Here is a 144179-nt window from a genome sequence, read left to right as displayed (position 1 = left end):
GTATGCCATACGATATGGGCTATAGCCCATGGTCAAAAATGATGAAAAACGAGGATAAAAAAGAAATCAAAAATTAAAAAAACGATGGGCTATAACCCAACTTTTTGAAATTTTGATTTTTTTTCAAATCCTCAAAAATGATGAAAAGCGGCGTGCTATAGTATGCCATACGATATTGGCTATAGCCCATGGTCAAAAATGATGAAAAACGAGGATATGTTTTTTTTTCAAAAATTCAAAAAACGATGGGCTATAACCCAACTTTTTGAAATTTTGAATTTTTTTCAATTCCTCAAAAACGATGAAAAACGGCGTGCTATAGTATGCCATACGATATGGGCTATAGCCCATGGTCAAAAATGATGAAAAACGAGGATTAAAAAAAAAATCTAAAATTCAAAAAACGATGGGCTATAACCCAACTTTTTGAAATTTAGAATTTTTTTCAAATCCTCAAAAATGATGAAAAGCGGCGTGATATAGTATGCCATACGATATGGGCTATAGCCCATGGTCAAAAATGATGAAAAACGAGGATAAAAAAAAATTAAAAAATTAAAAAAACAATGGGCTATAACCCAACTTTTTGAAATTTTGAATTTTTTTCAAATCCTCAAAAATGATGAAAAACGGCGTGCTATCGTATGCCATACGATATGGGCTATAGCCCATGGTCAAAAATGATGAAAAACGAGAATAAAAAAAAAATACAAAAATTCAAAAAACGATGGGCTATAACCCAACTTTTTGAAATTTTGAATTTTTTTCAAATCCTCAAAAATGATGAAAAGCGGCGTGCTATAGTATGCCAAACGATATGGGCTATAGCCCTTGGTCAAAAATGATGAAAAACGAGGATAATTTTTTTTTTAATTCAAAAAACGATGGGCTATAACCCAACTTTTAGAAATGTTGAATTTTTTTCAAATCCTCAAAAATGATGAAAAGCGGCGTGCTATAGTATGCCATACGATATGGGCTATAGCCCATGGTCAAAAATGATGAAAAACGAGGATAAAAACAAAATTCAAAAATTCAAAAAACGATGGGCTATAACCCAACTTTTTGAAATTTAGAATTTTTTTCAAATCCTGAAAAATGATGAAAAGCGGCGTGCTATAGTATGCCATACGATATGGGCTATAGCCCATGGTCAAAAATGATGAAAAACGAGGATAATCTTTTTTTTCAAAAATTCAAAAAACGATGGGCTATAACCCAACTTTTTGAAATTTTGAATTTTTTTTAAATCCTCAAAAATGATGAAAAGCGGCGTGCTATAGTATGCCATACGATATGGGCTATAGCCCATGGTCAAAAATGATGAAAAACGAGGATAAAAAGAAAATTCAAAAATTCAAAAAACGATGGGCTATAACCCAACTTTTTGAAATTTTGAAATTTTTTCAAATCCTCAAAAATGATGAAAAGCGGCGTGCTATAGTATGCCATACGATATGGGCTATAGCCCATGGTCAAAAATGATGAAAAACGAGGATAAAAAAGAAATCAAAAATTAAAAAAACGATGGGCTATAACCCAACTTTTTGAAATTTTGATTTTTTTTCAAATCCTCAAAAATGATGAAAAGCGGCGTGCTATAGTATGCCATACGATATTGGCTATAGCCCATGGTCAAAAATGATGAAAAACGAGGATATGTTTTTTTTTCAAAAATTCAAAAAACGATGGGCTATAACCCAACTTTTTGAAATTTTGAATTTTTTTCAATTCCTCAAAAACGATGAAAAACGGCGTGCTATAGTATGCCATACGATATGGGCTATAGCCCATGGTCAAAAATGATGAAAAACGAGGATTAAAAAAAAAATCTAAAATTCAAAAAACGATGGGCTATAACCCAACTTTTTGAAATTTAGAATTTTTTTCAAATCCTCAAAAATGATGAAAAGCGGCGTGATATAGTATGCCATACGATATGGGCTATAGCCCATGGTCAAAAATGATGAAAAACGAGGATAAAAAAAAATTAAAAAATTAAAAAAAACAATGGGCTATAACCCAACTTTTTGAAATTTTGAATTTTTTTCAAATCCTCAAAAATGATGAAAAACGGCGTGCTATAGTATGCCATACGATATGGGCTATAGCCCATGGTCAAAAATGATGAAAAACGAGAATTAAAAAAAAATACAAAAATTCAAAAAACGATGGGCTATAACCCAACTTTTTGAAATTTTGAATTTTTTTCAAATCCTCAAAAATGATGAAAAGCGGCGTGCTATAGTATGCCATACGATATGGGCTATAGCCCTTGGTCAAAAATGATGAAAAACGAGGATAATTTTTTTTTTAATTCAAAAAACGATGGGCTATAACCCAACTTTTAGAAATTTTGAATTTTTTTAAAATCCTCAAAAATGATGAAAAGCGGCGTGCTATAGTATGCCATACGATATGGGCTATAGCCCATGGTCAAAAATGATGAAAAACTAGGATAAAAACAAAATTCAAAAATTCAAAAAACGATGGGCTATAACCCAACTTTTTGAAATTTAGAATTTTTTTCAAATCCTCAAAAATGATGAAAAGCGGCGTGCTATAGTATGCCATACGATATGGGCTATAGCCCATGGTCAAAAATGATGAAAAACGAGGATAATCTTTTTTTTCAAAAATTCAAAAAACGATGGGCTATAACCCAACTTTTTGAAATTTTGAATTTTTTTCAAATCCTCAAAAATGATGAAAAGCGGCGTGCTATAGTATGCCATACGATATGGGCTATAGCCCATGGTCAAAAATGATGAAAAACAAGGATAAAAAAAAAAAATCAAAAATTCAAAAAACGATGGGCTATAACCCAACTTTTTGAAATTTTGAATTTTTTTCAATTCCTCAAAAATGATGAAAAGCGGCGTGCTATAGTATGCCATACGATATGGGCTATAGCCCATGGTCAAAAATGATGAAAAACGAGGATAAATTTCTTTTTCAAAAATTCAAAAAACGATGGGCTATAACCCAACTTTTTGAAATTTTGAATTTTTTTCAAATCCTCAAAAATGATGAAAAGCGGCTTGCTATAGTATGCCGTACGGTATGGGCTATAGCCCATGGTCAAAAATGATGAAAAACGAGGATATTTTTTTTTAATTCAAAAAACGATGGGCTATAACCCACCTTTTTGAAATTTTGAATTTTTTTCAAATCCTCAAAAATGATGAAAAGCGGCTTGCTATAGTATGCCGTACGGTATGGGCTATAGCCCATGGTCAAAAATTGTATAAAAAACGTCTAAAAATAGACGTCTAAAACACGTCTATTTTTAGACGTTTTTTATACCATTTTTAGACGCTTGTCTAATAGCCCATACCGTACGGCATACTATAGCACGCAATTTTTCATCATTTTTGATATTTGAAAAAGAAAAAAAACGATGGGTTATAGCCCATAGTTTTTTGATTTTTTTTTTAATCCTCAAAAATGATGAAAAACGGCGTGCTATAGTATGCCGTACGGTATGGGCTATAGCCCATGGTCAAAAATGGTATAAAAAACGTCTAAAAATAGACGTCTAAAACACGTCTATTTTTAGACGTGTTTTAGACGTCTATTATTTGACGTTTTTATCCAATTTTTAGACGCTTGTCTAATAGCCCATACCGTACGGCATACTATAGCACGCAATTTTTCATCATTTTTGAGGATTTGAAAAAAAAAAAAAAAACGATGGGTTATAGCCCATCGTTTCTTTATTTTTTTATTTTTGTTAAAATCCTCAAAAATGATGAAAAACGGCGTGCTATAGTATGCCGTACGGTATGGGCTCTAGCCCATGGTCAAAAATGGTATAAAAAACGTCTAAGAATAGACGTCTAAAACACGTCTATTTTTAGACGTGTTTTAGACGTCTATTTTTTGACGTTTTTATCCCATTTTAGACGCTTGTCTAATAGCCCATACCGTACGGCATACTATAGCACGCAAGTTTTCATCATTTTTGAGGATTAAAAAAAAAAAAAAAAAAAAAAACGATGGGTTATAGCCCATCGTTTTTTGATTTTTTGATTTTTTTGATTTTTTTTTTTAATCCTCAAAAATGATGAAAAACGGCGTGCTATAGTATGCCGTACGGTATGGGCTATAGCCCATGGTCAAAAATGGTATAAAAAACGTCTAAAAATAGACGTCTATTTTTAGACGTGTTTTATCCCATTTTTAGACGCTTGTCTAATAGCCCATACCGTAATTCAAAAAACGATGGGCTATAACCCAACTTTTTGAAATTTTGATTTTTTTTCTAATCCTCAAAAATGATGAAAAACGGCGTGCTATAGTATGCCGTACGGTATGGGCTATAGCCCATGGTCAAAAATGGTATAAAAAACGTCTAAAAATAGACGTCTAAAACACGTCTATTTTTAGACGTGTTTTAGACGTCTATTTTTTGACGTTTTTATCCAATTTTTAGACGCTTGTCTAATAGCTCCTCCCGTACGGCATACTATAGCACGCAATTTTTCATCATTTTTGAGGATTTGAAAAAAAAAAAAAAAACGATGGGTTATAGCCCATCGTTTTTTTATTTTTTTATTTTTGTTAAAATCCTCAAAAATGATGAAAAACGGCGTGCTATAGTATGCCGTACGGTATGGGCTATAGCCCATGGTCAAAAATGGTATAAAAAACGTCTAAGAATAGACGTCTAAAACACGTCTATTTTTAGACGTGTTTTAGACGTCTATTTTTTGACGTTTTTATCCCATTTTAGACGCTTGTCTAATAGCCCATACCGTACGGCATACTATAGCACGCAAGTTTTCATCATTTTTGAGGTTTTGAAAAAAAACGAAAAAAAAAACAAACGATGGGTTGTAGCCCATCGTTTTTTGATTTTTAGATTTTTTTTTAAATCCTCAAAAATGATGAAAAACGGCGTGCTATAGTATGCCGTACGGTATGCGCTATAGCCCATGGTCAAAAATTGTATCAAAAACGTCTAAGAATAGACGTCTAAAACACGTCTATTTTTAGACGTGTTTTAGACGTCTATTTTTTGACATTTTTATCCCATTTTTAGACGCTTGTCTAATAGCCCATACCGTACGGCATACTATAGCACGGAATTTTTCATCATTTTTGATATTTGAAAAAAAAAAGAAACGATGGGTTATAGCCCATAGTTTTTTGATTTTTTTTTTAATCCTCAAAAATGATGAAAAACGGCGTGCTATAGTATGCCGCCGTACGGTATGCGCTATAGCCCATGGTCAAAAATGGTATAAAAAACGTCTAAGAATAGACGTCTAAAACACGTCTATTTTTAGACGTGTTTTAGACGTCTATTTTTTGACATTTTTATCCCATTTTTAGACGCTTGTCTAATAGCCCATACCGTACGGCATACTATAGCACGCAATTTTTCATCATTTTTGAGGTTTTGAAAAAAAACGAAAAAAAAAAAAACGATGGGTTATAGCCCATAGTTTTTTGATTTTTTGATTTTTTTTTTAATCCTCAAAAATGATGAAAAACGGCGTGCTATAGTATGCCGTACGGTATGGGCTATAGCCCATGGTCAAAAATGGTATAAGAAACGTCTAAAAATAGACGTCTAAAACACGTCTATTTTTAGACGTGTTTTAGACGTCTATTTTTTGACGTTTTTATCCCATTTTTAGACGCTTGTCTAATAGCCCATACCGTACGGCATACTATAGCACGCAATTTTTCATAATTTTTGAGGATTTGAAAAAGAAAAAAAAAAAAAGAAAAAAACGATGGGTTATAGCCCATCGTTTTTTGATTTTTGATTTTTTTTTAAATCCTCAAAAATGATGAAAAGCGGCGTGCTATAGTATGCCGCCGTACGGTATGGGCTATAGCCCATGGTCAAAAATGGTATAAAAAACGTCTAAAAATAGACGTCTAAAACACGTCTATTTTTAGACGTGTTTTAGACGTCTATTTTTTTACGTTTTTATCCCATTTTTAGACGCTTGTCTAATAGCCCATACCGTACGGCATACTATAGCACGCAATTTTTGATCATTTTTGATATTTGAAAAAAAAAAAAAACGATGGGTTATAGCCCATCGTTTTTTGATTTTTTTCTTTTTTTTTGAATCCTCAAAAATGATGAAAAACGGCGTGCTATAGTATGCCGTACAGTATGGGCTAAAGCACATGGTCAAATTTTTTATAAAAAACGTCAAAAAATAGACGTCTAAAACACGTCTATTTTTAGACCTAAATTTTTTGACGTTTTTATCCCATTTTTAGACGCTTGTCTAATAGCCCATACCCTACGGCATACTATAGCACGCAATTTTTCATCATTTTTGAGGATTTGAAAAAAAAAAAAAAAAAAAACGAGCCCATCGTTTTTTGATTTTTTTTTTAAATCCTCAAAAATGATGAAAAACGGCGTGCTATAGTATGCCGTACGGTATGGGCTATAGCCCATGGTCAAAAATGCTATAAAAAACGTCTAAAAATAGACGTCTAAAACACGTCTATTTTTAGACGTGTTTTAGACGTCTATTTTTTGACGTTTTTATCCCATTTTTAGACGCTTGTCTAATAGCCCATACGGTACGGCATACCATAGCACACCAAAGCGATTGCGGAAAATGGCGAAAAAAAAGCGATGGCGAAAAAAAGCGATGGCGAAAAAAGCGATGGCGAAAAAAAGCGATGGCGAAAAAAAAAGTGATGGCAAAAAAAAAGCGATGGCGAAAGAAAGCGATGGCGAAAAAAGCGATGGTGAAAAAAAGCGATGGCGAAAAAAGCGATGGCGAAAAAAGCGATGGCGAAAAAAAGCGATGGCGAAAAAAAAGCGATGGCGAAAAAAAAGTGATAGCGAAAAAAAAGCGAGATGATGATGAGATGATGATGAGATGATGATGAGATGGCGAAAAAAAAGCGATTGCGGAAAATGGCGAAAAAAAAGCGATGGCGAAAAAAAGCGATGGCGAAAAAAAAGCGATGGCGAAAAAAAAGCGATGCGAAAAAAAGCGATGGCGAAAAAAGCGATGGCGAAAAAAAGCGATGGCGGAAAAAAAGCGATTGCGAAAAAAGCGATGGCGAAAAAAAGCGATGGCGAAAAAAAAGCGATGGCGAAAAAAAAGCGATGGCGAAAAAAAAGTGATGGCGAAAAAAAAGCGATGGCGAAAAAAAGCGATGGCGAAAAAAGCGATGGCGAAAAAAAGCGATGGCGAAAAAAGCGATGGCGAAAAAAAAGCGATGGCGAAAAACGGCGTGCTATAGTATGCCGTACGGTATGGGCTATAGCCCATGGTCAAAAATGGTATAAAAAACGTCTAAAAATAGACGTCTAAAACACGTCTATTTTTAGACGTGTTTTAGACGTCTATTTTTTGACGTTTTTATCCCATTTTAGACGCTTGTCTAATAGCCCATATCGTACGGCATACTATAGCACGCAATTTTTCATCATTTTTGAGGATTTAAAAAAAAAAAAGAAAAAAAAACGATGGGTTATAGCCCATCGTTTTTTGATTTTTGATTTTTTTTTTTAATCCTCAAAAATGATGAAAAACGGCGTGCTATAGTATGCCGTAAGGTATGGGCTATAGCCCATGGTCAAAAATGGTATAAAAAACATCTAAAAATAGACGTCTAAAACACGTCTATTTTTAGACATCTAAAACACGTCTATTTTTAGACGTTTTTATCCCATTTTTAGACGCTTGTCTAATAGCCCATACCGTACGGCATACTATAGCACGCAATTTTTCATCATTTTTGAGGATTTGAAAAAAACAAAAAACAAAAAACGATGGGTTATAGCCCATCGTTTTTTGATTTTTTAAATTGTTTTAAAATCCTCAAAAATGATGAAAAACGGCGTGCTATAGTATGCCGTACAGTATGGGCTATAGCACATGGTCAAAAATTGTATAAAAAACGTCTAAAAATAGACGTCTAAAACACGTCTAAAAATAGACGTGTTTTAGACGTCTATTTTTTGACGTTTTTATCCCATTTTTAGATGCTTGTCTAATAGCCCATACCGTACGGCATACTATAGCACGCAATTTTTCATCATTTTTGAGGATTTGAAAAAAAAAAAAAAAAAAAAGCGATGGGTTATAGCCCATCGTTTTTTTATTTTTTTATTTTTTTTAATCCTCAAAAATGATGTAAAACGGCGTGCTATAGTATGCCGCCGTACGGTATGGGCTATAGCCCATGGTCAAAAATTGTATAAAAAACGTCTAAAAATAGACGTCTAAAACACGTCTATTTTTAGACGTGTTTTAGACGTCTATTTTTTGACGTTTTTATCCCATTTTAGACGCTTGTCTAATAGCCCATACCGTACGGCATACTATAGCACGCAAGTTTTCATCATTTTTGAGGTTTTGAAAAAAAACGAAAAAAAAAACGATGGGTTATAGCCCATCGTTTTTTGATTTTTGATTTTTTTTTTTAATCCTCAAAAATGATGAAAAACGGCGTGCTATAGTATGCCGTAAGGTATGGGCTATAGCCCATGGTCAAAAATGGTATAAAAAACATCTAAAAATAGACGTCTAAAACACGTCTATTTTTAGACATCTAAAACACGTCTATTTTTAGACGTTTTTATCCCATTTTTAGACGCTTGTCTAATAGCCCATACCGTACGGCATACTATAGCACGCAATTTTTCATCATTTTTGAGGATTTGAAAAAAACAAAAAACAAAAAACGATGGGTTATAGCCCATCGTTTTTTGATTTTTTAAATTGTTTTAAAATCCTCAAAAATGATGAAAAACGGCGTGCTATAGTATGCCGTACAGTATGGGCTATAGCACATGGTCAAAAATTGTATAAAAAACGTCTAAAAATAGACGTCTAAAACACGTCTAAAAATAGACGTGTTTTAGACGTCTATTTTTTGACGTTTTTATCCCATTTTTAGATGCTTGTCTAATAGCCCATACCGTACGGCATACTATAGCACGCAATTTTTCATCATTTTTGAGGATTTGAAAAAAAAAAAAAAAAAAAAGCGATGGGTTATAGCCCATCGTTTTTTTATTTTTTTATTTTTTTTAATCCTCAAAAATGATGTAAAACGGCGTGCTATAGTATGCCGCCGTACGGTATGGGCTATAGCCCATGGTCAAAAATTGTATAAAAAACGTCTAAAAATAGACGTCTAAAACACGTCTATTTTTAGACGTGTTTTAGACGTCTATTTTTTGACGTTTTTATCCCATTTTAGACGCTTGTCTAATAGCCCATACCGTACGGCATACTATAGCACGCAAGTTTTCATCATTTTTGAGGTTTTGAAAAAAAACGAAAAAAAAAAAAACGATGGGTTGTAGCCCATCGTTTTTTGATTTTTAGATTTTTTTTTAAATCCTCAAAAATGATGAAAAACGGCGTGCTATAGTATGCCGTACGGTATGCGCTATAGCCCATGGTCAAAAATGGTATAAAAAACGTCTAAGAATAGACGTCTAAAACACGTCTATTTTTAGACGTGTTTTAGACGTCTATTTTTTGACATTTTTATCCCATTTTTAGACGCTTGTCTAATAGCCCATACCGTACGGCATACTATAGCACGCAATTTTTCATAATTTTTGAGGATTTGAAAAAGAAAAAAAAAAAAGAAAAAAACGATGGGTTATAGCCCATCGTTTTTTGATTTTTGATTTTTTTTGAAATCCTCAAAAATGATGAAAAACGGCGTGCTATAGTATGCCGCCGTACGGTATGGGCTATAGCCCATGGTCAAAAATGGTATAAAAAACGTCTAAAAATAGACGTCTAAAACACGTCTATTTTTAGACGTGTTTTAGACGTCTATTTTTTGACGTTTTTATCCCATTTTTAGACGCTTGTCTAATAGCCCATACCGTACGGCATACTATAGCACACAATTTTTCATCATTTTTGAGGATTTGAAAAAAAAAAAAAAAAAAAAGCGATGGGTTATAGCCCATCGTTTTTTTATTTTTTTATTTTTTTTAATCCTCAAAAATGATGAAAAACGGCGTGCTATAGTATGCCGCCGTACGGTATGGGCTATAGCCCATGGTCAAAAATTGTATAAAAAACGTCTAAAAATAGACGTCTAAAACACGTCTATTTTTAGACGTGTTTTAGACGTCTATTTTTTGACGTTTTTATCCCATTTTAGACGCTTGTCTAATAGCCCATACCGTACGGCATACTATAGCACGCAAGTTTTCATCATTTTTGAGGTTTTGAAAAAAAACGAAAAAAAAAAAACGATGGGTTGTAGCCCATCGTTTTTTGATTTTTAGATTTTTTTTTAAATCCTCAAAAATGATGAAAAACGGCGTGCTATAGTATGCCGTACGGTATGCGCTATAGCCCATGGTCAAAAATGGTATAAAAAACGTCTAAGAATAGACGTCTAAAACACGTCTATTTTTAGACGTGTTTTAGACGTCTATTTTTTGACATTTTTATCCCATTTTTAGACGCTTGTCTAATAGCCCATACCGTACGGCATACTATAGCACGCAATTTTTCATAATTTTTGAGGATTTGAAAAAGAAAAAAAAAAAAGAAAAAAACGATGGGTTATAGCCCATCGTTTTTTGATTTTTGATTTTTTTTGAAATCCTCAAAAATGATGAAAAACGGCGTGCTATAGTATGCCGCCGTACGGTATGGGCTATAGCCCATGGTCAAAAATGGTATAAAAAACGTCTAAAATAGACGTCTAAAACACGTCTATTTTTAGACGTGTTTTAGACGTCTATTTTTTTACGTTTTTATCCCATTTTTAGACGCTTGTCTAATAGCCCATACCGTACGGCATACTATAGCACGCAATTTTTCATCATTTTTGATATTTGAAAAAAAAAAAAAAACGATGGGTTATAGCCCATAGTTTTTTGATTTTTTGATTTTTTTTTGAATCCTCAAAAATGATGAAAAACGGCGTGCTATAGTATGCCGTACGGTATGGGCTATAGCCCATGGTCAAAAATGGTATAAAAAACGTCTAAAAATAGACGTCTAAAACACGTCTATTTTTAGACGTGTTTTAGACGTCTATTTTTTGACGTTTTTATCCCATTTTTAGACGCTTGTCTAATAGCCCATACCGTACGGCATACTATAGCACGCAATTTTTCATCATTTTTGAGGATTTAAAAAAAAAAAAGAAAAAAAGACGATGGGTTATAGCCCATCGTTTTTTGATTTTTGATTTTTTTTTTTAATCCTCAAAAATGATGAAAAACGGCGTGCTATAGTATGCCGTAAGGTATGGGCTATAGCCCATGGTCAAAAATGGTATAAAAAACGTCTAAAAATAGACGTCTAAAACACGTCTATTTTTTGACGTGTTTTAGACGTCTATTTTTTGACGTTTTTATCCCATTTTTAGACGCTTGTCTAATAGCCCATACCGTACGGCATACTATAGCACGCAATTTTTCATCATTTTTGATTAAAAAAAAAAAAAAAAAAAGAAAACAATGGGTTATAGCCCATCGTTTTTTTTTTTTTTTTTTTTTTTTTTTAAATCCTCAAAAATGATGAAAAACGGCGTGCTATAGTATGCCGTACAGTATGGGCTATAGCCCATGGTCAAAAATGGTATATAAAACGTCTAAAAATAGACATCTAAAACACGTCTATTTTTAGACGTTTTTATCCCATTTTTAGACGCTTGTCTAATAGCCCATACCGTACGGCATACTATAGCACGCAATTTTTCATCATTTTTGAGGATTTGAAAAAAACAAAAAACGATGGGTTATAGCCCATCGTTTTTTGATTTTTTTAATTGTTTTAAAATCCTCAAAAATGATGAAAAACGGCGTGCTATAGTATGCCGTACAGTATGGGCTATAGCACATGGTCAAAAATTGTATAAAAAACGTCTAAAAATAGACGTCTAAAACACGTCTAAAAATAGACGTGTTTTAGACGTCTATTTTTTGACGTTTTTATCCCATTTTTAGATGCTTGTCTAATAGCCCATACCGTACGGCATACTATAGCACGCAATTTTTCATAATTTTTGAGGATTTGAAAAAAAAAACAAAAAAACAATGGGTTATAGCCCATTGTTTTTTGATTTTTAGATTTTTTGTTTTCATCCTCAAAAATGATGAAAAACGGCGTGCTATAGTATGCCGTAAGGTATGGGCTATAGCCCATGGTCAAAAATGGTATAAAAAACGTCTAAAAATAGACGTCTAAAACACGTCTATTTTTAGACGTGTTTTAGACGTCTATTTTTTGACGTTTTTATCCCATTTTTAGACGCTTGTCTAATAGCCCATACCGTACGGCATACTATAGCACGCAATTTTTCATCATTTTTGAGGATTTGAAAAAAAAAAAAAAAAAAGCGATGGGTTATAGCCCATCGTTTTTTGATTTTTTTTTTTTTTAATCCTCAAAAATGATGAAAAACGGCGTGCTATAGTATGCCGCCGTACGGTATGCGCTATAGCCCATGGTCAAAAATGGTATAAAAAACGTCTAAGAATAGACGTCTAAAACACGTCTATTTTTAGACGTGTTTTAGACGTCTATTTTTTGACATTTTTATCCCATTTTTAGACGCTTGTCTAATAGCCCATACCGTACGGCATACTATAGCACGCAATTTTTCATCATTTTTGAGGTTTTGAAAAAAAACGAAAAAAAAAAAAACGATGGGTTATAGCCCATAGTTTTTTGATTTTTTGATTTTTTTTTTAATCCTCAAAAATGATGAAAAACGGCGTGCTATAGTATGCCGTACGGTATGGGCTATAGCCCATGGTCAAAAATGGTATAAAAAACGTCTAAAAATAGACGTCTAAAACACGTCTATTTTTAGACGTGTTTTAGACGTCTATTTTTTGACGTTTTTATCCCATTTTTAGACGCTTGTCTAATAGCCCATACCGTACGGCATACTATAGCACGCAATTTTTCATAATTTTTGAGGATTTGAAAAAGAAAAAAAAAAAAGAAAAAAACGATGGGTTATAGCCCATCGTTTTTTGATTTTTGATTTTTTTTGAAATCCTCAAAAATGATGAAAAGCGGCGTGCTATAGTATGCCGCCGTACGGTATGGGCTATAGCCCATGGTCAAAAATGGTATAAAAAACGTCTAAAAATAGACGTCTAAAACACGTCTATTATTAGACGTGTTTTAGACGTCTATTTTTTTACGTTTTTATCCCATTTTTAGACGCTTGTCTAATAGCCCATACCGTACGGCATACTATAGCACGCAATTTTTCATCATTTTTTATATTAAAAAAAAAAGAAAACGATGGGTTATAGCCCATCGTTTTTTGATTTTTTTCTTTTTTTTTGAATCCTCAAAAATGATGAAAAACGGCGTGCTATAGTATGCCGTACAGTATGGGCTAAAGCACATGGTCAAATTTTTTATAAAAAACGTCAAAAAATAGACGTCTAAAACACGTCTATTTTTAGACCTAAATTTTTTGACGTTTTTATCCCATTTTTAGACGCTTGTCTAATAGCCCATACCCTACGGCATACTATAGCACGCAATTTTTCATCATTTTTGAGGATTTGAAAAAAAACAAAAAAAAAACGAGCCCATCGTTTTTTGATTTTTTTTTAAATCCTCAAAAATGATGAAAAACGGCGTGCTATAGTATGCCGTACGGTATGGGCTATAGCCCATGGTCAAAAATGCTATAAAAAACGTCTAAAAATAGACGTCTAAAACACGTCTATTTTTAGACGTGTTTTAGACGTCTATTTTTTGACGTTTTTATCCCATTTTTAGACGCTTGTCTAATAGCCCATACGGTACGGCATACCATAGCACACCAAAGCGATTGAGGAAAATGGCGAAAAAAAAGCGATGGCGAAAAAAAGCGATGGCGAAAAAAGCGATGGCGAAAAAAAGCGATGGCGAAAAAAAAAGTGATGGCGAAAAAAAAGCGATGGCGAAAGAAAGCGATGGCGAAAAAAGCGATGGTGAAAAAAAGCGATGGCGAAAAAAGCGATGGCGAAAAAAGCGATGGCGAAAAAAAGCGATGGCGAAAAAAAAGCGATGGCGAAAAAAAAGTGATGGTGAAAAAAAAGCGAGATGATGATGAGATGATGATGAGATGATGATGAGATGGCGAAAAAAAAGCGATTGCGGAAAATGGCGAAAAAAAAGCGATGGCGAAAAAAAGCGATGGCGAAAAAAAAGCGATGGCGAAAAAAAAGCGATGCGAAAAAAAGCGATGGCGAAAAAAGCGATGGCGAAAAAAAGCGATGGCGGAAAAAAAGCGATTGCGGAAAAAGCGATGGCGAAAAAAAGCGATGGCGAAAAAAAAGCGATGGCGAAAAAAAAGCGATGGCGAAAAAAAAGTGATGGCGAAAAAAAAGCGATGGCGAAAAAAAGCGATGGCGAAAAAAGCGATGGCGAAAAAAAGCGATGGCGAAAAAAGCGATGGCGAAAAAAGCGATGGCGAAAAAAAAGCGATGGCGAAAAACGGCGTGCTATAGTATGCCGTACGGTATGGGCTATAGCCCATGGTCAAAAATGGTATAAAAAACGTCTAAAAATAGACGTCTAAAACACGTCTATTTTTAGACGTGTTTTAGACGTCTATTTTTTGACGTTTTTATCCCATTTTAGACGCTTGTCTAATAGCCCATATCGTACGGCATACTATAGCACGCAATTTTTCATCATTTTTGAGGATTTAAAAAAAAAAAAGAAAAAAAAACGATGGGTTATAGCCCATCGTTTTTTGATTTTTGATTTTTTTTTTTAATCCTCAAAAATGATGAAAAACGGCGTGCTATAGTATGCCGTAAGGTATGGGCTATAGCCCATGGTCAAAAATGGTATAAAAAACGTCTAAAAATAGACGTCTAAAACACGTCTATTTTTAGACATCTAAAACACGTCTATTTTTAGACGTTTTTATCCCATTTTTAGACGCTTGTCTAATAGCCCATACCGTACGGCATACTATAGCACGCAATTTTTCATCATTTTTGAGGATTTGAAAAAAACAAAAAACAAAAAACGATGGGTTATAGCCCATCGTTTTTTGATTTTTTTAATTGTTTTAAAATCCTCAAAAATGATGAAAAACGGCGTGCTATAGTATGCCGTACAGTATGGGCTATAGCACATGGTCAAAAATTGTATAAAAAACGTCTAAAAATAGACGTCTAAAACACGTCTAAAAATAGACGTGTTTTAGACGTCTATTTTTTGACGTTTTTATCCCATTTTTAGATGCTTGTCTAATAGCCCATACCGTACGGCATACTATAGCACGCAATTTTTCATAATTTTTGAGGATTTGAAAAAAAAAAAAAAAAAACAATGGGTTATAGCCCATTGTTTTTTGATTTTTAGATTTTTTGTTTTCATCCTCAAAAATGATGAAAAACGGCGTGCTATAGTATGCCGTAAGGTATGGGCTATAGCCCATGGTCAAAAATGGTATAAAAAACGTCTAAAAATAGACGTCTAAAACACGTCTATTTTTAGACGTGTTTTAGACGTCTATTTTTTGACGTTTTTATCCCATTTTTAGACGCTTGTCTAATAGCCCATACCGTACGGCATACTATAGCACGCAATTTTTCATCATTTTTGAGGATTAAAAAAAAAAAAAAAAAAAAGCGATGGGTTATAGCCCATCGTTTTTTGATTTTTTTTTTTTTTTAATCCTCAAACATGATGAAAAACGGCGTGCTATAGTATGCCGCCGTACGGTATGCGCTATAGCCCATGGTCAAAAATGGTATAAAAAACGTCTAAGAATAGACGTCTAAAACACGTCTATTTTTAGACGTGTTTTAGACGTCTATTTTTTGACATTTTTATCCCATTTTTAGACGCTTGTCTAATAGCCCATACCGTACGGCATACTATAGCACGCAATTTTTCATCATTTTTGAGGTTTTGAAAAAAAACGAAAAAAAAAAAAAACGATGGGTTATAGCCCATAGTTTTTTGATTTTTTGATTTTTTTTTTAATCCTCAAAAATGATGAAAAACGGCGTGCTATAGTATGCCGTACGGTATGGGCTATAGCCCATGGTCAAAAATGGTATAAAAAACGTCTAAAAATAGACGTCTAAAACACGTCTATTTTTAGACGTGTTTTAGACGTCTATTTTTTGACGTTTTTATCCCATTTTTAGACGCTTGTCTAATAGCCCATACCGTACGGCATACTATAGCACGCAATTTTTCATAATTTTTGAGGATTTGAAAAAGAAAAAAAAAAAAGAAAAAAACGATGGGTTATAGCCCATCGTTTTTTGATTTTTGATTTTTTTTGAAATCCTCAAAAATGATGAAAAGCGGCGTGCTATAGTATGCCGCCGTACGGTATGGGCTATAGCCCATGGTCAAAAATGGTATAAAAAACGTCTAAAAATAGACGTCTAAAACACGTCTATTTTTAGACGTGTTTTAGACGTCTATTTTTTTACGTTTTTATCCCATTTTTAGACGCTTGTCTAATAGCCCATACCGTACGGCATACTATAGCACGCAATTTTTCATCATTTTTTATATTTAAAAAAAAAAAAAAACGATGGGTTATAGCCCATCGTTTTTTGATTTTTTTCTTTTTTTTTTAATCCTCAAAAATGATGAAAAACGGCGTGCTATAGTATGCCGTACGGTATGGGCTATAGCCCATGGTCAAAAATGGTATAAAAAACGTCTAAAAATAGACGTCTAAAACACGTCTATTTTTAGACGTGTTTTAGACGTCTATTTTTTGACGTTTTTATCCCATTTTTAGACGCTTGTCTAATAGCCCATACCGTACGGCATACTATAGCACGCAATTTTTCATAATTTTTGAGGATTTGAAAAAGAAAAAAAAAAAAGAAAAAAACGATGGGTTATAGCCCATCGTTTTTTGATTTTTGATTTTTTTTGAAATCCTCAAAAATGATGAAAAGCGGCGTGCTATAGTATGCCGCCGTACGGTATGGGCTATAGCCCATGGTCAAAAATGGTATAAAAAACGTCTAAAAATAGACGTCTAAAACACGTCTATTTTTAGACGTGTTTTAGACGTCTATTTTTTTACGTTTTTATCCCATTTTTAGACGCTTGTCTAATAGCCCATACCGTACGGCATACTATAGCACGCAATTTTTCATCATTTTTTATATTTAAAAAAAAAAAAAAACGATGGGTTATAGCCCATCGTTTTTTGATTTTTTTCTTTTTTTTTGAATCCTCAAAAATGATGAAAAACGGCGTGCTATAGTATGCCGTACAGTATGGGCTAAAGCACATGGTCAAATTTTTTATAAAAAACGTCAAAAAATAGACGTCTAAAACACGTCTATTTTTAGACCTAAATTTTTTGACGTTTTTATCCCATTTTTAGACGCTTGTCTAATAGCCCATACCCTACGGCATACTATAGCACGCAATTTTTCATCATTTTTGAGGATTTGAAAAAAAAAAAAAAAAAAAACGAGCCCATCGTTTTTTGATTTTTTTTTAAATCCTCAAAAATGATGAAAAACGGCGTGCTATAGTATGCCGTACGGTATGGGCTATAGCCCATGGTCAAAAATGCTATAAAAAACGTCTAAAAATAGACATCTAAAACACGTCTATTTTTAGACGTCTATTTTTTGACGTTTTTATCCCATTTTTAGACGCTTGTCTAATAGCCCATACGGTACGGCATACCATAGCACACCAAAGCGATTGAGGAAAATGGCGAAAAAAAAGCGATGGCGAAAAAAAGCGATGGCGAAAAAAGCGATGGCGAAAAAAAGCGATGGCGAAAAAAAAAGTGATGGCGAAAAAAAAGCGATGGCGAAAGAAAGCGATGGCGAAAAAAGCGATGGTGAAAAAAAGCGATGGCGAAAAAAGCGATGGCGAAAAAAGCGATGGCGAAAAAAAGCGATGGCGAAAAAAAAGCGATGGCGAAAAAAAAGTGATGGCGAAAAAAAAGCGAGATGATGATGAGATGATGATGAGATGATGATGAGATGGCGAAAAAAAAGCGATTGCGGAAAATGGCGAAAAAAAAGCGATGGCGAAAAAAAGCGATGGCGAAAAAAAAGCGATGGCGAAAAAAAAGCGATGCGAAAAAAAGCGATGGCGAAAAAAGCGATGGCGAAAAAAAGCGATGGCGGAAAAAAAGCCATTGCGAAAAAAGCGATGGCGAAAAAAAGCGATGGCGAAAAAAAAGCGATGGCGAAAAAAAAGTGATGGCGAAAAAAAAGCGATGGCGAAAAAAAGCGATGGCGAAAAAAGCGATGGCGAAAAAAAGCGATGGCGAAAAAAGCGATGGCGAAAAAAAGCGATGGCGAAAAAAAAGCGATGGCGAAAAACGGCGTGCTATAGTATGCCGTACGGTATGGGCTATAGCCCATGGTCAAAAATGGTATAAAAAACGTCTAAAAATAGACGTCTAAAACACGTCTATTTTTAGACGTGTTTTAGACGTCTATTTTTTGACGTTTTTATCCCATTTTAGACGCTTGTCTAATAGCCCATATCGTACGGCATACTATAGCACGCAATTTTTCATCATTTTTGAGGATTTAAAAAAAAAAAAGAAAAAAAAAACGATGGGTTATAGCCCATCGTTTTTTGATTTTTGATTTTTTTTTTTAATCCTCAAAAATGATGAAAAACGGCGTGCTATAGTATGCCGTAAGGTATGGGCTATAGCCCATGGTCAAAAATGGTATAAAAAACGTCTAAAAATAGACGTCTAAAACACGTCTATTTTTAGACATCTAAAACACGTCTATTTTTAGACGTTTTTATCCCATTTTTAGACGCTTGTCTAATAGCCCATACCGTACGGCATACTATAGCACGCAATTTTTCATCATTTTTGAGGATTTGAAAAAAACAAAAAACAAAAAACGATGGGTTATAGCCCATCGTTTTTTGATTTTTTTAATTGTTTTAAAATCCTCAAAAATGATGAAAAACGGCGTGCTATAGTATGCCGTACAGTATGGGCTATAGCACATGGTCAAAAATTGTATAAAAAACGTCTAAAAATAGACGTCTAAAACACGTCTAAAAATAGACGTGTTTTAGACGTCTATTTTTTGACGTTTTTATCCCATTTTTAGATGCTTGTCTAATAGCCCATACCGTACGGCATACTATAGCACGCAATTTTTCATAATTTTTGAGGATTTGAAAAAAAAAACAAAAAAACAATGGGTTATAGCCCATTGTTTTTTGATTTTTTGATTTTTTGTTTTCATCCTCAAAAATGATGAAAAACGGCGTGCTATAGTATGCCGTAAGGTATGGGCTATAGCCCATGGTCAAAAATGGTATAAAAAACGTCTAAAAATAGACGTCTAAAACACGTCTATTTTTAGACGTGTTTTAGACGTCTATTTTTTGACGTTTTTATCCCATTTTTAGACGCTTGTCTAATAGCCCATACCGTACGGCATACTATAGCACGCAATTTTTCATCATTTTTGAGGATTTGAAAAAAAAACAAAAAAAAAGCGATGGGTTATAGCCCATCGTTTTTTGATTTTTAGATTTTTTTTTAAATCCTCAAAAATGATGAAAAACGGCGTGCTATAGTATGCCGTACGGTATGCGCTATAGCCCATGGTCCAAAATGGTATAAAAAACGTCTAAGAATAGACGTCTAAAACACGTCTATTTTTAGACGTGTTTTAGACGTCTATTTTTTGACATTTTTATCCCATTTTTAGACGCTTGTCTAATAGCCCATACCGTACGGCATACTATAGCACGCAATTTTTCATAATTTTTGAGGATTTGAAAAAGAAAAAAAAAAAAGAAAAAAACGATGGGTTATAGCCCATCGTTTTTTGATTTTTTTCTTTTTTTTTGAATCCTCAAAAATGATGAAAAACGGCGTGCTATAGTATGCCGTACAGTATGGGCTAAAGCACATGGTCAAATTTTTTATAAAAAACGTCAAAAAATAGACGTCTAAAACACGTCTATTTTTAGACCTAAATTTTTTGACGTTTTTATCCCATTTTTAGACGCTTGTCTAATAGCCCATACCCTACGGCATACTATAGCACGCAATTTTTCATCATTTTTGAGGATTTGAAAAAAAAAAAAAAAAAAACGAGCCCATCGTTTTTTGATTTTTTTTTAAATCCTCAAAAATGATGAAAAACGGCGTGCTATAGTATGCCGTACGGTATGGGCTATAGCCCATGGTCAAAAATGGTATAAAAAACGTCTAAAAATAGACATCTAAAACACGTCTATTTTTAGACGTGTTTTAGACGTCTATTTTTTGACGTTTTTATCCCATTTTTAGACGCTTGTCTAATAGCCCATACCGTACGGCATACTATAGCACGCAATTTTTCATCATTTTTGAGGATTTGAAAAAAAACAAAAAAACAATGGGTTATAGCCCATTGTTTTTTGATTTTTAGATTTTTTGTTTTCATCCTCAAAAATGATGAAAAACGGCGTGCTATAGTATGCCGTAAGGTATGGGCTATAGCCCATGGTCAAAAATGGTATAAAAAACGTCTAAAAATAGACGTCTAAAACACGTCTATTTTTAGACGTGTTTTAGACGTCTATTTTTTGACGTTTTTATCCCATTTTTAGACGCTTGTCTAATAGCCCATACCGTACGGCATACTATAGCACGCAATTTTTCATCATTTTTGAGGATTTAAAAAAAAAAAAAAAAAAAGCGATGGGTTATAGCCCATCGTTTTTTGATTTTTTTTTTTTTTAATCCTCAAACATGATGAAAAACGGCGTGCTATAGTATGCCGCCGTACGGTATGCGCTATAGCCCATGGTCAAAAATGGTATAAAAAACGTCTAAGAATAGACGTCTAAAACACGTCTATTTTTAGACGTGTTTTAGACGTCTATTTTTTGACATTTTTATCCCATTTTTAGACGCTTGTCTAATAGCCCATACCGTACGGCATACTATAGCACGCAATTTTTCATCATTTTTGAGGTTTTGAAAAAAAACGAAAAAAAAAAAAACGATGGGTTATAGCCCATAGTTTTTTGATTTTTTGATTTTTTTTTTAATCCTCAAAAATGATGAAAAACGGCGTGCTATAGTATGCCGTACGGTATGGGCTATAGCCCATGGTCAAAAATGGTATAAAAAACGTCTAAAAATAGACGTCTAAAACACGTCTATTTTTAGACGTGTTTTAGACGTCTATTTTTTGACGTTTTTATCCCATTTTTAGACGCTTGTCTAATAGCCCATACCGTACGGCATACTATAGCACGCAATTTTTCATAATTTTTGAGGATTTGTAAAAGAAAAAAAAAAAAGAAAAAAACGATGGGTTATAGCCCATCGTTTTTTGATTTTTGATTTTTTTTGAAATCCTCAAAAATGATGAAAAGCGGCGTGCTATAGTATGCCGCCGTACGGTATGGGCTATAGCCCATGGTCAAAAATGGTATAAAAAACGTCTAAAAATAGACGTCTAAAACACGTCTATTTTTAGACGTGTTTTAGACGTCTATTTTTTTACGTTTTTATCCCATTTTTAGACGCTTGTCTAATAGCCCATACCGTACGGCATACTATAGCACGCAATTTTTCATCATTTTTTATATTTAAAAAAAAAAAAAAACGATGGGTTATAGCCCATCGTTTTTTGATTTTTTTCTTTTTTTTTTAATCCTCAAAAATGATGAAAAACGGCGTGCTATAGTATGCCGTACGGTATGGGCTATAGCCCATGGTCAAAAATGGTATAAAAAACGTCTAAAAATAGACGTCTAAAACACGTCTATTTTTAGACGTGTTTTAGACGTCTATTTTTTGACGTTTTTATCCCATTTTTAGACGCTTGTCTAATAGCCCATACCGTACGGCATACTATAGCACGCAATTTTTCATAATTTTTGAGGATTTGTAAAAGAAAAAAAAAAAAGAAAAAAACGATGGGTTATAGCCCATCGTTTTTTGATTTTTGATTTTTTTTGAAATCCTCAAAAATGATGAAAAGCGGCGTGCTATAGTATGCCGCCGTACGGTATGGGCTATAGCCCATGGTCAAAAATGGTATAAAAAACGTCTAAAAATAGACGTCTAAAACACGTCTATTTTTAGACGTGTTTTAGACGTCTATTTTTTTACGTTTTTATCCCATTTTTAGACGCTTGTCTAATAGCCCATACCGTACGGCATACTATAGCACGCAATTTTTCATCATTTTTTATATTAAAAAAAAAAAAAAAACGATGGGTTATAGCCCATCGTTTTTTGATTTTTTTCTTTTTTTTTTAATCCTCAAAAATGATGAAAAACGGCGTGCTATAGTATGCCGTACGGTATGGGCTATAGCCCATGGTCAAAAATGGTATAAAAAACGTCTAAAAATAGACGTCTAAAACACGTCTATTTTTAGACGTGTTTTAGACGTCTATTTTTTGACGTTTTTATCCCATTTTTAGACGCTTGTCTAATAGCCCATACCGTACGGCATACTATAGCACGCAATTTTTCATAATTTTTGAGGATTTGAAAAAGAAAAAAAAAAAAGAAAAAAACGATGGGTTATAGCCCATCGTTTTTTGATTTTTGATTTTTTTTGAAATCCTCAAAAATGATGAAAAGCGGCGTGCTATAGTATGCCGCCGTACGGTATGGGCTATAGCCCATGGTCAAAAATGGTATAAAAAACGTCTAAAAATAGACGTCTAAAACACGTCTATTTTTAGACGTGTTTTAGACGTCTATTTTTTTACGTTTTTATCCCATTTTTAGACGCTTGTCTAATAGCCCATACCGTACGGCATACTATAGCACGCAATTTTTCATCATTTTTTATATTTAAAAAAAAAAAAAAACGATGGGTTATAGCCCATCGTTTTTTGATTTTTTTCTTTTTTTTTGAATCCTCAAAAATGATGAAAAACGGCGTGCTATAGTATGCCGTACAGTATGGGCTAAAGCACATGGTCAAATTTTTTATAAAAAACGTCAAAAAATAGACGTCTAAAACACGTCTATTTTTAGACCTAAATTTTTTGACGTTTTTATCCCATTTTTAGACGCTTGTCTAATAGCCCATACCCTACGGCATACTATAGCACGCAATTTTTCATCATTTTTGAGGATTTGAAAAAAAAAAAAAAAAAAACGAGCCCATCGTTTTTTGATTTTTTTTTAAATCCTCAAAAATGATGAAAAACGGCGTGCTATAGTATGCCGTACGGTATGGGCTATAGCCCATGGTCAAAAATGCTATAAAAAACGTCTAAAAATAGACGTCTAAAACACGTCTATTTTTAGACGTGTTTTAGACGTCTATTTTTTGACGTTTTTATCCCATTTTTAGACGCTTGTCTAATAGCCCATACCGTACGGCATACTATAGCACGCAATTTTTCATAATTTTTGAGGATTTGAAAAAGAAAAAAAAAAAAGAAAAAAACGATGGGTTATAGCCCATCGTTTTTTGATTTTTGATTTTTTTTGAAATCCTCAAAAATGATGAAAAGCGGCGTGCTATAGTATGCCGCCGTACGGTATGGGCTATAGCCCATGGTCAAAAATGGTATAAAAAACGTCTAAAAATAGACGTCTAAAACACGTCTATTTTTAGACGTGTTTTAGACGTCTATTTTTTTACGTTTTTATCCCATTTTTAGACGCTTGTCTAATAGCCCATACCGTACGGCATACTATAGCACGCAATTTTTCATCATTTTTTATATTAAAAAAAAAAAAAAAACGATGGGTTATAGCCCATCGTTTTTTGATTTTTTTCTTTTTTTTTTAATCCTCAAAAATGATGAAAAACGGCGTGCTATAGTATGCCGTACGGTATGGGCTATAGCCCATGGTCAAAAATGGTATAAAAAACGTCTAAAAATAGACGTCTAAAACACGTCTATTTTTAGACGTGTTTTAGACGTCTATTTTTTGACGTTTTTATCCCATTTTTAGACGCTTGTCTAATAGCCCATACCGTACGGCATACTATAGCACGCAATTTTTCATAATTTTTGAGGATTTGAAAAAGAAAAAAAAAAAAGAAAAAAACGATGGGTTATAGCCCATCGTTTTTTGATTTTTGATTTTTTTTGAAATCCTCAAAAATGATGAAAAGCGGCGTGCTATAGTATGCCGCCGTACGGTATGGGCTATAGCCCATGGTCAAAAATGGTATAAAAAACGTCTAAAAATAGACGTCTAAAACACGTCTATTTTTAGACGTGTTTTAGACGTCTATTTTTTTACGTTTTTATCCCATTTTTAGACGCTTGTCTAATAGCCCATACCGTACGGCATACTATAGCACGCAATTTTTCATCATTTTTTATATTTAAAAAAAAAAAAAAACGATGGGTTATAGCCCATCGTTTTTTGATTTTTTTCTTTTTTTTTGAATCCTCAAAAATGATGAAAAACGGCGTGCTATAGTATGCCGTACAGTATGGGCTAAAGCACATGGTCAAATTTTTTATAAAAAACGTCAAAAAATAGACGTCTAAAACACGTCTATTTTTAGACCTAAATTTTTTGACGTTTTTATCCCATTTTTAGACGCTTGTCTAATAGCCCATACCCTACGGCATACTATAGCACGCAATTTTTCATCATTTTTGAGGATTTGAAAAAAAAAAAAAAAAAAACGAGCCCATCGTTTTTTGATTTTTTTTTAAATCCTCAAAAATGATGAAAAACGGCGTGCTATAGTATGCCGTACGGTATGGGCTATAGCCCATGGTCAAAAATGCTATAAAAAACGTCTAAAAATAGACGTCTAAAACACGTCTATTTTTAGACGTGTTTTAGACGTCTATTTTTTGACGTTTTTATCCCATTTTTAGACGCTTGTCTAATAGCCCATACGGTACGGCATACCATAGCACACCAAAGCGATTGAGGAAAATGGCGAAAAAAAAGCGATGGCGAAAAAAAGCGATGGCGAAAAAAGCGATGGCGAAAAAAAGCGATGGCGAAAAAAAAAGTGATGGCGAAAAAAAAGCGATGGCGAAAGAAAGCGATGGCGAAAAAAGCGATGGTGAAAAAAAGCGATGGCGAAAAAAGCGATGGCGAAAAAAGCGATGGCGAAAAAAAGCGATGGCGAAAAAAAAGCGATGGCGAAAAAAAAGTGATGGCGAAAAAAAAGCGAGATGATGATGAGATGATGATGAGATGATGATGAGATGGCGAAAAAAAAGCGATTGCGGAAAATGGCGAAAAAAAAGCGATGGCGAAAAAAAGCGATGGCGAAAAAAAAGCGATGGCGAAAAAAAAGCGATGCGAAAAAAAGCGATGGCGAAAAAAGCGATGGCGAAAAAAAGCGATGGCGGAAAAAAAGCGATTGCGAAAAAAGCGATGGCGAAAAAAAGCGATGGCGAAAAAAAAGCGATGGCGAAAAAAAAGTGATGGCGAAAAAAAAGCGATGGCGAAAAAAAGCGATGGCGAAAAAAGCGATGGCGAAAAAAAGCGATGGCGAAAAAAGCGATGGCGAAAAAAAGCGATGGCGAAAAAAAAGCGATGGCGAAAAACGGCGTGCTATAGTATGCCGTACGGTATGGGCTATAGCCCATGGTCAAAAATGGTATAAAAAACGTCTAAAAATAGACGTCTAAAACACGTCTATTTTTAGACGTGTTTTAGACGTCTATTTTTTGACGTTTTTATCCCATTTTAGACGCTTGTCTAATAGCCCATATCGTACGGCATACTATAGCACGCAATTTTTCATCATTTTTGAGGATTTAAAAAAAAAAAAGAAAAAAAAAACGATGGGTTATAGCCCATCGTTTTTTGATTTTTGATTTTTTTTTTTAATCCTCAAAAATGATGAAAAACGGCGTGCTATAGTATGCCGTAAGGTATGGGCTATAGCCCATGGTCAAAAATGGTATAAAAAACGTCTAAAAATAGACGTCTAAAACACGTCTATTTTTAGACATCTAAAACACGTCTATTTTTAGACGTTTTTATCCCATTTTTAGACGCTTGTCTAATAGCCCATACCGTACGGCATACTATAGCACGCAATTTTTCATCATTTTTGAGGATTTGAAAAAAACAAAAAACAAAAAACGATGGGTTATAGCCCATCGTTTTTTGATTTTTTTAATTGTTTTAAAATCCTCAAAAATGATGAAAAACGGCGTGCTATAGTATGCCGTACAGTATGGGCTATAGCACATGGTCAAAAATTGTATAAAAAACGTCTAAAAATAGACGTCTAAAACACGTCTAAAAATAGACGTGTTTTAGACGTCTATTTTTTGACGTTTTTATCCCATTTTTAGATGCTTGTCTAATAGCCCATACCGTACGGCATACTATAGCACGCAATTTTTCATAATTTTTGAGGATTTGAAAAAAAAAACAAAAAAACAATGGGTTATAGCCCATTGTTTTTTGATTTTTTGATTTTTTGTTTTCATCCTCAAAAATGATGAAAAACGGCGTGCTATAGTATGCCGTAAGGTATGGGCTATAGCCCATGGTCAAAAATGGTATAAAAAACGTCTAAAAATAGACGTCTAAAACACGTCTATTTTTAGACGTGTTTTAGACGTCTATTTTTTGACGTTTTTATCCCATTTTTAGACGCTTGTCTAATAGCCCATACCGTACGGCATACTATAGCACGCAATTTTTCATCATTTTTGAGGATTTGAAAAAAAAACAAAAAAAAAAGCGATGGGTTATAGCCCATCGTTTTTTGATTTTTAGATTTTTTTTTAAATCCTCAAAAATGATGAAAAACGGCGTGCTATAGTATGCCGTACGGTATGCGCTATAGCCCATGGTCCAAAATGGTATAAAAAACGTCTAAGAATAGACGTCTAAAACACGTCTATTTTTAGACGTGTTTTAGACGTCTATTTTTTGACATTTTTATCCCATTTTTAGACGCTTGTCTAATAGCCCATACCGTACGGCATACTATAGCACGCAATTTTTCATAATTTTTGAGGATTTGAAAAAGGAAAAAAAAAAGAAAAAAACGATGGGTTATAGCCCATCGTTTTTTGATTTTTTTCTTTTTTTTTGAATCCTCAAAAATGATGAAAAACGGCGTGCTATAGTATGCCGTACAGTATGGGCTAAAGCACATGGTCAAATTTTTTATAAAAAACGTCAAAAAATAGACGTCTAAAACACGTCTATTTTTAGACCTAAATTTTTTGACGTTTTTATCCCATTTTTAGACGCTTGTCTAATAGCCCATACCCTACGGCATACTATAGCACGCAATTTTTCATCATTTTTGAGGATTTGAAAAAAAAAAAAAAAAAACGAGCCCATCGTTTTTTGATTTTTTTTTAAATCCTCAAAAATGATGAAAAACGGCGTGCTATAGTATGCCGTACGGTATGGGCTATAGCCCATGGTCAAAAATGGTATAAAAAACGTCTAAAAATAGACATCTAAAACACGTCTATTTTTAGACGTGTTTTAGACGTCTATTTTTTGACGTTTTTATCCCATTTTTAGACGCTTGTCTAATAGCCCATACCGTACGGCATACTATAGCACGCAATTTTTCATCATTTTTGAGGATTTGAAAAAAAACAAAAAAACAATGGGTTATAGCCCATTGTTTTTTGATTTTTAGATTTTTTGTTTTCATCCTCAAAAATGATGAAAAACGGCGTGCTATAGTATGCCGTAAGGTATGGGCTATAGCCCATGGTCAAAAATGGTATAAAAAACGTCTAAAAATAGACGTCTAAAACACGTCTATTTTTAGACGTGTTTTAGACGTCTATTTTTTGACGTTTTTATCCCATTTTTAGACGCTTGTCTAATAGCCCATACCGTACGGCATACTATAGCACGCAATTTTTCATCATTTTTGAGGATTTAAAAAAAAAAAAAAAAAAAGCGATGGGTTATAGCCCATCGTTTTTTGATTTTTTTTTTTTTTAATCCTCAAACATGATGAAAAACGGCGTGCTATAGTATGCCGCCGTACGGTATGCGCTATAGCCCATGGTCAAAAATGGTATAAAAAACGTCTAAGAATAGACGTCTAAAACACGTCTATTTTTAGACGTGTTTTAGACGTCTATTTTTTGACATTTTTATCCCATTTTTAGACGCTTGTCTAATAGCCCATACCGTACGGCATACTATAGCACGCAATTTTTCATCATTTTTGAGGTTTTGAAAAAAAACGAAAAAAAAAAAAACGATGGGTTATAGCCCATAGTTTTTTGATTTTTTGATTTTTTTTTTAATCCTCAAAAATGATGAAAAACGGCGTGCTATAGTATGCCGTACGGTATGGGCTATAGCCCATGGTCAAAAATGGTATAAAAAACGTCTAAAAATAGACGTCTAAAACACGTCTATTTTTAGACGTGTTTTAGACGTCTATTTTTTGACGTTTTTATCCCATTTTTAGACGCTTGTCTAATAGCCCATACCGTACGGCATACTATAGCACGCAATTTTTCATAATTTTTGAGGATTTGAAAAAGAAAAAAAAAAAAGAAAAAAACGATGGGTTATAGCCCATCGTTTTTTGATTTTTGATTTTTTTTGAAATCCTCAAAAATGATGAAAAGCGGCGTGCTATAGTATGCCGCCGTACGGTATGGGCTATAGCCCATGGTCAAAAATGGTATAAAAAACGTCTAAAAATAGACGTCTAAAACACGTCTATTTTTAGACGTGTTTTAGACGTCTATTTTTTTACGTTTTTATCCCATTTTTAGACGCTTGTCTAATAGCCCATACCGTACGGCATACTATAGCACGCAATTTTTCATCATTTTTTATATTTAAAAAAAAAAAAAAAACGATGGGTTATAGCCCATCGTTTTTTGATTTTTTTCTTTTTTTTTTAATCCTCAAAAATGATGAAAAACGGCGTGCTATAGTATGCCGTACGGTATGGGCTATAGCCCATGGTCAAAAATGGTATAAAAAACGTCTAAAAATAGACGTCTAAAACACGTCTATTTTTAGACGTGTTTTAGACGTCTATTTTTTGACGTTTTTATCCCATTTTTAGACGCTTGTCTAATAGCCCATACCGTACGGCATACTATAGCACGCAATTTTTCATAATTTTTGAGGATTTGAAAAAGAAAAAAAAAAAAGAAAAAAACGATGGGTTATAGCCCATCGTTTTTTGATTTTTGATTTTTTTTGAAATCCTCAAAAATGATGAAAAGCGGCGTGCTATAGTATGCCGCCGTACGGTATGGGCTATAGCCCATGGTCAAAAATGGTATAAAAAACGTCTAAAAATAGACGTCTAAAACACGTCTATTTTTAGACGTGTTTTAGACGTCTATTTTTTTACGTTTTTATCCCATTTTTAGACGCTTGTCTAATAGCCCATACCGTACGGCATACTATAGCACGCAATTTTTCATCATTTTTTATATTTAAAAAAAAAAAAAACGATGGGTTATAGCCCATCGTTTTTTGATTTTTTTCTTTTTTTTTGAATCCTCAAAAATGATGAAAAACGGCGTGCTATAGTATGCCGTACAGTATGGGCTAAAGCACATGGTCAAATTTTTTATAAAAAACGTCAAAAAATAGACGTCTAAAACACGTCTATTTTTAGACCTAAATTTTTTGACGTTTTTATCCCATTTTTAGACGCTTGTCTAATAGCCCATACCCTACGGCATACTATAGCACGCAATTTTTCATCATTTTTGAGGATTTGAAAAAAAAAAAAAAAAAAACGAGCCCATCGTTTTTTGATTTTTTTTTAAATCCTCAAAAATGATGAAAAACGGCGTGCTATAGTATGCCGTACGGTATGGGCTATAGCCCATGGTCAAAAATGGTATAAAAAACGTCTAAAAATAGACATCTAAAACACGTCTATTTTTAGACGTGTTTTAGACGTCTATTTTTTGACGTTTTTATCCCATTTTTAGACGCTTGTCTAATAGCCCATACCGTACGGCATACTATAGCACGCAATTTTTCATCATTTTTGAGGATTTGAAAAAAAAACAAAAAACAATGGGTTATAGCCCATCGTTTTTTTATTTTTTGACTTTTTTTTTTAAATCCTCAAAAATGATGAAAAACGGCGTGCTATAGTATGCCGTACCGTATGGGCTATTGCCCATGGTCAAAAATGCTATAAAAAACGTCTAAAAATAGACGTCTAAAACACGTCTATTTTTAGACGTGTTTTAGACGTCTATTTTTTGACGTTTTTATCCCATTTTTAGACGCTTGTCTAATAGCCCATACGGTACGGCATACCATAGCACACCAAAGCGATTGCGGAAAATGGCGAAAAAAAAGCGATGGCGAAAAAAAGCGATGGCGAAAAAAGCGATGGCGAAAAAAAGCGATGGCGAAAAAAAAAGTGATGGCGAAAAAAAAGCGATGGCGAAAGAAAGCGATGGCGAAAAAAGCGATGGTGAAAAAAAGCGATGGCGAAAAAAGCGATGGCGAAAAAAGCGATGGCGAAAAAAAGCGATGGCGAAAAAAAAGCGATGGCGAAAAAAAAGTGATGGCGAAAAAAAAGCGAGATGATGATGATGATGAGATGATGATGAGATGATGATGAGATGGCGAAAAAAAAGCGATTGCGGAAAATGGCGAAAAAAAAGCGATGGCGAAAAAAAGCGATGGCGAAAAAAAAGCGATGGCGAAAAAAAAGCGATGCGAAAAAAAGCGATGGCGAAAAAAGCGATGGCGAAAAAAAGCGATGGCGGAAAAAAAGCGATTGCGAAAAAAGCGATGGCGAAAAAAAGCGATGGCGAAAAAAAAAGCGATGGCTAAAAATAGACGTCTAAAACACGTCTATTTTTAGACGTGTTTTAGACGTCTATTTTTTGACGTTTTTATCCCATTTTAGACGCTTGTCTAATAGCCCATATCGTACGGCATACTATAGCACGCAATTTTTCATCATTTTTGAGGATTTAAAAAAAAAAAAGAAAAAAAAACGATGGGTTATAGCCCATCGTTTTTTGATTTTTGATTTTTTTTTTTAATCCTCAAAAATGATGAAAAACGGCGTGCTATAGTATGCCGTAAGGTATGGGCTATAGCCCATGGTCAAAAATGGTATAAAAAACGTCTAAAAATAGACGTCTAAAACACGTCTATTTTTAGACGTGTTTTAGACGTCTATTTTTTGACGTTTTTATCCCATTTTTAGACGCTTGTCTAATAGCCCATACCGTACGGCATACTATAGCACGCAATTTTTCATCATTTTTGAGGATTAAAAAAAAAAAAAAAAAAAGAAAACAATGGGTTATAGCCCATCGTTTTTTTTTTTTTTTTTTTTTTTTTTTAAATCCTCAAAAATGATGAAAAACGGCGTGCTATAGTATGCCGTACAGTATGGGCTATAGCCCATGGTCAAAAATGGTATATAAAACGTCTAAAAATAGACATCTAAAACACGTCTATTTTTAGACGTTTTTATCCCATTTTTAGACGCTTGTCTAATAGCCCATACCGTACGGCATACTATAGCACGCAATTTTTCATCATTTTTGAGGATTTGAAAAAAACAAAAAACAAAAAACGATGGGTTATAGCCCATCGTTTTTTGATTTTTTTAATTGTTTTAAAATCCTCAAAAATGATGAAAAACGGCGTGCTATAGTATGCCGTACAGTATGGGCTATAGCACATGGTCAAAAATTGTATAAAAAACGTCTAAAAATAGACGTCTAAAACACGTCTAAAAATAGACGTGTTTTAGACGTCTATTTTTTGACGTTTTTATCCCATTTTTAGATGCTTGTCTAATAGCCCATACCGTACGGCATACTATAGCACGCAATTTTTCATAATTTTTGAGGATTTGAAAAAAAAAACAAAAAAACAATGGGTTATAGCCCATTGTTTTTTGATTTTTTGATTTTTTGTTTTCATCCTCAAAAATGATGAAAAACGGCGTGCTATAGTATGCCGTAAGGTATGGGCTATAGCCCATGGTCAAAAATGGTATAAAAAACGTCTAAAAATAGACGTCTAAAACACGTCTATTTTTAGACGTGTTTTAGACGTCTATTTTTTGACGTTTTTATCCCATTTTTAGACGCTTGTCTAATAGCCCATACCGTACGGCATACTATAGCACGCAATTTTTCATCATTTTTGAGGATTTGAAAAAAAAAAAAAAAAAAAAGCGATGGGTTATAGCCCATCGTTTTTTGATTTTTTTTTTTTTTTTAATCCTCAAAAATGATGAAAAACGGCGTGCTATAGTATGCCGCCGTACGGTATGGGCTATAGCCCATGGTCAAAAATTGTATAAAAAACGTCTAAAAATAGACGTCTAAAACACGTCTATTTTTAGACGTGTTTTAGACGTCTATTTTTTGACGTTTTTATCCCATTTTAGACGCTTGTCTAATAGCCCATACCGTACGGCATACCATAGCACGCCAAAGCGATTGCGGAAAATGGCGAAAAAAAAGCGATGGCGAAAAAAAGCGATGGCGAAAAAAGCGATGGCGAAAAAAAGCGATGGCGAAAAAAAAGTGATGGCGAAAAAAAAGCGATGGCGAAAAAAGCGATGGTGAAAAAAAGCGATGGCGAAAAAAAAGCGATGGCGAAAAAAAAGTGATGGCGAAAAAAAAGCGAGATGATGATGATGATGAGATGATGATGAGATGATGATGAGATGGCGAAAAAAAAGCGATTGCGGAAAATGGCGAAAAAAAAGCGATGGTGAAAAAAAGCGATGGCGAAGAAAAAGCGATGCGAAAAAAAGCGATGGCGAAAAAAGCGATGGCGAAAAAAAGCGATGGCGAAAAAAAAGCGATGGCGAAAAAAGCGATGGCGAAAAAAAGCGATGGCGAAAAAAAAGCGATGGCGAAAAAAAAGCGATGGCGAAAAAAAAGAGATGGCGAAAAAAAAGCGATGGCGAAAAAAAAGCGATGGCGAAAAAAGCGATGGCGAAAAAAAAGCGATGGCGAAAAAAAAGAGATGGCGAAAAAAAAGCGATGGCGAAAAAAAGCGATGGCGAAAAAAGCGATGGCGAAAAAAAGCGATGGCGAAAAAAGCGATGGCGAAAAAAGCGATGGCGAAAAAAAGCGATGGCGAAAAAAAAGCGATGGCGAAAAAAAAGTGATGGCGAAAAAAAAGCGAGATGATGATGAGATGATGATGATGATGAGATGGCGAAAAAAAAGCGATTGCGGAAAATGGCGGAAAAAAAGCGATGGTGAAAAAAAGCGATGGCGAAGAAAAAGCGATGGCGAAAAAAAAGCGATGCGAAAAAAAGCGATGGCGAAAAAAGCGATGGCGAAAAAAAGCGATGGCGGAAAAAAAGCGATGGCGAAAAAAGCGATGGCGAAAAAAAGCGATGGCGAAAAAAAAGCGATGGCGAAAAAAAAGTGATGGCGAAAAAAAAGCGATGCGGAAAAAAAGCGATGGCGAAAAAAGCGATGGCAAAAAAAAGCGATGGCGAAAAAAAAGCGATGGCGAAAAAAAGCGATGGCGAAAAAAGCGATGGCGAAAAAAAAAAAAAAAAAAAAAAACGATGGGTTATAGCCCATCGTTTTTTGGCGATGGCGAAAAAAGCGATGGCAAAAAAAAGCGATGGCGAAAAAAAAGCGATGGCGAAAAAAAGCGATGGCGAAAAAAGCGATGGCGAAAAAAAAAAAAAAAAAAAAAAACGATGGGTTATAGCCCATCGTTTTTTGATTTTTTGACGTCTATTTTTTTACGTTTTTATCCCATTTTAGACGCTTGTCTAATAGCCCATACCGTACGGCATACTACGTATAGCACGCCCATCGTTTTTTGATTTTTTGATTTTTTTTTAAATCCTCAAAAATGATGAAAAACGGCGTGCTATAGTATGCCGTACAGTATGGGCTATAGCACATGGTCAAAAATGGTATAAAAAACGTCTAAAAAAAGACGTCTAAAACACGTCTATTTTTAGACGTGTTTTAGACGTCTATTTTTTGACATTTTTATCCCATTTTAGACGCTTGTCTAATAGCCCATACCGTACGGCATACTATAGCACGCAATTTTTCATCATTTTTGAGGATTTGAAAAAGAAAAAAAGAAAAAGAACGTGGGTTACAGCCCATCGTTTTTTGATTTTTTGATTTTTTTTTAAATCCTCAAAAATGATGAAAAACGGCGTGCTATAGTATGCCGTACGGTATGGGCTATAGCCCATGGTCAAAAATGGTATAAAAAACGTCTAAAAATAGACGTCTAAAACACGTCTATTTTTAGACGTGTTTTAGACGTCTATTTTTTGCGCTGGCGAAAAAAGCGATGGCGAAAAAAAGCGATGGCGAAAAAAGCGATGGCGAAAAAAGCGATGGCGAAAAAAAAGAGATGGCGAAAAAAAAGAGATGGCGAAAAAAAAGCGATGGCGAAAAAAAGCGATGGCGAAAAAAGCGATGGCGAAAAAAAGCGATGGCGAAAAAAGCGATGGCGAAAAAAGCGATGGCGAAAAAAAGCGATGGCGAAAAAAAAGCGATGGCGAAAAACAAGTGATGGCGAAAAAAAAGCGAGATGATGATGAGATGATGATGAGATGATGATGAGATGGCGAAAAAAAAGCGATTGCGGAAAATGGCGAAAAAAAAGCGATGCGGAAAAAAAGCGATGGCGAAAAAAGCGATGGCAAAAAAAAGCGATGGCGAAAAAAAAGCGATGGCGAAAAAAAGCGATGGCGAAAAAAGCGATGGCGAAAAAAAAAAAAAAAAAAAAAAACGATGGGTTATAGCCCATCGTTTTTTGATTTTTTGACGTCTATTTTTTTACGTTTTTATCCCATTTTAGACGCTTGTCTAATAGCCCATACCGTACGGCATACTACGTATAGCACGCCCATCGTTTTTTGATTTTTTGATTTTTTTTTAAATCCTCAAAAATGATGAAAAACGGCGTGCTATAGTATGCCGTACAGTATGGGCTATAGCACATGGTCAAAAATGGTATAAAAAACGTCTAAAAAAAGACGTCTAAAACACGTCTATTTTTAGACGTGTTTTAGACGTCTATTTTTTGACATTTTTATCCCATTTTAGACGCTTGTCTAATAGCCCATACCGTACGGCATACTATAGCACGCAATTTTTCATCATTTTTGAGGATTTGAAAAAGAAAAAAAGAAAAAGAACGTGGGTTACAGCCCATCGTTTTTTGATTTTTTGATTTTTTTTTAAATCCTCAAAAATGATGAAAAACGGCGTGCTATAGTATGCCGTACGGTATGGGCTATAGCCCATGGTCAAAAATGGTATAAAAAACGTCTAAAAATAGACGTCTAAAACACGTCTATTTTTAGACGTGTTTTAGACGTCTATTTTTTGACGTCGTTTTTATCCCATTTTTAGACGCTTGTCTAATAGCCCATACCGTACGGCATACTATAGCACGCAAGTTTTCATCATTTTTTAGGTTTTGAAAAAAAACGAAAAAAAAAAAAACGATGGGTTGTAGCCCATCGTTTTTTGATTTTTAGATTTTTTTTTTAATCCTCAAAAATGATGAAAAACGGCGTGCTATAGTATGCCGTACGGTATGGGCTATAGCCCATGGTCAAAAATGGTATAAAAAACGTCTAAAAATAGACGTCTAAAACACGTCTATTTTTAGACGTGTTTTAGACGTCTATTTTTTGACGTTTTTATCCCATTTTTAGACGCTTGTCTAATAGCCCATACGGTACGGCATACCATAGCACGCCAAAGCGATTGCGGAAAATGGCGAAAAAAAAGCGATGGCGAAAAAAAGCGATGGCGAAAAAAGCGATGGCGAAAAAAAGCGATGGCGAAAAAAAAGCGATGGCGAAAAAAAAGCGATGCGAAAAAAAGCGATGGCGAAAAAAGCGATGGGTTATAGCCCATCGTTTTTTGATTTTTTGATTTTTGATGATGATTTTGATGGCGAAAAAAAGCGATGGCGAAAAAAAAGTGATGGCGAAAAAAAAGCGATGGCGAAAAAAAGCGATGGCGAAAAAAGCGATGGTGAAAAAAAGCGATGGCGAAAAAAGCGATGGCGAAAAAAAGCGATGGCGAAAAAAAAGCGATGGCGAAAAAAAAGTGATGGCGAAAAAAAAGCGAGATGATGATGATGATGAGATGATGATGAGATGATGATGAGATGGCGAAAAAAAAGCGATTGCGGAAAATGGCGAAAAAAAAGCGATGGCGAAAAAAAGCGATGGCGAAAAAAAGCGATGCGAAAAAAAGCGATGGCGAAAAAAGCGATGGCGAAAAAAAGCGATGGCGAAAAAAAAGCGATGGCGAAAAAAGCGATGGCGAAAAAAAGCGATGGCGAAAAAAAAGCGATGGCGAAAAAAAAGAGATGGCGAAAAAAAAGAGATGGCGAAAAAAAAGAGATGGCGAAAAAAAAGCGATGGCGAAAAAAAGCGATGGCGAAAAAAGCGATGGCGAAAAAAAGCGATGGCGAAAAAAGCGATGGCGAAAAAAGCGATGGCGAAAAAAAGCGATGGCGAAAAAAAAGCGATGGCGAAAAACAAGTGATGGCGAAAAAAAAGCGAGATGATGATGAGATGATGATGAGATGGCGAAAAAAAAGCGATTGCGGAAAATGGCGAAAAAAAAGCGATTGCGGAAAATGGCGAAAAAAAAGCGATGGTGAAAAAAAGCGATGGCGAAGAAAAAGCGATGGCGAAAAAAAAGCGATGCGAAAAAAAGCGATGGAGAAAAAAGCGATGGCGAAAAAAAGCGATGGCGAGAAAAAAGCGATGGCGAAAAAAGCGATGGCGAAAAAAAGCGATGGCGAAAAAAAAGCGATGGCGAAAAAAAAAAAAAAAAAAAAAAAACGATGGGTTATAGCCCATCGTTTTTTGATTTTTTGACGTCTATTTTTTTAAGTTTTTATCCCATTTTAGACGCTTGTCTAATAGCCCATACCGTACGGCATACTACGTATAGCACGCCCATCGTTTTTTGATTTTTTGATTTTTTTTTAAATCCTCAAAAATGATGAAAAACGGCGTGCTATAGTATGCCGTACGGTATGGGCTATAGCCCATGGTCAAAAATGGTATAAAAAACGTCTAAAAATAGACGTCTAAAACACGTCTATTTTTAGACGTGTTTTAGACGTCTATTTTTTTACGTTTTTATCCCATTTTTAGACGCTTGTCTAATAGCCCATACGGTACGGCATACCATAGCACGCCAAAGCGATTGCGGAAAATGGCGAAAAAAAAGCGATGGCGAAAAAAAGCGATGGCGAAAAAAGCGATGGCGAAAAAAAGCGATGGCGAAAAAAAAGTGATGGCGAAAAAAAAGCGATGGCGAAAAAAAGCGATGGCGAAAAAAGCGATGGTGAAAAAAAGCGATGGCGAAAAAAAAGCGATGGCGAAAAAAAAGTGATGGCGAAAAAAAAGCGAGATGATGATGATGATGAGATGATGATGAGATGATGATGAGATGGCGAAAAAAAAGCGATTGCGGAAAATGGCGAAAAAAAAGCGATGGTGAAAAAAAGCGATGGCGAAGAAAAAGCGATGCGAAAAAAAGCGATGGCGAAAAAAGCGATGGCGAAAAAAAGCGATGGCGAAAAAAAAGCGATGGCGAAAAAAGCGATGGCGAAAAAAAAGCGATGGCGAAAAAAAAGCGATGGCGAAAAAAAAGAGATGGCGAAAGAAAAGCGATGGCGAAAAAAAAGCGATGGCGAAAAAAGCGATGGCGAAAAAAAGCGATGGCGAAAAAAAAGAGATGGCGGAAAAAAAGCGATGGCGAAAAAAAGCGATGGCGAAAAAAGCGATGGCGAAAAAAAGCGATGGCGAAAAAAGCGATGGCGAAAAAAGCGATGGCGAAAAAAAGCGATGGCGAAAAAAAAGCGATGGCGAAAAAAAAGTGATGGCGAAAAAAAAGCGAGATGATGATGAGATGATGATGATGATGAGATGGCGAAAAAAAAGCGATTGCGGAAAATGGCGGAAAAAAAGCGATGGTGAAAAAAAGCGATGGCGAAGAAAAAGCGATGGCGAAAAAAAAGCGATGCGAAAAAAAGCGATGGCGAAAAAAGCGATGGCGAAAAAAAGCGATGGCGGAAAAAAAGCGATGGCGAAAAAAAAGTGATGGCGAAAAAAAAGCGATGCGGAAAAAAAGCGATGGCGAAAAAAGCGATGGCAAAAAAAAGCGATGGCGAAAAAAAAGCGATGGCGAAAAAAAGCGATGGCGAAAAAAGCGATGGCGAAAAAAAAAAAAAAAAACGATGGGTTATAGCCCATCGTTTTTTGATTTTTTGACGTCTATTTTTTTACGTTTTTATCCCATTTTAGACGCTTGTCTAATAGCCCATACCGTACGGCATACTACGTATAGCACGCCCATCGTTTTTTGATTTTTTGATTTTTTTTTAAATCCTCAAAAATGATGAAAAACGGCGTGCTATAGTATGCCGTACAGTATGGGCTATAGCACATGGTCAAAAATGGTATAAAAAACGGCTAAAAAAAGACGTCTAAAACACGTCTAAAAATAGACGTGTTTTAGACGTCTTTTTTTAGACGTTTTTATCCCATTTTTAGACGCTTGTCTAATAGCCCATACCGTACGGCATACTATAGCACGCAATTTTTCATCATTTTTGAGGATAAAAAAAAAAAAAAAAAAAAGAAAACAATGGGTTATAGCCCATCGTTTATTTTTATTATTTTTTTTTTTTTTAAATCCTCAAAAATGATGAAAAACGGCGTGCTATAGTATGCCGTACAGTATGGGCTATAGCCCATGGTCAAAAATGGTATATAAAACGTCTAAAAATAGACGTCTAAAACACGTCTATTTTTAGACGTTTTTATCCCATTTTTAGACGCTTGTCTAATAGCCCATACCGTACGGCATACTATAGCACGCAATTTTTCATAATTTTTGAGGATTTGAAAAAAAAAAACAAAAAAAAACAATGGGTTATAGCCCATTGTTTTTTGATTTTTTGATTTTTTGTTTTCATCCTCAAAAATGATGAAAAACGGCGTGCTATAGTATGCCGTAAGGTATGGGCTATAGCCCATGGTCAAAAATGGTATAAAAAACGTCTAAAAATAGACGTCTAAAACACGTCTATTTTTAGACGTGTTTTAGACGTCTATTTTTTTACGTCGTTTTTATCCCATTTTTAGACGCTTGTCTAATAGCCCATACCGTACGGCATACTATAGCACGCAAGTTTTCATCATTTTTTAGGTTTTGAAAAAAAACGGGAAAAAAAAAAACGATGGGTTGTAGCCCATTGTTTTTTGATTTTTTGATTTTTTTTTTAATCCTCAAAAATGATGAAAAACGGCGTGCTATAGTATGCCGTACGGTATGGGCTATAGCCCATGGTCAAAAATGGTATAAAAAACGTCTAAAAATAGACGTCTAAAACACGTCTATTTTTAGACGTGTTTTAGACGTCTATTTTTTGACGTTTTTATCCCATTTTTAGACGCTTGTCTAATAGCCCATACCGTACGGCATACTATAGCACGCAATTTTTCATAATTTTTGGGGATTTGAAAAAGAAAAAAAAAAAAGAAAAAAACGATGGGGTATAGCCCATCGTTTTTTGATTTTTTTCTTTTTTTTTGAAATCCTCAAAAATGATGAAAAACGGCGTGCTATAGTATGCCGTACAGTATGGGCTAAAGCACATGGTCAAATTTTTTATAAAAAACGTCAAAAAATAGACGTCTAAAACACGTCTATTTTTAGACCAAAATTTTTTGACGTTTTTATCCCATTTTTAGACGCTTGTCTAATAGCCCATACCCTACGGCATACTATAGCACGCAATTTTTCATCATTTTTGAGGATTTGAAAAAAAAAACAAAAAAAACGAGCCCATCGTTTTTTGATTTTTTGATTTTTTTTTAAATCCTCAAAAATGATGAAAAACGGCGTGCTATAGTATGCCGTACGGTATGGGCTATAGCCCATGGTCAAAAATGGTATAAAAAACGTCTAAAAATAGACATCTAAAACACGTCTATTTTTAGACGTGTTTTAGACGTTTATTTTTTGACGTTTTTATCCCATTTTTAGACGCTTGTCTAATAGCCCATACCGTACGGCATACTATAGCACGCAATTTTTCATCATTTTTGAGGATTTGAAAAAAAAAAAAAAAACAATGGGTTATAGCCCATCGTTTTTTTATTTTTTGACTTTTTTTTTTAAATCCTCAAAAATGATGAAAAACGGCGTGCTATAGTATGCCGTACCGTATGGGCTATTGCCCATGGTAAAAAATGCTATAAAAAACGTCTAAAAATAGACGTCTAAAACACGTCTATTTTTAGACGTGTTTTAGACGTCTATTTTTTGACGTTTTTATCCCATTTTTAGACGCTTGTCTAATAGCCCATACCGTACGGCATACCATAGCACGCCAATGCGATTGCGGAAAATGGCGAAAAAAAAGCGATGGCGAAAAAAAGCGATGGCGAAAAAAGCGATGGCGAAAAAAAGCGATGGCGAAAAAAAAGTGATGGCGAAAAAAAGCGATGGCGGAAAAAAGCGATGGCGAAAAAAGCGATGGCGAAAAAAGCGATGGCGAAAAAAAGCGATGGCGAAAAAAAAGCGATGGCGAAAAAAAAGTGATGGCGAAAAAAAAGCGAGATGATGATGAGATGATGATGAGATGGCGAAAAAAAATCGATTGCGGAAAATGGCGAAAAAAAAGCGATGGCGAAAAAAAGCGATGGCGAAAAAAAAGCGATGGCGAAAAAAAAGCGATGCGAAAAAAAGCGATGGCGAAAAAAGTGATGGGTTATAGCCCATCGTTTTTTGATTTTTTGATTTTTTTTTTCAATCCTCAAAAATGATGAAAAACGGCGTGCTATAGTATGCCGTACGGTATGGGCTATAGCCCATGGTCAAAAATGGTATAAAAAACGTCTAAGAATAGACGTCTAAAACATGTCTATTTTTAGACGTGTTTTAGACGCCTATTTCTTGACGTTTTTATCCCATTTTTAGACGCTTGTCTAATAGCCCATACCCTACGGCATACTATAGCACGCAATTTTTCATCATTTTTGAGGATTTGGAGAAAAAAAACTAAAAAAACGAGCCCATCGTTTTTTGATTTTTTGATTTCTTTTTAAATCCTCAAAAATGATGAAAAACTGCGTGCTATAGTATGCCGTACGGTATGGGCTATAGCCCATGGTCAAAAATGGTATAAAAAACATCTAAAAATAGACATCTAAAACACGTCTATTTTTAGACGTGTTTTAGACGTCTATTTTTTGACGTTTTTATCCCATTTTTAGACGCTTGTCTAATAGCCCATACCGTACGGCATACTATAGCACGCAATTTTTCATCATTTTTGAGGATTTGAAAAAAAACCAAAAAACAATGGGTTATAGCCCATCGTTTTTTTATTTTTTGACTTTTTTTTAAAAATCCTCAAAAATGATGAAAAACGGCGTGCTATAGTATGCCGTACCGTATGGGCTATTGCCCATGGTAAAAAATGCTATAAAAAACGTCAAAAAATAGACGTCTAAAACACGTCTATTTTTAGACGTGTTTTAGACGTCTATTTTTTGACGTTTTTATCCCATTTTTAGACGCTTGTCTAATAGCCCATACCGTACGGCATACCATAGCACGCCAAAGCGATTGCGGAAAATGGCGAAAAAAAAGCGATGGCGAAAAAAAGCGATGGCGAAAAAAGCGATGGCGAAAAAAAGCGATGGCGAAAAAAAAGTGATGGCGAAAAAAAGCGATGGCGAAAAAAAGCGATGGCGAAAAAAGCGATGGCGAAAAAAAGCGATGGCGAAAAAAGCGATGGCGAAAAAAGCGATGGCGAAAAAAAGCGATGGCGAAAAAAAAGCGATGGCGTCTATTTTTGACGTCTATTTTTTTACGTTTTTATCCCATTTTGGACGCTTGTCTAATAGCCCATACCGTACGGCATACTACGTATAGCACGCCCATCGTTTTTTGATTTTTTGATTTTTTTTTAAATCCTCAAAAATGATGAAAAACGGCGTGCTATAGTATGCCGTACAGTATGGGCTATAGCACATGGTCAAAAATGGTATAAAAAACGTCTAAAAAAAGACGTCTAAAACACGTCTATTTTTAGACGTGTTTTAGACGTCTATTTTTTGACATTTTTATCCCATTTTAGACGCTTGTCTAATAGCCCATACCGTACGGCATACTATAGCACGCAATTTTTCATCATTTTTGAGGATTTGAAAAAAAAACAAAAGAAAAACGATGGGTTATAGCCGATCGTTTTTAGATTTTTTTATTTTTTTATTTATCCTCAAAAATGATGAAAAACGGCGTGCTATAGTATGCCGTACGGTATGGGCTATTAGACAAGCGTCTAAAAATGGGATAAAAACGTCAAAAAATAGACGTCTAAAACACGTCTAAAAATAGACGTGTTTTAGACCAGCGGTTCCCAACGTGGGGTCCGCGGACCCCTAGGGGTACGCGACGCATAGCCAGGGGGTACCCAAGCCCCCTCAAAAAAAGGGGGCTTGTGAATCATGGTGTGTGTGTGTGATATGAAATGTCCAGTACCTCCCCAGTGCCTCCCCAAGTGCCACCCCAGTGTCTTCCCTGCAGTGTCTGCCCAGTGCCTCCCCAGTGTCTGCCCAGTGGCTCCCCAATGTCTCCCCAGTGGCTGCAGTTTCTCCCCAGTGCCTCCCCAGTGCCTTCCCAGTGCCTCCTGCAGTGTCCCCTCAGTGCTTCCCCAGTGCCTCCCCAGTGTCCCCCTGAGTGCCTCCCCAGTGTCCCCCCAGCGCCTCCCCAGTGTCCCCCTGAGTGCCTCCCCAGTGTCTCCCCAGTGTCTCCCCAGTGCCTCCCCAGTGCCTCCCCAGTGCCTCCCCAGTGTCTCCCCAGTGCCTCCCCAGTGTCTCCCCAGTGTCCCCTCAGTGCCTCCCCAGTGTCCCCCTGAGTGCCTCCCCATGCTCCCCAATGTCCCCCTGAGTGCCTCCCCATGCTCCCCAGTGTCTCCCCAGTGTCTCCCCAGTGCCTCCCCAGTGTCTCCCCAGTGTCTCCCCAGTGCCTTCCCAGTGCCTCCCCAGTGTCCCCCTGAGTGCCTCCCCAGTGACCAGCCGAGTGCCTCCCCAGTGCCTACCCAGTGTCCCCCTGAGTGCCTCCCCATGCTCCCCAGTGTCTCCCCAGTGCCTCCCCAGTGCCTTCCCAGTGCCTCCCCAGTGTCCCCTCAGTGCCTTCCCAGTGCCTCCCCAGTGTCCCCTCAGTGCCTTCCCAGTGCCTCCCCAGTGTCCACTCAGTGCCTCCCCAGTGTCCCCCTGAGTGCCTCCCCAGTGTCCCCCCCGAGTGCCTCCCCAGTGCCTCCCTGAGTGCCTCCCGAGTGTCTCCCCAGTGTCTCCCCAGTGCCTCCCCAGTGCCTGCCCAGTGTCCCCCCAGTGTCTCCAATAGCAATACAAGAGCAATAATACAAATCAATCTTAATTTATTAATCTTATTCATTAATTATTGAATCAAATTAATTAATTAATCAAAATGTTCGACGCAAGAAGGCCCCCCTGCGGCCTGCGCCCAGCACCATGCCAAAGCTTTTTCCTGCAGGAAACACTGCTTGTGGTTGTAAATATATTGTTATCTGTGTTGCGAGGATGAGGGGGTACCTGGAAAAATATCTACCGCAAAAGGGGTACCTGGTCCAAAAAAGGTTGGGAACCCCTGTTTTAGACGTCTATTTTTAGACGTTTTTTATACAATTTTTGACCATGGACCATGGGCTGTAACCGAACTAAATCCATCCAGTTCAGAATATTACATCGTATACATATAACTCCTGCTCTCAAGAACAAAATGGATGTCAGTGCGTCCCCATTTTGCTTTAAGTGCAAGACAGAGATTGGTAACTACGTTCACTGTCTTTGGTCCTGTGGGAAGCTTCAGAACTATTGGTATGACATTGTGTCAGAACTCTCTGTTATTTTTGGTGTGTCGATCGATTTAGATCCGTTGTGTCTTTTACTTGGTCTCCCGGATGATCATGTCATTGATGTCAAACATAAGAGGTTGTTCAACTTATTAACGTTTGCTGCTAGGAAAAATATTCTTTTGTTTTGGATCAAGGATGTTGCTCCATCAAAAAAAAAAATCTAAAATTCAAAATCGATGGGCTATAACCCATCGTTTTTTTCCCATTATTTTGAAATCCTCAAAAATGATGAAAAACGGCGTGCTACAGTATGCCGTACGATATGGGCTATAGCCCATGGTCAAAAATGATGAAAAACCAGGATAAAAAAAGAAATATCAAAAATTCAAAAAATGATGGGCTATATAACCCATCGTTTTTTTTGTTTTTTTTCCATTATTTTCAAATCCTCAAAAATTATGAAAAACGGCGTGCTATAGTATGCCGTACAGTATGGGCTATAGCACATGGTCAAATTTTTTATAAAAAACGTCTAAAAATAGACGTGTTTTAAATGTCTATTTTTAGATGTGTTTTAGACGTCTATTTTTGGACGTTTTTATCCCATTTTTAGACGCTTGTCTAATAGCCCATATCGTACGGCATACTATAGCACGCAATTTTTCATCATTTTTGAGGATTAAAAAAAAAAAAAAAAAAAAAAAACGATGGCTTATAGCCCATCGTTTTTTGATTTTTAGATTTTTTTTTCAATCCTCAAAAATGATGAAAAACGGCGTGCTATAGTATGCCGTACGGTATGGGCTATAGCCCATGGTCAAAAATGGTATAAAAAACGTCTAAAAATAGAAGTCTAAAACACGTCTATTTTTAGACGTGTTTTAGACGTCTATTTTTTGACGTTTTTATCACATTTTTAGACGCTTGTCTAATAGCCCATACCGTACAGCATACTATAGCACGCAATTTTTCATCATTTTTGAGGATTTGAAAAAAAAAACCAAAAAAAAAACGATGGGTTATAGCCGATCGTTTTTAGATTTAAAAAAAAAAAAAAATTATCCTCAAAAATGATGAAAAACGGCGTGCTATAGTATGCCGTACGGTATGGGCTATTAGACAAGCGTCTAAAAATGGGATAAAAACGTCAAAAAATAGACGTCTAAAACACGTCTAAAAATAGACGTGTTTTAGCGGTTCCCAACGTGGGGTCCGCGGACCCCTAGGGGTACGCGACGCATAGCCAGGGGGTACCCAAGCCCCCTCAAAAAAAGGGGGCTTGTGAATCATGGTGTGTGTGTGTGATATGAAATGTCCAGTACCTCCCCAGTGCCTCCCCAAGTGCCACCCCAGTGTCTTCCCTGCAGTGTCTGCCCAGTGCCTCCCCAGTGTCTGCCCAGTGGCTCCCCAATGTCTCCCCAGTGGCTGCAGTTTCTCCCCAGTGCCTCCCCAGTGCCTTCCCAGTGCCTCCTGCAGTGTCCCCTCAGTGCTTCCCCAGTGCCTCCCCAGTGTCCCCCTGAGTGCCTCCCCAGTGTCCCCCCAGTGCCTCCCCAGTGTCCCCCTGAGTGCCTCCCCAGTGTCTCCCCAGTGTCTCCCCAGTGCCTCCCCAGTGCCTCCCCAGTGCCTCCCCAGTGTCTCCCCAGTGCCTCCCCAGTGTCTCCCCAGTGTCCCCTCAGTGCCTCCCCAGTGTCCCCCTGAGTGCCTCCCCATGCTCCCCAATGTCCCCCTGAGTGCCTCCCCATGCTCCCCAGTGTCTCCCCAGTGTCTCCCCAGTGCCTCCCCAGTGTCTCCCCAGTGTCTCCCCAGTGCCTTCCCAGTGCCTCCCCAGTGTCCCCCTGAGTGCCTCCCCAGTGACCAGCCGAGTGCCTCCCCAGTGCCTACCCAGTGTCCCCCTGAGTGCCTCCCCATGCTCCCCAGTGTCTCCCCAGTGCCTCCCCAGTGCCTTCCCAGTGCCTCCCCAGTGTCCCCTCAGTGCCTTCCCAGTGCCTCCCCAGTGTCCCCTCAGTGCCTTCCCAGTGCCTCCCCAGTGTCCACTCAGTGCCTCCCCAGTGTCCCCCTGAGTGCCTCCCCAGTGTCCCCCCCGAGTGCCTCCCCAGTGCCTCCCTGAGTGCCTCCCGAGTGTCTCCCCAGTGTCTCCCCAGTGCCTCCCCAGTGCCTGCCCAGTGTCCCCCCAGTGTCTCCAATAGCAATACAAGAGCAATAATACAAATCAATCTTAATTTATTAATCTTATTCATTAATTATTGAATCAAATTAATTAATTAATCAAAATGTTCGACGCAAGAAGGCCCCCCTGCGGCCTGCGCCCAGCACCATGCCAAAGCTTTTTCCTGCAGGAAACACTGCTTGTGGTTGTAAATATATTGTTATCTGTGTTGCGAGGATGAGGGGGTACCTGGAAAAATATCTACCGCAAAAGGGGTACCTGGTCCAAAAAAGGTTGGGAACCCCTGTTTTAGACGTCTATTTTTAGACGTTTTTTATACAATTTTTGACCATGGACCATGGGCTGTAACCAAACTAAATCCATCCAGTTCAGAATATTACATCGTATACATATAACTCCTGCTCTCAAGAACAAAATGGATGTCATTGCGTCCCCATTTTGCTTTAAGTGCAAGACAGAGATTGGTAACGTTACGTTCACTGTCTTTGGTCCTGTGTGAAGCTTCAGAACTATTGGTATGACATTGTGTCAGAACTCTCTGTTATTTTTGGTGTGTCGATCGATTTAGATCCGTTGTGTCTTTTACTTGGTCTCCCGGATGATCATGTCATTGATGTCAAACATAAGAGGTTGTTCAACTTATTAACGTTTGCTGCTAGGAAAAATATTCTTTTGTTTTGGATCAAGGATGTTGCTCCATCAAAGAAATCATGGCATAACATTATAATGGGCTGTATTCCTTGTGAATACATCACATGCATGTTGCATTCTAAATTGGACACTTTCTACAAAATTTGGGACCCTTATTTGAATCATATTGGAACCACACTGTCTGCCACGATACTTGGAGGTTTTCCGTACCAACCTTAGATGCCTATGATAACTATTGTCTGCCTTTTTAATATATGTAATTAATGTACTGTATGGATGTATTCCCTGGTTGAGAAGCAAATTCGAAAGTCACTTGTCATTTTGGTTCATCGTCCTTGTTGCGAACGCAGTGAGCCACTTACTATGACAGCAAGGGCTGAATGTCTGTGTGTCTGTGTGTCTGTGTGTCTGTCTGTCTGTCCCGCTGTTACACCACCCGCCCGCCACCAGAGGGCGCAGCTGTAGCACACACACACACACACAGGGCGCAGCTGTAGCACACACACACACACACACACACACACACAACCACACGCACACGAGCTGCGTTCGCTTCCCGCGTTTGCGCGTCTTACTTGTCATGTCTTTGTATATTCAATCTTTTTATTTATAATAGTGTTGTGTCTGAGCTGTTTTTATTTTATTTTCATTTGTTTGTTATTATGTGTTTGTTTTTGTTGTGTAATGTCTGTTTGTCTTTAAAAAAAACAAAAAACCCAATAAATATACTTTATAAAAAATAAAAATAAACGAGGATAAAAAAAGAAATCAAAAATTCAAAAAACGATGGGCTATAACCCATGTTTTTTGAATTTTAGATTTTTTTTCAAATCCTCAAAAATGATGAAAAACGGCGTGCTATAGTATGCCGTACGGTATGGGCTATAGCCCATGGTCAAAAATGATGAAAAACGAGGATTAAAAAAGAATTCAAAAATTCAAAAAACGATGGGCTATAACCCATGTTTTTTTGTTTTTTTCATTCTTTTCAAATCCTCAAAAATTATGAAAAACGGCATGCTACAGTATGCCGTACGATATGGGCTATAGCCCATTGTAAATAATGATGAAAAACCAGGATAAAAAAAAAATCTAAAATTCAAAATCGATGGGCTATAACCCATCGTTTTTTATCCCATTATTTTGAAATCCTCAAAAATGATGAAAAACGGCGTGCTACAGTATGCCGTACGATATGGGCTATAGCCCATGGTCAAAAATGATGAAAAACCAGGATAAAAAAAGAAATATCAAAAATTCAAAAAATGATGGGCTATATAACCCATCGTTTTTTTTGTTTTTTTTTCATTATTTTCAAATCCTCAAAAACACGTCTAAAAATAGACGTGTTGTAGACGTCTATTTTTAGACGTTTTTTAGACGTCTATTTTTAGACGGTTTTTATCCCATTTTTAGACGCACGTCTAATAGCCGGCTATTGCTCAGTGGGATGGTCAAAAATTATGAAAAACAAGGATTCAAAAAAAATTCAAAAAATCTAAAAACGATGGGCTATAACCCATAGTTTTTTTTTCTCCATTCTTTTCAAATCCTCAAAAATGATGAAAAACGGGCGTTCTATAGTATGACGTATGGTATGGGCTATAGCCCATGGTCAAAAATGATGAAAAACGAGGATAAAAAAAATAATCAAAAATTCAAAAAACGATGGGCTATAACCCATCGTTTTGTTTTCCATTCTTTTGAAATCCTCTATTTTTCGACGGTTTTTATCCCATTTTTAGACGCACGTCTAATAGCCTGCTATTGCTCAGTGGGATGGTCAAAAATGATGGATTAAAAAAAATAAAAAAAAATAAAAAAACGATGGGCTATAACCCATCGTTTTTTTTCCATTCTTTTCAAATCCTCAAAAATGATGAAAAACGGCGTGCTACAGTATGCCGTACGATATGGGCTATTAGACGAGCGTCTGAAAATGGGATAAAAAACGTCTAAAAATAGACGTCTAAAACACGTCTAAAAATAGACGTTTTTTTAGACGTCTATTGTTAGACGTTTTTTATCCCATTTTTAGACGCACGTCTAATAGCCAGCTATTGCTCAGTGGGATGGTCAAAAATTATGAAAAATGAGGATTCAAAACCCATCGTTTATTTTTTTCATTCTTTTCAAATCCTCAAAAATGATGAAAAACGGCGTTCTATAGTATGCCGTACGGTATGGGCTATAGCCCATGGTCAAAAATGATGAAAAACGAGGATTCAAAAAAAATTCAAAAATTCAAAAAACGATGGGCTATAACCCATCGTTTTTTTTCTTTTTTCATTCTTTTCAAATCCTCAAAAATGATGAAAAACGGCATGCTACAGTATGCCGTACGATATGGGCTATAGCCCATTGTAAATAATGATGAAAAACCAGGATAAAAAAAAAATCTAAAATTCAAAATCGATGGGCTATAACCCATCGTTTTTTATCCCATTATTTTGAAATCCTCAAAAATGATGAAAAACGGCGTGCTACAGTATGCCGTACGATATGGGCTATAGCCCATGGTCAAAAATGATGAAAAACCAGGATAAAAAAAGAAATATCAAAAATTCAAAAAATGATGGGCTATATAACCCATCGTTTTTTTTGTTTTTTTTTCATTATTTTCAAATCCTCAAAAACACGTCTAAAAATAGACGTGTTGTAGACGTCTATTTTTAGACGTTTTTTAGACGTCTATTTTTAGACGGTTTTTATCCCATTTTTAGACGCACGTCTAATAGCCGGCTATTGCTCAGTGGGATGGTCAAAAATTATGAAAAACAAGGATTCAAAAAAAATTCAAAAAATCTAAAAACGATGGGCTATAACCCATAGTTTTTTTTTCTCCATTCTTTTCAAATCCTCAAAAATGATGAAAAACGGGCGTTCTATAGTATGACGTATGGTATGGGCTATAGCCCATGGTCAAAAATGATGAAAAACGAGGATAAAAAAAATAATCAAAAATTCAAAAAACGATGGGCTATAACCCATCGTTTTGTTTTCCATTCTTTTGAAATCCTCTATTTTTCGACGGTTTTTATCCCATTTTTAGACGCACGTCTAATAGCCTGCTATTGCTCAGTGGGATGGTCAAAAATGATGGATTAAAAAAAAAATAAAAAAATAAAAAAACGATGGGCTATAACCCATCGTTTTTTTTCCATTCTTTTCAAATCCTCAAAAATGATGAAAAACGGCGTGCTACAGTATGCCGTACGATATGGGCTATTAGACGAGCGTCTGAAAATGGGATAAAAAACGTCTAAAAATAGACGTCTAAAACACGTCTAAAAATAGACGTTTTTTTAGACGTCTATTGTTAGACGTTTTTTATCCCATTTTTAGACGCACGTCTAATAGCCAGCTATTGCTCAGTGGGATGGTCAAAAATTATGAAAAATGAGGATTCAAAACCCATCGTTTATTTTTTTCATTCTTTTCAAATCCTCAAAAATGATGAAAAACGGCGTTCTATAGTATGCCGTACGGTATGGGCTATAGCCCATGGTCAAAAATGATGAAAAACGAGGATTCAAAAAAAATTCAAAAATTCAAAAAACGATGGGCTATAACCCATCGTTTTTTTTCTTTTTTCATTCTTTTCAAATCCTCAAAAATGATGAAAAACGGCATGCTACAGTATGCTGTACGATATGGGCTATAGCCCATGGTAAATAATGATGAAAAACCAGGATAAAAAAAAATCTAAAATTCAAAATCGATGGGCTATAACCCATTGTTTGTTTGTTTTTTTTATTCTTTTGAAATCCTCAAAAATGATGAAAAACTGCGTGCTATAGTATGCCGTACGGTATGGGCTATAGCCCATGGTCAAAAATGATGAAAAACGAGGATTAAAAAAAATTCAAAAATTCAAAAAACGATGGGCTATAACCCATCGTTTTTTTTCTTTTTTCATTCTTTTCAAATCCTCAAAAATGATGAAAAACGGCATGCTACAGTATGCTGTACGATATGGGCTATAGCCCATGGTAAATAATGATGAAAAACCAGGATAAAAAAAAATCTAAAATTCAAAATCGATGGGCTATAGCCCATGGTAAATAATGATGAAAAACGAGGATTTTAAAAAAAGACGAAAATCACTCCGAGACCATGGGCCATCGTCTCGAAGTGATTTTCGTCTTTTTTTCAAATCCTCCAAAATTATGAAAAACGGCGTGCTATAGTTTTATTAGCAATTATTAGTTATGCTGCATATACCTGCTTGGTCACGCATTATCGCTGCTTGCAGCTATATTTTCTATTGTGTTTGTTCAATAACAGAGGTCGCCATGTCTCTCTAGCTCAGTAAGTATAAAATACTTTTTCGCACCAAGGCTCCAAAATTGCCTGAAAGCGCGTTGCAGGTTCAAGTCCCGACAGCCTTTGCTGCATGTCATTCCCTTAGACTTAGAGTATATATGAATAGAGATGGCACCCGAGTTCTCCTCCCATCCACTTGCATTAAGTTGCTCTAAAGCGCCGCCTCCCCAGCATCCACCTGTAGGCTCTGTTTCTAGGTCCCCCTGCATGGGGGTCTTAATTCATTCCCTGTAGCGTAATTTTATTTGTCTTATATCTCATCAAAATGTATATTCATATTCAGGGAATGAATGGGGACAGAGCCTGACGCCAATCTATCCTTCATATATCCATGCTCAACTTTGCTCAATAATTATATACTAAATTCATTCTAAGAGTTTAATTTGAGCCTCTCTTTTTGTGTTCTTAATCTTTTACGTTCTCTTGTTTTGTGTCACACACAACAGCATACACACACACACACACACGCACACACACACAAACAAACAGCCTGAATTTGCACAGATGCCTTTTCATGAGATAGGTGGAGGTTTGTTATGTCAGGCCATGATCACCCAAATGTTTATTTGCTATGGAGTGGTCTGCTCCACGCTGTGCCCACTGATAGCAAATTCCCCGGGGCTTTCCAAAACCCAGACTGGGCTCTCTGTACCTGCAGAGAACCAATCTCCTGTTCCTCCCCATCCACAGGCTCTGACCTCCAACTGGGGATAGCTTAGCCAGTTTACCCACTCCCATGATGAATCGTTGCTTTAAGAATTACAACAAAATTAGGTTTGGGCTGGTCTGTGTGGGGGGGGGGGGGGGGGGGGGGGTTGGGGGAGTTGTTGAGGAGACAGACGGGCACGCTTGTCAGACCCTGTTGCATTGAAAACACTGTGCACACTGTACACTGTATGTAGGGGTTACTGTGTCGCCATGAGTGCGTTTCACCATGGAAACGCTGGTGTGAGGTCATGTCTTGTTACCGGACGTTTGACGGTGAATAAGCAAGTTTCACAGAGCTGACAAGCAGGGTTGAGGCCAGCACGCATGGCCTGTTTTTAGAGGGCAAACAAGGATACACTTTTATACTCACACAAGCATGCACGTAAACATGTCATTTGAGATGTTCAAACATGTGAAATGGGTTTTATGACAGATGGACACACGTTTCTGGGGAGCAAAAATATAAGGAATCGTGCGTTCCTCTGCATCATAAATCTGTCGCCCTCTGGAAATATGGCCGCCACGCGAGCCTAGCTTAGCAGATAAATGGTTCATGGCTGTGACTATGTTTCCCATAATTCCCTGCAGTTGTGTTATTGTGGAGCTGCTTTGTTCATCTGAAAAATGGCAGGGGTGCAGTTGATGGAACAGAGAAAATGACTCTGGATGGTGACAGCTCTAAGCGTGTGTCTGTGTCTGTGTGTGTGTGTGTGTGTGTGTGTGTGTGTGTGTGTGTGTGTGTGTGTGTGTGTGTGTGTGTGTGTGTGTGTGTGTGTGTGTGTGTGTGTGTGTGTGTGTGTGTGTGTGTGTGCGTGCGTGTGTGTGAGTGTGCTATGTGTGTTTGTAAGCACATGTATGTGGGAGAGTGACAGTGGAATGGCTGGCAATTGGCACAGGAACCAGAAGAAGGGAAAACACTGGGTCTAAGAGCAAACACATGTGGAACAGTGCACACTGATGCACCCCAGATGTGCATAGTGTGTGCGTGCGTGCGTGCGTGCGTGCGTGCGTGCGTGCGTGCGTGCGTGCGTGCGTGCGTGCGTGCGTGCGCGCATGTGCACAACCGTGTGTGTGTGTGTTTGAACATACATGAATTTGTATGACGGCAAGATTGAAGGACAGTATGTTAGCGATACAGTGAGTGCAGTACCTTGGATCCTGGTATAGTTTTGACGGGCCAGAATGTAATTTTGGATTTTCATTGTTCCGCGCTGCTGGTTGTGAGTGATTATGGTCCTGATTGAAATGAGCACAAGTCTCTGGCTCTGTCTCAGCCTGAGGTTTACTGACATCTGAGCGGCAGCCATTTTAAACACTCACATAGATATAGACTGCAATGTCCCAAGAATGTACAAGTCATTACGTTAAACGCAGCAAAACACATGAAAATAGGTTCAGGGAAACAGATACAGCATAGAGAGCAAATGCTAAAATACACACTTGTGCATGCTCTGCACATAAAAGCTCCTAATCAAGTTATGCAATCCATTGAAATTTCCAAAATTATAGGGCCAGTTCAAATTGCTTTGTGGATTACTGTCTGGAAGGAAATGTGGTTTCATTGGAGTTTGCATGAAAAATAACAGCCATCTCTACTAAAGTACATTGCCATTGCTAAACTCGTGACTTCAGCCAGATTCACCCTATTATTGGACCCGAACTGGACCCCTTATCTATTATACTGTCTCTCAGAATTGATGCATTCTGGAGTACTATCTATTCTACTTATCTTCCATCTGTCTTGAATTTATACACACAAAATGACTGACCTCTACTGCTCCTTTGTAATTGCAAAGGAGCAGTGTTGAATCATGTTACTATGCGAGGTCCTGTTGTCCCTGCATGTACATTATACTATCGGATAGTCAGTGGGTTTTGTAGTGTCCACTCCACTAGCACATTTGCTTCTCCAAATGACTGAATTAACTGTGATATTCCATGTCTTATTTATTATGATACAGACAGAAATTATAGATCTGCAAAGACTTGTTATTTCCCAGTTTTCCCCCAAGAGCATTCTTTCACAATGTTTAAACTATTAATATTCCAAAATAGTGCCAGTTCTATAACACAAAAATCTGTTTTTAACTCACTGTCTGACGCCTCAAAACAACTCTATGCTGCACTAGTCTGTAATGTGTCTGAGGTTAAAACAAACAGCAACACTTTCATTATTGTGTTTTTTCCTCATAATTCTGCACACCGTGTGGCTGGGCTGGCCCAGCGAAATGCACATTTTTCAAGGATTCATGGTTTGGCCATCACACTTTAGTTTTATGTATTCAAACAGTTGTATGTCTACAGTATGTCTACATTTCCCTTGCTGGTTCAACAGCTTAAAGTTTCTTTAGCTACTACTCTGATGTGAATTTGAAGTGCTTTCACATTTCCGCAGTAAATCACCTCTCATGACGTAACGTCCAGAGTTCAGGTGCAACTAGCTTTTTTTTAATTTCGAACCGGGTGATGGACATTCTACAGAAAGATAGAGATGCTTTTCACATCAAGCAGCCAGGGACGCATGGCTGATTTATACTTCATCGCATGATGGTGGCATGCACCGAAAACACCAGATCTACAAGCTCATATAATGTGACTGTGTTGCATCCACGACACATTGTTTTTGATCAATTATTTTAGGTGGATGAAGTCTAAATTAGGCATTAGTCTCCAAGATGCCACATCTGGCCAGATATGTAATGCTGTGAACCAAAGGGAGGGAGGCAGCAAGTATAAATCCCACAACCCTATATCACTGGCCATGGCTCGACACACAACTCACACAGATATGTGAAATAGGAAGCCCTGCCTGTGAGAGACTGCTCAGTATTCACGACCATAAGAGACACACATTCCTGCAGCATATGCTGCCTGGGCTGAGGTGCCATAAATTCACTGGGCCGCTTTCATCCAAGCACAGCACACTGGGCTAAATTGACAACAAATGTTGTCCCTCTTTTCCTCTCCTTCCCCTTGATTCAAACAAAGTGCTTCCAGAGGAAGAGGTTGTGAATAGCTCCCATGTCCAGAGGGTCACGCTTTACACAGGGAGATGACTGAAATGTTCAGGGCTTTACTTGCGGCTCCATGAGGTGCCCCCATGTAATCCTGTATTCTGAACACAGCAGCCAAAGTGTAAGTGGATTTGAGGATCCACCAAGCGATATACGGCTGAGCAAGGTTACTGCACGCTATGCTCAGGTAGAAATATATCATGGTCATAACCCAATAGATTCCACTGAACTGAATACTTAAAACTATATCAGACTTCAAAACACAGTCGTTATGAGTCAGATGACAGCCTTAGCTGAGAAAATGAGATCGCAATATGTCTAATAATAAACAAGTATTAAGAGTGCGGTGGTGGACTGGTTCTGAAAACAAGTCCCAGGTGAGTTGAAGAAAGTATCGTCTGTAAAATCTGGAGCATGGAAAAGTAGAGGTCGGTTTTACGGGGTCTGCCAAGCAAATAAACACCAAGAACGCACCACACCAGCAAGTCTCGATTCAGTGCATTTTTCAGGCCCACTCTCTCTGTCCAAAAACTGCAGTAAGCAAAGCCTGTGTCCACAGATATCTGGACTCAACTCCTACAGGACTTGACCACAGTCCAGCCGCGTTATTTTAGGGTTTTGTAAAAGCTCCCAAACCATGCAGGTACTGGGTACATCATTAAGCTGTTTTTATTCAATTGCCAATGCCAACACCGAAACCCACAGTGGCCATTTATGATATAATGAATGTTGCATACAAACTCTTCAAAGCATGACATAAGAATAGTACATCAGGAAACCACATTGGGCCTTATTTTGCCCTGGGAAACAACAGTAGAGAATGGGTTTAAAAACAGTTAAGGCCCAGCAACTTCCTGTGTACAACATGTAAAGACACACACATGAACACAATTACTATAGACACAGCACATCTCAAAGCCATAGTAGCATGTTTACACACTATACACAAGCACACGCACACGCACGCACGCACCCACGCACGCGCGCACACACACACACACACACACACACACACACACACACACACACACACACACACACACACACACACACACACACACACACACACACACACACACACACACACACACACACACACACACACACACTTGGACAGACTTACAGGCTGCACACTGCATAGTCCTCAGTATTCATTTATCCATCCGTAACTGAGAGTGTACGTACCAAATGGTCTCTTAAGGATTTTACAGTGTCCTGCGTAGCATCCAGGGGGGCAGTCAGACAGATATTTAATGAAGCCACTAAGGAAATCGGGACTTCCTGAAAGTTCATATAATGGCCTGTTGTGGCGCTGTCATTGGGCCCAAAAAAACCCATAGCTCCATAGAGGCCCATGTATTTGGGCCCAACTTCACCTAGACTGTATTACCTTAATAAACATGGTCATGAATACTTTCTGCTTCCAGTCACTAGTTTAAAGTCTCATTTCTCATGTCATAATATTCTTTTTGGAAAATTATGGTCCCATTTATTTAAAAAAATACCATAAAGTCGCGTATGTTCTGAGGGGCGTGGCTACCGTTACAGTCTATGAACGGGAGCCACCCCCCGTTCAGTCAAAATAAAAACCAACGAAGAGTAAGGGGGGAAGTCCCGCCTCGTTGTCTGGGCCAGCCAATGGCCAGCTGGGCCAAAACGATCTAGAAAGATGGCGATTTACAATGCAAGGAATTACAGGCTTCATTTTACGTCCATGTTAGACCTGGGGAACGCTTTGTCCATATTCTTTACAGTCTATGGTCTATGGTAGCATCAAAGATTCACAGCCAAAGTCCACACTCAGTGGCTCACCAAAGGATCCTTTTGCCACCAAAACATCATAGTCACCTGACCAGCTACCAGCCAGTGAGTAGGTCGGTGGAACACTTTGTCCATACTCCATTCTACTCCACTAAACCACATTAGTATGTTCTATAAAGCATAATTGCTATAGATTGCAATACTGTATTGGACAGCACTGAATTGACTGAATTTGATGTGAACTGAATACTGAATAGAGAACTGTCATGGCCAGAATCATGTCAGTATCATGGCCAGTATCATGTCAGTATCATGATCATGTGAAGTATTTTTTACATGGCTGACCATTAACCTCTTAAACCCCAGGGGGGTCCAGGGGGGAAATCTGCAACATCGGAGTTGGAACCGGAGACCGATTGGGTCTTCATTGACCCGCTGAGCGCTGTTCAGAGGTGGACAGCCGCTGCCCCCGCCAATAGGGCTCAAGAGGTTTTGAGCAGCATAAAGGCTGATCATTTCATCAGTGGTTATCACGTATCCAATGAATGACTGATTGACTGACTGAACTGGTCGAATATTCTTCTATTGTTGTCCAATGTATTCATATTATGTCATACCTAGAACAGGAATTGTTAAAAGACTGGTACACAACAACTAAAGGCAGAGTGATCATCCAATAAATCATCCAATAAAGTTCTAACTATGGGTATACACATAAGGGTAAGGATTTGACATGTAGCCTATAGTGTCGGCCTAAAATTGGGTCCATTTTACCCAGGATTTCTGCAGTTGTCGTCTGCGGTGTCTGACACAAAATGCCCCCCCCATCCCATACACGCACGCACATGATTACACAAGCTGGCTAATGTACACCCGGTCCTTCAGCTTTGAGAGCAGAACAGGCCTCAGGTTAGTCTGCTACCAATGTACTATAGTGACAGCAGTGAAATCATTTAATGTGCTCTCCATTATTGGAGTCTGGGACATCTGAAATGAAACGCATGCCACAGAGGAGCAGAGTTTTATGGTTACATTTCAGCTTTGTCATAAAAAAGATTATATAAGATGTTCTTAATGCAATGAAGACAATGCATTACACTTTACTTCTTCAATTGTTTTGTTATAGCCTTTATAACCTGTAGACATCAACCTTTATTTACATATCAAGTGCTATAAATGAAAAGTGCTATAAAACGCCTTCTGTTTACTATGTCTTGACCAATTCATATTCCACACTCTTCTATAATATTGTCACACTTGGACAGGTACATAGTTTTGATTATTACAATTTTGGTAGTTCATCTATTCAATATCTCAAAACTATTCAGTATGCCAGAGCTGTTCATTCAGTTCATCTGATATCAGAACTAATGGTTTGACTTGGCACAGTTCTCTAGCAGTAAGTGAAATTGTCTCTGGCATAAGACAATTCTACGAGATGTTTCTAATTTATGTTCCACTCTAAAACAAGTGCTTTGGCCCGGGAGACTTTGGGTAACCTTGGTTTCCATGGCCTCCTGTGTCTCAACTTGGCCAAAACTTTAGATTAAACACAATCGCAACCTCAGCTGCTTTTCACTAAAAACTCTGTGCATGAACAGGTACATGTGCATGTCAAGGTACTATATAGATTTGCCTCACCAAATGCTATACGGTAACCAGGTGTTTAACAGCTTATGTGTGAATTGAAAATGTCTGATTACAGTAATTTGCATGGTGCGTGAGTGCGTGCGTGCGTGCGTGCGTGATGGCAGGGATTTATAAGATGGAAGGGACTAATGGGAGCAAACAGCTGGGACGCCTTTCACTGTGACATAGTGGGAATGCTGGGAGGGGAAACACCTGCTCTGCCATGGAACCTTGACAGTGTATCATTCACGTTGAATACAGACTTCCTAAGTGACGCTGACGCAGGCATACAAACTGGCTCAATGTTTCTCTCTCAGTAATGACTTTAGACCACATGCACGAAGACCTGTGTGTGTGTATGTGTGTGTGTGTGTGTGTGTGTGTGTGTGTGTGTGTGTGTGTGTGTGTGTGTGTGTGTGTGTGTGTGTGTGTGTGTGTGTGTGTGCGTGCGTGCGTGCGTGACTGCCTGCCTGCCTGCCTGCCTGCCTGCCTGCGTGACACGTGACGTCAATGCGTGTAAATTTTTGTGTATGTGTGTACAGTATGTGTGTATGTGTGTATGTGCGCGCATTCACGTGTGTGTGTATGGTTGAGCATGTTAGACAAACTGAAACGCTAAATTGAATCAAGAACACACACAGTCACACACACTCGCACACAGAGGCGCACACCCTATTTTCTGAGTCAGAATGGGACATCTAATATTAACCCGCTTGTCATCATGTCACGCGTTAAAGACGACGAGCATAATCCCAGCACTCCAACCAGGACAGCCTGCAGGAAGAGACATTGCTGTTATGCATATTTGGCACGCATCCCTCCCATTCACAACACCAACGTACTACTATGTATGAAAGTGACACTGATAAAAAATACACAGCATGTGAATAACTGTGGCCCCTATAGACAGGGTGTGATTGAGGAGAGTGTGGCCGGCTGAGACCCTGGTCCCCACTCCCAGAGCACAGGAAAGTGGATCAGACCGGTTCTATGTTGGATCAACTGGCCCCTGACCCCTGCACCACTTCAAATCAGTGCATGCAGTGCTCTCTGTGACCACAAGGAGGCGTGTGTTCTCAGCTGGACCAGGACCGCAGAGTGACTATTAAAAACATCTTGCCTCTTAAGACACTAAAGGAGGGTTCAGGGATTTTGCTGCACACAAAAATATAATTCTTCTTCTCCCTTCTGGCTCCAAAACTGTGGAATGCACTCCCCATTGCAGTCAGAACTGCAGCATCACTCCCAATCTTCCGCCGTAGTCTGAAAACCCACCTTTTTAGACTCCATCATGGCCCATAGCACTTACCCTACCCCCCTTAGATAGCATTTCTGTAGACTTAGATAGCATCTGATACAGACTTATAGCATGTTATGTAGACGGCACTATAATTGCATTGTATATAGTCATAGCACGCCATAGTACATACGTATAGCATAGTAGTATATATATATAGTTTATATGTATAGTCTCATAATATAGATATTCCACTGTTACTTTCTTAGCTTACGCATGTTTTATGATAAATGCTTTTGTGATGTATTTCCCATGCTTTTGTTCTTGATTATTGTAAATCGCTCTGGATTAAGAGCGTCTGCTAAATGCCTAAATTGTAAATTGTAAATTGAATCACAGTTGCTTCTTGCCTTTTTACTGCAACGGTCAACAGGTTTATGTCAGGAATTTTGTTGGATCTGTGTCATTCACCCTGATGCTCTCTGATGACGTATACTTAATTCCAGTAAAGGTTCTTTCATCCCTTGGCACTGTGGCACAGTACTTGTTCTTACCCTCCAGTCTCCCTTTCCTCTGTAATTTAATGTTATTACGTAAGCCATGTGGGTCTGAAGACTGGCAGTGTTGTGAGATTCTCATTATTAACAGGGCTGTATATTATCTTTATACCCTGAGGCCTGGCCAGTAGCTGTCAGTCCTGCCATCCCCACTACCAGGCAGTGCCAAGGTGAACACGTTTTAGTAGGGACAGTCACAAAGGCGTAAAGCCACAAGTGACAGAATGCAAACGCATGCAAGGTAAGGTATGCACATGCACATGCATGTGACAATGACATGCATGTGCATACACTCACACGATCAGAGAAATTCATGTCACACTCATGCATGCACACACACACACACACACACACACACACACACACACACACACACACACACACACACACACACACACGTGTATACCTTTTTGTAGCACAGCATGTGTTTTAGTTTTAGTTATGGCCTTTTGAATGTCTTATTTTAGTCATCTGAAATGTTTGTTTCATTCTAGTTTTAGTCGACTACATCTACAGTTGATTTAGTTGACAAATGTATTTTGTCAGGCCTTGATGCCTGTATTTACAGTTTACACTTATATTTTACACTTAATATATTAAGTTTTAGTTTTAGTTTTAGTTGCTTAGCTTTTTTAAGATATATTTTATGGCTTTTTTGATAGGGTACAATAATGTGACAGGAAAGGGGGAGAGAGATGGGGGGAAGATAGCTCTGGTCCATATCTCTAATGCGTTGCATTTAGAGCTATGTTACTCTCGACTTCCGCTGCTCGCATGAATGCAGACCAGCCTCTTGTCTTTAGCGTAAATAAAAAGAAAGTTTTTGCTACTCACCAAAACAAAGGCGGGTTGTGTCATTAGAAAGCCTACTTTCCTTAGTGGAAGCACTCTGAGCCCCCCACCACACGTATAATGGTACTTTTTTGCCAGAAAGGGATTTCTTTTCAGCAGAGGAAAAATATTCTCTATGAGGCAATTCTCTGGGCAATATCGGTAGAAGGCGCAGCGGAGTAACTAAAAGTATTTATTTTCCGGTGGAAACAAAATCCCCTTTTGGCCAAAAAGTACCGTTTATACGTGTGGTGGGGGTTTCAGAGTGCACATGCACATGCATGTATACACACAAACACACACACACACACACACACACACACACACACACACACACACACACACACACTCACACACACTTTCACAACTCATTTTCATGCCCAATTTATGCTCCATTGTACAATGATGAAGACCACCTCAAAGTCCAGCTTGTAGATCTGCTACAATGAATGTCAGTACAAAAACATACGTCACCTTCGTACGACCAAGTAAAATAAATCATGATTATAGTTATAATTATCTCTATGTGATCTCATCATCGTCAACGTCATCATCATCTTAGATTCAGACTCAGGACACAGCTGACAGGCTTGGACAGAGACAGCGGTGGGGCCTCTGCAATCCAAAAGCAACTCTCTGGTCAGTCATTCACAGTTCGGCTCTGGGATATCTACACACTGCAATTAACAAGGTGCCAAAAGCAACTCTTTCATTTGTTGTGCAGACTAGGACGACAGGAAGAGAGTAAACGTAGGTTGAATTACTACTTAACATTTTAATTTGAATCGGGTCCTCTCTATGCCCTCAGCCAAAAGTTCACGTGTTTGAGAGAGAGAGAGAGAGAGAGAGAGACAGAGATGGGAAGATTGCATGAGTGTCCATGCGTGCGTGTGCATGTGTGCACATGTGTGTGTTTGTTTGTGTGTGTGTGACTGTGTGTGTGTGTGTGTGTGTGTGTGTGTGTGTGTGTGTGTGTGTGTGTGTGTGTGTGTGTGTGTGTGTGTGTGTGTGTGTGTGTGTGTGTGTGTGTGTGTGTGTGTGTGTGTGTGTGTGTGTGTGTGTGTGTGTTAGGGGACAGGGCAGGTGTTTCAAGTTATTCAAGGAAACTCAATGGAGGACGCAGTGTGCATGGCATTTATTTATAGCCAATGAATCTCTACCAGTATGAAAATACACTCTGCCTGGATACACGGCAGTGACCCCACTGTGGATAACTGTCGGCCAATAGACTCGGACCATGCATACTGGACACATACTGTAAGTTATAATTACTCTACTGTGGCCTGGGACCCTGCATATCCATCACGTAAAGAGCATACAGATGCACAGAGCATCCTTTTCACTGCCAATATATACACAGCAAACAAGTCTAACCAGAGAAAATATACATTCTCTTTTAAAGAGCTAAATAGCAAACACATTGCCAGGTTTCTGAAACTAATCAAGTACAAAATTAACATCTGCGTGATCTAAGAAAAAGCTTTGCTTTTCCCAGAACTTCTAAATTTGTATGGATTTGCCTACAATGTTTATGAAGTTACTGACCATTATTTACTCCCTGGTTGGGCCCATTAATGATAAATTACGGTAAATCAGTGTATTTCTCAGAAACATTTACTTTTCACTCAATGTGTTGTCTAAGAAGACTACACTGTCTTAATTAGTATATTATTTCTATGAAATTGCTCTCACACCATGCAGCATTGAATTCTTTTTTTTATATATATATATCTTTTGGGGGGCTTTTTATTGATAGAAGTATAGTAGGTACTAGGTAGACAGGAAACAGGGAGAGCGATTGCGGGGAAGACACATAGTAAAGTTCGTCGGGATCGGGACTCGAACCCGTAACACACTGTCATGCTTGATTATCATCCAAGGTGCCTGGACCGCTAAGCCAGCCCAGGCCACATTGAAAGGATTTTAATTAGGTAAGATACTTCCTATGTCAGAGTTGGCTTATTGTCTGTATTGGAAAAGGTGGAGCACAACACCTACCATCAGCTCCCAGTACTTGCATCACTTCAAAGGTTTTTATTATTTATTATTTATTATTTATTATTTATTATTTATTATTTATTATTTATTATTTATTATTTATTATTTATTATTTGTCACTCACTCACAGGTACAAGCAGCGAAATGTTTGTGTGACATGGTTCGCAAGAATGCGCTACAAAAGAATATACACGAATAGTAGTACTAAAAAAAAGGAAAATTATGCTTTTCCTTTCCATTATTGTCGCACATTTGGAGACCCCGGGGCAGACCAAGGACCAGATGGAGGGATTACATCGCCACGCTGTCCTTGGAACGCCTTGGGATCCTCCAGGAGGAAGTTACTAATGTTGCTCTGGAGAGGGAAGTCTGGAGCTGTTGCCCCCATGACCCGACTACGAATAAGCGGTTGAAGATGGATGGATATTAGGTGCAAATTAAGTGGTTAAACTTTCACACTGCCTCCTCTCCCTTCCCTATGTACCCTCACCAACATACTTCTTTAAAGAGCTGCTACAGAACTGCAAAGCTTTAAATCTTGAGGTCAATTTAAAGGAGGTCCCATTAACTGAGTCACTGGAGATTTCGTTGAGAATACATGGCATGACTTTTGAGCTGTCTTTGAAGTTGTGTTTGAGTTTAGACTAGAGAATGAACTGAGCTATCAAAGAGGAATATGAATAGGCTACTTGGAGAGGCGTTAATAATTATTTTATGGTTCGGTGCTGCCCCCCTGTGGACAAGATTAGGTAAGACTTTCTCTTCAGAAGAGAATAGGGGAGGAGACAAGTTGGGACCACAAAGACAAATCAAACTATGTACATTTTAGGGCATCTATTATATTGTATTACAACATTCCCATTGCTAAGAATACAAATGCACATGCACACAAACACATACAAATAAACATGCACAATCTATATGCCCAGAGAGGGCACAGAATGAGACTCCTGCTTATAGGCCTGTATGTGCACCAGCCCACATAAATGTGAGCTGGCAGCTCTCCTTCACAACAAAAAAAAAGGGGGGGGGGGGGGGGGGAATTAAGAAATAGACACACCTACAGAGAAAACCACCAGCGTAACAGTCAGGTAGGCCTGGTCGGTCAGGTCATGCAGTCAATCATTAACGAAGTTACCAGCACAAACAAGCACAGAATATGACTAGGCAAGACTATACTATGCAACATTCCACACAGAGGCCCCTTTTCCACCGGATGGTTCCCAGTGGGAACCGGTTCAGTTCTTTTTGGTTTTTAGTCCATGAGCCAGAGCTCCAAAATTGAAACGTTAATTATGAATTGAGTGGGCAAAACCATACCTATATTAGATTGTTATCGCCATTAAACTTCCCCAATTGAGTACTTACACGAAGACAATGATTTATTGTATTACAAATTTTACATTTTTAAATATGCAAATGAGGCATTATGTAGGACAATATGCAAAATAATCAAAAATATGAAAAAGCTACTACTGTGGAAGGGTTATCATGTATTAATTTACTTGTATTGATCCTATAAACAATTTAATACAGGGTATAGTTTGCCCACCAATTTTGGAGCTCTGGCTCATGGACTAAAAACCAAAAAGAACTGAACCGGTTCCCATTGGGAACCATCCGGTGGAAAAGGGGTCAGAGTGATGCAAGAATCATGCCATTCCAACCAGTTAGGAAACCAGTAACTGAATGTTAAACTAGCTATTCCCCCTCACAAGACACAATGCTTTCTACTGTCAGTATGTATTTTTTTTAATTAAGTGGAATGTTCCTGTTTGGATACTAAGCAATAACAGCTAATCGAGCTGCAACCTTTACTTGTGCAATAATATAAATTCACTAATCATTAGCTCCAATTTCCAAAGCATATTTCAGGTTAAATATTTGATGTTGACCTAGCCAACAAGACAAGTCATGCCTCAGAGCAAAGTCCTCTGTTTAAAAGTTATGTCTGGGGAAAGTCAAGTTAAAACAATGGAAAGCATCTATTAATCAATCTAGACTTAACAACAAACCAGCAAGAAGAGGAGAGTGGGAGACATTGCTTAATGCAAAAATTATATTAACAGACATTAAAGGGAACGGTTGAAGATGTCAAAGACCCCCAAATGTATTTTAGCCAAGACCCCCATCTAAAAATATTGTTGCCAGGGAACCCCCATAAGATTTGTGTTGTTAAAACACAAAATAGACGATCTCTACAAGCTGACAATGTGTGGGCTTGAAGATCAGCTTTTTTCAAATAGCCATAGCCATGGCTGAGTATGAGTTAAAGTTGTTAAACAGATTTCTATACTATATTACTATATTAATTTTTCTGGGGACCCCCCTGGGGGTCATTGAGGGGTGTGGGTGCACTGATGAGCACAATTATTATTTATCTGAAACCCCTCGGCAGAAGAATGAATGATTTGTGGCTAGTTTGACGGCCTACACAACAGACACATATATCATTCCATGACCCCGCTATCTCCTCTTCCCCCTGAATCACTACCACAAACATGCTAACTTTAAGATGAGGGCAAACTAAAGCCAGTTTACTTAATCATTCCATTGAAATAGAGGAACACAATTAGCCTGACTGTACAAACAAAAGCTCATGAAATGAATAAATCTCAGTTGTGTAGCTAATCTGCACAAAATATGTAAAAGCACAATTTTATTGATGGGGATTGGAGTGAATTTACCATGTTTGCATAGTGGCTGTCTCAAGTTGTTTGCCATATGTTGCAAGATTAATGAAGTGGGAGGGTACTTGACATCACTGCTTCAGCTGAAAAGTGAAACAAAAAACTGACTGATGGCAGGCACAGCTCATTTTAATTACAATATAATATGATAGTGAAATTATTATTCATCGTGGTGATGATACTGACATGGTACTGATGATACTGACATGATATTGACCGTGATACTGACATGGTACTGATGATACTGACATGATATTGACCGTGATACTGACATGGAACTGATGGTACTGACATGATATTGACCGTGATACTGACATGGTACTGATGATACTGACATGATATTGACTGTGATACTGACATGGAACTGATGGCACTGACATGATATTGACCGTAATATACTGACATGGTACTGAGGGTCTGTCTCTTCAGGCAGAGAGGGCAAGGCGGTGACTCCACAGGCACATTTCCCCATCATAACAGGTTCGGCTTGGTAGAACGTTATAGACAGCCTTGATCCTGTAATATTATTTTGATTACTATCAATTATTAATTATAATTATTGTCCAGACTCTCTGCTGTTACATTCCAACCAATCCTGCTCACTCCAAGGTTATTATAGCTATTAAATCTAACAAAAATAACAAAAGCTAGAATAGGAAAAACATTTTAGTTAATAAAAAACAAAGCTTATAGGACAAGAATCCTTAGTTATTTGAGGCAATAACACGGTTTCCTGTGCAAATGCTAATGGAGCCTGCATGTCTGCTTGCTCAGGGGATCAATTGAATCTTGACCATCAGAAATTAAATAAAACAAATCTAAACTATAATAACCTTGGCTCACTCCCCCTGACTGACACTCCCACATTATCCTGGGCCAATGAGTCAGCAGTCTTCCCCTGCACTGTGCAAGGCTCAAAAAAATAAAATTAAAAAAAGTAAATCCATAACAAAACTAAACACAAGTAATAATAAGAAGACCTTTTTCATCAAATTATGTCTTAAAAATAGATTGAAAGTGTTGTGTTTTTAGGTTTTGTGGCTGTGGCCTTTGTAGTGGACTGAGCAGTTGTGTTGAGAGAGAATGTACCAAGGGATTTTATAGCAAGATATTTTTTGAGCTGAAATGTGTTTAAAAACATGGTGTTAAGTAGCCTATATTCAAAGGTTATGACACATTTGTGTAGAACATTCAAAGTTAAAGCCTAATTAATTTATACTGTAGTATACAGGCAGCTGCATCTGAACAATTGATTTGTGTAATGTGCACGCATTGCTCCTCTTTGATATGGCCTACACAACATCTGAAGATCACACTAGATTGCATGCTCTATTCAGTTAGTTAATAAAACTGGCCTAATGCCTATTTGTGCACTTTCTCCACTTAAATACTTGTGAGCTTGACAGCACATGACTTCATACAGTAGCTATCACTTACATAACTCATAAAACTCATAAAACCTTTTAACTGGGCAAAAAGCCTGTTACACAATAGCAACAATGACCATTATTGAATAGAAGAAATAAGCAAAAAATACTTTGTTGTGCTTTCCTATAGGAAGTGAAGGCATGGCACTCAGCCACACTCAGAACACAATATCTATGACACTCTCGTCTTTGATAGTATCCACCTTTCATTTACAACTTAGGTTTATGATGTTAATATGGCCTGTTACTGTAAATGGTAATGGACTGTTATTGAGGAAACTCACGGAATTTCTGAGGTCAAATAAGGATAGCATAGCCTTGGCCGGGCCAAGTTGGCCCGGTCAGGTGACTCACTCGAAAAATAAAAACATATAATATTTGACCCCACCTATTTTACTACGCACAGCCAAACTAGCTATATCTGTCGCTTGCATTTAAATTATTACATTTTTGATTTGCAGGTTGTAGAGCTATCTGTGTCCCTCCCCTTGAGCCCAGTCCGGACTGTCCTATCGAATCACTGGATTTCTGTGTTACATAATTAGGGTTCATGCGCGCAGCTCTTTCGGGGGTCGAAATAAAGAGAAACGGAATCATACCGGTCGCTCTTTTTGCACCAAAGCAGGGGAGGCGTGGGAGCATTAGCAGCCAGGGGTAAAGTAGTTTTTTCATTAAAATCTTTGCGATTTGATTTTGTGTTAAGCTGTGCGATATCGACCTTGATGACATTGATTGCAACATGCGCTTGATAGTTTGACAAGTTTTAAACTGTCACACTTGCTTAGCAGACTTTATTGGTACAAATTATAACAGTGCCTGCACATAATGTATACCTACCTACCGTAACCACCATAGACGTGATAGAATTGCTAGAGTTTCGGTAATATAGCCCATAGTTATTTTGTGCACATAGTCTGTTAGAACTCTGTTGTTCATGAGCTGTCAACTGTCAGTAAACGATTCGTGGATCCGATTGGTCAACCTGACTTGAACTGTCAGATCATTCATTATGTGATTGGCTGCGGCGAGTGGGCTGTGAGGACAGCGCGTCCCCGCCAAGTATTACAATCATATACACGTACAGTATACTTTCCTTGAGATTATATGCCGTGGTGTGCGTTGTGCGTTGTGCTCCATAGAAATGTCTATTTGTATGTCTCTAAATGTTTGTATGTCTTTAAATGTTTTGATGAATTGAACAATGTGGACCCTGTTGTAAACAAGTGTAATGCTTAATTGGGTCGTCCACTCACAGTTGACAGTCTTTGTATTGAGTTTGTGCTTAAAATGTACTGTAAATTCTACAAACTGTTAATAAATATTTCAATCAATTCAAAAAACTCCTCTATAGAACATTTTGAGAACACCTGAGGAGGATGAAGATCGCAGTGATTGGTCAGAGCCTCTTTGGCCAGGAGGTGTACAAGGAGCTGAGGAGAGACGGCCACGACATCGTGGGTGTCTTCACCATACCTGACAAGGATGGCAAGGCAGACCCACTGGGTGAGAGAGAGCCGTCCTGATGACATCAGCACGTGCTACTATCAGCTGTGAAAAAATTACAAATACATATGGCATGATGGCAACATCGTGAAGTTCAAGTCCTTAGTCCTTTAGACTGTACCAGCAAAAGAGTAAAGTAGGCTATCATTATCAAAGTTATGTTACAGTCAATTATTTTACTTTCTTTTATCACCTGCATTCATTCCTTCTGTCTCCTTATCATGATCCCAATTCCTATGACAGCACAGACCTTTATAAATGTGTCTTTGGCTTTGCTGTGGCGTGGTTGCTATGCTATCTAAAGCAATCCTTGCAAAAGAGACTTCTAACATTTAAACTGGTAACATAATAGGTGGATGTGACTTGGAATGTACCATGTAGTATCATGGTGAATTGGTGATGCAGCTTGTGACCTAAACAAAATGCATTACAGTAGAAGGCTGAAATCAGACATGTGAAAATAAGCAGGTGCGCTTCTCCTGGATGCTTACACTTCATGGGAACAATACAGTCACCGTTTGTTGAGATTAGAACAGACAAAACAATGCATAACTGAGCCTCTGTCTTGCATCCCTTATTGGATTGCTGCCATTTCCACCTGGGTGTGGATCCACAGATAGTTGCCATCAAGGGACGTTGTGGAACCTCTGTAAAGCAGCCATAAGCCGTAGATTGCCATACTCCTTTACCTGACATATAGTCTGATTTATACTGATATATGTCCTTTCCCTCTTCACACAGCCACAGAAGCTGAAAAGGATGGTATTGCTGTCTTCAAATTCCCTCGATGGCGACTAAAGGGTCAGGCTATCCCAGAGGTGGTTGCGCAGTACAAGGCAACAGGCGCAGAGCTCAATGTCCTGCCCTTCTGTTCCCAGTTCATCCCCATGGAGGTCATCGACCACCCGAAGCATGGCTCTGTAATTTACCACCCCTCGCTGCTACCCCTCCACCGGGGGGCTTCCGCCATAAACTGGTGAGTTACTTACTGGCAGTTACGGTTACGGCTGCACCTGTGATGGTTCAGCACATGAGAAAGTTTCACACAATAGTGTAATAAATGCATGGTAAATGGTGCATATACAAAAGCACTTTACATAGATTGTGCATTACATTCACCCATTCATACACCGATGGCGGAGGAAACCATGAAAAGCACCAACCTGCACATGGGGAGCAATTAGGGGTTCAGAGTCTTGCTCAAGGACACTTCAACACTAACTCTGGGGGAGCCCGGGATCAAACTGGGAACTTCATGGTTCCCATCCGGCTGCTCTACCGGCCACTCTACTCCTGAGCCACCCCATCTCATGTGGGTCTTTCAACTGAGTGATTACATGATGTGTTTGATTTAGCGATGATACAAGTGCAGACTAGACCACATACTGAAATACAGTTACAGATAATGATATTTTTTTTAGTCAAATGGAATTGGAGAGAGTTTGCATTACCAATGTTGATGCTAGACTCAGTTGCCATTTTTAAACTGTTTTCAAGGGAAATCTTTTTGTTGGCCTGGCTGTATCATATTAACAGGCCAAATTTGCATGTTCATTTAATCAGTGGTTTTCAAACTTCTTCATGGCAAGGACCCCCAAATTGACACTAATTAGCCCACAGACCCCCATTAGAAAATATATGCCAAGGACCTCCATAAGAGAAGATTTGTACGGCTCTAGCAGTGATTTTCAACCATTTTCACTTCAAGGACCCCCAGTTTAACCTGAATTAGGCTACGCCCCCCATTTAATGGCATTTCCATCTCAGGGACCCCCAATGTATATTGTAAAATCAAAGTTAATTTAACTCTGAGAGTGTACAAATGTTATATAACCCTTATATGCACTGTTTTATTGGTTTTACTCTTTTACTTGTTTTTTCTAATAAAGTTGTCCTTTTTCTTGTTCCCCCCCTGACCCCAACACATGTAAAGAGTGTCATGAATATATATATTATTATTATTATTAACAGACCCTAACAGGTCTGTTTGGTTCCATTTGTACACTCTCTGAGTTACAGACCCATAAGGGTCCATTCTGGTTTCTAATTATCATTTAGCTGGGGACCCCCGGAACCCCTAGGGGTCCCCGGACCCCACTTTGGGAACCACGTGTGCATTAAATGCATAAATCCAGCTACACTACAGTATGTCTTATCAGTTCATTCTCTTAACCATCTGCCCGCACATAGGACCCTGATCCATGGTGACAAAAAAGGCGGGTTCACAGTGTTCTGGGCTGATGATGGGCTGGACACTGGACCAATCCTGTTGCAGAGGGAGTGCGCCGTCGAGCCTGATGACACTGTCAACACCATCTACAAGAGGTTCCTCTTCCCAGAGGGAGTCAAAGGCACTGTAAGTCTGCTGATGGAAGATGCAATCGTTCTAATTCCATGTAAAAAATACATCAGCCAATCAAATCATCACATTCCGTGCTACAAACACAGACACATGCTCAAACACACCTACACACAAAGCTGTGCATAGGAGGGGAGAAATAAGGGGAAAAAAGGAATAACAGCAACATATATATTCTAAATCAAGATTAATGCCTGTAAAATAAAGTACATGTAGGTGGAACAGGTTATTGATCTTTAGCGTCTGTACTACGTCTGTTCTGGAAAGATATTCATAGTCTGCCTGCTCTGTAATAGTAACCTCTTAATCTTAATTTCCCAACATAACAAACACTGTAATAACAAAGTCCATAAAGATTGTGTTAACAGTTAACACCGCATGATGAAACTATGAATAGGGTGTGTGTGACGACACACCATCCGACACACCAGCTGCAGTAACTGAACGTTTTCATGTGACAAATTCCATCCACATAGGAGTTACTGATAATAATGCCTGGTTTCAACAAAATACAATTTAGATTTCCAGTCAATGAGTGTGCAGTTCCAGTCAATGAGTTAATACCGTGTTTACATTCACTCTGAACGTTAGAGGGGAATTCTTTCCTTGAAACAATAATGTGTTTTATTTGGGTTGTTTCCAGGTGGATGCTGTGCGTCTTATAGCGGAAGGGAAAGCCCCAAGGATCATCCAGCCCACGGAGGGAGCAACATATGAGTGCATACAGAAAAAGGACAATTCTAAGGTAACGTACTGTAGGCGTGGTTACATCGGTCAGAGGTGTGGTTACATCGGTCACATCTATTGTTCACGTTAGGATATATCTCTGCTAGTCGGGCTTTGGAGTAGTGGATCCTATGAAGGACTTTAAACTGTATAAGACTCAACTGTGCACACAAAGTGGAAGAATGAACCCTTTCTATTGCTTCGTCCCACCAATTATCCGAGAAGGTAACAATTCATTTCCCTCTCCCAGGCCATTACAACATACAGCTATTTCAATCACTTCACACTATGTACCAGCCAGGACCTGTTTTGTCATGCAATGACAATGAATTGAATTGCTACAGTACATTTGGTTGTCATATAAAGATGATCGATTACATTTGGACATATATCATGCTCAGGTAGAAAGAGTATACAACCAAAGATTCAACTGTACCAATGTTCAACATTGCTTTATTGGTAGTCTCGTGTAGCCAGACAACTATTCCACAATCTCCGAATGCTATCGTCGCAGTCCCACCCCCCCTTTCATGACGACGAGCGGCACGGAAGACAATTTCCCATTCATTTTTCCCATGGACGTTTCAGAAAGTATTTATTTAAAGACCTGTAAGGATCGGACAAAGCCAACTCGGATGGTGACAAATCATGACAATAAATACCTTTTTTCATCTAATTCTTCTAATAGTTAATGTAGGACCTTCTAGGTCACACATTTCTTCCATGTAGCCCATGTTTTGTAATGGCATCATCATGCTATTATGCCCGTGGATATACAGGTAGGAGATATACAGCTAGGTAGAGTAGTGGGGCGAGATGGAAAAGGGGCGTTACCCTCTAGATCCGCCTATGCATGTCTACTGTCCAATCCTGTGCCCAATCTGCTTTAAAAGGCTTTATTGCCATTGTGAACTAGTCACTATTTTATCTGACAAGAGGGTTTTTATCAATACATTGTGTACCTCTTTACAGCTGGAGAAATTGATGAGATTCTTATGGCTTTGACTATTGACAGATCGACTGGAACCAGACTGCTGAGGCCATCCACAACTGGATCAGAGGCAATGACAAAGTGCCTGGTGCCTGGGCAGAGGTTGACGGACAGGTACATGTTTATTTTATCCACATTTACAAATGTTAAATGTCAGTTTGATTGGCATAAATAAGGTATTGCATATTGTGAACTACTGTAGTAGTTCACAGTAGTGCACACAAAGGCAGTCTCCTAGTATTTGAGTCTCTCTAGTGTTTGATGCAATGAAAGGAATGGAAGTCTTGCCTCTGTTTGCTGTTATTTTTGTTCGAGTCCACACAACAGTAGTATTATGTAAATTCCATTTAAGGCGGAATTCTCACTTCAAATACACTGTGGTGTGTCTCTTCTCCCATAGAAAGTGACGTTCTATGGCTCAACTCTAGTTGACAATGGCACCGCAGCAAACGGACAACCCCTGGAGATCCCAGGAGCCAGTCGTCCTGGCATCGTCACCAAGGCGGGCCTGGTTCTCTTTGGCAATGATGGCAAGACTGTAAGTTAAGCATTAGGCAACATACTAGTTGCCTACTAATAATAGTTAATTTCCACACGTACTAACCACCTCTGCGTTACTTTATTGTACTGTTACGTTACCTCGCCTCAGACCAGTGTTGATTTCGTTGACTAAAACTATGACGGAAAATGTTTGTCGACTACCTTTTTTCACTGACGAAGATAATAAAACTAAATAAAAACTAAGCTATGGGCCTGAGCCTGCCGGCCTTTGCATGTCTTCCCCTAGCTCTGGTCCATAGCTCTAATGCGTTGCATTTAGAGCTATGTTACTCTCGACTTACGCCGCTCACATGAATGCAGACCAGCCTCTCACCAAAACAAACGCGGGTTGTGGCATTAGAAAGCCTACTTTCCTTAGTGGGAGCACTCTGAGCCCCCCACCACACATATAAACCGTACTTTTTGGGCAAAAGGGGATTTTGTTTCCACCGGAAAATAAATACTAAAAGTGTAAATACAGGCATTACGACGCCATCAAGGCCTGACAAAATACATTTGTCAAATCAACTGTAGATGTAGTCGACTAAAGTCTTATGGTTTTTAGTCGACTAAAACTAGAATGAAACAAACATTTCAGATGACTAAAATAAGACATTCAAAAGACCATAACTAAAACTAAAACACATGCTGTGCTACAAAAAGTGTGTGCGTGTGTGTGTGTGTTTTCTGTCAGTCAGTTGCTTGGACAGTTAGAAAACCAGTTGATATTGAAGGGAGGACGATTAATTAAATAAAGGAACATTGAATGGAACAGAGTGGAATCACATTCATGCATGAAGGGTTAAGCATCATTTTAATAATGCACCAAAAGTGAATGCACCAGATTTACAATGGGGAATTGGCATAGGCCTATAGCAATTGTCTCGAACTTTTGAAATGTACAAACTAATGTGGCAGGGAAGAGTCTTTACATAGTGATTGACTCTGTTGTACTAGACTAGAGCAAGCATGCAGTCAAATGAAATCTTCCATTGAAAAGTAAAGCACGTTCTTTTGAGTTCGCAAAAGCCAATTTTCAGATTATTAAACTAGCACAGTAAAAAGTTTTTCATTGACTTTGTGACATTTTTTTATATTTCTTATCCTCCATACATATTACATAAGATACTTGCAGTGTCACCCGTCCAATTAAAAAAATCTGCACTTGAACCAAAGATATTTTATTGCACCTACTTGTCCATTACCCAACATGTGTAGTCTCTCCACTGCTCTGTCCAATCAAAGAGTTCCAATGTTACTACTGCATCTCTTCTCTTCTTGTACACGATTGTCCTCAGTATTCATGCAAACAAATCCTCAATATCACTTGCTTATCTTGTATCCAATACCGTATTAGTTTATTTTATGTTTAATAAAGAGTGCTAGAGACAGGGAGACACATGTTAGGCTGTTACTGAACAAACACTATAGCACTGATTACCATCAGAAAAGAGAGTTGTTTGACCTAATATCCTTGCCAACATAATTTATAGGATTGAACTGATTCTTTATGTAAGCCAACCTGGAACACACCATGGGTTCCTGTGGCAGATTTCCATTGGCTTGCGGAAAGTTTGTTAATCAATAATTTTACATTTGTACCTTAGGCAATTATATAAGGGGCAGAGGTGGTCTACATTTTCAGATTATTAAAGACAGTGGTCTTAGAGGAGCATGCTGGTGGCCAAACTGGCCATTGGCCAAAAGGTTCCCGATTTGATCCCCAGAGTACCATCAGAATGTTTTTAAAGAAAGCACATTAAAAATTAATGGTTCAGATATTAACGGGAAAATGTCATGGAACAAAATGTTTATTACCCTTGGGCTTATTTTAACCTGACATTATGGGTCCGGCCGGGTCTAGCTCTGGCTGTGAAATTACATTACTACATTTCATGTATTCCAAATACACAGCCATAGATCGCTCCTATGACCGTCTGGTTAGCAGACTGATCTTTGCTACTTTGGTACACTTGTTTAACGTTATCGCACTGCATGTATACTCATCCAATTATTAATTCCTGCGACTTGTCATCTAGTTTCATATCCATTTGAAAGTTCCGGCAGAAAACGTGTGTTTAGTAAAACATCTCCACTTTTCCACGAGCTACATACATACAGACAACATTTATTGTCGGTGATGGGGCCCAAAATGATTGCTGGACTGAACAAATGGAAACTTCCTTTTTAGAGGATAATATCTGACTCCAAGTCGGGGTAATTAATAATTGGGGGGAAACACGCGGCGCTGCAAAAATGTGTCTGCTACCCAGGTGGTCATACAGGAGAGATTTTAATACATGATGTACTTGTAAATGCAATATCACAACAAGGTAATATGGGGTGTTGCATGGGGTGTTGCAGACAAGGAAATATGTCAAGGGAACCCATTGCTATTTAACTTATTTCTAGATTTACAATGGAGGGCTGGCAGTTTTAACCGAAAGACCAATGCCATGAACCATTTGCATGTGCTTGCTCATCAACAGCCTTTCAGTAAATGACTCGTCACAATCCAAACATTTATAGGGACTCTTCCCAATATGTTTTGTAAACATGTGGTTCCTCATAGTTGTACCTCGATTAAATGACCTCTGGCAGACATGGCACTTAAAAGGCTTCTCTCCTGTGTGAGTTCTTTCATGGTCTGTCAGGTGGCCCTTCTTTTTAAATGCTTTCCCGCAAGATTTGCACTGAAAGGGCCTTTCTCCTGTGTGCACTTTCATGTGAGTGCGTAGCATGCGCTGGCACCTCATTTGTTTACCACATATGAGACAGTCAAAGTTCCCCTCGGTTTGATGCTTGATGAGATGGCCCTGAAGCAAATCTCGTTGAGTGAAAATGTGATTGCATATATGGCAGCGGTAAAAGTTAATGTTCAACGCCTTCGCTTCAGAAGCGTTGGGGTCCGCCGAGGAGGGGTTTGGCTCACATTTGTCTTGAGCCTGTGTGCTGCTCTCCAGTTGCTGCACTGTTCTGATAAGTTCTTTTGTTAAAGGGTCCCCCCCATCGCTATCCTCTGTCGATGGTTGCCCCTCATTTCCCCTGGCCCAGAGCTCTTCCTTCTCCTCTTCTACCTTAATCTGGACTGGGTCTTTCTGTCCCACACTGGGATTGCTGTCCTGCTTGCCAAGCTGCTTCTTGGGGGACATTACTTTTGATGTGGGTACAGATAGTTTCTGGCAGTCTGTAAGGGCACAAATAAAATGTTGTTACCACTGGCCTGTACAGTATCATCTTTGCATGTGCCTGCAAGGTCATCGAGTTAGGTTGGTGGAGATTGTAAAATTGTTGCTGTGACTCAGAGTTGGGTTGATCAGCTATCTTGAGTTGGTCGATATGCATGACAATAATGTCCAGTTGTCCACACAAACCTTTAGTTTACAATAATCGTCACGGCAAGAGGATATCAAATTGCAACAGCATGGAAACAAATAATGCATCATATGAATTTAAATCCTAAACATAAGCTACATACAGTACAGTGTGAAAACTAAGTGTTGCAACTTGCATTCCAATATAAAAGTACAGTAGGCCTATGTTTAATTAACAGTAGGCCTATGTAAGCATTATTTAAGAATTAAAACACACAAAAGTTATGAGCCAACTGATATCCGACATTTGTGAGGATGTGTTCTACTAGGATTTCCCCCCCCCCCCATTTCGAACAGCTCCAGAACAGAACAGAACCCTTTCACAGCAGCCATCTTGACAGGTGTTAACTGTAGGCCTACAGGAGTCATAAGCTGTCCATGCAGGTGCAGAACACCCAAATGAAATGAAATATACCCACAATATTTAAATTGTTGAATATTTTCCCTTCCGATTGTCTAGTTTAGTAGTAGTCTGGACATGGACTGGACATGTTCATGGACATGCACTGGAGGACACACTGGACTGCATCATGTTATACTGAAAAAGATGTATTTGTCATAAAGACGGCATTTTGCCCCCAAAAGGTCCCATCATGTTTTAGCAGGCCTTGATTGTTGACAGTAGCGTTGCTGTTACACTTTAATTAGTGACCAATCGAAGTCCGTAACTGCAGAGGTCGCTGTATTGCCATTTTCGACCAATTCGCGGCCGATAGATGGATTCTCGTGCGCTCAACAAGCGAGTAAAGTTTACCATTATTTATTTACCATCATTTCTAAACAGTCGAGAACCATATTGGAATGTTTACCATTTTAGATTACCGATACGGGTAAACCGATGTGTGATCCGACGCCCGAAGGTTTGCCTTTGCCAAATAAAAAGGAAAGTAGGAAACAAAATTCGACAGGTCAATTATATTAGTGTAACATGTACCTGCCAAAACGGAGACCGATAACTGTATTCTAGGATGTATGAGGTTGATGAACAAACCTGCTCTCTGGAGTCTTATCTCCGGTTGGTAGACGAGATCCAGCAGTTTGTGCAATCTTTGATTTTCCACCTTTGTCCGCTGTACTTCTTCATGATAGTCAATTATTGTTTTCTCTACAAACCCAAATATCTCAATGGCAGCTGTAGTCAGTCGTTGTGTAAGAAACACGTTAAATGACTGTAGTGTATCAGTAGCCATTCTGCACGGAAAAGATGCCTTAAAAAAGGCAACACAGGAGTTGAATACTGAAGTCACTGATGATTTTACTTAGAACGTGTGCATGCAAATACAACACATTTTCTACAAGAAACAGCTGCATGTAAAGAGACGAAATATTGCTACCTAGCGTGCAGGAGTTGTAACAGCAGACTGCAGTTGGGAGGGATTTCAACATACATTTCCAAAATCGTATTCCTTGTCAAATTGTCTCCCAAAAATAGCCTGTAGGGCTAACGTCATTTTTCCTCACCACTGTATTTCATCTTTATTTATGGTTTTACATGATAACATTAATTTACTTGTATTTCATTTCATACAAGAGAAGATATACCTTTATTGAAAATCATAGCAGCAACAGCAGTAGCCCAGCAGTAGAATGACTACGAATCTACGATATTACACATTTCATGTATTCCATATGAAATTGGAAAATCATGAAATGTATGTTGAAACATAATATCAAAGCTATTCCAGGGTTACAACAGCAGTGACTGACACAGGAGGTATAGGTAGACTATAAGAGAGAGTCAAGAACTAATTGAAGGTAAATGATAATAAATTAAGATTCAATTAAATACTGAGCTGAGCTGCTATGTCACTCTAGATACAGTCACTCGATCTCTGAATGGAAGAATTAGTGAAGATGTGTACTTCCATCAATAAATATAAATGTACAGTGAATTTATTGTGTATGAATATACAACACACTATACACCTATTCACAATGAACATCAACAATTAGTAATTGTTGATATACTCTAATTGTCAATTAGATATATCATTTGTATAATTAACATGCTGTCACTGTCACATGTCCACCACTTACTAAAGTGATGGGCAGCAAACTGAACATTCGTCATCTACAGATTATGTATGAGCACAGAGGTTAATCAATTGAGATCTGAATTGTATTAGGCATGGGCATTGTATTTGCTTAGTTATATGAATAGGCTACTTTTAATTACGCTATAGTAATCAGTTGCTGTGTTTGACTTACCCTATAAAATGTATCAAGGCGAGACTACTAGTAAACACATTGCATGCACTAATGTTTTATCTCTCTTTCTCTGTGTTCTGTCTCCCTCTCTGTTTGGGTGCTGCCAATGTGCAGCTTTTAGTGAAGAACCTGCAGTTTGAGGATGGGAAGATGATCGCAGCATCGCAGTACTTCCGCTCTGGGGGAAGTACTGCTGTGGAGCTCACAGAGGAGGAGAAGGCATTTGCTGGACAGATGAGGGTAGGTATTCTGTCCCTTCTAGACTAGGCCACCGCCTTAAAACAGTCTGGCATGGCACAGAATTAAATGGAAGACTGTTATTATTGTATGTGAAATTAAATGATACCTTTTTTCCCATCGAAAATAGTAGCCATTCTGTGCAGAACTAAAGCAACTATCTCCAGCTCACTTTATGTGGTGTGTTGTTACAGACCGTTTGGCAGAGCATTCTGACTAATGTTGCTCAGATCGAGGACTCCACCGATTTCTTTAAGTCTGGTGCGGCCTCCATGGATGTAGTCAGGTAAAAAAGATGCCAACATCCCTCTCTCTTTTTCTTAAACTAAGATGAACATTAATATCCTTAGGTTATCTGGTTTTTGTTTTGTATCATATCCTATACATTCTCTACTCGCTTCTCTTTTATTTCACTGAACGTCTCTCTCTGCCATATATTCCCACCTTCCTCCATTCATTCCACTTTCCAAACATTCCTGTTCTCTTTCTTCTTGATATTTAGCTTAGTTATAATCCTTTTAGACATCTTATTACTGTATATGTCTTCATCACAATATAATACTATTACGTTCCCTCGCATTCCCTTGGAACACTTTTGTGTCCCCCCTCTTTTTTTCTTTTTGCTAACTCTTCTTACAGGGGTACATACATGTGTATCTTCTTGTTCTTGTGCAAGTATTTCGCCCTTTTTATAATCATAGGCAATATTGTTTTGGCTCTACAGCTCTGATCCGTACACCTGTACTTGTGTATCTTTGGTGTTATACTGTACGTCAATCTGGATGATTCTCATGCTTTTAATGGGTACAAGTGTACAAAAATGATAAATCTTTAACTTCCTTTCTTTCTTTCTTTCTTTCTTTCTTTTCTTCCTTTCCATCTGTAGACTGGTGGAGGAGGTGAAGCTGCGGGCCAGCAGCTGCCAGCTACAAAACGAGGATGTCTACATGAACACTACCTTCCAGGACTTCATCCAGATGTGTGTCAGAAAGCTCCGTGGAGAGGATGACGAGGAGGAGCTGGTCGTAGACTATGTCAGTTTGAAACATTTATTGTCATATACATTAAAATATAGATCCAGTGCATTTCAATGCAACACAAAGCTAATCTATTGGACAATCTAAAACCTATATTATATAACAGAAAGGTACTACAAGTTAACAAATACTGTAAAACAGTTTGTCGAATACAGTTCATAGCCATAGTCCTCAACAATTACATGCCAGGTTTGAAGTCGATCGGTCAGACGGTTCTCAATATATGCGGGGGACAGATGCACAGAGATTCCATGTATTTATAGTGATAATATCATGTCACTCAACTACTTAAACCCTATATACTTCATTGATTGATGTCCCCCAGAGGTCTACACTAGGCACCTTCTTTTTTCCTTCTACACCAAATCTCTAGCCTACCAATAAGCTCACAACATGTCACAAAGCGACACCATGTGAGCTTGTAGATCTGTTATTTTTGCTAAATGTTTGACTATTATGACATGCCCAGAATAGGGGCACGAGGGTGCAAGTGGTTAAATAGCCTGTTCTACCCTTCTCATCCTTACTTGCATGATGATCGTTTTCTTTTCCACTGGAAACACATACCTTTAAGTTGTGATTGTATCCTTTAAATCACAGTACAGATTAATTTGTTTGTCTGACTCTGTAGCCTAACTATTTTTATCTGCGGGGTAAATATTTCCCCAGGTGGAGAAGAATGTCAACAACATGACCATCAAGATGCCCCACCAGCTCTTCATCAATGGAGAGTTTGTTGACGCAGAGGGAGGAAAAACCTATAAGAGCATCAACCCCACAGACGGCACGGTAGGAAGACAGAGATTTAAGCACACATCAATACACACGGGCCCCTTTTCCACCAAAATAACTTTGGTTCTAGAACTGGTTCTGTTCTAGATTATTGGAACCCATCTGCTTTCATAGAACCAGTAGCCATTTTTGGTTCCAGTTCCGAACCAACTTTTAGGGTTCTGAAACAATTCATTATCAGAGTGGAAACACTCTGAACTGGTTCAATATTAGGTGGGGGTAAATAACCAACCGGCTCAACCCCTGTGTAAAAGAGGCCACAGAGAGGAGAATGTTCAGTATGACGTGGTGGTGATGCATGTCCTAGACCAGGGGCTACAGGAATATCACAAGGGAGAAAAATATTTAAGAATTTCAGTCGTCAACATACTTAACAAATGTCAGATATCAGCCAGGACAGAATACATGTGTATTCAATACACAGAGTGAATTCCTACAGAATAAGCAACAAGTATGTCTTAGTCTCTAATTGTCCCACCAGGGGGTGCTGTGGTATAACAATGCACACCTCAGATTCCCTGTACCTTATATAGTGGTTGTCAAACTTAATTTCAACTCAAGGACCCCCATAACTCTCAGTTACAGATGTGCAAGGGTCAATTTGGAACCCCCTCAAGCAACCCTGACCCCGTACCACTGGCCTATATGAAGGATTTCCAGTGGGATAATGTTTCTTTAGTGGTGATCAAGCTGTTCCCCTTTCAATTTGCTGAGGCAGTTTTCTGTCTTTTGTCTCTAGGCTATTTGTGACGTGTCTCTGGCCCAGGTCAGTGATGTGGACAAGGCTGTGGCAGCTGCTAAGGAGGCCTTTGAGGAGGGAGAATGGGGCAGGATGAACCCCAGAGACAGAGGCAGACTCATCTACAAGTCAGTCCTTTCACCAGACATTTGAAAGTGTTTAGCTGACAACTGACAAACCAATACAGTAACTTGTGAAACAAAACAAAAGTATACATAATCATTCAAGTAACCAGTCAGAAACTATACCGTGATAAGTGCACAGTTGATTTCAAAGAGAAAAGGTTTCTGTATAAAGGAAATGAATTTGTAGTAAATTATGATTGCCACCCTGACCATCGTGACATCTCCGCTCAAAGGCTGGCTGACCTGATGGAGCAGCACCAGGAGGAGTTGGCCACCATTGAATCCATCGACTCTGGAGCCGTCTACACACTGGCTCTGAAAACTCATGTTGGAATGTCCATCCAAACCTTCCGCTACTTTGCCGGATGGTGCGACAAGATCCAGGTCAGAATGACATGTTGACTGCCTATATGTCCTATACCTTCCTGTCCTAACACAACAGCGTAAGTCGTTCTACAAGCTCACAAAGTGTTACATCACACATGTTTGTGTGCTTGTAGATCTGCCCTTTCCACTATTTCTGAGACTTTTTGAGAATTACTACTGAATTGATATGAATAGGAGTGACGGACACTTACGATTATCTGTCCTCCTTGACAGGGCTGCACCATCCCCATCAACCAGGCCAGACCCAATCGTAACCTCACCTTCACCAAGAAGGAACCTATTGGGTGAGAGCAGGGCAGTTGGAAGCTATGGAATTATCCAAAGATAATACATTACAACCCCAAAGTGTACAGATGTTAAGCGTGAAACAGATGTGTTTTTGCCAGTTTCTGAATGAGTGAATTATTCCCCCTGCCAGGGTGTGTGCCATTGTGATTCCCTGGAACTACCCCCTGATGATGCTGGCGTGGAAAGCTGCAGCCTGTCTGGCAGCTGGAAATACAGTAGTCCTTAAACCTGCTCAGGTCAGCACCCCAAACTAAATGGAATTTAAAATTGCATTTTCTAGGCCTGAAAAATGATCTGCAATTATCTTAACATTTTTTAAACATCAGGGACATTTCTAAATTAAAACACACAAAATCATGATGGTAAATTTGTTTTGGTTCCTTATTGAAGGCAGAAATACTGTCATAGAATTTGGCACAAAGGGAAAAAAAGGAATAGGAATTCTTTGGAATTTCATTGGTAAAAAGGAGTGGGAACCCTACTTAGTGAATCACATTCATACCATTTTAAATGAAAAGGTTCATGTTAAGACTTTGTTAACATTGCTATGAATTGATTTGTATCCATGTACCTGCAGGTGACGCCACTGACTGCTGTGAAGTTTGCTGAATTAGCGGCGAGGGCAGGGTTCCCGAAAGGAGTTATTAATATTCTTCCTGGAGCAGGTATACGAGCACATACACAAAGAATATACGTACATACTCAGCTTCTAAGGGCCAAACATTCAACCTGCTCTAAACTGCCAAGTTTGCCAAAGAGCCTGCCCCATGACAACGCTGCACGTAACTTCATCCCATTATGAACATGCATACAGGCACAAGGTTATGGGCTCCGAATGGCCCTCCAAAACCCCTGCTAAATCAGATAGCACTGTGGTGTCGCCGTTAAACATTAGCCTTGGGATCGAATCCTTCTCATCGCAGTATTTAGTTTAAGGTTTAGGTATAGGTTTGTTTTGATTTGTCATTAAGCTGCGATTTCTATTTCTCTGTCCACCAGGCTCTCTTGTGGGTCAGCGGCTGTCTGACCACCCTGACGTACGCAAGCTGGGCTTCACTGGCTCCACCGAGATTGGAAAACATATCATGAAGAGGTGAGAGACGTCTGAATACAAATGAACATTACACATTATAAGCATTTCACACTCCCATTCTAAGCATTGTGTGTATGTGTGTGTGTGTGTGTGTGTGTGTGTGTGTGTGTGTGTGTGTGTGTGTGTGTGTGTGCGCGTGCGTGCGTGCGTGCGCGCGTGCGTGCGTGCGCATGTGTGTGTGTGTGTGTCCCTCCAAAGCTGTGCAGTCAGTAACGTGAAGAAAGTATCTTTGGAACTGGGGGGGAAATCACCCCTCATCATCTTCAGTGACTGTGATATGGACAAGGCTGTTCGCATGGTTAGCACATTTAGCTAGTAAGGTCAGTTCATGATGAATGTTATATATTTCTATTGAGTTTGAGTTGAGTGTTGTGTGCCTTGCAGGGTATGAGCTCAGTGTTCTTCAACAAGGGAGAGAACTGCATTGCGGCCGGCAGACTGTTCCTGGAGGACAGCATTCATGACCAGTTTTTGCAGAGAGTGGTATGTTTCTTATTTCTTATTAGTTAAATCACAACTAAAGACCTTTCTGTTTTCCGCTGCGTTTGATTGAGTTATGAATGAATGGCTTATTTCGATCTTATACCGTTACAACATTACAAGAATCATACCAGTAAGACGCTTTTCCCTTTTTTTTAAATTCACATTTTCGTGCGTAAAATGTGTGTCAGGCGGTGGCACGGGCCCCCATGAGGATTATGAAAACTATTCGTCCCTGGTTCTGTGTATATGTATAGCACATTGAATTGCCTTGAAATGTGCTAATAAAATGGCCTTGCCTACATAAAAAAGTCATCATAAAAATACATTTGACTCCATTTAGTAAGTTACGGTTACGGTATTTTACTGTACATTTGCATATGCGAAATTGCTTCTCTACATTTATCCGGCATAACTATTATTACAGCACAGTTTTTCTATTAATAACTTTCAGCATTTTGACCGTCTGTTGTGCTTGAACAGTTGGCAAACAAACTGTGTAGAGGTTGTAAAAAAGAAAAACTGCCATATCCTCATTTGGACAATTTTCAGGTTGAGGAGATTAAGAAGATGAGGATTGGTGATCCCCTTGACCGCTCCACAGACCATGGCCCTCAGAACCACAAAGCTCATCTGGACAAGCTGGTGGAGTATTGTCAGACAGGGGTGAAGGAGGGGGCAACCCTGATACTAGGAGGCAAACAGGTGGACCGACCAGGTGAGGCACATTCCATCACTGAATATTACTACTAGCTCTACTGCTATTGCCACTAATCCTATCCAATCCACTTTATTTATATAGCACAGTGACATTTCACAACTCAGGATTTACAAAGTGCTGTACAGAAGGTTAAAAGCTAAATACACTGTAAAGCTAAACCATACCGGAAATACCAGCAAAATCACACAGTAAAAGAACAAATAACAACAAAGCCAAACAAAAGACACAGAAACTTACGGAATTAAAAGTAAAGGTGGGTCTTAAGGCGAGATTTAAAAGTCTCGATGGTGAGGGCCAGTTTGACATGGGAGGGGAGCTCATTACACAATTTAGGGGGCTACGACAGAAAAGGCTCGGCCACCTCTGGTCTTTTTTTGTGACCTTGAGATTCAAAATGCCTGCAGAATGTCTCCAATGGCCTTGAGGGAGTATAAACCTTTATAAGATCACAGAGATACTAAGGTGCCAGCCCGTTCAGTGATTTGAAGACAAACAATACAATCTTAAAATCAACTCTAAAACGAACGGGGAGCCAGTGAAGAGAGGCCAGAACAGGCGTAATATAGTCACGCCTGCGGGTTCCAGTTAGGAGACGCACCGCAGCATTTTGGACCAACTGTAGATGTGCCATGGAGGCCTGGTTTAAGCCTGTTACTCTTTAATGATATACTTGATATAAATATGTTGTAATCATTTTCCAGAATAAATGACATAAGAATTAATAAACCAGTTGTGTTTTTAACGCATATGAAAAACCCAGGAATTGAACTGTAGTGTGTTCCACTAGAAAAACATTGCACGCCGTTGGAGCCATTCCTTCGTATTTAGAGTAGTTTAGTTGTTTGTCTGTGTCTGCATGTTTTGTGTGCTTGTCTATGCTTTAACACCTATTTTGCGACTGTGCCTCCAGGTTTCTTCTTTGAGCCCACGGTCTTTACTGATGTGCAGGACCACATGTACATCGCTATAGAGGAGTCTTTTGGCCCTGTCATGATAATCTCTAAGTTCAAGAGTGGGTGAGTGGAAAGGCTGGTTTCATCCATACTATATAGTTCACATGATTTATGATTTATCTTAACTCACTATATCACATCATCTCACATGTCATTTCTAACCCTTCATTTCAGTTCAGTTCAGTGCATTTATTGTCACAGGTAGATTTGTAGCCAGAAATAATACTAAGCATACAATACAATATGTATTTGTATTGAAAACAATACAATTAGCCAACTGTGCAGACTACAGTAAGCCAATGGCTCTAGATGTGAAAGAGTTTGTCCAGCTATTGGAAAAAGGCTGAACTTCCTTTAAAATAATCAGATTCTGTTCTGCTGTTCTGTTCTTGTATTTATATATATGAAGAAGAAAACCCATGAATAAATAAATAAAGTATTTTGGACTTGCAATCAATATAAAACCATAATATCACTCAATGTAGGGTTTTGTTTGGACACTGTAGTGAAAATGCCATAATGTCTTTTTTTGTAATACCGTATGTATTTGTCGATAGCTTCTGAGCACCACTGCACAAAATCCTCAACTATTGGCCCATGCTCAGTGTATTTGCTAACTATGTCCTCCTTCCTCGTTTCCTTCATTCCCACAGTGACGTGGATGATGTGTTGAGGAGGGCCAATGCCACAGAGTACGGTCTGGCGTCAGGTGTGTTTACACGGGACATCAGCAAAGCCCTGTATGTCAGTGAGAAGCTCAACGCTGGCACAGTGTTCGTCAACACTTACAACAAGACCGACGTGGCATCGCCTTTCGGAGGCTTCAAGCAGTCTGGCTTTGGCAAAGACCTGGGTAAGCTATGCCATTAACAGTAGCCTGCCCTATGTATATACGTAACTGGTACGCTGAAAAAAGGTTTGTAGAGAGAAGTATTTTGTGTTTTAATGTACTTTCATTGCACTTGCTTTTGATGAAAACATATTTTTTTCTCATGTTCGATATTAAATACAGTAATTCCCTATTTTACCCAGTGAGTGTAGAAAGCTAGATCTTCTTACTGTGTGATTTGGTAACACGCCCGGTGCTTGTTGACCTTCTGGTAGTATCACTTGTAAGGAGTGTAATGAATGCCTTGCCCTTCACTTACTCCAATAGGACAAGACGCACTCAACGAATACCTGAAGACCAAGGCTGTGACCATTGAGTACTAATTACAAGACCTGAAGAAGACTAAAGTCTAATTAATACTTAATTAATACTTACTTGGACAATATGTCCCAGGCGCAAATTATGCACATTTGTATTTATTCATCAATATGAGTGGCAACAAATACATCTGACTAACATTATTCACATAATGTAAACCTCAGCTGAGCTTGGCTTCTGTTAGAAAGGCTTCTATTGTAACATGCTAACTGTCACTGAACTATACATTTTTGTTGTTGGGTGGAAACCTTGTAGGCCTATGTCCAAAACCTTTCCATGAACTATATGTACTGTGTTCCAATGGATCCATTGCTATTATTTAGTCACAAGCTCTTATTTATACTTTTCATTGGATATATAGTTATACATTTCACAGAGAGACATAACTACTTTCAACCTGGCCACACTATTTTGGGCATATCATTCTTTTTTTTTTTTCTTTTTTTTTTTTTTTATCCCACGATTTTGTAACGATTTTTGGGCATATCATTATAGGTCTCACTACGTTTGCGTGACACTGACATATATATCTTGGCATACAATAGGGAGTTATGAAAAAAAAACAGAAGATGAACTATGGAGATACAAGGTTTTTGCCCGACAGTGACCTTATGCATAAGTCGGTAGAAAGCGTCATGAAAAAAAAATCCAGAGATGTTATATGCACAAGTAAACAAGAGTTATTATGCACATACTATATGGATGGTGATAAGACAAAGAACTTCCTGCTTCTGACAGAAAAGTACCTAAAAAGAACTGGAACCTATGACCTTGGCTTGTCAATCAATTTTCTGTCGCTGTCAGGCAGAAACCTCTTCTATATTTTGTTTTTTCTGTAAATGAATGCCCTACAGTTTGCCATACTCTTACTACAGTGTCACACAAAAGTCTACTGTACAAGCTGAAAACCTGTCATGACATGAGCTGCTATATTGTTGCTACATTTGAATTCTGAAAAGTAACCGTTTTTGGACATATGTTTCCACTCGACAGCAAAAAATTTGCATTTTTGTACGCCAACCATAAGCCATGTCAATATGTTCCCCTTCCTTCAACTGTGACTACTGATAGTAATGTTTGCTTTTAAATGTGTATTAATTTGTTGACGACATGAATCCACACATCATCCTATTAATAATGGTCTCTTTTTTTAAGCTACATTGTAATTATTAGTATATGTGCTGTGTGCTTAACTATGCAAATAGAGAACATGACTGACTACTAAGACTGTTTTGTAATCAATATAACTGACTCACAAGAAGAATTTAAATAAATTGTATACATTTTATAGTTTTGCTACAGTAGGTCAGCATTGTATTACATATAACCTTTGCAAAAGATTGTTTTTACTCACTCACAAATTAATTTATGGAAAATACAACCACCTTTCCTCTTTGTTTGTACAAATTGATTTTAAATAATTATGCAACATTTCTGATTCACAAGATAAAGTACTTGCAAAGCAAAAACTTGATATATAATTAATTCTGCTTTGGTAAACATTCACTGCTGTATACATGTATGCATGAAGTGTTTTAATATGATCTTGGGTTACCATGAAACAGCTGTGCCCTGGACTCCCATAATTCTTGCCTATTTTCTTTCTCTCTTTTTTTTTCTTCCTTTTTTGGTGTACTGTCTTATTCATAGTGGTGGAAATAATTTGTTCAGGTGTAGTATGAGAACTTAACCTGAATGGCTAATAGGATAATACATCTAGCTTTCCATGAGGAGCAGAATGATTTGCAGGTCTGTTTGGCGCTGAGCATCTGTGACTGTACTGTATTAGGCATATTCAACAAGCAAACATATAACACGCTAGATCTATTCTAGTGCTTTTAAAATGTAATTATTGGCTGTTGAGATTTCAATATGACGCTTTGGTCATAAATTGTATGGACAGAGTGGACACCCATTCCCCTCGAGGTGTAAATTGTCCCATCTGCTGCTTGGTCAAAGCCTGAGAATGAGTGTAGAGTGTGTAGAGTAAACATGAATATGCTATCTGATATAATTACCGTACTGTTCCTGAGGAAGAGTAATTAAGTTCCGTTCATCCACGATCGCCCTGGATGATGTCCAGCATGTTGTAGGTTTTAGTTAACTCTGAAGGGGCAATGTTGTCCAGGCCAGGTACCAGACATTCACTGGGGTCATGGCACTCAGTGACAGGGGACAGGTCCTTGTTGCTAAGTCTGAGGCAGGAAGTTGAAGAAATCTCTTAGGTTGAGCAGAGCGTCAATGTCATTCTCAAATGCACGGTGGGCCATACCGGACACGGCAGTGTGTGTTTTCTCCTGGGTTACATCGTCATTGGTGACGGACTTCACAACATCAGGCCCTGTGATGAACAGGTATGATGTGTCCTTGACCATGAAGGTGAAGTCTGTCAGGGCAGGGGAATAGCTGTTATTAAAAATGTAGTGTAGTCATTTCAAAATACAGACAGGGAAAATAATGTAAAGAATTATGACTGAAACAGAGTCAGGACGCTGCTATTATGCAAAATAATGTAAAGACTTATGACTGAAACAGAGTCAGGACGCTGCTATTATATTATGCTTGGTGGCTCACTGGAGAGTCTCTGCTACAATTAGTATTATTGGTAACACCTGGAAGGAAGTAAGATTAAAATGCTATGCATACACTGCCAATATGGCTGCCGTGAAAAGGTCTGGAAGGGTTTATGTGGAGAGGAAAATAAATGCAGTAGGCTAATGCATCCTGTCAGTAAGAACTTCATCTCTATCTAGTAAAAGTATTTAACATTGGAATAGTAAAGTACAAATACCTCAAAGTAAATGTACTTAATTACTTTCCACTAACTGTGCGTGCATGCATGTACAGTACATGCATCCATCCATCTTCATCCGCTTTATCCATCTTTAACCGCATTAGCCATCTCTGACTGGGGATCAACCTCCCACCTGATAAACCTCCCACCTGGTCCTCCCACCTTGCCCCATGGAATCTTCCCAGCTGGGCATGCCTGGAAAACCTCCCCGGGGACACGACAAGGAGGCATCCTTAGATGCCCGAACCACCTCAACTACCTCCCTTCTGCGCAAAGGAGAAGTGGTTCTACTCTGATGGATGAGAGACTGAGCGTATGGATCACCAGTTAGATCTGGTGGTTTATTTGGTTGATTGTTTGTTTGATTGAATACTTTATTAACAGTTTGCAGAGACAGGCACAGGAGAGTACAGTTCAATTCAAGGTCTGTTAAGAGGATTTAGACCTCTTAGAAGAAAGCACTAGTATGGCTTGTTTCCATTGGGGTCCTAAGTACTCAATTCAATTCATCAAAACATTTAATGACAGCCAAATTATACAATACTATGCTAAATCATATCTAGACAAGTAGAAAAATAAAAGTATGTACAGTAAACTGTTTTTACATTGGCCAGTTCCAAGTTGCAGCCAACTGTAAGTGGTTTTGAAGGAGAGTATAGGCATTCACATTTTTTATGACTGTTGGTAGGGACTTTTTGTGGCATAGCAGGAGAACAAATTGAATCCCTTGTTTGAGCCAAATCTGTGTTGAATGTAATTAGTGGAGCGATCCCTCTGTCTTGTGACTGTGGACGTCATTAACGTTTTTGAAGTAGTTTGACAGATACATGGGTTGGGTGAGTTTGTGGTGTAGTCGTGTACCTTAGACCAGGCCAATTGGAAGTTGCTGTACTCTGTCCTCTACCCTAGCCATCCCAACCTTGCAAAATGAGCAGGGGTTAAATGAGTTGTGGATCCAGTTTGTGGTGCTACCTTTATGCACTGCAGGGGCTCTGGAACCAAGCTCCTGGAAAGGGGTTGTGCTCTGTACTCTATTTCTCCAGAGTTGCCCAAGGTGTGAGGTGCCATGTGAGTATGAGGATACTCACAAGTCACTGGTGGAGTGCCGCTACGTTCAAGTTTACCATAGTGGATGAGAGGGTCACTTCCGGTAATGGTTACGGGGCTGACTTTACACTAAAAATAATGCATTGTAACATCCCATCGGTGGGATAGAAACTCGATTTTCTATTCAGGGATTTCCACTTATACTTTATCCACACTGCCATTGACCAGCTCCAAGAGTATTATTAGTATATCATGCCTTTTTTTGTGTAATTGTGTTTTTATGTCTTTGTACTGTATATGTGAGTCTTCTTGCATTAATGGAATAATAGGTTTGAACCTTGACAATTTCTCTTTCTTTTTCTTATACCTCTTGCCAGGTGGGGAGAGGGAATTTGACCGCCAAATATTCTGTTCTTGCGCAAATGTTTGGAATTCCACTGAATAGAATTCCCATCTGGCTTGATTGTAAAGCTTGTTTCCGTTGTGACTGGTGGCTTAATTGTGGAGGGATTGCTTAGTACTGTGGAGACCTATTCTCATCTCCCTGTCACTGCAGCGCTGAGGTAATGTTCATCTGCTCGACAGCTGCTCCAGGGTGGCCCCTTTTCCTTCTAAATGAGCTTCTCTGGGGCCATGTTATTGTAATCGGGGCCTTCCCTGGAGTAGCAATAAAACACTTGGAAGCATTTCAGATTCGTAAATCCTGTCTTCCTGTGTGAATTAACCACATTTCTATCTATAACATGGAAAGCCTTTTGTTTGGGAAACGTTAATCAATCTGCAATATCTTGGCCACGTACTGTATCTTGGCTTTTTTTTGTCAGACACACCCAAAGAATATATTTCCTGTTACCTTATCCTTATCTGGACTTGACTGGTTCCTTTTTACTTTCTAGTATTAAAGGTATATTCAGTGATTTCACTCAAAAAACCTTAGGTTTCGTTTTTGGCTGGGACCTAAGCCTTTCATCCAATCAGGATAGAGAGCCAAAAACGAAACCTACGGTTTTTTGACCCCCAGGGGTTAACTGGGGACAGAGAGGAACTCCTTATATGGTCAGCACACTCTATAGTAGAGAGGATTATCACAACAAAACAAAAAAATAAGTGATATTTGAATTAAGTGAAATCATTGAATATACCTTTAATCAGTTGATATATACTTTTCCTATGATAGATGAATAGATGCTTAGTTCAAATGTGGAAACACTGACCAAGCCAGTCCATTATAATAGTTATATTGAGAAACAAATGTTGTTATATAATAACTGGCTGAAGAAAATAGAACGCTATTGTGTGTGTGTGTGTGTGTGTGTGTGTGTGTGTGTGTGTGTGTGTGTGTGTGTGTGTGTGTGTGTGTGTGTGTGTGTGTGTGTGTGTGTGAAGTGGTCACAGTGATCAGTGGTCAAAATAATTATTTTAATTACCAAATAAAACACACAATATACACATTGCTCACAGGGCTCCAGATCAACAGTGATGTAACTTTCTTTGTTACGCTGATTGGCTGAACGGAAGTGCAATTTCAAGGGGGAGTGGTCGTTAACCAGGTTACGTCAACAAAGTGGATAGAGCAGATCATATCATTCATATTAGGAGATCCAAAGGTCAGAGGTCTTTTGACGAATGACTGTGAGTTTCAGTTCTTGAGCGATTCTCACAACCCTCTCGACAGCACAGAACTGCCAAAATGGTTGAAAAATGGTGGAACCCGTACGAAAACAATAAGGGGTCTTCGCCCCTTCGGGCTTGACCCCTAATAATAATAATAGAGGGTATACGCGTGACATCATCATCAAACCCGAAAATTATGCAGGAACGCCTACTGAGTGGCAAAAAACTACTTTCTGGCCTTGACAGCCCATACATCCAAACAGAAAAGTCCTATTTGATTGCATTAAACAACATTAAACATTGTTAAACTCACTTTGCATGTTGCTTTGCCACTCGATTTGCCACTCAATGTGCCATTCACTTTAAGCATGCGCATACCCTCTATAACTAGAAAGGTGCAATTCTGGGAAATTGCAAGTGTGGTGTCACCAACAATATTGCAAGCTTTGAGTCTTTCTTGCATAATTAAATACAGTATGATGCTGATGTATTGACCGTCGTGACATCACAGGGACCATGATAAAGTTTATACAGAATAAATAATAAAGGTGGGCAATTACTATAGGCTGGTAACCACACTAATAAACATGCATATTTTCTTCCAAACACTGTTCAGATAAATATGAATGAGCAGATCATCAGTCATAACAACTGTCCTGTCTAGACACTATCAATCAGCTTCAGGAATGAGCACAATCTCTCACACATGCAGGTGCGTGCTATGTGCATGATGCTTCACTTTGGAGTGGAGAATGTGAGCCTATAGTATAATATATCCTTGGAAGAAATAGAGGACAGAAATCATCTTCTACAACCGGCATAAGAACATATTAAACTAGAAAAAGTGCCCTTCTGGGCAGATGTGAAGAATTCCAGGCAAAGGTTTTTCCTTGGCCTCTAGGGAGTTGGCATACAAAGTTATCCACAGATCCGTGCAGTTAGAGGTAAAAACACTTTTCGGCCAGTTATAGCGCCACCTTGAGGCTGAGTTGAAATTGTTCATGTGGCATTTCGTCCTCGGCCTAGTGGGAATGTGGGTGCACAATTTCACGGAAATCACGCGATGTGTTAATGATTTGCAGCATTTTGTTTGAAACTGAGCACTCCTGTGAACTTTGGAAGCCAATCTTAACCAATCAGGATGGAGTCTGAGAAATCTGAAAGACTGGTTTCGTTGAATGGCTCTAGAGAGACTGTGTACCAATTTGCGTGATGTTTGGACAAAATCTGTAGGTGTACTGTGCAAAAACTTGTTTTGCAACAAAGCGGCCTCCTGGTGGCGCTATAACAGGCCGTTCTGGAAAGTTTGGGGCAGAGGTTCATCGTTGGCATCCAGGGAGTGTGTGTGCAAAATCTGGCATCGACCGGGTTAACGGTGGCCGAGATTAGCTGCTCATGGACACACGGACGGACACACACACACACACACACACACACGGACGGACACACACACACACGGACGGACGGACGGACGGACGGACGGACGGAGTGCAAAACATACTCTCCCCCCATGCCTTCGGACTGGTGGAGACAATAATAGTAGTTAAATAGACTAGGGTTCCTAAAACATTTTGTTGGCGATAGAGATTTGGATCTTGCCTGCAACTGCAGGCAATTGCAGTCTTCTTTCAATGACAGGTATTAGCTTATAATAGCCCATATTACATATCATCTGTCTTTAATTATTTTACAGTGTGTGACATGCACTAGTTTTCTTTGGGCCCCATGATGTAGGAACAGCAATGTTTTCTGGTGGTAAAGATGGTTGGTAAAACATGTAGTGAACTAATAATAATCGAAGCAAAACTGTGCACACACTCCCTGAATGCCAGAGCAGAACCTCTGCCCCATTTTTTTCTGATTGGCCTGTTATAGCATACTCCTACAGATTTTGTCCAAACATCACACAATTTGGTACATAATATAGTATCGCAATAGTCATATGATCAAGATGGATCTGTCTGATTTTTGAGGGGCACTAGCCATTCCTAAAGCTTTTGGTTTGTGTGCACAAACCTTGTCCTACACAAACATTAAAATGCCATTGACAATGAATGGACAATTTTGAGTGTTTGTGTAAACACAAACATTGCGTAACACAAACATTGATCACGAAGGTGAGGACGCAAATTGTGATTGGCCGGAATGAGAACTCCCCTCACTTCACATGGGTGTGATTTTTCATATTCCATTCCAATTGGCTAACATTGGCTCCCAAAGTCTGCAGGATTGGTCGGTTTTGAAAATAAATGTTTGATTCCAGTGAAATGAAACACCATTTTTGCCCATTCAAACAATGTAAAACTCCACTTCTTGCATGCTTAGTTAGTTAGTTCCGATGCATTGATCATAGAGGGTGGTTATTGTTTTTTATTTCTCTTAGCTTTGTTTTCAGAGTTGTATTTTTATATATGTTTGTTTATGAATGGTGTGTTCAACTGTTTCTGAGGTTTTTAGCATAAACACGTTTTGCAATCACGCCCACTTCAAAAACTATTATTTGATGACTCAGTTGCAAAAGTTTAAGTGCAACACAGAAAAGTAATTGAGAACAGCCGTGTGCATTCTTTTATTGCTTCTTAGTACAAAAGACTTGCATGTGTTGCGGAATTTCCGTATTGAGCTCACATACCAGAAGTCAGCCCCCCTGTGGCATTTGGTTTTAACTTTATGCAAGTTGTTTTAATCATGTGAAACATTTACTTTTGTCCAGTAATCCAATGATCCAGAGAGAGAGAGAGAGAGAGAGAGAGAGAGAGAGAGAGAGAGAGAGAGAGAGAGAGAGGAGAGGGGGAGGGGGGGTTGGGTCAGTTGTAATGAAGGAATTGTGTTAATTAGTATTAATTCCAAAGAACAATAACGCAGACTTCACTGAGATTGTGGACATGAAGGTCCTACAGCAGAAGGATGGCCCAGATACAGAGAACATTAATCAGCTCTCTCATGTCAGTGACATGATGTGCTCCTCTGTTCTGGACACCATGGACATTGTGTAGTTTGTGTCTTCATCATTTTGTCTTGAGTCTTGTATTATGTAGACAAGAGGGGCGTTTACACCCTTCTCCCCTGTCACCCTTCCCCTGGACCGGTACCCCCTGACACAGTCTGCCCTTCTCCCAGCCCCCTCCATCACCTTTGAGTGTAATCTATATTGATCAAATTAGTTATGGATGCAGAAAACAAATATGTGTTTGAACGAATCACTTACAGAAAGCAATTAAGAATGCACACAAACAATCTCAGACTCAGGTTTATGAAACAAGTCTATATTTGTGACTTCAAACTTCTTATGGAGCAGTAGGATTTTCTGAAGTTTCAATTATTTTTGTTTGGTCCTTTCTGATGGCTTCCACTGTCTTCTGTGCAGACAGTCCTCACAGCATTTATCCGAACATCGGTTGAAGATTTTGAAATTAGAAACAATTAAGTCTCCAAGTCCAAAACACCTCCTTATGTCACGTATTCTCATCCTTTATTACACAACTGCAATTAAAGTGGAATGAAACCCCAGTCCAATTTTTTGTTTGTTTTCCAATACAGGTTAAAAACTACATATAAGTTGACCTGATAGATGAATGGTCGACTCTAATGCCTGACAGCAAGTCCCTGGTTCGACTACAGGCCCGGTCACCCCAAAACAAACCTTTTTTACCCTAAACAAACATTAAAGTCCATAGACTTTGGCTGGGTCGGGACATTTCTAATTTGGCTCTCGACAAACATTAAAAGTCGATAAAAAGTCCACATGGCTAAAAATGCAGACAGTTCAAGAGGGTTGTTTGTGTTCTCAAGCAGAAAAGTACAGTCTGATTAATTCCCTCTTTTGTTTACACTTCCTGTCACAAATAAAGTGACTTTATCTCATACTGAGAACCATATCAGGGAAACAGGTTGCTGCTCTGTCTACAGTACACCAATGGCAGTGTAGCAGATGTCTCTGTATGCGAACTGGAAGGTTCCCAGTTCCCAGGGTGTATACTGTCTACGGTACACCAATGGCAGTACTAGTGTAGCAGATGTCTCTGTATGAGAACTGAAGGTTCCCTGTTGGTTCAAACCCCAGTTCTTCCTCCTGGCAGATACTGAAGTGGCTCCTGATGTGCAGGTTGGTGCCTTGCAAGGTTGCCTCTACAGTTGGAGAATGTGAGTTATACAATTTGTAGCATGTTTAATATAATATTACTCAATAATTAGCATGCCAGTTCAGGCCATCTCACTTTGTTATATGACTCTTGTGTAATGTAATGTGTGTGGAAAATGATCACCTGCTTGTGCTCTCTCCCACCTGCGATACATCACCCAAACCAGTGGGTTTTTACAAGAATTTGACCTCATCTCTCTAACCAAGTGAACAGCACCTGCAGCTGAAAGCTTACCATTACACTGAGATATAGTTCATAGATTTAGATTTATTTTATTGGGCTGTCTCCCAACGCCTTTTCATGTCCTCATGTTTAAACCCCCATGAGAATAAAAAAGATATGCATCTTCGTGTGTGGAATCATGAAACAATTACAGCCCCTCCTTACTCTCATATATACCTCCTCCTTGAAAGATAATTTTGTAGGCAGTAGGCTATTAATAAGGCCTGCCGCCTGGCCCTCCTATATTCCAGGGAATGTGAGCCAGGATGAAATGCATAGTCGATTCGCAGTCATTGACTCGCTTAACTGATTGATTTTTATTATCAAAAGTTAGTGGTTGTCAAGCCTTAATTTTATCAAGGATCGCCAAATTAGTAGGCTATTTCTGTAATTGTGTGTGTGTGTGTGTGTGTGTGTGTGGTGCGTGTGTGTGTCCGTGCGTGCGTGCGTGCGTGTGTGTGCGTGCGTGCGTGCGACATGTGTGTGTGTGTGTGTGTGTGTGTGTGTGTGTGTGTGTGTGTGTGTGTGTGTGTGTGTGTGTGTGTGCAACGTGTGGGGGTTCTCTTTAATTTGTCCACTGATGGTCATGAGTCTTTGATTGATTTGGTTGAATAGGCTACTTTACACAGAAATGTAAAGTCATACTTGGTCTACTCTTAGCTCTGGTCCATAGCCCTAATGCTTATAAATTCTGCCTTGAATTAAGCATTGGGAATTATAAGCAATTAAGCATTAGTTATGATTTGAGAAAGTGTAATGCTTTATGGTGTCGTTCACTCACAGTTATTAGCGGTTTTTGTATTGAGTTGTGAATGATTGAAATGTAGGCCTACTGTAATTCTGCAAACTGTTAATAAATATTTCAATCAATCAATTAGGGCCGGCTATGGACCAGAGCTGGTCTACTATAAACTAAAGGATAACACAAAAAGTCATTTTTAAAATGACCAATCAAGATTCAACGTCAATCCTTTCCTCTCGTTTGAGCTTGGGCATTTGAAATCTTTCGAATACTGGAAAAAGTAGTGAAGCACCCCTTAAATTTAGGGGCAGTGCTTAGCCTACTCAGATGAGATCCAGCACGCCTCATTTCTCCCCCTTCTTTTCTAAGTGCTGCTGAGTCTGAACATAACTTGGAAGTGGACGACAGGGATGCGAACCAACCATACGATATCCCCGACGTTTTAAAAACAAATTTCAATGTTTATCTAAATATAATGTTGCTCATTGTAAATAATGGATAAACGAGACTGGAATGATCCTTACCGCCGACCAGCGCGGAGAACACAATGGATAGTGAGTACGCTGGCTTACCATTATGGTCTGGACCGGGGAGTAGAGAACGAAATTATAGTTTTGGCCACTGGATTGGATCAGTATCTACAGGAGATTTTTCACCATATGGACTGTCGAGGTGATGGTAAGATTCCCGTGGAGGACTTCAATGTTTTATGTGAAATTTTGGGATTAAACAAAGACTTAAACAAAGACTCCGACTCGGAGTGCGTCGGGATTTTAGACAATTTGCCAAATGAATTCACCTTTAGGCAATTCCATGCGAAACTATGTGGATATTTTAGCACAAAAGCAGGGTGCCAGTATGAGAATGGCAGACTCCTTGTGGGAAAGGAAAGCGAACATATAGAGACGCAGATCCGCCTCAGAAGCCCCCTGAGAAGGAGAGAAAGGTTGCTCTCTGTGAGCGGCAGCGGGTCCTCTCCCACCTCCGATGGACATGCCTCTGGCTGCACGCTGGGTCCCTTCACTAGAGAATGCTACGAGGAAATAGTTGCACTGGAGGAAGCAGAGGACCGAATGTCTAAACTAGAAGAAGAAAATGCAAGTCTGAGAGAATTAGTTGAGGACATGCGCGCTGCTCTTCAGAGTAGTGATGCCAGGTGTTTGGCACTACAGGTGAGTCTGTGAGGTGTTTTGCACGAACGTTTATTATGATCAAATTCAATTAAATGTAGGACGTTTTTTCCTATAACAATTCCATCAATGCTTTCTGTATGAAGCACATATATGAACCTTCTTGTCAAGTTATGTATTTTGAGATCTTATGTGGCCTGGTTTTCTGGGGCAAAAGCTTTCACATTCTGCTTTCTACTTCAGGTAGGACTGTGGAAAAGCCACTCCACACATAAGCCAGAGGGAGGCTGTTTTATTGCCCACCAGAAGCAAGCTGCCCAGAAAAGCATAAACTATTCCAATGTGACAAGTGACCTAAAGAGCCTCCAGAGTATCATCCACGAGGTAGAACTGCTGCGTGGCTCCACAGACCGTCAGATAGAGGAGGCCATGCTTTGCAATCAGAAACTGGAACAGGAACTGCAGACCTCTAAAGAAGCAATGATGGCTCTGGAGGACTGCAACCGGACTCTGAAGAGAGAGCAGGTGGTCATGCGGAGGAAGGTGGAGGAGGCCAGGCAGGCAGTACTCAGTGGCCTGGGCAAAGTGAAGGAACTGGAGGTGAAAGCCAGCCACGTGCCAATGCTGAAGAGGCACATCCACCAGCTTGAGTCAGAAGTCCTCTACTACAGGTGAGGTCTCGCCACAGAGTCAAATAACAGTAATATGACAGTGAGCCCAGTGGTTTGACTCTTGACTGATAAAAACAAATATGCTGTGTTGGACCATCATGTCATAATATGAGACTGTATAATTCCTGTGTAATAACATGGTGATGATGTCACTTAAACTTTTTTAAGGTCTTTCTCATTGATCCTGGCTGTAATAATAACATAATGATAGAAATATTTTTTGTTTCTGACCCTACAGTAAATATGCAGATATATACTTCAATTATCCATTAGCGAGTCTTCATAGCTGATTCAATATTCAAATTAAAAACAAGTGCTTATAATCCCGTGTGGATGTGTACTGCAAGAGGAAGAGGGCGTCCTTTTGGCAACTTGCATTAGGCCGTTGTGGTTGGAGTCAACCATAATGAATAATAATACCTGCTCGACCCTCTATTTACTTCTGGCTCTATGCCTGGAAAACTCTGCCATGCCATTTATGAAGGTTTGATGTGGTTCTCTATTCTCATTTTCAGCCTTGTTTTGTTTGGTTTGGTTTAACAGGCATCGTGTGTGGCATGTTGGTGCTGTTTGGGTTCTGCTACTGTCTGGAACTATTCATTTTCACAGAGGCTCTGCTCTTCAGGCTGTAATTGGACATTCAAAGTACAAAGTCATTGGTTTAATGTTTACCAATGGTGTCTCTTGTGCCTGCTCTAACCATTATAATCAATGTCTGCAGGTTTGGCTTTTTAATATTTTTTTAAAGAAAGAAAATGTCTCTAAATGGCTGCAACGTCTGAATTGTGCTGTTTAGACTATAACCTTCATAGTCAGAAACTATAACTTTTAGTCAGACTTGACACTGCCATGCATATTCAGACAGGTCTGTCAATTAGATTAAACTCATTCCCAACCAGCAGATTTTGCAGACACAGTACCACTTCATCTGCTTAAAGTTACTAATCTATGCAGACTCTTTACGATGGCGCTAGCAAGTCTTTTCAATACCCGTCCAATCGTCCATTGATATCCTTAAGCCAAATAATTCAACATGACAAAGGAGACTGACTTGTCAAGAGAGAGCTCCATTGAATGAGGACCTCAACAGACTGACCATTCCCATCAATCTCCACTCATTCCATTCACCCTGCCTCCTGTTCAACAATACCAGATAGACACCCCCATCCTATGGGTTATCCTAGCAACTAACCCCAGTGAATATTCCCACTAAAAACCTCCATGCTAAGCATTGTCACATTGAGGGCATTGTTTTAAAAGTTTTCTTTTGTTCTATGCGAGTGCTTTTATATCACTAGCCGAATACATTAATAAATAAACAAACCTTTATGTCTGAAAGCCTTTATACTGCACTACACTTGTAGTTTAAGCAAAAAAAAAGGCATGCAAATTCCCCAACTGCAGAAGTTTGGGCTGCAGAACTGGTATACATAAAATGCGTTTGAAGCTGGTGCCAGGGACATGAGGACGCTTGGTCTACTCTGGACCCATGTGCTATTGCGTCATCCAACTAAAAGAAAGAAATCATACTGAAAAATAGAAAATACACAGGGAAATGTTTTCCATATATCCTCTTACCGTCTTTCTTACATTACACACTCTGAGACTGTAGAAGTGGACCTAAGTGGTCAATTTTAAATGATTGTACTGTGTGTTTCTGTCTCAATCTTTTTCCACATTACAGTCATTATTACGTTAAACTGATATAATTTGTGTCCATTTTCCACCTACCCTGAAACTGAATTTACCTGCAAACCGAGCTACTTATTACTTTTAAGTAAGGGGGGACGACGACGACGACGACACCGTGTTTAATAATGTTTTCAGACATATACATATTCAGTAGTTGTCAGAAAAGTCCAATGACTGAATGGACCAATTCTCTCCGGAGGCATGAGATTACCTTGGAGACGCTGAGGCGACCCAATTATAGTTAACTGTAAATCACTCTGGATTAAGAGCGTCTGCGAAATACCTAAATTGTAAATGAGAGAGTAACTATAGGTGGAATAGTACCCTGCAGTACATGGTCATCAATATTTTCAGATCAACCTCAGAAACATCTTATAATAATAATAATAATATATACGATTTATATAGCGCTTTTCTAGGTACCCAAAGTCGCTTTACAGAAAGAAATACAGACATATTTATTAGAAAACAAATTAAAAGGTTTAAAAGGTTAAAAACTAGGAATAAAAATCAAAAGAGGGGCAAACAAGAAGGGTGTGTGTGTGTGTGTGGGGGGGGGGGGGGGGGGGGTTATGTAGGGAAAGCCAGTTTGAAAAGGTGTGTTTTGAGTGTGCTTTTGAACATTTCGAAGGTGGGGGCACCTCTGATGTGGGTTGGGAGTGAGTTCCAAAGAGAAGGGGCAGCCACTGCGAAGGCCCTGTCTCCCCATGTCCGTTAGTTGGATCTGTGGGTTTCCAGTTGGTTGGTAGTGCTTGACCTGAGGGAGCGGGAGGGGACATGGCGGTTGATGAGTTCAGAGAGGTAGAGGGGGGCCTGGTTGTTGAGGGTTTTGTAGGTGATGGTGAGTATTTTGAATTCAATTCTGGACTTGACTGGGAGCCAGTGGAGTTCGCGGAGGATGGGTGTGATGTGGTCCCTGGATCTGGTTCTGGTGAGTAGGCGGGCGGCGGAATTTTGAACATATTGTAGTTTTTTGAGGACCTTGGTGGTGACGCCATACAGGAGGCTATTGCAGTAGTCGAGTCTGGATGTGATGAAGGCATGCATGAGTTTTTCAGCGGCCGTGTGGGATAGCATGGGACGAAGGCGGGCAATGTTACAGAGGTGGAAAAAGGCGGTTTTGGTGATCTGGTTGACATGGGGCTGGAAGGAGAGGGTGGGGTCAAGGATGACACCAAGGTTGCGGACTCGGGTGGAGGGGGTGACAGTGGAGCCATCAATGGTGAGGGTGAGTGAGTCAGGGCCAATGATGAGGATTTCAGATTTATTGCAGTTGAGTTTTAGGAAGTTTGTTTGCATCCATGTTTTGATGTCAGTCAGGCAGGAGGTGAGAGTGGAGTGGGTGATGGCGGTGATGGTTTTGGCGGGGAGATACAGTTGAGTGTCATCGGCATAGCAGTGGAAGTGGAGACCATGAGTGCGGAGTATCTGGCCAAGGGGGAGCATGTAGAGGATGAAGAGAAGGGGACCAAGTACTGAACCTTGGGGGACGCCGTGGGTGACAGGTGATGTGAGTGATTGGCAGTTATTGATGGAAATAAAATGCTGTCTGTCAGTGAGAAATGATTGGAACCAGGAGAGGGCAGTGCCAGTGATTCCAAGGGTGGATTTAAGGCGTGAGATGAGTATGGAGTGGTGAATGGTGTCGAAGGCGGCACTGAGGTCAAGGAGGATGAGGATGTTGAGTGATCTTACTATTCACACAGGCCGTTAACACCTGACAGTGTGAACTGAATTGTTCTGTGTCATAATGACAGATTGGTACAACATAACAGTTACGGCTAATTCATATGTTGTAATTGCTCTTAACATAAATGACACATTTTCAACCGTTTTTACACCATGTTTTTCAAGTGAAAAGCCAAAAGTGTGGAGCATTACCATGAAAAACAGAGTTGTCAACTGCCTTTTTGAAGGGGTCCAACTAAATCAGTCACTGTAACCTATAGAGATCTGTACTAGGCTAGAACTCATAACAATGGAGGGGAGGGCGCACAGCGAGAGGAACAAAAAGAGTCAAGGGGGAGGAAAGTGTACCATCTGGAGGAAGAGGCAAACACTCAACTGTTTGTTCATGAAATGACAGAGTTCACAAGAGAGGAACAGGCTCATTCATCTTTCTATCTTCTTTTTGTTTTTGTGAATAGGCTGTGGAATGGAAATCCAAAATTGGCATTAGACGTCACATTATACAAACAATTGTCACAGAAGACTTTTATCAGTTGTATTTTTCTTTTCTTTTTGCCTCACTCGATTCTGCATTTCTCTTATAATATGCCCCAGTCCCCAGATATTTCTAGTTTGAAGCACGTTTCCTAAATGTGCAGATTTGAAACCCAGTTTCAATGGCATCTACATAGACATCTACCCTATATGCTTATAACCCATGGCCCGCCGATACTGGGCCCCAGGGGAGGCATAATCTCTCAGCCTTTTCATGGTCTCTGCATGGCGCCTGAGCGAGGGGTTTGGGAGGGAGGCAGCAGACCATTTATCTGTCTCCATACGAGAGCTGCAGCATTGTGAGGAGCAGGTGCTGCTGCTGAATTCCTGCCCTTTGAATAATACGTGAAGGACATACTCGATGGAAGTCTGGGACCCAGGGCCTTACTGTTGTTCTTGAACTGCCTTCAAAAACCCACACAGCCAACTGGGTTCATTTCCAGATTGGATGGCTGCCTTTGTCTCCCTCCCTCTAGTTAGGAAGTAGTCTTATACTCTAACTCTGCCGACATCAGCAGTACTATATACACAGGATATCTTATAACCTCATGCCACCCACCCGTGTTGGAATTCTCCCCCTATGTTTTCTTCCACGTTTAATCCATCATTATGTTTTACTCTCTGACTTTATTTGCACCTTGCTGGGTGGGGAGAGCTTAAGTGTGTCTTGGTAAAAGTTATAGGCACTGCTTTGTGGATTAAAGCTTTGGCGCATGCTAGTAGTCTTCAAATGAAACTTGCACCTAGAGAGAGAGCATGGTTTCCTGCACACTTTGCTTTATTTGTATCTGATTTGAACCCAGGAAGACTTCATGAATCATTGTCTGCTGTGTAAATACCACCCCCTCACCCGTTTCAGCCACGCCGCAGGGCCCCCCGCATGCAGTCGACTTCCAAGTTCAAGCTCAGGTCTACTACACTACATGACCTCACGTTTAACCTCCGCTAAACAGGAGACTGTCATTGACCAATGACATCTGAACGAGGAAACTGTTCTTTGGGGAGTATGGAGGAGGGTAATGTAGTAGGGGGATGCGGGGGATGGAAAGTTCACATCAACCCTGTGCTGTGATAAACACAGGAAGTACTCAGCGTGTCCTGACTCTTAAACATATGACCCGAGCGTCCCTATGCTGGGGGCGAACATTGAGTGAGAATAGCAAACAAAATGTTCCTTATTGAATCTGGTCTGAAGACATTTTGGTAGCCTTTAACTAAGTCATATGGTGATCATTTTAACATGAGAACAAAAATCAGTTCATGCATTAAGCTCCAGTTATACATAGTTGTGTGTCGCTGTAGCACACTGAAAATAGATGACAAGCTCACAATGATTCACACAGCAATGAATGAGTTGTGAGGTGTGAGCTTGTTGATTGGCTGTTTTTGGTGTGTGACAGACACGTATGGCAAGTATAAATCAGGCTAAGTTGACAGGAACCAGTGATATGCAAACAGGTAGATTCGAAGGACAGACTGCAGACAGTTCAGGATATGTTAAATTGATGATCTAGCTTAGCTATTCCAGGAATACTATAGGATAATGACTAGACTAACCTAAAATCACCACATGGCCTTCCATGTGTTTCTTATGCAAACCATCTCAACTGTTGCATCAAAAGTACTACCCACATAGGCACATTAACATTACATATACCCTAAATGCAACATTATTCAAAATAACATGATCTGTTATATTATTTTCTTGGTCCAAATATAATGGGTAATCTTAGCAAATTCATATAAGAACTATTGGCAGTTGTGGGTTCGAATCCACCGTGGTGCATCCGGTTAGGAGCAGTATCAGGAGTAGGACAAAGGTTCTACGTCCTCCTGGTGGGGTTTCTGACTGTTAGGTGAGTCAGTGGGATCAATTGGCAACTAAATTGCGGAGTGAAAAGCAGATTATTTTTGTTTAAAAAAAAAAAGAATCTACAAACAGTACTGTAACTTCCCATATATTATAGCATGCGTCAAGTTCATTATAACTGTTTTAGAAGAACAAAATCGAAGAACAAATGTAACATTGACACACCGGTCCTGCAACAGTTGAATCTATCGATTGATTTAGCTGATGTCTTCTGTCACTTCACAAAATGAACTGAATATATTTTCTGGGTTTTGGCTCTGTCTCCACAACCATTGATGCTGATTTTCCATTAGTAGACCGTTTCAAACTTTGATCCCTGAGAGCACTGCACAGATTGACTGTCTTCTGGATCTCGTAGTGAAACCATGTTTCCATGATGTCTGGACTTCGTTTAGGTGTCCAGAGAGCCTTCTTCAAACATATCTAGCGGGATTGCTCATGCATCATCACCAAGTCTCTGCATGGCGCTCTGTGATAACATTCACTTTCAAACATGTTTGGGGTCATTGTAACGGGGTTTCTTTACTGTTTTTAAAGGTATATTCAGTGATTTCACTCAAAAAACCTTAGGTTTCGTTTTTGGCTGTGGGACCCAGCCTTTCGTCCAATCAGGATAGAGAGTCAAAAACGAAACCTAAGGTTTTTTGACCCCCAGGGGTTAACTGGGGACAGGGAGGAACTCCTTATATGGCCAGCACACTCTATAGTAGGGAGGATTATCACAACAAAACAAAAAAATAAGTGATATTTGAATTAAGTGAAATCACTGAATATACCTTTAAGTTGCTTGATTCAGTATTTAGATATTTGATATTCATTTTTATCAGACACGCCCCCTTCCTATATCAATCCATTGTAAATTCAAACTCCATGCTTAAAAGCCAAGCCACAGCCCTGGAGGATTATTCTGAGTGTACAATATGCAAATGGAGTTCATTTGTACACTAAAGATTAAAGAACATTTTACAATTTTACAGTGTATGGGTCCCAGAGATAAATCATATCAAATGTGTGTGTGTGTGTGTGTGTGTGTGTCTGCAGATACAAGTGTATGCGCCTACAATTATGACATCTTTCTTCCTCACAAGCCAGGTCCTCTGTTCCTCCACTGTGGCCCCCAGTAACTTAAACATGTCTCCGCCCTCTCTGATTGATTGCCTGAAACCAGGCTACACTTATTGACTTACACTGAAGTCGTTATATTTTCTTTTCGTTTTTCCAGTTTTGTACAAATAAGAAGCCTAGTACAGAGTACAGATGCAGACTAAAATGTCTTCCTGCAGTATACCTCATGCTAGCAGGATATGAGCATGAGTGCTTCTTGACTGGACTTTTTCTCTCTCTCTTTTCGAGAGACCCAGGCTGCTGAAAACGTTTTTCAACATTTTTTTTTCTCCCCCCGGCAAGACATCATCATCTGGAAACACTTATTCTGTGATTTACGAAGGCCCCCTATCGGATTTCCCCCAACACAAAAGACCAGACGGCACAAGAAACCTAGAAAATTCAAACCATTACCAATGACAGATCTCCACAAACCGTAGTCTGTTTTTCCTGTGACAAATGCTTAACTGTCTTAATTAGAAAAGAAAAACATAACGCATAGATGACTTTACTGTTTGTGCAGGCTTTAAATCTGCAGATCACAGTAAAGTTAGGCTATGGAAAGAAGAGCTTTCAAAACATTTTACATTCTCTCTGCTTCCATTGCAGTCCAACCAATGTCAGCCACTTGTGTTTTACTTCACATTGCGCAGTATAAGCTAACTCCTACAAAACTACCACTGACCCACTTTACTGTGAAATGGTTAAAGATGCTATGTCTGGTTTCAATTACCCCTCCTACATTTGGAGAACTGTATCACAGCGTTCTATAAAATTATCATGGCGGTTGTAGATGTAGCTTAATATGCACTGCTCCATGTTACTTGATATGTTCCTTTTGATCTAGGGCCTAGATCAGTGGGCTTGGGTTGAGTGTTTCCCCTCTGGGCAAATTTAAGGAGCCCTTTAGGTGCATTCCCTTGGATGTCATCAGTTCATAATGTTGATAGACTTGTCGCTACACAAAATGAAAATGTACAGTCAGATAAACCCAAACTCCTCTCTTCTAGGTCAGCAGTGTCCAAACTACAACTCCCAAGCAGTGCCAGGGCAGAGGAGCATTTGAGTGGTATCGGCAGACTAGGCCAGCAGTGCTGCTTGGACCCCCAGCATGACAGACGTTCCCCCACGGGACGTGCAGAGACCACCCCAGACAAAAGTAAGAGCACGCCCTGTTAAACAATGCTCTGCTCACTCTCTGAAAGCTATGCTACCTTCTTTAGACGCAAAACTGTGACTGTGATTTGACGATGGTATGACACTGACGATGATGATGTGGTGGTCAGTGGAAGAGCAGTTGTTCCGCTCTGTGGAGGGCCAGGCAGCGTCCGACGAGGAGGATGACAAGTGGACGGGAGAGCAGCAGAGACAGGTGGATGAGGTGAAGAGAATCCTGACCAGGCTGTCCTGCTGTGGGGACCGGTAGGGCACAATCCTGTTCAGCTTTAAACCACCCAGTACACAGCTTTTAGTTTAATATTCTCTTGGATAAATCTGTCTGTTCTCTGTCATTCCTGCTCCGTGCTTTTGAGACGATGCAAAGTGAACTCACATGTCTACTGGTCACAGTACAGATCAACTGAGCTATATGTCTGAAAGTACTGGATAGATAAATGCTACATACAGTACATAGCTGCTACAAATGGCCACCAATTGGAGAGTAAAATCCTCAGCATCAACTTCTTTCTGTGATTGTAAAAATTGCCCCAGAAGTTAAAGTAACACAATATTTAAATTTTATTTTAAAATGTGACCTTGAACAGGTGTGATGACAAGGCCTTCAGGAAACTGATGTCTCGTTTCGGAAGCTCGAGGAGCGAGGAGAGCCGCAGTGCCGTGGTGGAGCTCCTTGAGAGGGTGACCAGACTCAACAAACAACTGGAGCTGAAAGAGAGCCAGGCTGGAATAGACATGGACCAGGTACTGACCCGCCAGGGACTGCCACTAAAACATAGTTACCATACTTTGTACGCCATGTTCTATTGACAAGCCAGGTCTCTCCGGTCGATGTTTAGTCTTGCTTTACCTCCCGAGTCGTTTTGAGGCTGTGTGTATGGAGGCTGTGTGTATGGTGTAAAATAAGATTAGAGAGGACTGGCGAAGGCTGTTATGAAAGTGGAGGGCTTCAAAGAGAAACCACAGTTAGTGGCACAGCCCTGCCGCCTCCAACCAACCAACCGAACCAAACAACGAGTGTGTGTGTGTGCGCACGTGCGTGTGTGTGTGCGTGCATGCACGCAGCTGTTTCTCACTGGGGCTAACCGCAGAAACACTCCCTCTAGCCCCGCATGACACTTGGGAATATCATCAATTAAGCTCACCAATTGCAGCCAAGTACTGTAGTGTTTCCACAAGACAGGAATACAGGCAGATGGGGACTGTGAGGTATTGCTTTCCCAAAGTAAAGTGGGTCAGCCCCTCAGATAGAACGGTTGAAACTAAACAAGACCGTGACTGTGAGACTTTGTTTACGTGCAGGATGTATGAGGTGAGATTTCTCTCCCTAAGCACTGCATGACATAAAGCTGTGTGGCAGGAGGGACTTACAGTCCATTTTGTCAAGTGACTGCATACTGAGGTCAGAAAATTCCTTTGTCCCCAAACATTTAAAACACATTAAGTTGTACATTTGCATTATATTGATGTGTGGAGTAGCCCTCCAGAGAAATGGGAAATTATCTTTTACTAGTCCTTACCCGTTCTGATATATTTCAACTTCTATAATATATTTGTGTGTGTGTGTGTGTGGTTTTTTATGAATAAATGCATGGTAGGGAAACGTTTTCATGGCAAGAGCAAGGACCGCAGCATTTACACTTATTAGCCCACAGAGCCCCATTTGAAAAGTATCAAGGACCCCCAGTTTGACATGCAGCTATATATGGACAGTCGCACAGATCCAATTTGCAGGTGGATTTGCGTCCAAAACGGTCTCAATTGTGAGCTTTGGCTTGAGAGAACTCATGGCTTTTGCAACCTGTGATGTTGTGAGCTTGTAGATTAGCTGTTTTCACCAGAGCGTGCGCTGTAGCCACTTCACGCTGTGTGTGTGTGGCTTATGCTTATTAAGACAGTTGTATCTCGTGTTGTGTTTATAGCTAACTGAAAAGTGAAAACGGCCACGCGATGACGCACGCGCACACATACGAACGTGCGCACTCACAGCTTAAGTAGTTTACACACACACATGCTCACAGCGAAAGTAGTCTGCACACACACACACACAACCTCCGTGTTGGCTGGGGGCGGTGTGAAAAAGGGTATAGGTGCGTGGAAGAATGCGCTAGGGTCCTTGAGGCTGTTCTTCGTGGCATGTTGTTTGTTGTATGTAGTAATTGTGTCGATGCGTAAGGGGGTTGGAAATATCCCGATCGCTCGCCCGCTGTCTATTGCGAGCAAAATTGACAGCGGGCGAAACAACTGAAGTTAGGCGGAAAACTGTGTCCCAGTATTAATCAGTGACCGTCCCAAAATGCAATTCACTGGTGACACGTGATTTCTGGGGAGAGGAGTTTTGCCGCCCTGTGGCTGCGGGGGGTACTGCATGCGTTTTTAATTCACTAATAAATTAATTAATAATCATTAATGTGTCAAATCGAAAAAAGGGCTCCGTTACGCCCTCCATATTCATATGGTCAATGCCTGTGTGAAAAGTGGGAGCGATTGGTGCAGGCAATGAGGAGATAATGAGGAGATAATGCGGTCGGACACTCACTCACACACACACTCAGACATTCGCTCTATTATAGTATAGATTATCTTTTCCCAAAGCATTCACCCAATGGGCCTCATTCCTACTATATTCTTCTGTAGAGTTTAGTGTAAGTAAAGTCTGACGTGCGATTCAAATGACGACTGTTCGTAATTGAAAAGTGTGTTCCCATGCGCCTCATGCCCATGAAAGACAACCGGAAATATTGCTGCATCAAAACGCCAACGACTAGTAGATCAGTGTATTTTGGCAAGCGAGTCCCTCACACGATAGATAGCTGAAAATGAATAAAATATCGCTCATGTGTAATGAAAAGTTACTAAGTTTAACAATAAAGGACAGAATAATAGGATAAAAAATGCATGTCAGAATTAACTTGATTTTGCATATGCATGACTAACAGTATGTCATGTTAGTCATGTGCCTCATTCCTTCTATCATATACGCATAATTTACGGCACACGAGTGCCCAACAACTGATGTGAGATTCAGTGTAGATGATGCAAAAGATCCCAGAGGACACTCTGTCTCTGTCCATGGAAACTTGCATATTTGCGCATAAGTATACATTCTGTGTGTACTGTGTACCCAAGATTAGTGAATCAGGCCCATTGATGATGGCAGAGGCTATCAAACTACTCCTTGGGAGCAGTTAGGGCTTCACCGTTTTGCTCAAGGACACTTCATCCACACAAAGCCAGGGGGGGCTGGAGATCGAACTAGGAACCTTACGGTTTCCAGACAGCTGCTCAACCTCCTGAGCCACTGCCATGCTGTGTAAAACTGTTGCATTTCTCTGTGTGTATTTTTATTGGCTCTTATGCAAACAGTCTTGTTGCCTGTACTTTTTAAAACAAACAGCCACACAGTCGTTTTACAACAGGTCCTCAAGCTCAGAGTTGGGAAAGCCTTAGTTACGCACTGAACCCACCAAAAAAGCATTGCACACACGCTTTGTGCATGCAGATCTGCACGAGCCTATTCTCAATCTCAACAAATACGGCCACAGCGGGATGCCTGGTCATCCTATATAGTACATGTATGCAATGCATTTCAATGAGAACATGCAGACATATTTTTAATTTTTCCCCGGACAGAGTGGGGGGAAAAAAACGTTGCATGGGCAAGCAGAAGGTCAGTGCGCTGCCAGTGAGATCCGATTCATTACTATGGACCGGAAGAAAAGCAGCATCCGCGGCACCTGGTGGGTTTCATGGTGCATTAGGCTGTAGTTTGAATGGCTGCACTATGCGTTTCAGATGAAGGACTCTCTAGTGCAGGAGCTACAACAGAAGGCAGAAGAGACAGAGATGCTTCAGATGGAACTTCAGATGCTGGAGACGGAGAGGGTGCGTCTGTCTCTGGTTGAGGAGAAACTGCTGGATGTCCTTCAGCTCCTACAGCAGCTGAGAGATCTGGTAAGCTGAGAGCTCAGGGAATCAGTTGCACCTGATGTTGACGACTTTGACCAAGTCTGTCACAGACATGTGATTGCAGTGTTTTTATTTTTAATGTGCATAACCTTATTACTAGAGAATTTGGTGATATAATCTTTTACATCAGCTTTTTCATTTGCTGAGCGTGTCTTCAAATTTGTGTTTGACAGTGATCTGAGAGTTAGCTCCCTCTTATTTCAGAACTTCTCTCGGAGGTCCCTGGGGAAAATCCTGCTCAGTACTCTGGAGTCATGCAGCGACCCTCAACATGGTGAGTACTGTTACAGTATCTACAGCTGAGCTCACCAGTCACCACAGTAGTGTGGCTTTGAACAGCTGTCGACTTATACAACCAATAAAATCAATATTGGCTCTGTGAAAAGCTTACAATTGCTCTGCTAGCTGTAAAAGGGGCAAATTGAATTAAATTCTCATAGATTTGACTTTAATGAGATTCCCACAGAGCTCACATCTGCTACCTTCTTATATTTTTCTTTTTTTTTAACAGGAAAAGCCCACATTCTTGAGGTGCTCAACGCTCTCTATCATGAACTAGGTGCCTGTGAGATGTTGTCCTCTGGTGGCCCTCTTGAGCGCACGTCCAGCAGCCAGTCTCTCAATGCACTCGTCATCTCCTGTTGAACAAGTCTGCCCCCTGCTGGACCAGTGATGCTTCAGCACATCTCTAAAGACCAAGGGATCATTCTGGAGGACAATGAATTGGCTACAATGGCCTCTGAAAAGGACATTAGATAATGTATATAGGTATAATACTGTAGCTCTTATACTCCTCAGGCTTCCATGTCCATAACATGACACTACATCATTGTCATCAGCTTAGAATGTTATTAACCAAAGGTTGAGGGGGGCGAAGAAAATGTTATAAAGCGATCAGTAGTGGTATTGTGAACTTGTTTATACAACTCTATGTTTAGACCTGGCAGGCAACAGTTATTTAGGGCATGTTGCTATACTGCCGATTCATATAAATGTATTTCTTGAGTGGGGTTTGGAAAGGAGATTGACTCTCGGCTAGTTACAGGCAGCTTCTGGTACAGTCTAGCAAACAAGCTCAACAATTTCACATTGTAAATACTTAAGCTTCACTCCAACATTCATATTATGGAATCATGCCATTAAATATTGTGACTGACACCTTTTTTTCCTTCAAATGCAATGTTTATTAAATGTCTTGGTTAGAGCGGCGCAATTACATACAAAGTCAATGCAAAGACGATAGTTGCGCTAACGGGCGTGGTGCGACCTGGTGCGGTACAAGCGGGACGAATTGAGGCGAATATATATATATATATATATATATATATATATATATATATCTCTTTTAACCTTTTGCACAGCCCAGGTTCAGCTGAATGTCGTCTTGGCACGTCTCGACGCGCTTGTGTAACAGATCCAGTGCAGCAGTCAGGCGGTCGTAAAGATCCTGCACACAACAAAAAGGCTTCGGTTACTTAACTTGCGTCAGTCACAGATGGAAGTATCAAAAGGCATGGAAGACACACAAGTGGCTGACTGTACCTGTGCTACGCGTGTCTCATTGGTGCAACTGTCCATCAGGTTCTGGATCTTGGCCTTTAGCTGCTGGGTCTCGTTGGTGATTTCCTGGATCTGGTCAGCCATCTCCTGTCGCTTCTCATGAACATGGTCACACTTTCTGATGGGCACGAGATGTTTTATGAGAAGACTTTTATTGTTGCACTGACCTTTAGGGGTGATTCACAGGTTCATCAAGACTGCCCCCCTGATTTTCCCTCTACACCAAATCTAAATAGATGATCTATAAGCTCAGTTTTTGCCAAATGTTTGCCCCAGAATAGGGACGCTAGGGTTCATGTGGTTAATGCAAGAGACACAAAATTCAACATTCAAAGATAAATCTGCCTAGCTAGAGATAGAAAGAGTGGGGCCTCCTACACAGACACCAGCTCCCGTCATTTCTTGCATGGCTAATGGGAAGAGTGACAATTCACTCAGCTCACAAAGGATTCACAATCTTGATAAGATTCAACATTATTAAACACCAAGAAGCAAAACGTATTTTGATAAAATTGTAGATTGCATAACACATTCCTTTGTTAGAGGTGTAAGGCACAATTTTCTTACAATGGGGATAAATAGCGAGTTCGTTTTTAGGTGTAACCTTAAGTGAAAGATTGCTACTTGGTATACCTAAACAGAACAATAAATACCTCATGACAGCCTGAACGTGCTGCTCTGCCATGTCTTTCATGTTCTGCCTGCGGAGCTGCTGTTTGGACAACCTTTCCAACTTCATGACATGAGATCTCTTCTCTCTGTCCACCTCTGTGTTCAGGGTCTTTATCTCCTTCTGCTGCTTCTCGAACTCAGCCACGCTTTCATCCACCTAAACACACACACCAATCTGAAAACACAGCCCTTCAAGGAGGTACACACACTTCCTTCACTCTGCACACACTTGTGTGGTAACCGCCAAGTGAGCATGTTAATTTTAACCATTAAAGCTATGATAATATGGATACAGAGTAGCTGTATTGCCCGTTTTGATCATACCTCCTCTAGAAGCTGCTTGTTGTTGTCTAGCCCAGTCTGTAAATCTTGCAGGAGGTTGCAGATGAGCTGTACCTCCGAGTCTGTGTTATTCAAAACCTGCGCCTTGCTCTGCAGCTCCACCAGGAATTCATCTGCCCTTACCTGGTAGAAAATATTAAAAGCAATCCACACACATCATCATCATCATGGTCAAATTAACAATGGGCCTCATGGAAATTGTCTTAAATATCCCTTATATTTTCTTTAAATTGTCTCAACAGAAATAAGTGGTGCCAACTCCAGATGCACCAAACATCTAAATCTGCCCATCCAAATCTGCCCATATCCAGGTGTGCTCAATGAACACTTGGGTCATAAATTGGAGTTTGAAACTTTGCATAAGTAACTCCCCTGCAAAGCACCTGGCACATACCCAAGAAAAGGAAAGTCCCTCTTCTACACATTATGATGAAACATTGAAATAAAACCACCATGCTAACATGGTATTCACCCCTGGACCCTTCCCTACTCACTGTGGCAGCCTTGATGTTCTTCAAAGATTCTTTCATTTTCTCCATCTGGGTCTTCAGCTCCTCTGGCGACTCAAGAATCTGAGACCTTAGGGTGGCGTTGTCTTCATTTGTGGTGGTCACATTCAACTTCAGCTTGGTCTAGCACAAACATTCAAACGGCACGGCTAAGAACCCATGTTGCACCGTTCTCATTGTGATACACTGATTAAATGGCAGCACTCAGCTCAACCCAGTGTAGTTTGGTACTGACCCATGAAGTAAAATACCAAAAAAAGAAAAATAATATACAACATAATATCCAAAATCAGTATGCAGACTGAAAAGACACCATTGATTGTTGTCTGGTGCTATTCAAATACCGGTAGTTAAAAAATAAATTATATATATATATGTATAATTTATTTATTTTTGTTCTTGCATAATGCACAAATATGTCAATTAAGTATTATTAACTAACATGTGTCATTTCATGCGATCAGCAGAATGTGTTTCCTTAATTGTAGACTAGACGTTTAAGCACAATAATGCCCCTTGCCCCCTTTATTTATTTACCGTACATTTATTTCGGCAGGCATACTATGGTCCGACGGAGCATTGGTTCGACATGCGTTCACACCTCGGACTAGCGCCTGCTCCCGTGCTTGCGTTTATGGTTAGGGTTTGAGGCGGGTTGTCGTTTTTCGGACCAATGACTAGTCAAACCAAACACATGCACCCATTTATTTCAGCATGCCATGACCATCATGACCCAGGTGGGTCTTGAGTTACAAAATGTTGAGAACTACAGTAGCTATGTAATTGGGTAGGTGTCATTGGGTAGGCCATAAGAAAGTCTTTGATAAAACTGCAAAATGTATTCACACATACCAGGGCCTGTGTGCGCTCCGCAATTTTGCTTCTCCACTCCGCAATGGAATCTTTCAATGCAGTCTGAAATGAAAACATATTCATGTCAGTACTAATGGCGTCATATTGATGACATTAGGGATCTCCATATATGGGCATAAAGAGTCACAGAGAGACAGTTGGATAGAGAAAATTTTGGATATTCGGTTGTGGACAGCTGCACTTCCCGACAGGGAGAGACAGCGATTATGTGAATTTATTATTTATAGATAGATGAAAATTATTCAAAATAGTTTGTGACTAAATAATAACTACATTGGCGGTTATTTTTTAGGGGCGCTAGCCCCTCCTATGCCCAGATTTGTGTGTCTGTGTACCACATAGCGATGATTTGATTGGCTGAGCACGGAATGTGATGTATGATGATAAGAGCGCCCCTCATTTCACACGGGTGTGATTTTTTTAAAACATTTTCTGTAAAGTACCAAGTTTGGACATACAAGATTTCCATCCGACAGTGTCAATATGTTGTTCCATTGCTACTTACTACTCCTTGGAATTTGTGTGCATTGGCGGCATTCAACTCAGCGAGTGCAGACACCAGCTCTCTGGCCTCAGCCTGCTGCTCTGGAGGAATGGTTCTAAACACACAAACAAATGAAGACAACACTCATTTCACTCGTAAAATAACATTTTTAGCCTCGTCTTTACAACCTATTTTTTCATTCAAATATGGCTCATTTGCCAAATAGTTTACCAGGATGTGTGATAGACTGCAGCAAAATTAACTAGTAAACTCCAAAACTGAACCAAAATCAAGCATGGCTACCATTTATGACAACTTAAGTTACATTTACAGAATGTTAATGCAGCATCATAATTAATTTGACAGACAAGTTAATAGGTTTAATTATATAGCCTTTCATAACCGCTAAAGTAAGGCCCACATTTAACAAAACTGTCCATAGACCCTCAATTGCATGAGCGGGGAAAAAAGGAATAAACCTCAGAAAAGGATAATAAAAGTGAGGATTGTCTTCAAGGCTATACTCAAATGCAAGTATGGCAAATGACTTACGTCAGTGTCTCGATCCTCATCTCTGATTCTTTAATGCCTCTGTTAAGGCCTTGAAAACGGTCCATATCTGCCCTCTGAGAAAACAAAGTAGTACAACTCCATTTAAACAATTTGCTTTACATTTGCTTCTTACTCGAATCAAGTGATTTCACTACAGAACTAGGAAACTGCTGCCTACTAGGACCAGCTCAAGGGCAGCTCAACAATAGAGGGTATGTGCATGCATAAAGTGAATGGCAGATCGAGTGGCAAAGTGAGTGACAAAGTTAATTTAATGTTGTTTAAAGTTATTTAATGCAATCAAATAGGACTTTTCTGTTTGGATGTATGAGCTGTCAAGGCCAGAAAGTAGTTTTTTGACACTCAGTAGGTGTTCCAGCATAACTTCCGGGTATGATGATGTCACACGCATACCCTCTATAGTAGCTGAAGAGGAGTCCAGAATTAGACCTACAAGTTACAACCGCACTTGTCAAATGCTTATGCTGCAACTGCTCCATTAATATTGAATGCCCATATCTTAAGACTATTATGAGACATACAAATCTGGACTCATGCTCCAAAATGAAATCCATCCTCTGCTTTCTGAAGTGAAGAAAGTTCATCATGCCACTGAGGATAATGGCAGTTTTCTTAGGTTCTGTAAACAAAAAAATAATAATAAATTAATAGTAAATTATTTGAATGGTGCTTAAATGCAAATGCTGTTACTTACTTGGAGCCAGTAAGTCACTGAGGGAGAAGTCGAATACAAGGCAGGTAGGTAGGAATCGACGCCTGCAAAAAGTAACATTAATTTAGGATATGCAAACATTTAAGATGCATAGGAACAGCATGATGAAATCCAGTTAAACAGTAATACTGTAGATGTTTAACTTACAGACTGACAACAACTAGTATGCACATAATACTTATGTTTTGTGTCTGTTTGGATTTCTGGCAAGGACATTTCAATTGCGGTCCCAGCACCTTGGGTTTATGACAATGTGCCCCCCTGAACAATTTAGCTAAATAGCCTTGGTATAGACAGACTCATAATCATAATTCTGTCCCCTCAATCTGCATCTGTGTGCGTCTGTCTCCCTTTTGTGTTGTGTTGCAATCTCTGATGAAACTCAGTAACTCACATGCACAGGTATAGACTCATGATAGCAGTCGCCCCCTCGTGAAATGATGGATTTTCAATGTCCTCTGAAAGCGGGATCTATTGACAGTAAAAAGAAAATCAAAAAATAAACTCTCAAGGAGAACAAATGTGCTTGCTTCTGTGGTGATCGGGTTAGGTATGTTTTGGTTACTGGTTGTAATCCTAATTTAAAAAAACTGCACTTACCATGTAGAGACACTCGGGTCTGAAACGATACACAAGTTGTAAGGTCCTCATGTACAACAACTGGACCGTCTCTGGCTGAAAGGGAGAACATTTTACATTTTCAATGACACCCAAGGGTCCATGAGGATAAGGGGGTTCCACTGGGTCCCCACTCCCCAGCTAACGGATCTGTAACTATAAGTGTCTACAACAAATGGATGCTGAGATTGAGCATTATGTAGAAAAGACAGGATGCATGATCCGAGTCTGAACTAATTAACAAGTTGTAAAACTGAGTGGTGGCTGGTCAGAGGGTGCCGCCCAACCTCTCCCAATCCTAGTAGATTATCAGGTTCATCATACATTTAAAAAAATTAAATGCCAGAATCGACTCTACTATTAAGCTAAATGCTAGTTCTTTCAAACAGATGTCCATACAAGTGAGTTTATCGTCGTTTACAAACAGATTTTTGATTCATGAAAGGGCTGTGTAAATGGAGGGCAATGCAGGGCAATACAATTTAGATGTAGATATAGCAGCATAACTTGCTAGCATTGGGTATAATATGTTGTATCAAGCCAAGGATACGAACTTGCTTGGGACTAGGCAAAAAAGTAAAAATCATGTAAACACAAAGGACAGTAAAATAAAGAATAATCAATAAATAAACATAAACACACGAAGCAACTGTCTTCTTAACGGCATTAGTGTGTTTACCTTCACTGCGGGGGTGAGATCATTCTTCGAGAAATGTTTCGCTTCTTGTTCAGTAAGAACATCAGTGCGGAAAAACTGCACAAGCTGGTCCGCTTTATACATCGGGAATGTATTTTCAGCCATGGCTATTTATTTTGCAGCGAAACCCAAAAGAAAGAGAGTGAAAACGGCTCAACGCAGGACCAAATTTAACGACGACTCGACTGGCGTCTGCAGTGCGAGTCAAACAAATGGCGCTATTATTTATTTCCTTCTTGTGTGAGGAATTCTGAGCATCTGATTGGTGCATTCATACTTCTTCTTTCGTTTTTTTGAAGGAGCTGATAGCGCATTGGCGCCATCGTGTGGGGTCCGGGTGCCTACACATTCTTTCCTTGCTGCTTGGGGCCCGGACCGGTATCTATTATTATTTTATTTTAATTAGATTAACGATACAAAGACAACAATAAAAAAGGAGCCTGGGTGGGACACACTGACTGAAGATAATGAAACAAAATACAGATTTAAACAGCATTCTAACAGCATGCCACATTTTTTCTTTCTGGACCTCAAACCACACACGCACACACACACACACACACACACACACACACACACACACACACACACACACACACACACACACACACACACACACACACACACACACACACACACACACACACACACACACACACACACACACACACACACACACACACACACACACACATCTAATCAGGGTGGTTTCTTTGTCACACGTTCTATTTTATGAATAAAAATGATTGATATCTTTATTATCTTATTCTTTCTCCAATACATTACATAATTATGATTACACCCCTTGACCCCCACTGACCAACCGTGGTTGTTCTCGCCCTCACACTGTAGGTGGCAGTATAGTGCTACTTAACGCTATAACAAGAAGTAGATGAGGCACGTGATAAAGTGGCGATAACAAGGAAGTAAATTATGTACCTTCCTTGGCTTGATTTATGAGAGGGACCAGTAGTACCATGTTTAATGGATTTGTATTGCAATTTGCAGTACATTATATAGAGCTATCATCATCACACTGCCATCTGAAGGTCAACGGCGTCTTTGAACTGAAATCATTTGCAATTCGGCCGGGTGGTTCCGTTTGTTTCTGCCATGGCGGCGAATTGGGCCGAGAGGATCACTGCTTTCTCCCGCAGTCCGTCCCAGTTCCTCCTCTGCACCTCCTCGGAAACCTTTCTTGCGGAGCTGCTGCGAGAGCTTCGAGACGACAAAGCCAGTGACAGCGTCAAGGTAAAGTTGTAAAAAGGCTAAGCTCATGACCGGAAATGACACCACCCCCCAACTGTACATATATATATATTTTTTTTAATACTAGCCTACAGTAGTCCTGTCTTATATGATGTTTTGCATATTATTGTATATTATTGTTTATCTTTAAATGTCTCGTTGAATTGAATACCAGGACCTCAATAGAAATAAAGCCCTTTTGAGCATTTATGGGTTATCCTTCCTTTTTTGCAAACTGTTGATTGATTGATTAACAGTTTGCAGAATTACAGTACATTTCAAGCACAACTCAATACAAAAACTGTACCCAATAAACTGTACCCAATAAAGCTTGTTTACAAGAGGGTCCACCTTGTTCAATTCATCAATTCAAAACATTTAGAGACGTACAAATAATCAAATATAGTAATATACACTTCTATTTAGCCAAAGAACAGAACAGGAATTCATCATAAAGGAGGTAAAAAGGGAAAAGAAACGCATACAGTGAGGGGAAAAAGGGGTGGGTGGGGGGGATGGGATTTAATAAAGTATTAAATCATCATAAAAAGATTATTTGCTATGCGGTGTCTCCGTTGTTTGCTAATGCCTGTCTCCATCCTTTGTCTTATCCCCAACGTAGGTCGCACTACTGTCCCCGCTATGCGAGTATCCAACACTGCTGTGCCCCTCTATCACCATAGCTGAGGAGACGGCCCTGGAGCTCATGTCTGTATTTGCACAGTGTCTTCCCAAGTCCTTGCAACTCCGCTGTCACCTGCTTATGGCTCTCACCTCTGTGCTCACTTGCTCCTTCTGCGTTAGCACCGCATCCAGCGGATCCCAGGACTTCCTGGCCCTCCTGCTCCAGATAGCACAGGAGACAAATGATGGTGCTGCAGTACGTCCTCTGCGGGCCGTGGCCTGTGACTGCCTGCGGGAGCTGGAGGCCTGCTGCCCAGGCCTTCTCACTCAGCGCCTGGAGCTCCTGAGTGGGCTTAGGCAGCAGGAAACCTCCAGGCTTCACCAGGCGTATGCTGGGCTCCATATCCTGGGACTAAGAAATGCAGTGTATCTGCTCGCCCTGCAACCAGGAGCTGGGCCTAAGGATCTTAAAGCCCTTCTGGGAGGGAATGAGGTGGCCGAATGGGAGCCCGATCCAGATTCAGGCACACTGAAAAACAACTCAGCCCTCCCCTCACCGATCGTCCTGGGGCCAATGGGTCGAGTTCCTACCCTGCAGACCGGAGCAGATTGCAGGGAGCTACGCTCCCTCTTGTCCTCTCTTCTGGAGGAGTCCTACCTACTCACACCAATAGCTCAAGCTGCCCTGTTGTATGGCTTGATAGAGGTGGTTGCCATGGTACCCGGTGTATCTCCAGCAGTTCTCAGAGCACAGCTTCTACGACTGCTGGGTACTAGTGAGGTAAATTAACCTTTTGAGCCCTGGCACCCCTATTCTGGGCGTTCTTGTAACATTCACTGAAAATAGCAGATTTACAAGCTCACAATGCGGCGCGTTGTGATCTTGTATGTAGGTGTTGCTGTTTTCAGAAACGAGATTTGGTGTAGAAAGAAACAAGATCAATAGGGTTTAACCCATTCTGACCGGGCACCCATTTTGGTGTTGGCATCATGTCGTGCTTTAGCTATTTAAAAATAGCAGATCTACAAGCTCATATCGCGCCACCGAGTGGCACGATACGAGCTTGTAGGTCTGCTATTTTTTTTTAAATCGAAGAACGACTGACATTTTTAGAATCTGATCTCAGGTCAGAATGGGTTCATCAGACCCAGTGTTTGTCCGGCGGAAACCTTGTATGAATCTGATCTCAGGTCAGAATGGGTTAAGTAGTTAAAAAATATTAAATACTATTATTTTGATGAATGCTTAAAATATTTATTTAGCATTATAAATTTGATTTAAAGCCCTTCTAGGGTTTCTTACCTCACCAGCACAACTTTCATCTTTCCCATGGAAACGACTAGCATATTATGGATTGTTGTACAAATCAAATAAAGTTCCATGGGAAAGTGAATCATCATCTTTGTGTCATTTCAGGTGTGCCTCCTCCACATCGCTCTGCTGATGAAGGCCACGTTCACGGACAGTCTGTTCAGTGCCGAGGACGAGGCTTTCGTCCTGAAGCGTCTGGTCAGCCTGTCCCAGCATCCACTGCAGAGCACGCCTGAGAAGCTCTTCTACATGGACTGCATCTTACACTTCCCTGAGAACAGGCCAATCAGTGCAGATGGCGATGAAAGTTTGCCCGTGCTGCTGACCCCCCGGCTGGCAGCGGCCTTGGTGCCCACAGTGTTTAATGATAGCGCCAGCATGCTAGCCAGACTCAACCTGCTGTCACTCGTCTACCTGGAGGATGGAGAGGAGGAGGAGGAGGGAGGCAGAGGCGTGGCCTACCTCTATGACCATCTCATCTCCCTGTGTCGTATTGTGGAAAACCGGGGTAGCCGAGAGATGGTCGTGACCTTCTTCAGAGCGTCTTTCCTCTTCCTTTACCACTTCAGCCATGTGGAGCGCTATGCAGAGAGCCTGACCCAGAGGATGTGTGAGCTCTACATCCGACACACCCGACTGGCCCCACACCTCATCAACCTGGCCAATCACACCCAGGACAGGCTTGTGGAGTCGGGTTGGGCGGCGCAGCTGCTCGGGGCCTTGCAAACTGTAATCATCGATGCCCCTCTTGGCCAGCTCAAGCTGCAAGAACTCCGCTGGCATTTTATGGTTCTGGCTCGGGTGGCCGAGGAAGGGGAGATCTCCCAGAGGAGCACCATCAGCTTCCTCTTCAGTGTCATCACTTCGTCTTCATCCTCGCTGTGTGTGAGCGGCGACTGGCGTCTGGGTAACAGTGTACTGTCGGTGTGTCGGCAGCTACTCGTGCATCCCAGTCTGGACACGATCCTCAGCCGTCTGGCTGACATCCTTCAGCACCTCACCTGCAACTATGGGGACACGGACATCCAAGACCATGCCCGTCTCTACTATACCCTTCTCACCACCCTCTCCCGGGAGAAACTGGGTGCTGTGCTGGCTCAGGGTGTCAGTAACGGAGGTCAGCATGCCAAGACACGCTCACTGTCGTCGTCCATCATGGCTGAGAGCGAGGACTTAACAACGGCACTGACCATCCGCCAGACAGGGAGGCCGATATTCAAGCTGGTCAGACTGGATTCCTATGAGCCACAGCGAGGAACAGAAACCGGACAGAAACTGGAACTTCACAACGAGTTAGACCCACACCAGACAGAGACCCCGATGGATCCGGAGAGGGATATATTGGAGGCCTACAGAGCCCAGTTTCACAACCCTGGGTTTGCCTCAGAAATAACCCTCCACTACAAACTGACTCACACTGAGGTTCACGACGCACATTTTGACCAGCTGTACAGCATCCGCATGCACTTGGACCTCACAGACAGCCACTACAGGGAACTGAGTGACCTCAGTATTCCATGTCTGTTCCGAGACAGGGCACTGCCAGTAGTGAAGCTGAAACTGGAGCCTAGGCAACCCTACCCCACCACTCTGCGGGCGAGTGCCATCTTTACCACCCAGGATGGGTTGTCCTGGCACACAAACCTACCAGACATACAGGTGGCATTCCAGCAGGTCTTCATGCCTCTGCCCGTTCCCTGGGCTTGGGGAGATGGGGACAAACTGAGGGTGTTTGAGAGGACATGGGAGGAAATCTCTTCTGGTGAGTGTAGGGACAGAGATGCAGCAGAATGTGCTACTAGCCTTTTCTGCTGTGAGCTGGAGGAGAAGGCTCTGCATGGCTTGGTAGAGAAACATTTTCTACCATACCTTATGACGGATCTGTCCGAGGACCAGTATAAGGTGCTGGTCTATCTCCCTCCGCAATCTCATGTGTTGCTGAAGATTACCTCAGAGGAGGATGCTGTGCAGTTCAACATTGCTACTGATAACTGGCAACTTCTGCCTTTTATTAACTCTTTCCTACACACCATTACCACATGTTCACAAGAAAACACAGCCAGTTAATGTACAAAGTTATGCATCCTTTGAGATTGTTTTTATGATGAGCCTTTTAAATCACATTTTGTCTTAATGGCTTCAAAGTTCAAACCTCCTTTAATTGAAGATACTTTTGATTTAGTTACTGCACATTAAATCACTTTATTGAAATTAAAATAAAATATTTTACTGTTCAAAACATTAAGACTACATTTTATTGTATTTGCTCAGATACATTGAAATCACAGGATAGCAGGTGTATTAGCCATTGTGGGAAAAAGGTTTAATAAAATCAGTATTTAATATAGGAATGCATTGACAACAGTACCTGCTTTTGGGCACCTGATTTGCTTTTGGTTAGACATACCATTGGTCCGATATCTCAAACCCTCACCTCCCAAAAAACCTAACCCTTAACGCACCCCATCACCAACCTTAATCCGGTCGTTTTAACGCACCCCTCACCAACCTTAATCCAGTCAGACCAATGCTATGTCTAAGTATGCCTCCCACCTGATCCAGATAATTGTCTCCACCAGGCCGTAGGCCTAGGGGGAGAGTATGTTTTGCACTCGATCCATGCCAAACTTTGCACACACACTCCCTGGATGCCAACGACGAACCTCTGCCCCAAATATTCCTCAACGGCCTGTTATAGCGCCACCATGAAGCCGATTTAGGCAAAACACATTTCTGTAGATTACTCGTACACGTTTTATCCATACATCACACAATTCCGTATACACCATCTCCACGTGATCAAGACGAGTCTGTTGGATTTCTCAGATTCTACACTGATTGGCTTACACACTATCTCTATAGTCATGTGTTCAAGACGGATCTGTCGGATATATCATTTTCCATCCTAATTGGCTTTCAACGTTTGCAGGATTGCCCCGTTTTCAACAAAGCCTCAAATCATCCAATTGCCATCCAAAGCAAGAAGAAATGGCACCCTTTTCACATTGGCCTATTATAGCGCCACCAGGAGGCCACAACCTGACCTGCCCTGGTGGAGTCCTGTGCTATATATAATATAATTTGTCCATGTCTCCTTTATTTTTATTTTTATCAAATAATGTGTAGAGACCAATTGATATGAATCCCTTTTAAAAGAAAGGGCTTAACAAATATTATACAAAGAAGTGGCACATTTGTGTGTAGATAAAATACTTTAATTCTTTATGTACAGGAAGGCAGAGTTATAAAATCAAACTATTTTACTAATACTTTGTGATCAGATGCTCTGCTTCAATCGTGGCTTGGCTCCACATTGATTAACCTTGTTCAGTAGTGTTCATTAAGACTGTAATTACATCCTTGGTATAGCCTTTGTTTTTTAACATTTCCAGTTCACTTCAGCCAGTCCTTCACTTAGTGATTCCCTCAAAATTGGGCTCTGAGAAAGGTGGCAATGCCGTCTGCCTGCTGAGAATCTTATCCATGATGGCGATCTCTGCGTCCCTCTTCTCCACCTGGTCTACTGGGGTCCAGGACATGTCTTGTTGAAGCTTATATCCACCAAGAAAGAGGTGAGGGCAGCTTGGGCCCCATTCCTTAAAAAGGACAATGAGGGAGGAGAATATAAATATTTTCTTTAGAGGGTCTGCACCATTCCGTGGATTACATGCAGAATATTTTAATTGAATAAAGATGTTTTTACATTAAGATGTGTGCTTAACTACAGTAAATCTGTATTCAAAATGTTATGCTTAGATTAAATATCAACCTTAGGTGATATGATGGAGAAGTACTTCTGTCCAGATGGTCTCTGGTAGAGCCAGTACTTAGTTCCTGGTATCTTAACAATATTGCAGGCAGCATGGTGGAGGTCAGCATCCCTTTTGGCATCTTCTAATACCTAAAGATAAAGGTGTGTCAGAGAGTAATAGTGTATATACAACAGACTGCTAGAATGTACTCAGACTCATCTCAATCAATTGTATATTGCTATACACCATAGCATTTCTATACACAACTAGAACTGCACTCTGTCGAGTGCATACTTGCTTGTTGCACACTAGTAGGCCATAAATGGCCAACTAGTGCGCAAGCAGAGCGCGCAAGTACTTTCGACCGCTGTAAACTGTCAAATCTCAGTATCTGTGAAGGAACGTTTGAAATGTATAATTATTAGGTGTAACTATTTGCTACCTACCTGCTTTATGCATGTAAACACCTAGTATTATTAAGTATGGTTCAAGTTTCTATCTATATAAGAAATACAGTTTTATCAATGTAGATATATTCTAGATCCCTTTTTAGTTTTTCAAAGAAAAATAAATCATTGATATGTGATGAAAAAAAAGGTATATAAACTGAATTAAAATATATTATACAGTATAATTATATTATTTATTATTTATTAGAGCTAGTCATACATATACACACCATGTACTCTGGTCCCAGCAAATCAGGCACAATTTGCTATTTTATTTTACTGATTATGTATATAGTATACGTATGACTAGCTCTAAATGATGACACAAGACATATGTATACATATACATTATACTATATAGAGTATGTAGTTGTAAGTTGATTAGCGGTATACTGTGGTTACTTTGTGCCAAAAACCGTGCCAGCCAACCCGCCATTTGATGCGTATGCAAATAAAACAGCAGATTTGTGCCTGGTTTGCTGGGACCAGATTACATAAATGACCATATTTCTTACGTCATCATTGAGAGCTAGTCATACATATACACACCACGTACTCTGGTCCCAGCAGATCAGGCACAATTTGCTATTTTATTTTACTGATTATGTATATAGTATACGTATGACTAACTCTAGATGATGACGTAAGACATACGTATACATATACATATACTTTATAGAGTATGTAGTTGTAAGTTGATTAGCGGTATACTGTGGTTACTTTGCGCCAAAAACCGTGACAGCCAACCCAACATTTGATGCGTATGCAAATAAAACAGCAGATTTGTCCCTGGTTTGCTGGGACCAGATTACACAAATGACCATATTTCTTACGTCATCATTGAGAGCTAGTCATACATATACACACCACGTACTCTGGTCCCAGCAGATCAGGCACAATTTGCTATTTTATTTTACTGATTATGTAATATAGTATACGTATGACTAGCTCTAAATGATGACGTAAGACATATGGTCATATGGCACGGATTTGCTGTTTTTTTTGCATACACATCAAATGGCGGGTTGGCTGTCACGGTGAACGAAGACCGGGCGAAATTATTACTTGCGCGCTCTGCTTGCGCAAGTAAATATAAAATGTGCCAAGTACATATTGCCCAGTATAAATTACCATTTGATTTGACAAATTAAAAATGCATACATTAAATTGTGGATGACAAAGTCACACTTATTTCAAATCTTGTGGTTCTCATAGTGTCAGAACAATAATTTCAAGTTTGACATAATTGTTAGTTAGAAATAGTCCAGGGAAGCACGCAAAATAAATACAGCTGCTGGGCAACAATACATACACTGAGAGAAGAAAAAGATGTCGGCACGCTGCTCCCAGGATAACACTTTTCTCTCATAATTGAATTGTTACAGTGCCATTGGCATCTAATGTAATGGAGTACTCCTAGAATATCCAGAACTAGTCAATATTAATATTCGTGATAAAGTATCCCAATGAATGATCTTTGTGACACAGGGAGTGAAGTGGCCCTTACCTTTCTGGCCTGTTCCTGTAGGTATCTGATCTGATCAGCAATGACTGTCAATTTGTTGCCAGCATTGGCTCTAACAAAATCATCTCCCTGGAAGCAAATAGAAAATAACACTGAAATAAGAAAAGAAAAAATAAAGACAAGACCCAAGACAAATGTCTTTCTTTAATCCTGATTTCAGGTTGTACCTGACCATAAACAGTTTACATACCCTTTGTACTTGTGTTGCAAGAGCTACCAGGTCCAGAGGGTCTCCTAATCTATTGGTCTGGTAAGAACTGACCAGTTCCAGTCCCTGGGGGCTCCTGCTGGCCTCCACCAGGGTCACTGCAAGGTCAAGTATATTAGAAAACATCATTGCATAACAGTATGAAGCAAATACATACAGGTGGGAGAGAGGCATATTACAATGTAATTAATATGTCATCATAAATGATTGATGAGCAGAGATGACATTGTTATAACACATCCATTATGTAGGCATAATTAGGCGATGGGTTGCATATTGTTATTACAATACAACTGTATTGTCCATGACGTCACCAAGATACAGACAATACAATTACAAAAAGATAGACATTACAGGACAAAAATCACACAAACAGACAGGAACAAGAACATATCCTCTGGTTTAATTATAGCATATATATATAGCATATTATGGGTTTATGGCACATTTGGGGCCCGACAACGAAATTCATGATGGGACAACAACAAACAGCATGCAAATATTATTACAGTAATAATAATTGTTGATCAAACAACTAGTAACAGTAAGCAGCTCAAATCTCCCACCACCCACTGCGTCTGGCTCACGTGTATACTTCTAACAGCTGCTTCTTGAAATCAATATCATGCCAAATCTGATGCGCCGAGTTTCTTTTCAGCCTTTACCAGAAAATATATCGAGGCATATATTTTACAAAAGGTATTAGACATTAGTATTACAGGTTAAAACGTCGATTACGGTAGGTAACCAGAGGCTACATGCTGCGACAGTGCAGTGAATGACAAGACTGCTACACACATCTGAAAATGAGACACATTGTATTGTAACGCTTTAGTTTGAACACAAATAGACCTACATAAATGTCTTTAGAAGACTTGCAGCGGAATGACAATGAGAACATGACAAAGCTGCAACACTCAAAACCGAACTTAAGGCTTGCGCCCGAATTCTTTGTTTGTTTACCTGTGGTGGTTTTGTCTGGCTGATTAGGAAGACTAACAGTTCTGTCCATTTCTGTTGCAATGTCAACTGCCAAGTAGTCTAAACCTACTGTCACCTACTGTTTAATCAAAATGGTTATAAGCCTATGGCTATGTTGCAACTAGCACGATGGCTTTGAAGGGAATGGTTCACACTGACAGTGAATTGAAACACCACAGAAAAGGCAGCGTCTAGTGAGCTAATCTAGTGAGCTAATTTAAGACTTCCGGTGGACGATCTCTTCAAAATAAGAGTACCCTCTAGAGTATTGAAAAAAAGTTTAATTTGCACATTAAAACTACAAATTAAGCATTTAAATGATGCTATATGATGCTATAAGACACACATTATGTTTCTGTGTAAGAATAAGTAATTAAATCCTTATAATAATAATAATAAAGTTATCTAAATGGATAAATGCTATTCACTGGAGTGCATAGACTTTATAAAGTGGACACTGGACAAAAGACGGCTCCGCAAGGCAACTATCTGGACATACCCACGCGTTCGGGGAGATGTCCTATACCACACCCCACTCTCCGCTAAGCGGGAGAGGTGTAAAATTCACAGTAGCAGACCTTCTACTGGGGTCAAGGCTGACAAAAAGTACCGTTTCCGGACCCAGAATGGACACTGGACAAAAGACGGCTCCGCGAGGCAACTATCTGGACATACCCACGCGTTCGGGGAGATGTCCTGTACCACACCCCACTCTCCGCTAAGCGGGAGAGGTGTAAAATTCACAGCAGCAGACCTTCTACTGTGGTCAACGCTGAAAAAAGTACCGTTTCCGGACCCAGAATGGACACTGGACAAAGAGGCCTCCGCGAGGCAACTATCTGGACATACCCACACGTTCGGGGAGATGTCCTCTACCACACCACACTCTCCGCTAAGCGGGAGAGGTGTAAAATTCACAGCAGCAGACCTTCTACTGGGGTCAATGCTGACAAAAAGTACCGTTTCCGGACCCAGAATGGACACTGGACAAAGAGGCCTCCGCGAGGCAACTATCTGGACATACCCACACGTTCGGGGAGATGTCCTCTACCACACCACACTCTCCGCTAAGCGGGAGAGGTGTAAAATTCACAGCAGCAGACCTTCTACTGGGGTCAAGGCTGACAAAAAGTACCGTTTCCGGACCCAGAATGGACACTGGACAAAAGACGGCTCCGCGAGGCAACTATCTGGACATACCCACGCGTTCGGGGAGATGTCCTGTACCACACCCCACTCTCCGCTAAGCGGGAGAGGTGTAAAATTCACAGCAGCAGACCTTCTACTGGGGTCAATGCTGACAAAAAGTACCGTTTCCGGACCCAGAATGGACACTGGACAAAGAGGCCTCCGCGAGGCAACTATCTGGACATACCCACGCGTTCGGGGAGATGTCCTGTACCACACCCCACTCTCCGCTAAGCGGGAGAGGTGTAAAATTCACAGCAGCAGACCTTCTACTGTGGTCAACGCTGAAAAAAGTACCGTTTCCGGACCCAGAATGGACACTGGACAAAGAGGCCTCCGCGAGGCAACTATCTGGACATACCCACGCGTTCGGGGAGATGTCCTCTACCACACCACACTCTCCGCTAAGCGGGAGAGGTGTAAAATTCACAGCAGCAGACCTTCTACTGGGGTCAATGCTGACAAAAAGTACCGTTTCCGGACCCAGAATGGACACTGGACAAAGAGGCCTCCGCGAGGCAACTATCTGGACATACCCACGTGTTCGGGGAGATGTCCTCTACCACACCCCACTCTCCGCTAAGAGAGAGAGGTGTAAAATTCACAGCAGCAGACCTTCTACTGGGGTCAACGCTCAAAAAAGTGCTGTGCCTTGGGGCATTGACATGAAATCACTTTCTCTACGCAAGCTAAGTCAGGTCAAGGAGTTACCTCTAGCTTTGGAATGGGTGTCACTTGTGTGCGTTGATTGCATCTGTCTGTGCATTTATGCATTTGTTTGTCCTGACGAAACTTGATTATTTCTCGACTGTTTATTTTCTCGTATGACACGACATAGAAACTACTTGTGACTACTGTCTTTGTGTGCTGTCGAGCGGATGTTCTTTGCATCAGCTCAAAGGTATAGCCTGCTGTGTCATTCGATTCATTTGTCCAGATATGCCATTTATGATCTTTAAGGATGTACAATGACGCATATGGTGGCCTGTCGAAAAATACACACATACTGGTCAAAGCATACTCATTTTGGTGGTACAGACAGGATAAATTGAACGTTTTTGGAATTTTTGTGCCAGCTCTTAACAGGAGAAGTAAGGTCTGTGGGCTGTTAATTACTTCATATGTTGATAAGCTCTTTTCCTGCTGACATGTTTCACATTGTTCAGATTGAGCAGGTAATATTTGTGCAATAGTGTCTAAGATGCCTTTTTGTGACACGTCAAGTGGCTGCACTATGAATTGTGACATGTTCTTTGTAGATGGTAAGGCCTTGTCACCACATTGAGTACAACTATACAGACTAAGACTTTTCAGGCAAAGCAGGTCATCTCCAAGGAAAGGAGACCGAAGTGTGTATTCTACAAATCTATTTAATATGGTGCATACTTCTGTCCTAGAACATTTCTGAGACACTAATGACACTGATGTGTTGGCTAGATTGAATTTCTCAAGTTTCCGTCTAAATGTTGAGTCCTGCGCTGCTGCTTCTTCAAGCCGTGTGTGACATTTTTTGATAGCAGATGTCTGTTGTAGAAATGTTAGAATTGGTAATGGTATAGCTTCACACATATTGTCATTTAGACTTTCATTGCATAAAACCACATCATCATCATCTTCTTCCAAATTGTCCTCCGTTATTGTTCTGTTAATTGCTTTCAACTGTCCAGGCACAGAATGTACAGATGTCTGTATGTTTTGCTTGAACAACTGTGTGGACACCACACATACTCAACCAAACTACTAGTTTGTGTATAAAATCTAATGGGTCATTGTGCATTCCTAAGGCCAAGTAAGATGCTATTCACTAGTTGTTGAGTGACACCACAGATTGTTTTGCAATCAAATGTGTGACCTGGATTTTGAAAAAACGCTTGAATGAGAGCTGCTAAATTCCCCGGCATAGATGACAACTGAACCATCGAAGTAGGTGTCAATGGTTTCAATTTATCTTGTACTACTTGTAGATGCAGTATACCCACGCGTTCGGGGAGATGTCCTGTACCACACCCCACTCTCCGCTAAGTGGGAGAGGTGTAAAATTCACGGCAGCAGACCTTCTACTGAGGTCAACGCTCAAAAAAGTGCTGTGCCTTGGGGCATTGACAATTATTTAATTAACGAATTAAATAACCTTATTTTATTCTGAAGGCAACCGGATGTCTTAAATTAGCTAGCTCTCAGACAGGAAGTTCTAAATTAGCTCATAAGACGGAGCCAAATATCTGTCTGAGAGTGGAGCCTGCCTGGCAAATGACATGGGGGGTCCTTTTTGTGGGCTTGGCCGAAAGTGGGCGTTACCAAAAGGTGGGCGTGGCCATGGCCGCCAGAAGTCTGTCAGATTTTGACAGCTTCAAATTAGTGTTAAACATAATATAACCCAATTGACTCCAGTCCTCTCTGTTTAATATATCTATAATGAAACTATATAAACTATGCATATACCATGAAGTGCTATGACTACTAGTTCTGGTCCATAGCTCTAATGCGTTTCATTTAGAGCTATGTTACTCTAAACTTCCCCGCTCGCATGAATGCAGACCAGCCTCTACTCTTTGGCGTAAATAAAAAGAACGTTTTTGCTACACATAAAAACAAAGGCGAGTTGTGTCATTAGAAAGCCTACTTTGGTAATTGGTTCTAGTTCTAGTGAACAGAAATAATAAATAAATAGACTTGGTAACCTAACTGTAGGGAGTGCAAACACATTAAAGAACCTGGGGGTTATCATCTATGAAAAGGCAACACAATGAGCAGAAAATAAAAATGAACCATGTAAATACAACAAATTGAGCAGAGCACTGCAGGGAGTTGAACCCCATTCCGGTAAACCAGAAGTACCACAACCAGTGCCTTGGTTTTTGTTTTGTTTTACGAGGTCCATTCGTTGAAATGTAAATGTTGCATTGCAACGGTAAAGTAATTTCACAATTGACAAGGCAATAATTAATAACGGTATGGCACCAGGCCAAAGCCATGGGGATAGAGTATGTTTTGCACTCTGAGTGAGTGTGTGTGTGTGTGTGTGTCCGTCAGTTTGTTAACAGCTAATCTCCAGCACCATTAACCCGGTCGATGCCAAATTTTGCACACACACTCCCTGGATGCCAACGATGAACCTCTGTCCCAAATTTTCCAGAACGGCCTGTATAGCACCACACATTTTTGTATGCCCTCCGAGACTATGGACTATAGCCTTTCGCTTTTCCGCGATTTAACCTTTTTTCAAATCGTGAACAATGATGAAGAATCGCGCACTATAGCATGCCACTTAATGACCTTGGGGTCATCAAGGTCATTGATATTGATCAATAACCTTGAGCAGTATAAATGACCTTCAATAAGACTAGTAAATGACCTTGACCAGTATAAATGACCTTGACAAGTACAAATGACCTTGACCAGTATAAATGACCGTGACCAGTATATGACTGACCAGTATAAATTACCTTCATGAGACTAGTAAATGACCTTGACCAGTATAAATGACCTTTAGAAGACTAGTAAATGATCTTCACCAGTATAAATGACCTTTAGAAGACTAGTAAATGATCTTCACCAGTATAAATGACCTTGACCAGTATGCGGTCCGTGACCATGGACTATAGCCTTTTGCTTTTCCTTGATTTTCACCTTTAAAAAATCCTCAACAATGATGAAGAATCGCACACTATAGCGTGCCGCTCAATGACCTGAGACCATGGACCAATGAATGAAATACAACACATTGAGCAGGGCACTGCAGGGAGTTGAACCCCGTTCCGGTAAACCAGAAATCCGACACCAGTGCCTTAGTTTTTGTGTTGTTGTTCATTTAAAGGTCCAGGTGTGCATACGCATGTGCCCCTGTGTGTGTAGGTGCATGTGTGCATGTGTGTGCACGCTTCAATGACCACTGTTGGACCCAATGGCGATCAAGGACCTCAGGGAGCCACCCATAATTCACAACGGTCACAGCGAACTCTGTTGCATCACAACTGGTGGCCAACAGTCGTAACCAACACCGCCACGACCCACAGGAGAATACCATCGCACAGTGGTATCAGACCAACCACAATCAGCCAGCCCTCAAACCAAACCCTTCGACCTAGAAGAACTCAAAACTGCAATGGGAAAGTTGAAACCCGGAAAAGCAGCAGGGATTGGTGACATACTGGCAGAAATTATACAGCACCTGGAACCTAACGCAAAGACCTGGCTCGTGGGGATGCTGAACACATGCATGGCACAGAAAACCATCCCTTCTGTCTGGAGAAAAGCCAAAGTGGTTGCAATCCCCAAACCTGGCAAAGACCCATCATCCTCAAAGAGCTACCGACCCATTTCCCTCCTCTGCATCACCTACAAGAGAGGCTGCTACTCCAACGCCTCATACCACTCATAGACACCAAGCTGACTAAAGACCAAGCTGGTTTCCGTCCCGTCCTGTGCTGGACAGAGCTCAACCTCACCCAACACATTGAGGATGGGTTTGAGGGAAAACAAATAACTGGAGCAGCAACTGGAGGGCGAAGCAAGCACGCAGGCAGCTTGTGCCTGCCTGCGTGCCTGCCTGCCTTCCTCATGTGGAAGCTGCATAGTTGAGTTTGTGTGTGTGTTTCTTTTTCTGTCTTTCTTTCTTAGGACGAAGATCAAGGTAGACGCCGTTGGAAGGCTCAACACAAGCCGATGCCCCTAGAGATCCATCCCAAAGCTTCCCTCAGGGAGTCCAGCAAGCCAGCTAGCCAGCAAGCCCGCCCAGTCAGCCAACGCAGCCAGCCAGCTCCGCCAGTCAGCCAGTGTAGAAAGTCAGGCTGCCAAGCCAGCGCACATCAGCCCTTGCAGTCAACCATTGTAGCCATACCAGCCTTGCTCAGTCAGCTCAGCCAGGCCTCTCTCGAGGCCTGGCTCTCTGTCTGCCTGGCCCGGTCTGCCCCGCCCTGCCTTGCAGCAACAGAACCAGCCTTGCTGGCAAGCCAGCCAGCTCAGAATACGAGCTCAGCAAGCCAGCGCAGCTGGCAAGCACGCAGTTAGTCTAAACCAGTTTCAGACTGGCAGGCCAAGGCAGACAGACAGGAAGACCGAGGCGCCTAGGCAGGCAGACAGGCCAGGAAGGCAACAAAGTGCAGGCAGGGGGACTGTCCGGCCTAAGGCTGCGCTGCAAGGGTTGGAGCCTGGCCAGCTCCTGCTGGTCTAGACTGAGTGGCTGTGGCTGCACAGTAAGGCTGCGGTAACCTAGTCTGGGCTTGCTGCTGCACTGGCTTGCTCAGCTCGCATTCTGAGCTGGCTGGCTTTCCAGAAAGGCTGGTTCTGTTGCTGCAAGGCAGGGCAGGGCAGACCGGGCCAGGCAGACAGAGAGCCAGGCCTCAAGAGAGGCCTGGCTGAGCTGACTGAGCAAGGCTGGTATGGCTGCAATGGCTGACTGCAAGGGCTGATATGCTCTGGCTTGGCAGCCTTACTTTCTACACTGGCTGACTGGCGGAGCTGACTGGCTGCGTTGGCTGACTGTGCAGGCTTGCTGGCTAGCTGGCTTGCTGTGCTCCCTGAGGGAAGCTTTGGGATGGATCTCTAGGGGCATCGGCTAGTGTTGAGCCTTCCTATGGCGTCTACCTTGATCTCCGTCCTAAGAAAGAAAGACAGAAAAAGAAAGACACACAAACCCAACTATGCAGCTTCCACCTGAGGAACCGAGACGCGAGAAAAGAACTGAGCGTCACTTGGGATGGTCACAAACTCTCCAACCATACCCACCCCATGTATCTTGGAGTTACACTGGACAGGACACTCTTCTTCAAAAAAACACCTGGAGAACACAAAAGCCACGGTCAACACCCACAATAACATCCTGTGAAAACTAGTGAACTCCCAAGTGGGGCGCAGACCCACAAACAATCCGTGCAACTGCCATGGCCCTGTCTTTCTCTACAGCAGAGTATTCCTGCTCAAGCTGGAGCCGATCACGTCACACCAAATTGGTCGACACAGCCCTAAATGACACCTGTCGCATCATCACGGGATGGGTCAAGAAAACACCTGTCCCGTCCGTGCCTTTATGCGCTAGCCGGCACCTCCCCCCGCACATCAGACGACTGTGTAACGCTCAAGATGAATGGAAAACACAGGAGATAGACAGTGAAGTCTGGAATGAAATGATAGAGAACACCTCACACACACAGTTTCCTTTCGTGGCTGTTTACATTCGAGGGTCGCCGGTCCTCTCAAACGGAACAGTTTAACGTCATGCCCAGGACGAAAAGATATAGAGAACACCATAATGACAAATGAAAAATAACAGCAGGAAGGCATGGGCCTGATTATGGTTGGTCTGATACCACTGTGCGATGGTATTCTATGTGGGTCGGTGGCGGTGTTGGTTACAACTGTTGGCCACCAGTTGTGACCAAGACCGCCACCAACCCACAGGAGAATACCATCGCACAGTGGTATCAGACCAACCACAATCAGCCAGCCTTCAAACCAAACCCTTCGACCTAGAAGAACGTGAAACTGCAATGGGAAAGTTGAAACCCGGAAAAGCAGCAGGGATTGATGACCTACTAGCAGAAATGATACAGCACCTGGGACCTAACGGAAAGACCTGGCTTGTGAGGATGCTGAACACATGCATAGCACAGAAAACCATCCCTTCTGTCTGGAAAAAGGCCAAAGTGGTTGCAATCCCTAAACCTGGCAAAGACCCATTATCCCCAAAGAGCTACCGACCCATTTCCCTCCTCTGCATCACCTACAAGCCTATCCCGTCACACCAAATTGGTCGACACAGCCCTAAATGACACCTGTGGCATCATCATAGGATGCATCAAGACAACACCTGACCCTGTCCCAACACCTGTTTACATTCGAGGGTCGCCGGTCCTCTCGAACGGAACAGTTTAACGTCATGCCCAGGACGAAAATATATAGAGAACACCAACATGACAAATAACAGCAGGAAGGCATGGGCCACAATCCACCGTCTTGGCAAAGACCACACCACCCATAATTCACAACGGTCACAGCAAACTCTATTGCATCACAACTGGTGTAGTTATTGGATGGAGCCCGCACACCACCAAAAAAAAGAAAAACAACATACTATAGTATGCCCTCCGTGACCATGGACTTTAGCCTTTCGCTTTTCTGCAATTTAACCTTTTTTTAAATCCTCAACAATGATGAAGAATCGCGCACTATAGCGTGCCACTTAATGACCTTGACCAATATCAATGACCTTGAGCAGTATAAATTACCTTCAATAAGACTAGTAAATGACCTTGACCAGTATAAATGACCTTGACAAGTACAAATGACCTTGACCAGTATAAATGACCTTCACCAGTAGAAATGACCGTGACCAGTATATGACTGTGACCAGTATAAATTACCTTCATGAGACTAGTAATTGACCTTGACCAGTATAAATGACCTTTAGAAGACTAGTAAATGATCTTCACCAGTATAAATGACCTTTAGAAGACTAGTAAATGATCTTCACCAGTATAAATGACCTTGACCAGTATGCGGTCCGTGACCATGGACTATAGCCTTTTGCTTTTCCTTGATTTTCACCTTTAAAAAATCCTCAACAATGATGAAGAATCGCACACTATAGCGCGCCGCTCAATGACCTGAGACCATGGACCAATGAATGAAATACAACACATTGAGCAGGGCACTGCAGGGAGTTGAACCCCGTTCCGGTAAACCAGAAGTCCGACACCAGTGCCTTAGTTTTTGTGTTGTTGTTCATTTAAAGGTCCAGGTGTGCATACGCATGTGCCCCTGTGTGTGTAGGTGCATGTGTGCATGTGTGTGCACGCTTCAATGACCACTGTTGGACCCAATGGCGATCAAGGACCTCAGGGAGCCACCCATAATTCACAACGGTCACAGCGAACTCTGTTGCATCACAACTGGTGGCCAACAGTCGTAACCAACACCGCCACGACCCACAGGAGAATACCATCGCACAGTGGTATCAGACCAACCACAATCAGCCAGCCCTCAAACCAAACCCTTCGACCTAGAAGAACTCAAAACTGCAATGGGAAAGTTGAAACCCGGAAAAGCAGCAGGGATTGATGACATACTGGCAGAAATTATACAGCACCTGGAACCTAATGCAAAGACCTGGCTCGTGGGGATGCTGAACACATGCATGGCACAGAAAACCATCCCTTCTGTCTGGAGAAAAGCCAAAGTGGTTGCAATCCCCAAACCTGGCAAAGACCCATCATCCTCAAAGAGCTACCGACCCATTTCCCTCCTCTGCATCACCTACAAGAGAGGCTGCTACTCCAACGCCTCATACCACTCATAGACACCAAGCTGACTAAAGACCAAGCTGGTTTCCGTCCCGTCCTGTGCTGGACAGAGCTCAACCTCACCCAACACATTGAGGATGGGTTTGAGGGAAAACAAATAACTGGAGCAGCAACTGGAGGGCGAAGCAAGCACGCAGGCAGCTTGTGCCTGCCTGCGTGCCTGCCTGCCTTCCTCATGTGGAAGCTGCATAGTTGAGTTTGTGTGTGTGTTTCTTTTTCTGTCTTTCTTTCTTAGGACGAAGATCAAGGTAGACGCCGTTGGAAGGCTCAACACAAGCCGATGCCCCTAGAGATCCATCCCAAAGCTTCCCTCAGGGAGTCCAGCAAGCCAGCTAGCCAGCAAGCCCGCCCAGTCAGCCAACGCAGCCAGCCAGCTCCGCCAGTCAGCCAGTGTAGAAAGTCAGGCTGCCAAGCCAGCGCACATCAGCCCTTGCAGTCAACCATTGTAGCCATACCAGCCTTGCTCAGTCAGCTCAGCCAGGCCTCTCTCGAGGCCTGGCTCTCTGTCTGCCTGGCCCGGTCTGCCCCGCCCTGCCTTGCAGCAACAGAACCAGCCTTGCTGGCAAGCCAGCCAGCTCAGAATACGAGCTCAGCAAGCCAGCGCAGCTGGCAAGCACGCAGTTAGTCTAAACCAGTTTCAGACTGGCAGGCCAAGGCAGACAGACAGGAAGACCGAGGCGCCTAGGCAGGCAGACAGGCCAGGAAGGCAACAAAGTGCAGGCAGGGGGACTGTCCGGCCTAAGGCTGCGCTGCAAGGGTTGGAGCCTGGCCAGCTCCTGCTGGTCTAGACTGAGTGGCTGTGGCTGCACAGTAAGGCTGCGGTAACCTAGTCTGGGCTTGCTGCTGCACTGGCTTGCTCAGCTCGCATTCTGAGCTGGCTGGCTTTCCAGAAAGGCTGGTTCTGTTGCTGCAAGGCAGGGCAGGGCAGACCGGGCCAGGCAGACAGAGAGCCAGGACTCAAGAGAGGCCTGGCTGAGCTGACTGAGCAAGGCTGGTATGGCTGCAATGGCTGACTGCAAGGGCTGATATGCTCTGGCTTGGCAGCCTGACTTTCTACACTGGCTGACTGGCAGAGCTGACTGGCTGCGTTGGCTGACTGGGCAGGCTTGCTGGCTAGCTGGCTTGCTGTGCTCCCTGAGGGAAGCTTTGGGATGGATCTCTAGGAGCATCGGCTAGTGTTGAGCCTTCCTATGGCGTCTACCTTGATCTCCGTCCTAAGAAAGAAAGACAGAAAAAGAAAGACACACAAACCCAACTATGCAGCTTCCACCTGAGGAACCGAGACGCGAGAAAAGAACTGAGCGTCACTTGGGATGGTCACAAACTCTCCAACCATACCCACCCCATGTATCTTGGAGTTACACTGGACAGGACACTCTTCTTCAAAAAAACACCTGGAGAACACAAAAGCCACGGTCAACACCCACAATAACATCCTGTGAAAACTAGTGAACTCCCAAGTGGGGCGCAGACCCACAAACAATCCGTGCAACTGCCATGGCCCTGTCTTTCTCTACAGCAGAGTATTCCTGCTCAAGCTGGAGCCGATCACGTCACACCAAATTGGTCGACACAGCCCTAAATGACACCTGTCGCATCATCACGGGATGGGTCAAGAAAACACCTGTCCCGTCCGTGCCTTTATGCGCTAGCCGGCACCTCCCCCCGCACATCAGACGACTGTGTAACGCTCAAGATGAATGGAAAACACAGGAGATAGACAGTGAAGTCTGGAATGAAATGACAGAGAACACCTCACGCACACAGTTTCCTTTCGTGGCTGTTTACATTCGAGGGTCGCCGGTCCTCTCAAACGGAACAGTTTAACGTCATGCCCAGGACGAAAAGATATAGAGAACACCATAATGACAAATGACAAATAACAGCAGGAAGGCATGGGCCACAATCCACCGTCTTGGCAAAGACCACACCACCCATAATTCACAACGGTCACAGCAAATTCTGTTGCATCACAACTAGTGTAGGTATTGGATGGAGCCCGCACACCACAGGTATAAGAAAGACGTGATGCAGAGGAGGGAAATGGGTCGGTAGCTCTTCGGGGATAATGGGTCTTTGCCAGGTTTAGGGATTGCAACCACTTTGGCCTTTTTCCAGACAGAAGGGGTGGTTTTCTGTGCTGTGCATGTGTTCAGCATCCCCACAAGCCAGGGCCTTGAGTTAGGTCCCAGGTGCTGTATCATTTCTGCCAGTAGGTCATCAATCCCTGCTGCTTTTCCGGGTTTCAACTTTCCCATTGCAGTTTCAAGTTCTTCTAGGTCGAAGGGTTTGGTTTGAGTGATGGCTGATTATGGTTGGTCTGATACCACTGTGCGATGGTATTCTATGTGGGTCGGTGGCGGTGTTGGTTACAACTGTTGGCCACCAGTTGTGACCAAGACCGCCACCAACCCACAGGAGAATACCATCGCACAGTGGTATCAGACCAACCACAATCAGCCAGCCTTCAAACCAAACCCTTCGACCTAGAAGAACGTGAAACTGCAATGGGAAAGTTGAAACCCGGAAAAGCAGCAGGGATTGATGACCTACTAGCAGAAATGATACAGCACCTGGGACCTAACGGAAAGACCTGGCTTGTGGGGATGCTGAACACATGCATAGCACAGAAAACCATCCCTTCTGTCTGGAAAAAGGCCAAAGTGGTTGCAATCCCTAAACCTGGCAAAGACCCATTATCCCCAAAGAGCTACCGACCCATTTCCCTCCTCTGCATCACCTACAAGCCTATCCCGTCACACCAAATTGGTCGACACAGCCCTAAATGACACCTGTGGCATCATCATAGGATGCATCAAGACAACACCTGACCCTGTCCCAACACCTGTTTACATTCGAGGGTCGCCGGTCCTCTCGAACGGAACAGTTTAACGTCATGCCCAGGACGAAAAGATATAGAGAACACCAACATGACAAATAACAGCAGGAAGGCATGGGCCACAATCCACCGTCTTGGCAAAGACCACACCACCCATAATTCACAACGGTCACAGCAAACTCTATTGCATCACAACTGGTGTAGTTATTGGATGGAGCCCGCACACCACCAAAAAAAAGAAAAACAACATACTATAGTATGCCCTCCGTGACCATGGACTTTAGCCTTTCGCTTTTCTGCAATTTAACCTTTTTTCAAATCCTCAACAATGATGAAGAATCGCGCACTATAGCGTGCCACTTAATGACCTTGACCAATATCAATGACCTTGAGCAGTATAAATTACCTTCAATAAGACTAGTAAATGACCTTGACCAGTATAAATGACCTTGACAAGTACAAATGACCTTGACCAGTATAAATGACCTTCACCAGTAGAAATGACCGTGACCAGTATATGACTGTGACCAGTATAAATTACCTTCATGAGACTAGTAATTGACCTTGACCAGTATAAATGACCTTTAGAAGACTAGTAAATGATCTTCACCAGTATAAATGACCTTTAGAAGACTAGTAAATGATCTTCACCAGTATAAATGACCTTGACCAGTATGCGGTCCGTGACCATGGACTATAGCCTTTTGCTTTTCCTTGATTTTCACCTTTAAAAAATCCTCAACAATGATGAAGAATCGCACACTATAGCGCGCCGCTCAATGACCTGAGACCATGGACCAATGAATGAAATACAACACATTGAGCAGGGCACTGCAGGGAGTTGAACCCCGTTCCGGTAAACCAGAAGTCCGACACCAGTGCCTTAGTTTTTGTGTTGTTGTTCATTTAAAGGTCCAGGTGTGCATACGCATGTGCCCCTGTGTGTGTAGGTGCATGTGTGCATGTGTGTGCACGCTTCAATGACCACTGTTGGACCCAATGGCGATCAAGGACCTCAGGGAGCCACCCATAATTCACAACGGTCACAGCGAACTCTGTTGCATCACAACTGGTGGCCAACAGTCGTAACCAACACCGCCACGACCCACAGGAGAATACCATCGCACAGTGGTATCAGACCAACCACAATCAGCCAGCCCTCAAACCAAACCCTTCGACCTAGAAGAACTCAAAACTGCAATGGGAAAGTTGAAACCCGGAAAAGCAGCAGGGATTGATGACATACTGGCAGAAATTATACAGCACCTGGAACCTAATGCAAAGACCTGGCTCGTGGGGATGCTGAACACATGCATGGCACAGAAAACCATCCCTTCTGTCTGGAGAAAAGCCAAAGTGGTTGCAATCCCCAAACCTGGCAAAGACCCATCATCCTCAAAGAGCTACCGACCCATTTCCCTCCTCTGCATCACCTACAAGAGAGGCTGCTACTCCAACGCCTCATACCACTCATAGACACCAAGCTGACTAAAGACCAAGCTGGTTTCCGTCCCGTCCTGTGCTGGACAGAGCTCAACCTCACCCAACACATTGAGGATGGGTTTGAGGGAAAACAAATAACTGGAGCAGCAACTGGAGGGCGAAGCAAGCACGCAGGCAGCTTGTGCCTGCCTGCGTGCCTGCCTGCCTTCCTCATGTGGATAGTTGCATAGTTGAGTTTGTGTGTGTGTTTCTTTTTCTGTCTTTCTTTCTTAGGACGAAGATCAAGGTAGACGCCGTTGGAAGGCTCAACACAAGCCGATGCCCCTAGAGATCCATCCCAAAGCTTCCCTCAGGGAGTCCAGCAAGCCAGCTAGCCAGCAAGCCCGCCCAGTCAGCCAACGCAGCCAGCCAGCTCCGCCAGTCAGCCAGTGTAGAAAGTCAGGCTGCCAAGCCAGCGCACATCAGCCCTTGCAGTCAACCATTGTAGCCATACCAGCCTTGCTCAGTCAGCTCAGCCAGGCCTCTCTCGAGGCCTGGCTCTCTGTCTGCCTGGCCCGGTCTGCCCCGCCCTGCCTTGCAGCAACAGAACCAGCCTTGCTGGCAAGCCAGCCAGCTCAGAATACGAGCTCAGCAAGCCAGCACAGCTGGCAAGCACGCAGTTAGTCTAAACCAGTTTCAGACTGGCAGGCCAAGGCAGACAGACAGGAAGACCGAGGCGCCTAGGCAGGCAGACAGGCCAGGAAGGCAACAAAGTGCAGGCAGGGGGACTGTCCGGCCTAAGGCTGCGCTGCAAGGGTTGGAGCCTGGCCAGCTCCTGCTGGTCTAGACTGAGTGGCTGTGGCTGCACAGTAAGGCTGCGGTAACCTAGTCTGGGCTTGCTGCTGCACTGGCTTGCTCAGCTCGCATTCTGAGCTGGCTGGCTTTCCAGAAAGGCTGGTTCTGTTGCTGCAAGGCAGGGCAGGGCAGACCGGGCCAGGCAGACAGAGAGCCAGGCCTCAAGAGAGGCCTGGCTGAGCTGACTGAGCAAGGCTGGTATGGCTGCAATGGCTGACTGCAAGGGCTGATATGCTCTGGCTTGGCAGCCTGACTTTCTACACTGGCTGACTGGCGGAGCTGACTGGCTGCGTTGGCTGACTGGGCAGGCTTGCTGGCTAGCTGGCTTGCTGTGCTCCCTGAGGGAAGCTTTGGGATGGATCTCTAGGGGCATCGGCTAGTGTTGAGCCTTCCTATGGCGTCTACCTTGATCTCCGTCCTAAGAAAGAAAGACAGAAAAAGAAAGACACACAAACCCAACTATGCAGCTTCCACCTGAGGAACCGAGACGCGAGAAAAGAACTGAGCGTCACTTGGGATGGTCACAAACTCTCCAACCATACCCACCCCATGTATCTTGGAGTTACACTGGACAGGACACTCTTCTTCAAAAACACACCTGGAGAACACAAAAGCCACGGTCAACACCCACAATAACATCCTGTGAAAACTAGTGAACTCCCAAGTGGGGCGCAGACCCACAAACAATCCGTGCAACTGCCATGGCCCTGTCTTTCTCTACAGCAGAGTATGCCTGCTCAAGCTGGAGCCGATCACGTCACACCAAATTGGTCGACACAGCCCTAAATGACACCTGTCGCATCATCACGGGATGGGTCAAGACAACACCTGTCCCGTCCGTGCCTTTATGCGCTAGCCGGCACCTCCCCCCGCACATCAGACGACTGTGTAACGCTCAAGATGAATGGAAAACACAGGAGATAGACAGTGAAGTCTGGAATGAAATGATAGAGAACACCTCACACACACAGTTTCCTTTCGTGGCCGTTTACATTCGAGGGTCGCCGGTCCTCTCGAACGGAACAGTTTAACGTCATGCCCAGGACGAAAAGATATAGAGAACACCATAATGACAAATAACAGCAGGAAGGCATGGGCCACAATCCACCGTCTTGGCAAAGACCACACCACCCATAATTCACAACGGTCACAGCAAACTCTGTTGCATCACAACTGGTGTAGGTATTGGATGGAGCCCGCACACCACAGGTATAAGAAAGACGTGATGCAGAGGAGGGAATTGGGTCTGTAGCTCTTCGGGGATAATGGGTCTTTGCCAGGTTTAGGGATTGCAACTACTCCAGCCTTTTTCCAAACAGAAGGGATGGTTTTCTGTGCTATGCATGTGTTCAGCATCCCCACAAGCCAGGTCCTTGCGATAGGTCCCAGGTGCTGTATCATTTCTGCAAGTATGCCATCAATCCCTGCTGCTTTTCCGGGTTTCAACTTTCCCATTGCAGTTTCACGTTCTTCTAAGTCGAAGGGTTTGGTTTGAGGGCTGGCTGATTGTGGTTGGTCTGATACCACTGTGCGATGGTATTCTATGTGGGTCG

The 144179-nt window shown here is 40.6% G+C and overlaps 6 protein-coding genes across 6 annotated transcripts; 3 read left to right on the top strand and 3 right to left on the bottom strand.

Annotated features, from left to right (window-relative positions):
- Window positions 1–67267: 67267 nt before the first annotated feature.
- On the top strand, window positions 67268–86584 carry aldh1l1 (aldehyde dehydrogenase 1 family, member L1). The gene is made up of 23 exons (XM_083770858.1): window positions 67268–67381; window positions 68079–68230; window positions 68972–69206; window positions 70421–70586; window positions 71233–71334; window positions 72331–72420; window positions 72707–72844; window positions 78543–78668; window positions 78860–78951; window positions 79552–79699; window positions 80372–80491; window positions 81234–81361; window positions 81592–81742; window positions 81959–82029; window positions 82164–82269; window positions 82611–82698; window positions 83033–83126; window positions 83325–83424; window positions 83511–83609; window positions 84159–84324; window positions 85238–85343; window positions 85934–86133; window positions 86437–86584. The coding sequence occupies exons 2-23, from the start codon at window positions 68104–68106 to the stop codon at window positions 86490–86492; spliced, it is 2709 nt and encodes a 902-aa protein (XP_083626984.1). The 5' UTR covers window positions 67268–67381; window positions 68079–68103; the 3' UTR covers window positions 86493–86584.
- Window positions 74193–77472, bottom strand: LOC310862787 (uncharacterized protein). Its single transcript, XM_083770859.1, has 2 exons — window positions 77212–77472; window positions 74193–76033 (listed from the first exon to the last, which is right to left on the bottom strand). The coding sequence occupies exons 1-2, from the start codon at window positions 77408–77410 to the stop codon at window positions 75261–75263; spliced, it is 972 nt and encodes a 323-aa protein (XP_083626985.1). The 5' UTR covers window positions 77411–77472; the 3' UTR covers window positions 74193–75260.
- Window positions 86585–97428: 10844 nt separating the features above from the next.
- efcc1 (EF-hand and coiled-coil domain containing 1) lies at window positions 97429–112041 on the top strand. Its single transcript, XM_083771428.1, has 8 exons — window positions 97429–98220; window positions 98422–98849; window positions 106749–106897; window positions 107025–107160; window positions 107502–107658; window positions 110710–110868; window positions 111088–111157; window positions 111395–112041. Exons 1-8 carry the CDS (start codon window positions 97543–97545, stop codon window positions 111526–111528), a joined length of 1911 nt encoding a protein of 636 aa, XP_083627554.1. The 5' UTR covers window positions 97429–97542; the 3' UTR covers window positions 111529–112041.
- Window positions 112042–112080: 39 nt separating this feature from the next.
- Window positions 112081–118107, bottom strand: nuf2 (UF2 component of NDC80 kinetochore complex). Its single transcript, XM_083771429.1, has 13 exons — window positions 117906–118107; window positions 117209–117283; window positions 117003–117079; window positions 116591–116652; window positions 116418–116515; window positions 115876–115949; window positions 115345–115438; window positions 114819–114881; window positions 113952–114089; window positions 113440–113580; window positions 113097–113272; window positions 112426–112561; window positions 112081–112330 (listed from the first exon to the last, which is right to left on the bottom strand). The coding sequence occupies exons 1-13, from the start codon at window positions 118026–118028 to the stop codon at window positions 112229–112231; spliced, it is 1359 nt and encodes a 452-aa protein (XP_083627555.1). The 5' UTR covers window positions 118029–118107; the 3' UTR covers window positions 112081–112228.
- Window positions 118108–118864: 757 nt separating this feature from the next.
- ap5b1 (adaptor related protein complex 5 subunit beta 1) lies at window positions 118865–124002 on the top strand. The gene is made up of 3 exons (XM_083770922.1): window positions 118865–119174; window positions 119794–120576; window positions 121213–124002. Exons 1-3 carry the CDS (start codon window positions 119037–119039, stop codon window positions 123172–123174), a joined length of 2883 nt encoding a protein of 960 aa, XP_083627048.1. The 5' UTR covers window positions 118865–119036; the 3' UTR covers window positions 123175–124002.
- Window positions 124003–124221: 219 nt separating this feature from the next.
- cUnh1orf50 (chromosome Un C1orf50 homolog) lies at window positions 124222–128180 on the bottom strand. Its single transcript, XM_083770668.1, has 5 exons — window positions 128005–128180; window positions 127024–127139; window positions 126816–126902; window positions 124877–125008; window positions 124222–124703 (listed from the first exon to the last, which is right to left on the bottom strand). Exons 1-5 carry the CDS (start codon window positions 128051–128053, stop codon window positions 124518–124520), a joined length of 570 nt encoding a protein of 189 aa, XP_083626794.1. The 5' UTR covers window positions 128054–128180; the 3' UTR covers window positions 124222–124517.
- Window positions 128181–144179: the final 15999 nt, after the last annotated feature.

Source organism: Protomyctophum parallelum (genome assembly GCF_964188405.1).
Source record: "Protomyctophum parallelum genome assembly, chromosome: 8".
NCBI classification, from domain to species: Eukaryota; Metazoa; Chordata; class Actinopteri; order Myctophiformes; family Myctophidae; genus Protomyctophum; species Protomyctophum parallelum.
Note: the sequence above shows the minus strand (reverse complement) of the source record. Positions and strands in the feature narration are given on the sequence as shown.

Excerpts from the sequence above, each read along its gene's own strand:
- LOC310862787 (XM_083770859.1), bottom strand. The coding sequence starts at position 77,410 with ATGGCTACTGATACACTACAGTCATTTAACGTGTTTCTTACACAACGA. Across the intron at positions 76,034-77,211 it reads GATAAGACTCCAGAGAGCAG|ACTGCCAGAAACTATCTGTA; the intron begins GTTTGTTCATCA and ends GTGCCCTTACAG.
- aldh1l1 (XM_083770858.1), top strand. The coding sequence starts at position 68,104 with ATGAAGATCGCAGTGATTGGTCAGAGCCTCTTTGGCCAGGAGGTGTAC. Across the intron at positions 82,270-82,610 it reads TAGTCCTTAAACCTGCTCAG|GTGACGCCACTGACTGCTGT; the intron begins GTCAGCACCCCA and ends ATGTACCTGCAG. Across the intron at positions 86,134-86,436 it reads TGGCTTTGGCAAAGACCTGG|GACAAGACGCACTCAACGAA; the intron begins GTAAGCTATGCC and ends TTACTCCAATAG.
- efcc1 (XM_083771428.1), top strand. The coding sequence starts at position 97,543 with ATGGATAAACGAGACTGGAATGATCCTTACCGCCGACCAGCGCGGAGA. Across the intron at positions 98,850-106,748 it reads TCAGAAGTCCTCTACTACAG|GTCAGCAGTGTCCAAACTAC; the intron begins GTGAGGTCTCGC and ends CCTCTCTTCTAG. Across the intron at positions 110,869-111,087 it reads TACAGCAGCTGAGAGATCTG|AACTTCTCTCGGAGGTCCCT; the intron begins GTAAGCTGAGAG and ends CTCTTATTTCAG.
- nuf2 (XM_083771429.1), bottom strand. The coding sequence starts at position 118,028 with ATGGCTGAAAATACATTCCCGATGTATAAAGCGGACCAGCTTGTGCAG. Across the intron at positions 116,653-117,002 it reads ATGAGTCTATACCTGTGCAT|GCGTCGATTCCTACCTACCT; the intron begins GTGAGTTACTGA and ends TACTTTTTGCAG. Across the intron at positions 115,439-115,875 it reads ATGAGGATCGAGACACTGAC|AACCATTCCTCCAGAGCAGC; the intron begins GTAAGTCATTTG and ends TTGTGTGTTTAG.
- cUnh1orf50 (XM_083770668.1), bottom strand. The coding sequence starts at position 128,053 with ATGGACAGAACTGTTAGTCTTCCTAATCAGCCAGACAAAACCACCACA. Across the intron at positions 127,140-128,004 it reads GCCAGACAAAACCACCACAG|TGACCCTGGTGGAGGCCAGC; the intron begins GTAAACAAACAA and ends TTGACCTTGCAG. Across the intron at positions 126,903-127,023 it reads TTGCAACACAAGTACAAAGG|GGAGATGATTTTGTTAGAGC; the intron begins GTATGTAAACTG and ends ATTTGCTTCCAG.
- ap5b1 (XM_083770922.1), top strand. The coding sequence starts at position 119,037 with ATGGCGGCGAATTGGGCCGAGAGGATCACTGCTTTCTCCCGCAGTCCG. Across the intron at positions 119,175-119,793 it reads AAGCCAGTGACAGCGTCAAG|GTCGCACTACTGTCCCCGCT; the intron begins GTAAAGTTGTAA and ends TCCCCAACGTAG. Across the intron at positions 120,577-121,212 it reads GACTGCTGGGTACTAGTGAG|GTGTGCCTCCTCCACATCGC; the intron begins GTAAATTAACCT and ends GTGTCATTTCAG.